We start from the raw sequence: 118,253 nt of genomic DNA, 5'->3' as shown, positions 1-118,253 counted from the left end.
TTTCATTTAGCGAAGGCTTTCCACAAGGTCGCTAGCAACTTGCCACTCAAGAAAACTTTCTTCTGAAGCTGCGTAATGGAATCATGACACTTCAATCTTTGTGTTTAGGGATGACGAGGTCTATTTCACTTTTGACAAATGTCAACGTGCTGGTAATAATCGCTGTTTCACCAAAGATAGGCTAGATGTAGACCATGAAGTCAAATTCAAGCGACATTCCACGTATTCGCGGTAGCTTTTGGTTTATTGACAATCAGTCCAAAAGAACGGTCACAGTCCTTCTTGCCTTGTTATAGTTTTTCATCACCAAAGAAGTGTATGGCAACGCACACATTCAGAAGATGATAGTGACCTTTCTAAACAAACATTAGTATTTCGATAACCACTAAAAGGTTGTTTTGGACGAATAAAATACGATTGAATTTCGGATTTGGGCGAACAAAATATTATGTCCGTTTTTAGAATTTCAACCGTGTTCAAGAATTATTAAGAGCTCAAGGTTATCAAAGTGAGTGAATATATTCGTCAAATATTGCTAAATTTAGCTTTGTATTGAACATTAGTGTGGTTATTTAGAAAAGTTTCTATGATAAGTATTCTGGTCAGACATGTCTATAGCCCATTATTCTCAAGGAATATTTGTCAAGTTGAATTCGAAACGATTTTTAAGTAAAACTGATTGACACATTTCGCAGTAACTGAAACAATAAGATTCTAAAAATATCTGAAAGGCTAAATCTGTATGTTGTTACTAATAAAAAATACAATTGTGTAACTCAGTCTTTTATAAAAAGTTAAAATCTACACCAAGTTATTTGCATTCCGTTTTCTTCGCTAAATTTCGATCTCTTGTTGACTGTTGTATACCGATCTGGTTCATGGCTGCCTACTCTCTTTTGGGTAAAATCACGAAGAAACGTAATAAAATATACCTATTTATTTCAGGTTGTTTCAAAAAGGCGTGTAAACGAATTGTAATTTTGCTTTTTCTCTTAATTATTTTTATTTGCATTTTGATTTTTAGTTGGTGGCACTACACAGTATTTGTTGTATTTTATGTATTTGAATCAAAATTTTACTGTAAATAAGGGGGTAGATGTCTGAAATCTCAAGAATTTTCCAATTGTAATTGATAATAGATAAAACAAAATTAAATTAATAATTAAAAGAATGTTTATGTAGAGGTTAAAGGAACCGTAACTGACTCTATCTTATCAGAATTGAAATGTTTATTTCAAACATTATGAATGTTCAAATATAAGAAAAATAAAAACTTACTTGATTTTGTACGTTCCTTGTTTGACGTCATTTGTTTTTCCTTTCAAATACAAAGCAATGTTTTCCTGACATTTATTCCTTTCCTTTCTACAACACAAATCTTCGTAACGTACGAATGCGTTATTCCAGAAGATAGTGACATTTCGTATAATTTCGTCAAATTTAATGATATCTTCGATTATTGATTCCTCCATTACAGAAGTTCCGGTTTTAGGTACAACTATTATTGCTGCAAATGCTTCGAACCTTGTCATCCTTCTATAATCACATTGTGACATGTTCGTGGAAAAAATGGATTCAACAGTTGCTCTGTCAATCTTGCTTCTTGCATCGGATGGGATATAAAAGTATTCTACATCTTTCTGTAACGGAATGTTTAATAATCCCATTGATAAAAGGACTGACATTATAAAGGTGACTGCAACAGATATTTGAGGATGGCAACCGATATAATATCCAATACGTGATAATGTAGTAGAGACAACCCTTCTTATATATTTATATTCCATTTCTATTAAAAATTAGTATTTGGAAACAATCGGTAAGTATATATTAGTTTCTAAAATAAATATAGTGAAGTAAATAAATAAATTAAATATGTAAACATTAAACAAAGCAATTTACTAATAAAAGATGCATTTTAACTTTAATGTGATGTGAATCGTATGCAAATTATAGAAGGGATGTAAGAAAAGTTTATGAGATAAAATCGTTTACGCTTACTTACCTCGGTTGTTAGCCAAATGATATAGTTTATATGATTTTATTTATTCTTATAACTAAATGTATTATATAAACTAAAAGTTTTATCTATCTTTATCAACTTCAATGAAACTTTATCAAAAAGTTCAAAGTAGAAATCGTAATAAATCAGTTTATCATAAAATATTTATGATGTGCTTTATAATTTAAGGAACCAGTAATCACAACTTTGGGAGTAAATGTTGTAAATTTTGATTTCGAGTTTAATTTAATAGTAATTAAACTAACATAAAAGTGGGGAGTTTCTAAATCAAGCTTTTTATTAATTATTTACTTGTTTATATTGTATAGATTGGAGCAGTGCAGTCTGTGTGCAGAATTTGAATCATAAGAGCAGGTTACAAATGGTTTACTATTCGTGACCTCCATTTGAAACAGGAGAAGATTGCAAAACACATAGATAATGTTAATTTAGTTGCGGAGGAAAGAGTTTGTACTTGCCTCATTTTCATTTTGTTTCAATATGTGATCGAAGGGTCGGAACGGGATTGGTGATGCCTACGTCAGGACTGACACTGTTGTTGCTCAAAGTGAGCGGTCGCGTACGTGAGTGGTCGGATTCAAAATGGAGGATGTCCGAGAGACTGTGTATTATTCTATTGCTTCATTGTTTCCTGAGAATAGTAAACATGGAATTGCTTATCAATTTTTGAATGTATTGATGCTAATGCTCCGTGTAATATAAAGTATATGAATGATCTTCCGCGGCCTCAGAAAGGTTGAGAATCACTGCCTTAGGAAGATCGCCCAAGAATTGCGTTGCAGTAATTTAAAAAACAAATTGATATATTAAACAAAATAGATGCCAACATGCACATATCTGCGCAATTCTTTAGCCAGTTTTTTCATTTCTTTGGTTTCGTCAAATCTTAAAACGTCAAGATTTGCAAAAAACTCGGATGCTCAAATTTGACATGATTCTAATTCACTTGTAATGTATATATTACAGCCGAGAAAGTAAAAGACAGTAATAAATTGAACTGGATATAATCGAATTATGGAAAGTGACATTTTCTATTTTCTTCTGTTTAATATACCATAGGATGAATGAAGCCACTTTTTTGCCACATGATTTAGTTGTTATAGCCGCCAAATCTGCAATATGATAATTTAACATGTTTTGGAAGTGTAAAATTACTTAGGAAGAAATTTGTTATGTCATTTGTCTTCCTCTGTTTGAAAGTGCTTACCGTGAACTATATCGTGTATCACTTTTTTCGAATCTGTTCGAATTTGTTTAACAATATTGCATACAGCGCCATTTCTCGTTGGTGGTGAGTTTTTAAACTATTTTTTTCGCGGGAAATAAAAAATTCCATGACGTCATGTACACTATTACCAAGTTTGATAACATTCTGTTCAGTAGTTTTCATTTTATGGCCATTTCAAAGTGGAACTTTAATTATAAATACTCTGTATATTCTCTCCACTTTACATTTGTAGTGGTTTGCTCCTGTCATAATGCTTTTCCTTTAACAATAGAGTTGTGACGGTGATCTATCTAACATCTTTCAGGGAAAAATTTTCACTTTAAATAACATAACTTCTGGTTTGCATTGGATGTTATTAGAGAGGTTGAGGCGCAAGTGCAAACGTTAAACTTGTACGGCAAGCAGAAGTACACGTTTGACGTTTTAAAGTTTAGGTAAAAGACCTTGCGACGCTCTTTCACAACATCACGTAACTCAGTAAACGTCGCGCATTGACTCACGGGAAATTTGTTGAAAAAATGGCGGATACATTTAACATCGAGAGTTACCAGCAAATGTAAATAAACAGATTAAACTGTTTAAAAGTATTTATAGGATGTTTAATAACACTAAATAATTATTTTTAATTAGCATTGAGGCAGTCGATGGGACGATAGGACTACCTCATACTTCTGTCGAGGGAAGTAGTGGCTTATGTAAATTTGAAAGAAACTCGGAAAATTAATTTTTACAAAATGTACAAATGTATTACGCTGTTGATGGCAGAAGATGCCGTGGAAGAACAAACCTCCCTTAAGATAAGCTATTATATGTAAATTCTATAGGCACTTCGCATCACTCGCTAAAAAATTGAATAATTAAATAATTTCTGGATTAATATCGTCTGTTTCTTTACAATATTATTCGAAAATGCTTAAATAATCATTATTCTAATAAAATACGGCATAATTTTAACCCCAAACACAAAAAAATAAAGAAGTTTAGCCGATCTTCTACTCGCCATTCTAGACGTAGCAAACGCCATTATCGACCGTATAGAATTGCCAGATGGCGGTGCTCGTCCGTTCACCGTTCACGTTTTTGGCTGAATACGTGCGCCTCAACCTCTATTATATAGTTAATGGGTGCTTCTGCCCCTGTACTATCCATATCTGTTCTGTTCAGGGATTTTTCTACCTAACAGTTCTCGAAATTCAGAAAAGACAGAAAAACACATAAGTAAATATAGTCGTTGGTATTTTTTAAGAATTAAAAAAAATAAATCAGATATACATAAAAGACATAAAATATTACAAAAAATTACTAATTAATTTATGTCGGTATTACCCGGTTTTTTTATAAAGGCACTGCCATGCATACGAGACACTTTATCCATGTTTATAGCTAATACGATTGCCTGAGAGACCGTCCTTGTATATTTCTAGAGCTTCTAGACCCCTAATGTGGTCGGTTTGAAAGGATTTTTTAAATAATGTGACATTTTGTAGGCCGACTTTCACTCCGGTCTCAGTGTCGTAAATTGACAGAACGATGGTATGATTTTTATTTAGAATATCGTAACGATGTTCTTGTATTCTTTTGTGTGTGGATGTGTACATAATGCTAGGTTGTGTACCGCATTTTCTAACAGTAGCATAGGTGATCTTTCTTTATCAATAATGGGCCTAAAGAAAAGCGTCGGTGTATGTGCTTTTGCGAAAGCAAATAATTTATAGTGTTCTTTGTGAACATCTTTCATGCCGACAATGAATCTTTCGATATTAGGCATCTCACGCTCTGGATGTGGCTTGGTAGAACTAGGAGCATACATGGGACGACATGCCATGGGTAGTTCCGAGGTAGTCCGGAAGTGTAATGTTGTCCAGTGGCGTAGCGTGGGTGTCAGCCGCCCGGGGCGGAGGAAAATTTTGCCCCTTATTTAGGTATTTTTACAAGATATTATTATTCATTGTGAAATTTTGCCGCCCCTAAAAGTGCCGCCCGGGGCGGGCCGCCCCTATCGCCCCCACTACGCTACGCCACTGATGTTGTCCCAGCAAATTAAAGGCGCAACAAGTGCCTCTTCTTCTTTATTCGGTTTTCGTTTTCGTAATTTCCAATTTAATTTCTTGGGGAATTTTTTCCGCAAGTTACATGCGAGTATTTCTTGAAAAATTATAATTTTCCTATTCACTTAATGTAGCACACTTCGGTCTTTTTTATATAAATCTTTTTCAGCTTAATCAATTTTTTGAACTTGAAATCAGAAGTCACGGCAGTGACTCTATGCCAAGTAAAAGTCATTGACTAACTATAAATGGGAATCAGAGTTGCCGATTTTCGAAGATTGATTTTTCCGCTCCCAAACACCAGGAGTAATTCGGAATATCTCGTTCGAAAGGAAATTATTTTCATGGGTAATGTGCCAAATTTAAAAATTTTCTATAAAGCGGTTGCCGAAATATAAGCAATTGAAAAGTGCAGAAATGCCAAAAAAACTGAAGTTTCATCTTCTCCTCCTTTTTCCTTTTCTTCGTTCGGCACTACAGAAAATTTCTACTTTCTCTACGAGAACGAACTACTAGTTCTAGAAAGCTGAAATTTGAAACTTAAGCTTTTCTCATTAACAGTGATATGCTGGAAAAACTTTCGGGACGATAGGTCAAAGTTCACGGGGTTTTCCATAAAGCTAATTTAGTTTTACAGCTTAATTTTATGCTTATAAGGATTAAATTGCAGGGAAAAAAACGAATTTTATTCAATATATAACTTAGAATTACAGAAGGTCAAATTTATGCTAATTTAAACTTTTATAACGATTTTAAATCTCAGATGTAAAATCGTTTTTAAAGTTTACTGCGAAGATGATGCTATGAGGTGTGGCAATCAGTACTTGCTGTAAAGAGTGGGTGGCGTACTGTGAGGGATGTCATTCCACAATCCTTTCTTTCATCTAACAATCAAGAGTTGCCATTCAAAGCTAATGACCACAGGTTCGGTTGAAAATGCAGAGAGAAGTTGCCGTTACATGATCCTCAGTTCTTTGAGTAAGTTGGTGGGTAGAGCTGATGACTACGTTGAATTTTACGATATACATCTGTATTTAGATTTAATTAGGCACATATCAAATAATACTCATAATCTTTGCTTTCAAAATTCAAAAAGATTTGCAAGAAATGTTGATTAAATACATAAACAGACTTTATTCTGTAACTATTTTAAGTTTTACTGTTTTTATTTATTGATGTATTCTTCGTTATTTTCTGGATATAGTATTTGTATTTTATTTATTGTTGTTCATTTTTTGTGTTTCTTTTATGTATTTCATTTAGTGTGGAATATTATTAATGGGAAAGACATTGTTTTCAATATGACGCGCCATGTGTGTTCACAGAGAATATTAAATAATTTTTGATAAATTATTGACCTGATGAGTGAACCATTTATTATAATAGAAGACAGACTGATTGTGACAAAGACGAGGAAAACACAAAATTAAAATTTGGTGTGGCTCAATCTGTTATAAGATAGTTTTCAAAAATAACTTTTATATTATTAATTATTATAAAAAGATAAACGACTTAACTTCTAGAGTAGAAATTACTTTTTTTAATGTAGGCACCAATGACACATAAATGTATAGGAAATTATTTCTGTTCTTTTACTTTTCGAGGTTAAGCAAAAATTCTGGAGGATCAAATTTAACACAATTGCAAACTTTCTTGTGTTATATACTCGTACATAATAGGCCAGGAAAGTAAAACGTTTGGATGCAGATAGAATAAGTAGACTTCTTCAGAAACCTGTCTACAATCCTTAACCGAGAAAGGAAAAGTTAGAAATTTTTTTAAAACATATTAGTTAATTCACTAACATTTGTTTACCCTTTTGACACCTGGATTTTCGAAAAAAACGCAAAAAACGACAAGCCCTGAGGCTCGGATTTTTTGTAAAATAATTTAAAATTGCCATATTTTTCTTGAATTTTGCGCTACAGACGCGCTGTCTTTTTATTTTGTCTATAAACACTTTTGTCTCTCTGATTATCGTATTTGTTTTTATAATTGACGAGAAAAAATTTTTAAAAAGACAAAAGTTCGACGTATTTTTATTTAAAAAAATTAATTTAAAAAATTGTATTGTTTAACATACTGGTTACAAAGTTGAAGTGTTTCTGTGTCTAACAGAACAAACGGCGTCATTGGGTGCGTTCTTTAATAGCGGTCGTTCCGCGTCGCCGCTACTGCTGGCGTGCGCTGCAGTTTGTAGGCATTTAGGAATGGCTGAAAGGAAAAACAAAATGGCGGCGTCTATATCTATCGATGATACGTGATGACAGGAGCTATGACGTTAAAATACGCGTTTTTGCATATATTTGAAGCAGATTCTTCCTCTTCCTCCGACGAAGAATCGGACGACTCACAGAGACGAGCATATGTTCCTCGGATAAAAAATTACATCACCGAGATTGTTCCGTTATACAGGTAGGATAAGACCCATATAGAAAAAACTCCACTAGAGGACTACGCTATTATTATTTTTTTTCCAGCTCTAGTGACTTCAAATCTCACTTTAGGCTCAGTAGGGCTTCATTTGAAGCACTCAGTAATTTTCTGATGCCAAAAATTACAAATCATGCGGTTAACAGAGCAGGGAGACCGTCTTTGACAGCATGTGATAAGGTGCTGATGACCTTATAGTTTTTGGGCAACCGTGAGGCATACAGGTAAATATTAACAACACGTATTACGAAATAACGCCAACCAGTAATCCTGAAGTTTATGTCGATCAACATTAACTGCAAAAAAACTGCAATTTATCATTTTAAGTTTTTATCTAATCCTGTCATCTTCAAAAGAGTTGACTTATTTTTTTGCTCAGTTTATTTTTGAGATAACATTTTTGATATCTATTTTTTAATATGACTAATTGCATTTTAGGCATTTGGTATATGTTAAACTACTGTATAGTGAAATCTTATACAATATTGACAGAATCAGTCATTTATTGACAGATGTAAATTGCAGGATTACTCTCTAATCTCTTTATAGTAATTTCCACGTAGTAATAAGATATTTAATATATTGTAGGTCTGTTAGTGACAGGTTTGGTGTATCCAAATCAACATTATTTCGTGTTGTGCAAACAACATGCACTGCTCTCTCAGAACTTGCACCACAGTTTATAAAATGGCCTTCAAAAGAGCAAGTGCAAGAAATTATACAAAGTTTCCACAACAAGAGTGGTTTTCCAGGTGTAGTAGGAGCTATTGATGGCACCCACATTGAAATTCCAGCGCCACGAATATATGCAGTCGCATATGTAAACCGCCACGGCTACCATTCTATTATCTTGCAAGGTATGTGATGTCACTTTTGATACAAAGTGATCTAGTCCATGAATAGAAAATTGTCACATTAACATTAACAAATTTGTTCTGTTATGAATTATGTAGTTCTATACAGTAATATAGACAATCACTTTCTATGAATTTTCTTAATTCAATCTGAAGTTCTACAGTACAGATCTGTACTCTAATAATGTTTTTTAACTCTCTTGTTTTCAGCTGTGTGTGACAATTCTATGGTTTTCATCTCCTGCCATGCTGGTGAATGTGGCTGTGTCCATGATGCCGAGGTTTATGCTCGCTCTACATTATCTGGAAAAATAGCCAGGGAGGCTGAAACAATGTTTCCATATGACTCCCATATTGTTGGAGATGGTGCTTATCCAATAAATAAGCAACTAATGAAACCATATCCTGACAATGGGCACTTGACAGCTACCGAAGTCCGGTACAATAGCAAATTATCATCAGCCAGAAGTGTTATTGAACGGTCATTTGCTCACCTGAAAGGAAGATGGAGAAGACTGCATTATTTAGACATGTCGAAAATGGAGTTGATACCATCTGTTGTAATGGCTTGTTGCGTGTTACACAATATTTGTATTACAAGAGGGGGCATCCTACAAGAAGAAAATACCGAACTGGAAAAAGTACATTAATTTTTTTTACCCTAAGTTTTGGTATTATGTACTGTACATATATAACAAGTGTAACATTTTTTGTTTTCCAGGATCCAGGCAATCATAACCTCGGAGTATATTATTTATTGATCATGTGTCATTGAGCAAAAGCAAGGTGGAAATGCAAAGCGTGACAGAATTGCTCAAAACTTATAAACCAAGACATTTAGTAGTAAGCAAAATATTCCACTAATGAGCTATTTATTAATTATGTACCTTAAGAGGAAAGGAGTAAATAATTGATTATATTCTGGTGTTGGATAAAGTGGAGTTATGAGCTATTTATTTATGGTTAATTAAAACATTTTGCATATACAGTAGTTTCTGGTTTCCATAAACTACTTTTATTTATCTTTTTATTTGTTAACATTTTCTATTTCTTCTATAAATTGTTTAAATAAATCGTTAACTTCATCTATCCTTTGCAGACGTTTCTCATGCCGCCGCTATATGACTAATATAGCGGCGGCATGAGAATCCTTCCTCTTCCTCCTACGAAGAATCGGACGACTCACAGAGACGAGCATATGTTCCTCGTATATTTTGCAGTCTCACGTTCAACATCTGTTGATAATTCTCGTTTTGGACGTTGGACTGGTGAAGGTGATGGAGATGCAGAAACTTCAGGCAGTGGAGATGCAGAAACTTCTGATTCTGGATTTCCAGTACCTGACGAGTAGCTTTCACTGCTAAGAGTGAAAGGTGATGCCACATCAGGACGTTCACCGAGCCACTCATCCATGTTATTATAATAACACCATGTCCTCCTGAAAAAAGACCACAATGTATTTAGTATTGAGAAATATAAGTGAAATTTCAATAAAAAAGAAAACAAGTCACCTGTTTCTGCCAGATGTATTATTATGTTTTTTTACTTTTTTATACGTTCTCCACGGTCCATCCCACTTTTTTTTCTGCATCCTTCCCCAGACACTTTTACTCCCGTTTCTGATATTTCTGCAGCAATTCTGTAGAAGCAATGTATTGGCATTACAATGAACGGTTACAATTAGCATAGGACTGTTTTTGTATTATATCAGACGGGGCAGACCTTACAAAGTGCTTAAATGTTTATCGGTGATTTACATGTGTAGGTAAGGTTGATATAAACCTTTATTAAACACTTCTCAAATGTTTTTGAAAAAATATTTGAAATGACTTATGTTTAAGAGTTAAAGCAAAAGTTCCCAATTTGTTTACAACATTACTGATTCAAGTTAAAGGTTTATATCAAGCCTTATTGAAATCACTGATAAACAGCTCATAACGGTTTCTTGCTAGTAACAAAATAAGATAGAAGGAAAAAGGTATCAAATACACACCTGTTCCATAATATGGACTTTCTTGTTAGCCCATTTTCGAACATTTCGTTCATGTCTTTTCGTATTTAAATTAATCTTAAAATGTCCTTATAGGGCCATTTTGCACCACTCGAATCTTCCTGGGAACTGGGAATCGAAATCCCACTGTCGTGGTCTTGAACTGACGTTCCTGTAACATTTAAATTAAATTCACTACTAAATTTATACTGCTTCTAGTTGAAAAATTGAAATATTCTAGGCAATGAATTCATCAGCAAAAAATGAGTTCGATTTTACAGCTAAAACAATCCCTGGATAGGTGTTAAAATGTGTGCTGTTGCTAAAGTATTAGACCTAATAATTATCATTGATATACAGTATATGTGTATATATATATATACTGTACTGTATATTAATAATAATATATATAGCACATACATTATAATAAACACAAAATGTTAAAAATTAATCATCATTAATGTTTGATGACACTAAGATATTTATAAGCAATTTTGGAAATTAACTCATTCCTAAATTAAGACCAGTTTATTTTTGAATGGTTTAAAGTTATAATACTCTATAAATGTAAATATATTTTATTAAACAATTTAATGGATGGTTATTATATTATAACAGCCAGTCATTTAAAGTTTTTGAAATCTTAATGATTTAACAGTTTTAAACACTAATGACAGTGCCAAGACTTAGCAAAAACTTTCAGAGGCTGATAGTTGAAATATATATAAATTATGAGATGCTGAATAAGTGTTTAAGAGAAATAACTACAATAGTTAATCATTCTAAAACTGCTGTGGCTAATGTATGGATAGACAAAGCAAGAAAACAAATAAGAGATTTTTTTCCCCTTACTAAGTAACAAGCAGCTATCTACTAAACAAAATAATTTAATTTGATTTGGACCATTAATTGATGGAAATAATTGGTTTTCTCATGTAAACCAGTTAAAATTTGGGTTTTATGGATGCTTGGGAAAATATTGGAGTAAAACAATTACAAAAATTTATTAAAACTATGCCTAATAGTGTGTTTAATGTTATTCAAACAAAGGAGGTCCAACTAAATACAGTATTAAATAAATGAATTTGACCAAAAATATGGTGTCCTTATAATTATTACATTTAAAAATGCAGTTAATTTCAAAATTCTTGTATAAATATCTTTATTATTATCATCAAATATTAATGATGATAAACTTTTAACACTGTTTTGTGTTCATTATAATAAATCTAAAATTTCAAAAGAATATTACAAATTGAAGTTGAGAAATCAAAACTTAACTGTTGTCCTTATAATTCTGTTACACAGTGTATTAAATTAAACTATTTGTTTCTTTCGAGTGAAATTTTGATAACTTTCAACCCTTCTTTTCACTTTTGAAAAATAAATAAATAAAAGAAGTGTTCCACTTGTAAAATTTAACCATCAACTGGATTGTCTTGCCGACTGAGAATTCAAAGTAGCCACGAATAAATTAGAATAATGCTTACCTATTCGAAAACAAAAAAAAATTGATCTAACACTTACCTGCTACAACACCATGTGAGTTAACATGCGCTTGCACATCTTCTAAACTTTCTTTAGTATATCCACATAACGGGCATTGGTAAGCCATCACATGTGACATGGAGGAAGCCATCTTGTTTTACGACAAACTACTGCTACAAACGGCCGTTTTTGCCGTTCGACGGCGCGCACTCCGACCGGAATTTAGGAACACGTTCCGTAGGAATTTTTAAACGGATGTCGCTCGCGTGGAGTTACGCGGAGGAATAAAAGAACGCACCCATTCTAGCTGCAGTAGAACTGGAGATGTTTACGTTCAAAGTTGTGATTTATGACAGGGGAGTGTCAAATTACCGTGCTGTCATGGCGTCGGCTCCCCGGTGCGATAAGCGATACTTATTTTTTTTATTATTTCCAATCATTTAAAATTTAATAAATGTTTGCAATATAATTACTTGGATTGGCTTTTGTTTAGGTTGTCTGACTGTACACTGACAAAAGAGTTCATCTCTAGTCTTAAATATTTTGGAAATCTCCACCTTGCTATAGTACAGTAAGTCTATGGGAGAACTTCTTGCTGTTAATTGGCTTTAAATTTCTTGTTTTTATGCCTTTTACTCTCTAATTGGTCGTGTTAGAGTTTCTGTATGTATGAACATTAGTTTATGAGGACACGATTTTGTTCACCCTATCTGAAGCTTAATAATTCCTGTGCTTTTTGACGAAAATTTTTAAAATTTTACAGGGAGGATTGTTTATTAGGAGAACGGAAGCTATTAAATTTTGGTGATTAAAGGTGGAAGGGTGGGAGGTAATGGGAGTCCGACTGAATGCCGATTTTACTTAGCGTTTACAATTTTTTTTTTATGAAATTAAGGTTTTTGCCATTTTATAATAGTTAAAAATATAAAAAGTGTTTTAAATAAAATATGATAACAGATGGCGCCAGCAAATGTTGCCGGGAAAGTTAAGCAACTGTTTGATGAATTCTTTTTTAAATTAGAGTTATCACTGGATGAGGACGAATAACTCCGCAATTGTCACTGTTTGAATATTGTGTGGTACATGTCACTTCACTTCCTGTGGCATTTTTATTGCTCTAAAGATGTTTATTTACTTTTGCTATACGATATGTCATAATTGGGTTATGATGTAATAAAACAGTTATAAAATTGGGTTATAAATGTTTTTTTCAAATGTAATAAAAAATAACCATGAAAAAACGATAACTTATTTTGTCTCTAATATATGGAATCAAACCTCATGTAAACATGAACATTACAAAGGATTATTTTGTGAGCAATTCTACTAACGGTTTTTTCCATCTTCATAGCAATATAATAATGTAGTGGCCATAACATCTCCTTATGCCTACAATTCATGCATACAGTTTTTCTTTTAGATGTTTTTCACAGTGGCATACATTAATTATTTTTCTCATCTATTGAAGAGACAAAATCATCTCTTTGTTGTAACTTTTACTTGCTGGTTGTTTATAATTTATGCACTATAATTATTGATGAGTGTGATACACCCAAATTAAGCTCAAATCACCAATTAAAACTATTCCACGTGCAAGTGATGATTGCTAATTCTTTACTATTGCAAGATGGAAAAGTCAAGAAACAACAATACTGCTAATAAAATACAGTGCAAGAATTTAAAAATAATACTTGACGTATGATGGTTCACACCAGACGAAATTCGTCTAGGATTAACATTTCATTTTAATAGCTAATTAGAAAAAAAGATGCAGATGAAATTTATTCTACATTACACATGATACTGTATAATAATGGAAACATAGACCACTTGTTTTTTGAGACTAATAGGAGACCACATGTACAGTGTTAACTTCAGACATTTTTCTTCGGGAAATTTTTTGAGGGGAAATATTTTGTTATAAAAGATTGGTTTGAGGTCTTCTGTTGGTGGTGGTTCCAGTCATTTGCCGTTTATTCCCATAGTATAACATGTCACTGCCGCTTCGAGGAGTTTGAATCAAATGCGGTGGAGCAACTCTCCATGATTTTTCATTGGATACGTCAGTCACACTCTTTCACCAGCTGCTGATTTCATCGTTTGCGTGATTGAACTACTTCAGGTATGAAGAATAGGCCTTCATGAAGTCCACGAAGGAGAAAAGAGAAACAAAAAGAAGTTTCTGTAATTATTTAGTAGTGATGTTTTGTATACCTTTAATTTAAATACATACTTCAACGTTCTTATTATGTAAAATGTTGCATCTATTCATAAAATAATTAAATTTTTAGAAATGATTACGACGAAAACACATTAAGTGATAGTGGCGTTTTTCTTTATATTTATAAACATTTACAGTTCGATGCAGAATAAGTTTATTCAGCTTCTTCGATGACGTAAGCAGTACTGCTTTAAACTAAACGTTTAATCTACAAGTTCATTCACATGTAATGTAAATTTTCCCCAGGTCATTGATCACTTATCATCTCATGTGATAAACCTTATCAAATATATAAAAGATTGAAATGAAATCGTTTTATTCATTGAATTTTCAACAAGAAAAATTAATTTTTAAGAATTAATATTTAAAATATTTCAGTTAAGATCATTCTAAAAGAGTTTATTAAGTATTAATCGACACGACATAGTAGAAAGTATTGTAAGAAAAGATTTGCCTTGACAATAGATTAGATATTAGTGATTAGTTTACATTACGTTATTATTAATTGCATACGTAATTTTACACGTGCCACCGTATTCATTCCATATTTATTCTATGACCGTGTTATACTGTAATTGGGTTATATGCCACCCAAACGATCTATTGCTCTCAAAATAATAGTAAATATTTAATTTTATTTATTTTATAATACGTTGGTTGACACTTGTTCTACTTTCCATTACTTCGTTCTCTTGTTGCTTCTGTTCCCCAAGCTGGGGTGTCGAGTTTTGATGAAAATCGCGATTTGTAAACGGTAAAGTCATTAGTATATTTAAAGAAATAGTTAAAAAATAATATTTTACAGGGTCGGAAATTATTAAATTATTTATTTTTTACCTCAGGGTTTTTCTTGCCGTATGCATTTGAAGGTTACTTCGGCAAGTTTCTGTGGTTCTTTGCATGCAGACTATCTGGAAATATAAATTTCACTATTACAATAAAGTAAAATATTACCATTCTTAAGACAGAGATTGAATAATACTCGTTAAGGTAAATTATCGGTTAAATTAACCCTTACAAAGGCCTCACAGGAGTTTGATGCTAACGGGTGTCTATTATACTTAACAAAACGATATCTTACGTAGATAAAGTAACGATTTCTTCAATAACTATACAGATATAAGAATGCCAAAATCGTTTTGCTGATTGGAAAAGTACAGTATCTATGCACTTTTATTTCTTCGTTGTTGACAACAGTAAAAAAGTTTTGAATTATATAGAAGAAAATTATGTCAAACATTTTGTTAGTAAATGGTAATTTAGTGTAGTGATTTTGGTTTATAAATGTGCCTAAAAGTTTATATCATAGAACAGCAGTTTTTAATTACAGTCAGTGGTGGGCTGAGGTATGATTTTGAGTGTGGTAACCACCGGTCCACTTTACAGATTAGTGTTATGCAATATAATGCCAAAAAATTGAGTGAACAGGGCGGTAAATTAAAACGAACTGAAAGTGTTTTCTATAATAAATAAGTATTTACATTTGAATATAATTGGAAATTTTAACTATCAGCTTCTTTACTTATCCAATTTTAACAGTACAGCATTCCGGCTCTTCTGGCATTTGCAAGAACTGTCTTATGGCCAATCAGACTCTGATTGTGTTAGCTTTTTTTTAATGTTGTAGCATATATCTATTAGTTATTATTGATTATACCGCATTTTGTGTAATTTATATGCAAGTGAAATCACTTGCATGTAAGTTGAAAGAGCCAGCTTCATTAAAACTGTATGATAGACTTCTGTAAAAAATATAAATAAAATTAAAAATAAATAAACTAACATATGTATATATACTAATATTTTAGTATATAAATTAAGTAGGAAAATTTGAATACATGTATTTGTAAGGCTCATTAACATGAAAAAGCAAACATATAACAACCATTGCCAAATTCCAGGAAAACAAGTGAGATTTTAGAATCATTTCCTTCGAATCCTCATATTTTGGAGTGGAAATATAATAAATTTGCACAGAGAGATTTAGACAATTAAAATTAATTATGATCATCAAGTGTATGTGCAATGGATTCAAGAGTTTAATATCTAAATAATTATCTTTTAATAGGTAAAAATTTGTTATCTTAAACAATTTATAAGATATGTTAACAAAGTATCGGTATTCTTAGATAAATAGTTATATCAAACCTAACAATAATTGTATATAAAACAATCGGTTACTAAAAATTACAAAGAAATTCGATTTGGTTAATATTATGACAGTAAACATTTAAACGATGGCAATGAACTTTAATAAAAGTCGCTGCACTCAGGATTTATGAAGAATAAAAGGTGCCTTTACTATATTTATGGAAATATAATACAGTTTGACATATAAATTATTTTAAAATGTAATAAATTAAGAAAACAAAGCTGTACTTTCACAGCTGTACTAAATCTCATCAGTTGATTGAGATGAATCTGTTAATTCTAATAAATACCTGTTATCATTTATCAACCTGTAAGAATTTCTTGAACGAACGACTATAAAATATTTAAATTAGTGACATTAAGTAAGTCTGTTATTTAGATTCGTATTAAATTATATGCTTTAATTAATTAACTTTAAAAAGTAGCATAACAGATGTCCTTAATTATAATAACCCTTATTTGTAAATGATATTTATATGGTTTAAATTTTTTATCATATTGTTTGTACTTTGTGCTTTCGAGACGTTCTTTATCAGATTAGGTTTTTTAATTGAACTTATCAAACATTTTACAGATAGAGCGACAAACATTGAAACTTCCACACTTTCGTCCCTGATATTATTTAACTCGGATGCTCGGTGTAAGTAAATCTAATTAAATTTTCACAATTTTTGTTTTGTTTATATTATTATTATTACGTTTTACTTTCACTTAGTTGAGGTTAATGTAAATTTACGTATAACCTGAATAAACGACACTAAATTTAATTTCATACTGTCGTGTATTTCTATCTGAACAGGCATACTGTATATATCTTACATAATTATTGAAATTCAATCTTAATATTCTCTCACTATAAGTACCTATTCGAAAAACATTCGCGAGTTTCATGTGTTTGAATTACGTAGCGCTGTTCTCATAACTCCTCCTTCGGATCCACAGCCTACACTTTCTCATTTTTCGATGCTCCCTGCATGTGTTGCAATTAATAACTCTTCGTATAAATGTACACAACATTGCAGTTATTTAATTCATAGCCTGCAAGTAGAGAACGTTACAGTTGAAGTATAATTAAATATTAGATGCATAATAATGAAGAACGTTATAACAATAGGCAGATGGTGCCTAAATTAATGGGGTAATTGATATCGAAAGTAAAATGTTTAGGCATTAAATTTTTGCTGTTTGACATTTGGGTTTTTTTGATAACCTATTCAATATCTCTTTTTGGTTGCATCATCCCACAATTTTATAAAAAATGCACTTTAATGAAAACATTTCCTCAGTGATAGTGTTGATATTGTATATCTTACAAAGTGTTTACTACGTTTCACTTTTTTTCTTGTAGAGAAATGAAGCATGATTTTGTAAGAAGAATCATTTCTGTCGGCTTATCTCGCATTGGTTATAACGTAGGATGTTACCCTCAACTGTACGTGGCAATTCCCTTCATACTTTCAATTGTGTTAGCGACTGGAGTATTAAATATATCACCTTCGAAGGACATAGAATATCTTTATGTACCATCAGATGCAAGAATTAAAGCAGACAGAGCGGCAATCGAATCAATTTTTTCCACAAACACGTCGCAGTGTGATTACAGAAGAATATCTAGATTCGAAGGAACTGTAGGCATACAGGTAATATCAAAACATGAAACTTCCATATTAGAAGAAACAATACTTGAAGATATCGTCAAACTTGACAAAATTATACGAAATGTCAGTTTTCTATGGAATAACGCATTCATTCGTTATGAAGATATATGTTGTAAGCCGGATGGAAATACTTGCCACGAGAATTATGCTTTATCATTTAAAGGAAAGACAGAAGACATGAAAAAAGGAATACACAATGTCAAGTAAGTTTTTTCTGTTTACTTTTCCTTGTTACGTATACATAAGAACGGAATGGAATCGTGTCAAAGTTGACTCTCCGAGATTTTTGTAAATCTTCACGTTTTGTCTCCTCCTAGATCAAAAAAGCCAAAAAATTCCGTGGAGGTCTCTGTATGTGTGTGTGTGTAGTGTGTTTGCATTATTTCACTTAATATCTCACGATGGTGTAAAGATTAAGTAACAAAATTTGGCATGGTTGATTGTATATGAGAAACATTGATGCTATTAAATTTTAGTGGTTAATGGATGGGGAGATTATAGGGGTCGTGTATATCTCCAGTAGAGTCAGACTTAATAACGATTCTTTATAAAACTTGTCCCTATCCTGAAAATTAAGCTTTTTGTCAATTTATAGTAATTAAAAATATAAAAAGTTTGTATATAGCCTAACAAAATCTCAAAACTAATTGCGTCAGACACAATTTTATTAGATTATATTGTAATTAAAATTATAAAAATCATTTTTATATAAGATTTCATAACAGCTGGAAAAGTTATGCAACTCTTTGAAGAATTTTTTGTAAATATAATTATAACGGTTAATTGAATATGAATCATCACAATGTGAAATTCATTTGTTTATGAATATACCAAATTGGCTAATCAAATCATCCCTTATACAAAGGGCTGCCAGGTTAACGAAAAGTGTAGGATTAACTGAAAGTTTATAGGTCCATGCAAGCCTTAGTCTTATAAAATTTCAGTTATCCGTTCAGTATAGATATTTAATATCGTAATCTTTCACTCTTCGGTGCTGCTTCTTCTCGGAGTCAGGCGGTAAAAATAAACAGTACTGCTATACAATACAGTACTTAGAAATGAATCAATTACCAAAGTAGAATGTGTGACATCACTGCACTTTTCCAAACGAAGTTTTTGCCTAATTACCATACGACTCTCATGAAAAAATAATCTGTTTCTAGTCTACTAAAGTTTAATTTTTGTGTTGTTTTACCCATTTTAAACGATGGTTTTTGTTTATTTTTTGGTCAGATATACTTTTCTTTTGGCTTTTAAAATGAAAATCCTGTCACTCAATCTATTTCTTACTGTTCTGTCACAAACATTTGTTTTATTTTTCTTTTATTCTGCATTTGATTGATTGAAAGACTTTTTTTTTAATTTTTTAAACATAACTTACTTTTTCAGTAGATGATCTTGCTAGTTTTACGTCTCCTGTGTATTCAAACTTTTTCCGATTTACAGTTCTTAACGACACACCAATAAACGTTGCAACTTTTCTTTAGATTTTTCTATCTTGCTGCGGCTTTGTAATTTATTTTCTCACATCATTATTAATTCTTTAATTGGGGCCATTGTTTTAAAAAGACAGGTAAAATATCACTATTAGAAATTTATGCAAACACTTATTCTTAAATGTAGACTTATAAATTCCTACTGTTGTTCGTCTTCTGTCTGCTGTCGTTCCTGAATGTCTAGAACGGTGTTTGACAGAGTAATCAGAAACCAGAGATAGATAGAATAGGAACAGCAATCCCCGGTTAACTGTACACGAATGTCTGATGCAAACCGGATGTCAGGTTATTTCAATTCAAACTTTTCCACCGAAAGGCTTTAGATAGGTGACTGTATGAGTCTGTTGCTTACAGGAAACAATATGATATACTGAGACAAGCCACTACTATTTTGAGGTGAAAAGTATGTTTTAATTGAATAAATTAAAAATATATGAATAAAAATTGCAGCCATACATTGTGACCATGTCACAATAAATAATTGTTCGTATTAATTAAGATTCTGTTTAATCATTCATCATTATAATGAAAATAAAACGTGTTTTTAATACTTCAAAAAACCTTCAGAAAGTTGTTTGGTTGTTGTATCAATATAAAGAAGAAAACTTCGACTCTCAATTGAGCAAGACAATAAATCTGCCGGTCTATCCACCAATATTAATATAGTGCCTCAATTTTATGTTTCTTAGAATTTTTTGTCGGTTAGGAATTGTTAAAAATCACTAACAAATGACACTAAATGTGTCATGTATGGGTCGTAAGGTGGCGCTTCTAGTAAGAGTGTCAGTAGTACCAGATTCGATAGATATACTGGTCATTGATCTATGCTCTCAAGTAAAGTTAATATGTCAGGTCGCCGTTAGATGACGCTAGAGTCGCGTTAATGCGAACAGAAGTTGGTTTATCTATTTGGTTAGTAGATAGTTTCTCCATGTTCAAGCATTTTTGTAACTTTTTTCTACTGTTCTGTCAACTGAGCATAACATATCTATTCAATACATAGGTAATGGTGAAATAAGTAAATAAATTTGCATTTTACTATTTTAATTTGATACATATGCATGATAACATAATTGGGAAAACCATACCTTATTTTCTTATACATTTAAATAGCCATAGAAATTTAATATAGATAATACACACTATTTTTTAATACGGTAATTTATGAACTTTAACAATACATAAAGTTTGCTATACAATTTTACTTAATTCAATATAGTGAGAAATAATATTTGGGATGAAGCAGGTTTGTATTTTTGTCATGAGAGATTATGTTTCTTAATTAAGAGACTCACATTGGCTCTACATATTTTGGTAATTTATATAATATCCTGCACTATCAATAATAGAATATGAATAAACATTTATTGGTGGCGTCATACGCATGTCATTTGTTTATATAGGCCTAAAACATCAGTAACATGACTTTCTTTTAGACTCCATGTCGCCACTAATCACTATCACTCTCAATATCTAACAATATTGTCTGAAATCGTACCATTTACCTATTTTATTTGTCAACTTCTAACTCATCATTACCTCTAAGTTATTTATATGCCTGTAAATATGTTAAATATGTTGTGTAAATAGTTGAAATTTCCTCTGTTTTTTGTAACAGAATATATTTGAAATCCTAGAGCTAAATCTACTGACTTATAATCTCCTTCTCAAACCTATTCATAACTTTTTTTCGCTCGACTTTAATCTGTCTCTACCATTAATAAACGCAATACAATATGTGAATAACATATATAATAACCTTTTTCTCACTGCAAACTACAATAATTCTTTTAATATTAATAGGTAAAAAAGATACGGCTTAACTATAAACTCCAAAAAATTCTAAATCCTAATTCTCTTTTTATGTAACACTTTAAATTTGTCCTATGTTAACACATGGTTTAACATTTCTATAAAATTTCCATAATTAAATACATATAATTCTCATCGATCCCTTTTATTCCTGATTCAGAGAGTTTTCGAGAATCCCGAAGGCATCCCATATTAATAATATAAATACAGACTTGACTATTAATTTTTTGACTACCTTTTCTTACCCTTAACGAAAACTCCCAAAATATTTAAAAATGAACACAAATTCTAAGCAAAAAACAACCTGTCTAATCAATTTAAAGTCTAAAACCGTGAAAATTACAGTTAATATAAATATAAATATTAATTAACGTTATTTACAAATAAATAATTTTTAAAACCGAATTAAAATAGTTTTATAAGCAGTCCTTTAAACGAGTCAAAAGCCATATCTATGTTAAAAACGAAAAAAATTCATATATTAAATATTCGAATGTTTACAGCTGACTCTCCCTATCAGCAAAACTGTGCCGCAAAGCGATTGGAGCGCTCGAAATGGCAGAAGTATTTATTACGCCACTATCGTAGCATTAGAGCTATTGGCAGCTCAAGGACTAGTATATCTATCGACTCTGGTAGTGCCAGCTAAATTAATACGGAGTGAACAGTCAGGCAATAACTGCACTGGGATGTCATACAATACCGGCTAACTTAGGAATATCTTATTATGTTTATATAATTTTTTACTAAAGTATAGTAAACACCGACTTTTCTTTTAAAATGTGTGCTTTATTTGATATATTATAGTGGCGACGAAAATAAAAAGAAAACGATAAAAGACGTTAACATGATAGTGTGGGAACGCCGGGAGGTAGACGGAGTCGTATCTGCTTTCTTTCGGCTCACAGGTCGGGGAGAGACCCGCCCACTTTCGCGGATGGCTAATTTTGTCTGATATCCCGAATCGTCGGCATTAAGTAATTAATTGTCAGGTCGAGTGGAGTGGAGGAAACGTATGGGTTCGTCGATAAGATCAAGGCGATATTCGAATAAACGAAACCATTGTGAAAACAAACCGCGATTTATTTAAACAAACAAACAAAATACAGAGAGTAGCTCTACTCTAACGCGTCCGGTTCCTACCAATTGGGGAAATTATCGAGAGAGAGTTTAAAAACTTTGGGGTCATACCTCTTCCTACAATGGATAGGCTGGAGTAATAGTAATGTCTTCAGATCGGTCTTTTTTCGGTCGTTGAGGTCGGCAGGAGGTCGGGCTTCGGCGTCCTCGGGTATCGGCTCTGGATTCTCGATCGGGATCAGGCGGGACGGGCGTCTTATTCGGACCTTCAGCGACCCCCGTTTGTTGTTTTTACCCCCTTTATATACCCCGGGTCACGTTATCTCCGATCACCAATCGCGATAGTTGTCGAATCGCTGGTGATTCGATCTCCGTGACTAAGAGTTTGGATCCGGGGAGAAAGGAAGTGCTTTCCGGCGGCGGAAGTCTGAACATCCTTTCAATTTTGAACTTTTCTAAAATTTCCCACGAGGATAACAAACAAAAGGTTTTGGGCCGGGTTTAACCCGGTCCTCACAGTAGCATCGAACCATCGGACCTTTCAACCCTGCACAACCCAAATTATAGAGGATCTATGCCTATATATACTTGCGAGAACTAGGATGGCCTCTTTTATTCCTAGACTTATTACACCATCACTGGACACAAGATCAGAAGATCAGTCATAGAAAATCAGTTTATTTTCTAAAAAAGTATGCATTTCAGACCTTAAGTCCTTCATCAGCATTTTTTTTACAAATATTTATTAAACTGACATATTCACCTCTATGAAATGCACAGTATGATACCAAGTAAAAAACGTGAAATGACTCACAGTACATTTAGCCTGTACTTTGCATGGCAGACTGGCAATGACAGATCTCACATTTGCGCATGTGCTACAGTTGGTATTGAAGGGTTGGACGGATTTCACAAATGCTCTTCTGCTACACGATTACTACAGGATCCGTAATGAGTTGTCTGTTCATAACAGGTGTAACATACGGGGCAACAGAGCCGTCATTCCTCCACCGAAGCAAATAACCATTTTGAAGAAATTACATTCGGAACATCCCGGAATGGTTTGAATGAAAGCTCTTGCGTGTGGTGGCTGGTGCATTGATAATCACGTCAACGAGTACCACGAATGTCAAATCAACCAAAGGAACACGCCAAAGGCTCCAATTCATCTTTGAGATTTTTCGGGGTGAGTGTCCTCACCCAGAACCTGGGCGAAAAGACTCAACTTCAAACAGCATTATCAGAGCCTGTGACACCAGTACCAACACATTTTTGCGCATTGTAAGTGGCCTAGGCGGAACGTGAGATCCCAAAATATTTTGACAATTATGTCACTGACTAAGAGGAGAGTAAGGTTGCACTCCCGGTAGAGGACGCTGTAGTACCAGTTTTGCCGTCAAAAATAATTACAGACGTGAACGGGTGAGCAGTAACTGCACGTAGGATGTCAAAAAATACTGGCTAATTTTTAAGTATTCTATTATGTTCATATAATTCTTTACAGACATGTAGTAAACACCGAGTTTTCTTGTAAGATTTCTGCGCTTTTATTTGATATATCATAAAATAATAAACAAAAAAGTACAGATATAGGTGTTTATTAATCTTTAATATCATTTGTTAGCAAGTAAATCAAGTATTAACTTTAATGTAGTTCATTCTCCCATTTTATTAATTGTGCATTACTATAATGTATGTGTAGGGTCATAAATACAATAATATGAAAGTACCAAATAACATATTCTAAATACAAAGAGACAGGTAAATCAACAGAAAATATTCCTGAAAAATTTATTGTCAGGTAAATTAAAATGTATGTGAAAATAAAAAAAAAAATTATCGTGTAAACATTATAAAGTGTTTTTACTGTGAATTGTATTGAATGGCCACAAATAACAAACCCTTCTATTTATCTTATAATGCTTAAACTTCTGTAGTAATTATAGAATATGTAGTTTTGGTAAAATTAATGAATTCCAAGTATTTTAGATGTTCCAGCCTTAAAACATTAGGAATAATTGCATGAAAACATTAATGAACAGAATGAATACCTCCTGTTCTTATTAAATTTTGCTTTGTATATGTCAATAGTATCTTGAGTATATCAACTGCAATTTCAGACATATGTTAACCACAAATAAACCCAACAACATAAATATCTCTTGAAACGGACTATAATTATAGTATCTGCATAAGTAATACAACCGATCATAAATGTAAAGATGATTTATCACCGCATTGCAATTTGAAATTGGATTTTGTATAAAAAGATAATTTCTACTTTTAAATTTCTATCATATTATACTTAAAATTGTGTATATTTATTTAATGTTCCAATAAACTTCTTATATTTATTTGCAGATATCCAGTTGACAAAATCCGTGGGAACGTGGTAGTTTCCGGTTTTGAACTTGGAGGAGTCACTGTAAACGAGGAAAATATGGTTCGAGATTTCAAGGCAATTAGACTGTATTATCCGCTGGACAGTGCCACAGAAGAGAAGAAAGAAATGGCACTGAAATGGGAAGAATCGCTTTTAGATACATTATCGAAAGTTAATTTGAATAATATTGAAGTTTATAAGTTCCTTAGTCAGTCTGTCAATAACGAAATTAACCGTATTGGCGAAAGTATTTTTTCTATCATGGTTATTTCTGCTCCAATTATGCTGATATTTGCGGCAGTTTCTTGCTTATCGACTGATGTACTGTGCAGTAAGCCTTGGTTAGGTATTGCTGGTTGTGTATCACCTTTCATATCCAGTGTTGCAGCATTTGGACTATTAACTTACTGCAAAGTAAATTACTTTGCATTGAACGCGATAATTCTTTTTCTGATGCTAGGTAAGTTTTAAGAAAATTTTATATTAAAATCATTATATGTATACTTTATTTAATTTAAAATTCAGATAATTAGGAACCAATAGGGTTTATTGTTCGATTTTACGATGAATGGTGTGTTGGCATCCAGATCGTTCTATGACCCATACGCTTCCTATCATTCGTACTACTCAAACAAGTATATTCTGATACAAAGGATGTAAGGCAAACTGATAGGGTGTAGTTCAGTTGTTCCCAACCTTTTCTAGGTTGCGGAACACTTTTGTGAGCAATTTTCTTTAGTGGAACACTTACTTAAGTTAATATGAAATACATAAGCTTGTCATCAGTTATTTTATTAGAATTGAGCAGTTATAACTCAAAATTTCTACTCATATTATTATCGCCAATTCTAAGACAGGAAAAAATATACCTAAATAACTTTAATGGGAAACTTGTACCTCATGTTTTTTTACATATTTCATTCAGTTTTTATCATTGCCTTTATCTTATTCGAAACAGTAGTACACTCCATAAGTACGAGTCGTACATATATATTTAAGTTTATGAAAATTTTATGATTTTAATTTTTTGATATTCGGCGGCTCGAATACGATTGTACACTTTCCGATTTGCAACTAAATCTGCGGAACACTTGGGAGATGCTTACGGAACACCAGTGTTCCGCGGAACACCGGTTGGGAACCACTGGTGTAGATAATCACTATTCAAAAGCATACAGTAGCATAACTGGATAAGTTACACATTGAGTTAATATAATATTAAGAACACAAATAAACTATTGATGACAAGGATATTTAAATAAATGAGTTAAAAATGTGAAAATTTGTCACTTTTATTCTAATTTCTCACTTTTATATTAATGATTAATTGAACATACTTAAATAATCCTTATGTATTCTTAAACATTATTTAAATTAAAAAGTGTCATAGATATAAATAAAGCACGAATGCTTCAATGCGCTGCATTATAATATTTAAACTATAACAGTTTACGTGTAGAAGAGGAAACCAAAATATTGCTAAAAATGAATGGGATCGATAGAATTCGTTATTCTGAAAATTAATAAATCATCGATATCTTGTAATTTTAATTTATTACAAATTAGTTTGTTTAACAAAATGATTATAAATTAAATATTTGCATCACATTCTTCTTTAAGCTTACCTTCTTGCTTAAATGAAGTTATTCAATGTAACATTAATAATATATTTCAGGTATTGGAGTAGACGATTCCTTCATATTGGTAGCTGCGTGGAGACGAACTGACGCCAAGGCTTCTGTACCTGATAGAATGAAAGAAGCATACGCCGAAGCTGCGGTGTCCATCACCATTACGTCACTGACCAATTTTTTTGCTTTTTGTATGGGTTTTATGACACCGTACAATTGTATTCATATATTCAGTGCGTATTCAGCTCTAGCAATTATATTTGATTATATTTATCAGTTATTGTTTTTCGGTGGACTCATGGCTTTAGATGGATACAGAGAAAAGCATAAGCTGCATTCTGTCTTCTGCTGGCCAGTTAAACAAAATTATCCGAAACACGAAAACGGAGTACATTTAAAATCAACAAACAAGAAAACAGAAGAGAATATCTTTATGGCATTTTTCGGAAATGTTTTAGGTAGAATACTTGGAAAACCAATCATTAAAATAATTGTGATTTTAGTCTTTATGATTTATCTTCTAGGTGCAATATATTGTATGCGATTCATTCAAGAAGGAAGCGACGTAGTTAAATTTTTTCCATACTTTTCTTACGTGTTTGAATATCTGAATATTGAAGATAAATTCTTTCATAATTACACTCATCAAGTGCAAGTTGTTGTTAATCAGACATTAGACTACTCAAACATCACTGTCCAAAATGATATAGAAGAGTTTTTGCAAAGTTTCGAGTCTGCTCCGTTTGTATCGGATTCATCCACCACAGAAAGTTGGCTGAGAGAATATTTGGCATTTACTAAATCTCCAGTTGCAAAGTTTTCGCTTTCTGGTTACAATCTGAGTGATTCGGAAGACTTTCTGAGTGCATTTAGAAATGTTTTCTTAAAAATGAAAATAGCAACAAGATTTAGAAATGACGTTGTTTTTAATAAAGAAGGAGATAAAATTACTGCCTCGAGATTTCTCATATCCAGTTACGATGACAAAACTGGAGACGATAAAAAAACTTTCTTTCGGAACGTTAGAAAAATCGGCGAAAAAAGTAAATTTTGCACTATAATATTCAATTTCAGATTTATGTATTATGAACTCTATTCTAACATTCTCTCAAATTGTTTAAAAGCTATCTGCTCTGCAGGGGGGACAGTGCTTATAGTGTTTATTATATTTACCCCGAACATATTGTTTCTCTTGTCTATTACCATTACTATCGTTTCTATCCAGGTTGGTTTGATTGGATACATGTCCTTGTGGAATGTAAATATTGAAACTACAGCATTAATAACTTTAGTGATGTGTACGGGTTTTTGTGTAGATTATACAGTTCATACATCCTACGTATTTATCAATTGCAAAAACAAAACACCAAACGAGAAAATCAAAAGCTCTTTATACGCTTCTGGATATCCTGTTTTACAAGGCTGTATATCCACTATTCTGGGTGTTTCAGTAGCATATTTTGGTCCATCAGAACCATTTGTTATATTTTCGAAAATTTTGATTTTAATGGCGATCTTCGCTTTATTTCACAGTCTGATATTACTGCCGGTGATTCTCAGCATTTTGGATAACATTTCGTTTTCCTTCCTGAAAAAGAAAAGACATAAGTTGGAATGCAATGAAAGTCATACAAACGAACTGGATCTCTTAAAATCTCAAAACATAAATTTTCAGGGACACGAAGTTTGAATATTAATTTTAAATTGATAGGACAAAACCATTTTACAGAATGTAAATCTTAAGTATATTAAAGTAACTTTTTTGTGAAGTAATCTTTAAAATTTTGTTTTTACTTTTATGCTGTTTATGTATGCAGTTTATAAATGTATTTCAGTACATCAATCACAGCAGTCGGTCTCTGTACATCTTTACAAATTCAGTCTGTACGAGAAAAAATATTTTAAACTTTATTTAATATTTAACTTTAAGAAGAAGTAACTTAATAATTTACAACAGATTCATTCAGTTTTTATGTATGCTGTATTTTAGCATTGTGTAAAGCTAATGTATGTAATGAACATACAGAAATTTTTACAAACAAAAGAAGTCCCATAACTAACTGCATAACTAAGACAAAACTACATATATTATTATTTATTGAAATTATAAAAAGACAAAGACTTACTTTTGAGGGTTGATATGCGTTTTTTAAAAATTGTCAATGCTAACATCAAATAAACTTTTTTATTTAGTGTGTCCACATTCGAGATATGACACATGCCATCATCTCTTCAACACCCTTGACCAGTACCAGCGCATCAATTCCCCTCATATTGCATTTCTTAATCTTCATCTTATCCTGAGATATTAATCAATATAGATGCCAACACACACACAAAGACACACACACATGTACAATACATACATATATACATATGGACGAAATTTTTAAAAAGTTTTTTAGATTCAGTGGATCTAAAAACGTAAATATTTGCTAAAAATTCGGAGCATCAAATCTGACACGATTCCAATACTCTTTTTTGTTATGCATACATAACAGCCGGAAAAGTAAAACATTAAAGATTTCAAATGTTAAATTATTACAATTTTAGATTGCCATGCTCAAGATCTATTCCTGACTATAGCAACTTAAAATTGTAGTGTATTATAAGAAAAACAGTATAAATATAGTATAAAGTAAACATTATACTGTATTTACACTCCAAGACAATTCCAGACACTATAAAACTGTCCATGGTTGCCCCGAAATAGTATCCGCGATTGCCCAAAATCTCGAAGTTTGATTATAATCAAGTTTGAAAAGAAATATTTACACCTATTGATACATAGTGAAATAGTGTGTTTTATGACTAACATAAAACACACTATTTCCCACATTGGTAGAGATATGTAAAAACTTAATAAGTTGCATAACACCATAACATAAATTAAAAACACAATTTTTAACATAACATTACGTAAATTAAATACATAAACAAATTTTACTAGTAAAATCACATAGAAAAAAATTATAGAATTATTTTATATTAAGCATATTTAAAACATTGCGTGATATATTGTTCAATATGCAAATAGTAATTCTGAATAAAATATGAAAATATGAATATGAATGCTGGTAGCCAGTAAATGATCTCTTCTATTAATGCGACAAAATGATGGCTCCTTCAACGAAATTATCCATGGAAACAATGGAAAGTGTTGTAAAAAGCTTTAAGAAAAGGAAATTCATCTAAAACTGTTGTTTGTTATTCACAATCGACAGCATCTAAAACCTGACACAAGTATAAACAAACTGAGGATATTAAAAAATGAAAATTACGAAAGATTTCATTGCGTCAGAATAAGAAACTTGATAACAGGAAATATACAGCAAAACAGATGAATATGAGGAGGTAAGAAGCAAGTGTTGTTATCTGTCATAAAACAGTCAGAAATAGTTTGAAAAAACAGATTTTCAGGCTTGCATAAGAGTGGAGTATTAAAGTATAAATTAAATTATTTTTGTTGATCGATTCCATAACCATTCCTCCAATCTTTCATGATTCCTAAATGCTTTTACATGTAAAATTTAAAAAACAATTGTGTGTTTAATTTATATATCATTATTTCGATTGCTGAAGTCATACTTAAATTAGTAAATAGATTTTACTATTATTAAACGTATTTCGTATTAATTGCTTGCGTTTATTTGCTACACGCTTAAAAACTCCAAAAACGATCTTCACGATAAATTAATTTTATAATGTTTGCAAGTGGTTGACACAAACAGCTGTTTTTTGCACGAATTTAATGGCAATTTTACATCTATAAATTTTTATATGACGAAATTTTGATTGTCCAGAATTTGATCGAATTTTGTTTATAGCTTACAATTCTGGCACAAAATATGTTGAGAATTGGGACGGTTTTATGGCCAATCAAGTGCTTTCCTCGAGAGATAGGAAACGTTTTCTAGGAGTATAAACTACACTCCTCTGATGTCATTTCCGGTTCATGTTTCTGCTGATCAATGTCATGTTCAAACGTTGCTGAAGTAATGGAAATGAGAGGGCTGGTGGTGATTCCAAATCCTTTCAGAAATGGCACTTTCGGTAAGTACTGAGATCGACTATTTGGCTGAAAGTGGTTAATTTAGGACGAAGATACATTTTGGGCCTAGGCCAGTTTCTGTTTAGCTTAAGTTGGATTTACATCTAGCTCAATTGCCAGATTAACCACCTAAGAGTTTTATCTGGAGTCTAATCAATTGTCTGGTTAAAAGAAAAATTTTTTTCGGTTTAATCTCCTCTACTTTTTATCACCTCCTAAAATAAATAATACAGCAGCTGCAAATGCTACTCTATATTTAGTACGTTTTTATTTTTATTATTAGTGATAGTGTAAGGTGTGAGATTTTATATTCAAATTTTAGTTTCGGTTATGGCATCTATGAGATTCTACAAACAGGAAATTTGTACAATACTCAGGTTTGGTTTATTACCATTTAGGATAATTTCAGATTAGATATTTACAAGTACAATTTACAATATTTTAAGCTACATAAATGGTATATTATTGCAACGTAGTTACGTACAAGTTCTCATAGTTACAATATTTTCACACATTCTTACACTATTTACTACAATTTTGCATGCAATCAGTCGGATTTGACAAATTTACTGAAAAAGTCATTTCAAGCAATGTAAAATAGTAAGAGGAATGACAAACAGACACAGAAACATTCATCACTCTGCTTTATTATATCCTATTAAAATAAATTGGAGGTGTTATAATAATGTAAGAAACTGGGGAGCAAAGGGGCACTTAGTCGGAAACCAGTTGGTAAAACCCGCTCACTTTGTCACTGGATGGCTATTTGATAAATTGTCGTCGGGATGCAAAATCGTTTCCGACGTCAGAATCTGACACCAGTTTGGATAGTTAAAAGGTCGCGTCGTAACTCGCGAATTGTAAACAAATGTTGTGTCAAGTGGGGATCGCAATGGGTAGGTCGATAGGGTGTCTGGTATTTCGAGAAAGACAGGTAGGAGGGTTAATGAATAACAAAAGTTTAATATATATATCCTAAGATTACAAAATAACTACGAAATACACCACTAAATACTAAGCGTAAGCCCGTCGCTTGCGAGGTTCCAGGGAAATCGTTCCTTATCTACGTTTAAGCAGAGAGAGTTTACAAGTATGCTGACAAAATACCAAATACCTCTGCAAGAGAAACGTTGTCTTTTATGGCTGGCGAGGCGTGGATGGCATGACCCAGGATATAGGCCATTTCCGCCTGGATAATGGCGAGGTTGGAGCCTTGGAATGAGTCCTCTCAGGAATTGTAGCGATAGGGGAGCCTTGGGTCGAGTCCGCCGGTGTCCGCTCTGCTATTCCTGTTCGAGCTTCTTTTATCCTCCTGAGGCATGTGTAAATGATCGGGTGATTGGCTGTTTGGAGACGAAGTTGTCATAGGTGAGCCATTGATGACTCTAAGATCTCATTTAAACGGAGCTGATAGTATAATATTTGGTTCGAGACTTGTTAGATTGATCCTGTTTACTCGTTCGAAGGTTTTCTCATCTTTTAACAATAGATTGTTATAATTTCTTAACAGTTGTTGATGAAAAGGGTGGCATTCAATCTGTTTTCTGTGCAATGTTTTCTTAACGATCGCGATGGAGAAATATGTTAAAAATTTGCTTAAATTTATCTTTGTATACTAGTACATTTATCAATTAACAGGACTTATTATACTGGAAAACTATGGATGCAGTCTTACAGATCAGAAATAATATTTTTTATTTAGTTCACCTTTTTATTTAGTACAGGTGAACTAAATAAAAAATAATATTTCTGATCTGTAAGACTAAATATCTGCATCCATAATTTTCCAGTATAATAAGTCCCGTTAATTGTTAAATGTACTAGTATACAAAGATAAATTTAAGCTATGATAAATGACACAAAGGCATAATAATGATATGTTAAAAATTTCCTTAAATTAGTGCAAAATCAGGTCCTTGATCTCACAATAATCATGAATAAATTCTTAGGAATTTTTGCAATAAAACCTCCAATAAAAACAGCAGTCTGTAGTGAATAAACTAAAACTTTCTCTTAAATATTTATCTAGACAACACGTTATCATCTTACACTTGAATAAATTGATTGGCATTACGTTTATTCTGATAAACACGTTTTATCAATTTTCATATATAAGAATTCCAAGTGAAATTAATGATATTGAATCACACTGTTACTTCGTTTTGCACACTAAATTATATTCTTCTATTAATTAATTTTAGGAGTTTAAAAGGCGTTCTTATAATATGTTTATTTGTAAACCACGCTGATGTTTATATGCTTTTATCTTAATATTTGTACTTTGTGCTTTTAAAGAGACTTTTTATCTCTTGATCCATTTTAGTTGTACTTACAGGCATCTTAAGGATACAACGCCAAATATTTTAACACAGACATATTCATTTCTTATATAGGTAAGTGAGTATACCTACACCGATTTTCTTCTATTTATTTTATTTTTTTATTCAGTTATGATTGAAGTTATTTTTAAAATATTAAATAGATTCCATAATTAATTAGGTTTCGCTTAAAATCAGAATTTTCGTTTTCAGATAAATTCTGTTTAAATTTTTTAAATATTCTATAGTAAAATTAGATGCCTTCCTTTCCTTGTTCTTTTGACTTTTTTAACTGTGATAAGCATGGACATTCAACTCAGTCACTGTATACATAGAGAGCAAATAAAAGCAAGTGAGATTTCAAAGTAAACAAATTGATGCTAATTAAATTAAGTACCAGATTTTAATTTAAAATAATTCAGAACATTAATTACTATCAGCATTACTTCAGGCACAAAAGGTAGATAAATTAATTCAGTAAATCCACATTTCGGAGTGTTGTTTAAGGCCACGAAGATCTCATGTTAAAGCCTCGTGGCTTATTAAATAATAATATTTTACTTTCGGAGACTTTGCTCTTTCTTGATAACGTAATAAATATCTTCTTTCTGATACACCAGTTGGCTTTTTTAATAAACATCCTACTTTTATTTAAACATCTCATGTCAGTGAAACACAAAGGCGAATATTATTTTAATATATTAAATTTGTTAAAGTGTTTACCACGAATTAATTTTTTTTTATAGAGAAATGAAGCATGATTTTTTAAGAAGAATCGTTTCTGTCGCCCTATCTCGCATTGGTTACAACGTAGGATGCTACCCTCAAATATACGTGGCAATTTTTCTCATATTTTCACTTGTGTTAGCAACAGGGATAATACATGTATCACCCACGAAGGACATAGACTATCTTTATGTACCTTTCGATGCAAGAGGCAAAGCAGATAGAGCAACTATCGAATCCATGTTTCCCACGAACACGTCACAATGCGATTACAGAAGAATATCCAGATTGGAAGGAACTATAGTTTTGATAACATCAAAAAATGAAACTTCTATATTAGAAGAATCAATAATTGAAGAAGTCATCAAACTGGACGAAATTATTCGAAATGTCAGTATTGTGTGGAATAACGCATTCGTTCGTTACGAAGATTTATGTTGTAAGTCAGATGAGAACACTTGCCACGAAAATTACGCTTTGTCTTTAAAAGGAAAGACAAATGACATCAAGAAAGGAATATACAGAATCAAGTAAGTTTTAGTCATTTAACTTTCCGTTAAAAACCAATGATAACTACATTGGTTTATTGTTATTAATTTATTGTTACATTGTTATAAATATGTATACTCAACTAACTCAAAGAAAGTTTTGTGAAATGGCAATGTAAAATTTCTTGATGATAGGAAAATTATAAATAACGAGTGTTTTTTAATTTATCCTCTCTGAACAGCGCTTCCGGGTCAGATGCTCTGACACCACTTGAATTTTTACACAGGATACACAGGAGAATTTTGCGCGCACGAGCGGTCGAGTATGGAGACTCAAAGTAATCCAACGGAGGAGGAAGTTGAAGGACAACGACCCGAAAGTCATTCATTCTGCTATCAACTTAATATTAACACAACGTTCATTTTAACATGTGATTATGTAGGCATACTATAAAAATGTGACAGAAAACTACATCTAGCATAGAACTATAGATATATATATATATACCACATATATGGTATAAGACTACATTGAACATAAGAAAATTTACAATTAAATAACGTGAGAAATAAACATTTTCGATTTAGTTCTTAAGGGCGTCGTGGTGTTACTTCGACAGTGTTTTTCCACTGTATTTCCCACAATATGCCCATAATCCTTACTCAAAAATTTTTTTGAAATATAAATTTATTTTTATTTTCCCTGTCTCTCTGTTTTTGTTTTTTTTAAAAAAAAGAAAAAAAGCCCAATATTTTCTTCTGCGCCCGGGACCTCAACCGACGTTAATCCACCTCTGCTATAAGTTTTATTCGTTTTTATCATTTGCTCAGGCTATCCAGTTACACTGTCAAATAAACAACAGGTTTAGCATGTATCGAAATTATTTGAATCACTGGGATATTTCAGTTAAAATAAGAAAATTAGATGCTACATTTTAAAAATTTTTTCTTCTAGTTTCAACTAGACCCACTAGTGGTCGAGTGTGCGTAAAACTGCTGAACATTGGTAATTGGATGTGAGTTTGCTCATAGCATACTGGCTGGCCATGAGCACGTGAAATCTTCCGGTTTCCCAATCCATTTTCTCATATAATGTCCTTCTGGAGGAACCCACCCTCGGCATGTTGGTCATGTGTTGAGTTGATATATGCCACCAAACCAAACCAAACCGAAACAAATTTCTAAAAACATCAAAGAAAATGTGGATTTTCAATTTTCAACGATATATGCTTATAAATTGAGTAGTCTATAATGGTTATGATTTACATTTATATTTATGTTCCTATAAACTTGTCATGTTTATTTTCAGATACCCAGTTGATAAAATTGAAGGAAAACTAATAATCTCCGGTTTTGAATTTGGAGGAGTCACAGTAGTTGAGGAAAATATTATTCGAGATTCCATGGCAATGAGATTGTATTATCCAATGGACCACGCCACAGAAGAGAAGAGAGAAATATCACTGAAATGGGAAGAAACACTTTTGGAAATATTGGCAAAAGTTAACATGAAACATATTGATATTTATAAATTCCTTACGCACTCGGCTAATGACGAAATTGACGGAATAGGCAAAAGTGTTTTGTTTCTTACAATTATTATTGCTCCAATTATGCTGACATTTTCGGCAATTTCTTCATTATCCACTGATGCTCTAAGTAGTAAGCCTTGGTTAGGAGTTGCTGGTTGTGCATCACCTTTCTTAGCAACTGTTGCAGCATTTGGATTGCTGATTTACTGCAAAGTAAATTACTTTGCATTAAACCTCATAATTATTTTTCTAATGCTAGGTAAGTCCTATTAAAATTTCACTTAGAAATAATAATGTATAATTTATGTTGGTTTTAAAATGCCGATAACAGTAGAATGCAATTAGTATTGAATTTAGATTTCTAATATTGCAAAGTTTGGCATATTGGTATCCGATGGCAAACTTTGAACGACTGCATGCGGATGAAAAGATATAGAGCAGAGTTATATAGTTCTAGAGAAATGCAACAGTTTCTATCGTATCTATAAGCGATAATCAATTCTACGAAACAAACAATAATATAACTATTAAAGTGTTAGAGCGTGTTAACATAATATTAAAAACTATAAATAAAGTAGAAAAGTAAAAAAAGTGAACTAGTTAAACTGAGAATAAATAGAGAAATCTGCAACTTGTTAGCAAACTTTATATATTAAGAATGAATTAAAATTATCAAACACCATTTGTCATATTTAATATAATCCTTGTTAAAATTTAAAGTCGCATAGAAGTAAACAATTACGAATGTTTTATTGAGCTGCATTACTAAAATAATTAAAATAGTTTACAAGTAATTTAATTTCTTTTGATTAAAGCATTGGCAACTAATTATAATGCATTTAATAAAAATTATTAGGTTGATAATTTTTTGTGCCATTTCACCAGAGGGAATTTTTTAAAAATAACATTTTGTACATTGAGCGGATGAGTAACCTGTAAATAAAAATCGACTCCGTCGTAAGACTGTTATTCCTTGAGGTGTATGAAGACGATAGTAAGACTCATTATAATATAGTCTTGTTTGTAAACTAATTAAAACTTATACAAATCTAATAATATAAAATGTATAGGGCCAATATATATACACACACATTCAATGTTTTTTAAATATAATTCGTTTCTAAACGGGTGTACAAAAGTAAAATTCTCATTTATTTTTATACGTCTACTGTAACATAAAGGACGTGTTTTTCAGGGAGATAAACATATGAATATTTTACAGTGGTGCATCGTATAACGTACGCCTCGACTAACGGACGCTGCGAACAACGGACTTTCTGTTTGGCCGTTACGTGACTCGAGCAACGGACTGGCTGCAAACAACGGACTTTTCGGCGTAATTGGTGACTGCTCCATGCTGCCTTCTTTAATAGCGGTCGCTCTGCGTCTCCGCTACTACGGGAGTGCGCTGCTGTTTGTAGGCATTTAGGAACGACGGTGAAAGAAAGAAAGATGACGGCGACCTCACTATCGATAGTATCGTGATGAAGGAATCTATAATTCTAAGCTATGAGCTTTAAAAGGCAAAAGAAGGGTCCCAATTGTAAAATTTAACCATAAAATGGATTATTTGTTGAAACAGCATTAAAAATAGCTTTGAAAAAAAAAATCGTAAAGGCACTTACATCAACGCGTGCACTAACTCGCGCTTTCACAATTTCTAAATTCTCATTCATAAAACCACATAACGGACCCGGAAACGAAACTAACTGAGCCATGGAGGACTCCATGTTGCTTTCCACCGTAAACTACTGCTACAAGCGGCTGTTTTTGCCGTTTGACGGAGTGCACTCCCACCGGAATTTAGGAACGCTTTCCAAGGAATTTTTAAACGGATGTCGCTCGCGCGGATTTACGCGGAGGAATAAAAGAACGCACCCCATTTTTATTATTTTATGATACAGTACGGTTATTTTATGCTGCGGAACGAATTAGATGTTTTAACATGTATTTCTATGGGAAAATGCGTTTCGTATAACGGACGTTTCACTTAACGGACGTGCACCTGGAACGAATTAAGTACGTTACATGAGGCATCACTGTATAGTGAAATATTTGTGATACATTTATAAATTTCATAAAACAATAATGATAATAATCGTATACTGTATGAGATTGTAATAACAGTATACATTTAAAATGAGTTTTAAATGTATACTGTAGAATAGGGGCACCATAAATGTCTTTATGGTGCCCTTATTCTACACATTGATAAGTTATAAATCAAAATATAGAAAGAATATGTTTTATAAATAATTTTGCTTTGTATTTTAGTTATGTAAACATAAGATGTTATATAAAACAAAATTTTAAAATTGTAAGATAGTGACTTCCTGCAGTCAATTCACCTCTTTTGGAGGATCGATTCGGATACATTTTTTTTTTTTTTTTTCTTTTGGTACATTCGATATTCCATAATTTTAATGACACGACAATTTTGAAATGTTATAAGTTTACATTTCGCAACACAATCATTTTCATTTATTGCGTGATGTATTTGTAACACTTTTTTTTAAAAAGTACAGTGATGCCTCATGTAACGTACTTAATCCGTTCCAGGTTCATTAATATTATCTTATTAATTGTTAAATCATCTAATTCGTTCCGCAGCATAAAATAACCGTACTGTATCATAAAATAATAAAAATGGGGTGCGTTCTTTTATTCCTCCGCGTAAATCCGCGCGAGCGACATCCGTTTAAAAATTCCTTGGAAAGCGTTCCTAAATTCCGGTGGGAGTGCACTCCGTCAAACGGCAAAAACAGCCGCTTGTAGCAGTAGTTTACGGTGGAAAGCAACATGGAGTCCTCCATGGCTCAGTTAGTTTCGTTTCCGGGTCCGTTATGTGGTTTTATGAATGAGAATTTAGAAATTGTGAAAGCGCGAGTTAGTGCACGCGTTGATGTAAGTGCCTTTACGATTTTTTTTTTCAAAGCTATTTTTAATGCTGTTTCAACAAATAATCCATTTTATGGTTAAATTTTACAATTGGGACCCTTCTTTTGCCTTTTAAAGCTCATAGCTTAGAATTATAGATTCCTTCATCACGATACTATCGATAGTGAGGTCGCCGTCATCTTTCTTTCTTTCACCGTCGTTCCTAAATGCCTACAAACAGCAGCGCACTCCCGTAGTAGCGGAGACGCAGAGCGACCGCTATTAAAGAAGGCAGCATGGAGCAGTCACCAATTATGCCAGAAAGTTTGTTGTTAGCAGCCAGTCCGTTGCTCGAGTCACGTAACGGCCAAACAGAAAGTCCGTTGTTCGCAGCGTCCGTTAGTCGAGGCGTACGTTATACGAGCACCACTGTATATCTATATGTATCACTATATATTTCAGGTATTGGAGTAGACGATTCCTTCATATTGGTAGCTGCGTGGAGACGAACTGACCTCAAGGCTTCTGTACCTGATAGAATGAAAGAAGCATACGCCGAAGCTGCGGTGTCCATCACCATTACTTCACTGACGAATCTTTTTGCTTTTTGTATGGGATTTGTGACACCGTACAAATGTATTCATATATTCAGCGCGTATTCTGCTCTAGCAATCGTGTTTGACTATGTGTATCAGTTATTATTTTTTGGAGGACTTATGGCTTTAGATGGATACAGAGAACAGCATAATCTGCACTCATTACTTTGTTGGCCAATAAAACAAAATTATCCAAAAATCGAAAACGGAATACATTTAAAATCAACAAAGAACAAAAGAGAAAATATATTAATGGCATTTTTTGGCAATGTTTTAGGTGGAATACTTGGAAAATCAATCATTAAAATAATTGTTGGTTTAGTTTTTATGGTTTATCTTCTAGGTGCAATATATTGTATGCAATTCATTCAAGAAGGAAACGACGTAATTGAATATTTTCCCTACATGTCTTATGCGTTTGACTACTTGAAGGTTGAATATAAATATTTCTCTAATTATAGTCATCAAGTGCAAATAGTCATTAACCAGAAATTAGACTATTCAAATGTCACTGTTCAAAATGAGATAGAAGATCTTCTGCAAAGTTTCGAATCTGCACCTTTCATGTCTGATTCGTTGACAACAGAAAGTTGGCTGAGAGGATTTCTGGCGTTTACTAAATCTCCATTTGCAAAGTTTTCTCTTTCTGGTTACAATCTGACTGACTCTGAAGACTTTTTGGGTGCATTTAAAAATGTTTTCTTAAAACTAAAAATAGCAAACAGATTTAAAAGCGATGTCCTCTTTAACGATGAAGCTGATACAATTACTGCTTCGAGATTTCTCATATCCAGTTACGATGACAAAACTGGAGACGAGAAAAAAACTTTCTTCCTGCACGTAAGAAAAATTGCCGATAACAGCAAATTTCCCGTGATTGCATACAATTTTAGATTTATGTATTATGAACTCTATAGTAATATTCTTTCAAACTGTGTAAAAGCTGTGTGTTCTGCAGCTGTGGTAGTGATTTCAGTTTTTCTCTTGTTTACTCCAAACGTATTGTTTCTTTTGTCTGTTGCCATCACTATTGTTTCTATTCAGGTCGGATTGATTGGATACATGTCCTACTGGTATGTGAATGTAAATACTGCCACATTAATAACTTTAGTGATGTGTACGGGATTTTGTGTAGATTATACAGTACATACGTCTTACGCGTTTATCAATTGCAAGAACAAAACACCGAACGAGAAAATCCGAAGTTGTTTATATGCTGCTGGATATCCTGTCTTACAGGGATGTGGGTCTACTGTTTTGGGTGTTTCGGTAGCGTATTTTGGACCATCCGAATCATTTGTGATTTTTTCTAAAATTATATCTTTAATGATAATTTTCGCTTCATTTCACAGTCTGATTTTACTGCCTGTGATTCTGAGCATTTTAGATAATGTTTCCTTTCCGTTTTTCAAAAAGAAAAGACGCGAATTGGAGTGCAATGATAATTATACACACGAACTTGATATTTTAAACTCGTAATACATAATTCAAGGACATGAAGATTTAGAAATTATTTGAAATTCACCGGATTGAGTCGATTTACATACTAGAAATCTGAAGGATATTAGTGTAATTTTCTGTCATGTTATTTTTCAAAGTCTCTTCGTAACACGTAATTTGTATAATATATTCGTGTAGTTCACGGAATTGTGTAGTTACATATTCTCATGTAACACAGCGATCTGCTTTTGTATATTCTCAATATCTGATATTGTAGAAATAAATATGTAAAAAATTTAATACTTAAGTTTTATAAAAGAATAGAAAAATTTAAGTCAATTCCGCTCCCTGTTTTATACATACTATAATTTACCTATAAAAAATTCGATTTTGCTAAGGTTAATCTTGGTTACACATGAGCGATCTGCGAGGAGATACCTTCCAGAAAGGCTTTTATGAGAAAATGGTCCCTATTCAGGTGTTATAAACATTAAGAAAACTAGGAAAGCCTCACTTAGTTAGTCCATTGGCCAGGCGTGAACCCACGACCAACTATTAGTTTAATTAATGGTTTTATCCACTCGAGCATTTGTGGGCGCAAGATTTTGCTAAAAAATGACTTGTTTTCATAAAGCAAAATACCAGATAGAAAAGCTCGAAATGTGATCTATAGAGTATGTCAGTATGCGATTTGGGTTATTAAATGCTTCAGGCGTCAGAATAAACATTATTTAACTGTAAATTTCTGGAAATATTTATGGAAATTGATTGTTTATTTGGTTGAGTGGGTTCGAATTGATCTGGATTGTCAGCCAAAACTGGCCTGTATAGTTTTAACAGTACAGTCTGTTACAAAAGTATAGGAACACCATAAATTTTGTGTATTTTCAAAATTTATTTTGAAAATATTACTGAAAATATCATTAATTATTTTTTTATCATTATTTTGACTATTTTATCGGGTTTTTTTTATATTTCGTAAAGCAGCATAAATTTTTTTTACAAATATTTATTTTTTATGTGTTACAAAAGTACAGGTACAATTTCTAAAATTACATAAAAATAATTTTTAAATATATTTTTAACACTTTTAATATTAGTTTCATCCCTTTTGGCTACAATTACTTGGAAAATTCTGTTAGGCAAGGAGTTTATTAATTTTTTTAACTGTTCATTCTTAATTTTATTTCACGCATCCATTATCGCAATTTTCAATTGATTTACATAATCATATTGTTTCCTATTTTGAAAAACAATGGCTGCTAACATCCCCTATAAATTTTCAATGGGATTTAAATCTGGACTACGTGAAAACCAGTAAATTACCAAATATTTTTTTTTCTTAAACCAATTTTCAGTTGACATTGAGGCATGAATGAGAGCATTATCTTGTTGAAACTTCCATTTATGACCTCCAATTAATGCACCAAATGTAATCATATTATACAATAATTCTTGATACTTTTCTGAGTTCATATTTTGTCAACAAATACTAAATGAGTTTTACCTCCCCATCCAAAACCACCCCAAATCATTACAAATCCATCCCCTTGTTGCCGGCTAATTTTAACTCTGATTTCTCTTCTTAAATCATGCCAATAATATAAAAATCCATCAGAGAAATCTAAATTAAACTTCTTCTTACCACTAAACATTTCTTGCCATACTTCAGTCCATCCCATCCTGTCTTTAGCCATTGTCATTAGCCTTTATACATTGTCATTGTTTTTAAAATTTCTCCGAACAGTTGCATGAGATAGGCCTACATCTACTGGTAATTCAACAGCAGCTTGCCTTGTTGACATGTTTTTATAAGTTATAAGCTTCAAAACTTCTCTCTCATTCTTAAATGTTAAACATTTCAGCCATCCTGACTTCCTGTTTTACCAGTAATTTTCACCTTGTTGCAAAACATTTAGAATAGCATTCGTAGATCTATTTACAGCTGCAGCAATTGCCTCAGAGACTTGCCTCAAATAATAAATTTTACGTATTTCTTGCTCCTGAAGTATAGTTCCACGAAGCTTGTTGAATATGTTTATATAACATTAAATAAAATATTCAAAAAAAGCCACCAGGAGAGTTAAAATGATGACATCTAACGTAGTGGTAATATTTTTAATTATTATTATGATAAATTAATTTTTAAGAGACTTTTAAATGGTGTTCCTATACTTTTGTAACAGAGTGTATATAAAATCACGAAAGTAGTACCGAAAAGAAAAACATATTTTGTGTGCAAGGTGTTTGTCAGAAGTTGTGCAAAATATTAAAAAAAAAAAATATATATATATATATAATAACCTATTAATCGATTTCATTCGGGATATTAACGGTTATATTTTACAATATATTTTATTTCGGATTAAATACACTTTAATTTGTATAATGTTGAAACAGCTATTTTGTCGAATATAGAATCTTCTAGTAGTTATCAAAACCTGAATACATCTAGGCATTATCCTGTACAGAGGCAAATTAAAAGTGGATGTTACTTCAGGTGGGAGTGTGTTTTAATCGTAAAATTATATTGATAAGCACAATACTGGATATCGAAGGCCCCGGCTTATTTACTTATCTAGCCTTACCAAAAAAGTAGAGCTGTGTATGCACCGAACGTCAATGCGCATCTAGCTTTTACGAAAGGTAATCCAGGCCGGCATCTTAACGATTACTCTATCTTTACACTAGGATTTTTACTGCACCAACTTTGCTTGAAAAATCTTCTGGTTTATAGATCAAAGTGACACTATTTCCGCAAACTAGACAGACTGTATTTTTATGGATGAGGACGTGCATGTTCTCCAGGAGGATCGTAGTATTGAGCACGCTAGTTTAGCAGCTTCTAGTTCTTTTTAGAACGGTAAGATAGAACTATTCCAAATCAAACTAAAGGAGAACCAGAAAAATAAACTCGCCAAACACACACACACACACACTCTCTCTCTATACATAAGATATAATTTTTCTATACACTCCATATAGTAGGAAACTTATATTTTCATCTATTTTCTATCTAGCCATGGATTTATTCGTATATTACTATAATTTATTTAATACAATAGCACTTAGTTACGAATAAACTATACTTTTCGACAATTTTTATTAAATATAAACACGGAAAACACGTTATCATCTATGCACATGTATAAAGTTATTCCATCAATCTGTTCATTCTAATAAACACGTGTTATCATTTTTGCATCTATAAAAATTAGTAACTGAATAAATAATTGCAAAATACTTAAATTAATAATATTAAATAAGACTTACATATGTTTAAATTTAATTATATGTTCCTATATATTAATATTAAAAAAATGGATAGAAGTGTTCCTGTTTATAAAGTTCGTAATTACGAATTATAATTAGTTATTTAAAACGACATTAAAATGTTTTAACATTCTTATCTGATTATATGAACTTTGCGCTTTAGGAGATATCTTTATATCATAGTGTTTTTTAATGAAGTTATCACAAACTGTATGGGTATAGTGACACATAAACTTAACTCCGACAATTATTTTTTTGCAATCGAACAAATTAGTAACTCTGGGTAAGTAAATATACCAACACCTTTAATGATTTTAGTTATATTTATTTAATTACTATTTTACTTTTTTTATTTAATTAAGACTAAAACAATTATAAAATCAAAAATCTTTTTCTTGCTTAATTTATCTTCACTTCTTAGCTAAGATACATTATAAGTTATTTAATTTGAAAGTTAAGAATTTGAAAATGTATTATAGTCTTTACTACGTAAAATATTACTTAATTAACAAAACTTTTTCGGGATCTTTACGTTTTTTATTAACACTTATTCTCTGTATATGAATACAAATATAAATATAATTAATTCTTCAAATTTAATCTTAATATTTTCTGTTACAACGAAGATCTGTAGGGAATTTTATGCATTTAAATTACGAATATTATTATACACGGATATTCCATGCTCTACCCTTGACCTCTTTAACTAATGTAAATCTGGTCATTAGACTTACAGTGTTTTCCCACTGCAGCTGTGTTGTAATTGATAATAATTTATGTAAACAAATATATAATAATAATAACTCATGTACATGGACGACATAAAACTTTATGCATCCACACAAAAACAACTGCATCTACTCCTACAAATCACACATTCATACACCAACGACATACAAATATAATTTGGCCTAGATAAAAGCAAAACATTTCACATAGAAAAAGGAATCCTGAAGAAAGAAGATTTTGCACTTGGAAATGGAGACGTTATTAAATCCATGAAAGAGTGCGAGTTCTACAAGTATTTAGAATTCCAACAGGCCAAACTAACAGAACATGCACAAATAAAGCAAAGATTAATTAAAGAATACCAAAGTAGGTTTAATGCTATTCTCAGAACACAGTTAAATGCAAAACACACAGTTAAAGGAATAAACGCACATGTCATCCCAGTACTCACATATTCTTCTGGAGTTATACATTCGACTCACACAGATCTCGAGCAACTCCAAATGAAAACAAGAACAACACTTACTAAGCATAAACAACATCACCCTAAATCTGCCACAGAAAGATTAGCCCTTCCACGTAAAGATGGCGGACGTGCCTGATTGAAATAGTTAACCTTCACTACAAATAAATACAGTCACTGCGAGAGTTATTCTACAAAAAGCAAGAAACATCCCAGTTACATAAAGCAGTAACTCTAGCAGAATTGAATAACACACCATTAAATTTACACTCACATCATATGGACACGACACAACATATAAAAACCATAGACACCGTTAAGCAATCGCGGGCTCAGAAGGCACTCCATGGCAAGCTTCCTTACGACCTGGCCTAGGATTTTGTTGACAAAACTGCGTCAAACAGCTGGTTAGCTCGGAAATGCCTCTTTTGAGAGACGAAAGGCTTCATGATTGCCATACAAAATCAAGTCATAAATACTAAAATCTACGGAAAACACATATTCAAAGATACAACACTCACAAACGAAAAATGCGAAAAAATGTCACATCATGTCAGAAACTATATAACACATCACTTCTGGATGCAAGCTCTTGGCACAGAAAAATTATTTACGTAGACAAAATCATGTGGCAAATATAATACAAGAGCTTGCAAAGAAACACAAATTATTACCCATTCACGAACCATACTACAAATATATTCCACAGACAGTATTGGAAAACAACACGCCATAATCACAGATTTGGTCTAAGTGTAATTTGGTCTAAGTGTGAGTGTGAGTGTGATATAATCGTGAGTGTGATGTCTGGTCTGTCAACAGACCAGACATCACACTCATTGACAAACACAATAAAACCACATAAATTATAGACGTATCCATTCCAAACACTCACAATATACAAAATAAATGCACTGAAAAAGTCAGCAAGTACACAGAACTCGCCCAGGAAATAAGGCATCTGTGGAGGATGGATAGGGTGCTTATTGTACCTGTTGTTCCCTCCTCTACAGGTGTGAAACCACACGCACTACACAAAAGCCTGGGCACAGTACAATTGAATAGAAATACATGCATCACACTACAGAAGGCCACTATATTGAATGCATTCCACATTGTTAGGAAATTCCTGTATACAGACACTGACACTGACACACTTACTTTATTTTAGTTTTGTTTTGGTTGCCTGGACTCTGGTTCGGCATAGTACACATCCACCGGTGTCAACCAAGTATAATACACTAAACCCAACATAATAATAATAATAATTAAACTGTTAAAAATAAAATGAATAAAACTTAAAGTAAAGAGCGCCTTTAGCTGAAAATTATGCAGATTATTTTAATTATAATCGATGTCATTAATAATAGACCGTATTTAACATGTCTTTTTCATGTTCTAATTCCTTTACTTTCTAATACAAATTTTACTTAAACGTGCTTCAATGTATGTTTACTACGGTCTCATATTTTTTTTAGAGAAATGAAGCATGAAATTTTGAGAAAAATCGTTTCTGTCACATTATCTCGGATTGGTTACAACGTAGGATGTTATCCTCAAATATATATCGCAATTCCGTTCATATTTTCAATTGTGTTTGCAACGGGATTATTAAATATATCATCTGTGAAGGACATAGAATATATTTACTTGCCATCCGATGCAAGTAGCAGATCAGATAGAACAGCTATCGAATCAATATTTCCCGCAAACACGTCACACTGCGATTACAGCAGAATATCTAAATTCGAAGCGGCTATAGTTTTGGTGACATCGAGAAATGAAACTTCCATATTGGAAGAAACAATAATTGAAGAAGTCATCAAACTGGACGAAATTATAAGAAATGTCAGTTTTCTATGGAATAACGCATTCGTTCGTTATGAAGATTTATGTTGTAGAACGGATGAGAACACTTGCCACGAAAATTTCGCTTTGTCTTTAAAAGGAAAGACAAATGACATCAAGAACAGACTGTACAAAATCAAGTAAGTATTCACTTTACGTATAGAATGAAATTTTGTCAACTAAAATTAATGGTGACCAGAATTTAGGACTTACTTTTAGCATAGACCAAATTTATATTATTCACACGAATGTGTATTTGGGTCAAAATAAGACAAATGTTTACTCCGTATCTGGTTTGCACACTAGGGTGTTTGGTAGGCATTGTTTAATGCAAATAAAGCTGTGGGATATGATCAGGTTGTTTTTATTACTTACATAGAACCAGGAAACATCGACAACGTACTAGGTGTTTTTTAATTATTTAATTTAATTTTTGTACAATTACGAATCGGGTGGAGAAGATAAAATTGACAGCTTACGAGTCGTTTTTATCAAGAAAAACTCTGTATAGGATTGTTTTGCTTATACTAAACTGTCTGAGATATTGACAGTTTGTCTTGCTTTGTAACTTACAGGACCTTCAAAAATAGATGAACTGATGGTTTTAAGTAACCATCGATGATAATGCAATGATTACAACTGGGTGCGATTCAAGCAATCAATTACAGCAACTATTGTTTTCATTGTGTTGCTTTTATTTGAAATCTGTGTAGTAAAGTCCCCATTAACCAAGATTCAATGTCAATTATGAACGAGTACATTGTGAACAAAGACAAGAGAATACATACAAAGATTGCGCAGTAGTGATGTGTAGAGTCGCAACATCAGTAGTGACTCTGCACATCAGTGCTATGAAATCGTCGAATATATTTCCTACTTCGAGCGAGTGAAACAGATAGAAGTCCATTTACCTATTTTACTTGGTCATCTAGTTAACTATTTCAGTTTTTCGGATATTTCTGTCTGTCTCTTCAGTTTAGCGCAAGCTAACTCCTGTTTCCTTTATCTTGTAGTTTTATTACTAATCTCTCCAGAGCTATGATGGATATGGAAGAAAGGCCCACTCTGTGTCATAGGGTAGAATGACTTCAAAAGACAGCAAAAATGTAGCAAATAATACAGAAGATGCCATTTTGAATCGGTGATTCTCTCATCGATGTATCTAATATTGGTAGATATATTGATACAAATATTAATGCATTACAAGAGCAGCATCGCTTCAAATACTCAGGCTACATTAGCAAAAACGTATTTATACTTTTGTTGAATATAACAAGACTGTACTCTTTATAGTTAAAAAAGTACAGAGTACAGTCTTGTTATTTTTGGTGGTCATGTTTTCATTGTTTTTTAAAAGCTGTGAAGTTTGTGGCCAAAGAAAATTGATTTACTTCGTTTATTTTTTAATAAAATACACCCTTTAAACCTTCAAATGAGCATATTGTTCGCATATTGCTCAATTGAAAGTTTAAAGGCAATAAATAAGTTTATGAAAATATTTTATCACTAAGAACCAACGAAATGATTACAAATTTGGAAGACACATGGAAACGTGTGTTATAAAGTAATAACAATTTTTTAAAATCTTAAATACAAACGAAAAAAGAAGCTGTTTCACCTATGTTTCCAGAATACACATCATTACAGCTCTTAACCAAGTACATAGTTTTCTTATCCAATCATACAGGACTCTTATAAACAACCATACCTACGAACGGTTTAACCACGAAGCAATTCTAGGTAACAAGGATCTTCTTGCAACCCCATTTTCTCCGCCAGTTGTGACTTGCACAGTCACTACTTAAATAAATGCAAGACGAATTTCATTAGGAGCATACATTGTGCAAGTGCGTTACATAAAATGATGATATATCCTCAACATCAAAAGAATCAGAAACTTTAATGCAGCGGGATATTATGCGTGACAGTACAAAAAAATCCTTTTACTTTTGTGAAATACTTACTTCCCCAGAAAACATTTATCAAACGGATTGCAGAGAAAGTTAACAAATAATAAAAAAATATTCAGAGACAAATGAAAGAAAATGCATCAAACGATTCTTGAGGTGATATTGAAAACGATTCCGATCACATTAATTTTTAGTGTAGTGTAATTGTATTGTATCAATACATGTTTTCAACTTTCTATAATAGACTTCTACAAAGACTTCTATAATAGGTTGCAAAATGGTGGCTCGTGTCTGATTTTAGCAAATAGAAGAAAGGAAACAGTGGTGACACACGTTCTAACCTAACCTAACCTATTCTAACAATTTTGTTGGTAATAATTATGATAATTTATTAAAATAGGTTAGGTTAGAAGGTGCGTCCCCACTGTTTCCTTTCTTCTATTTGCTGGAATTTTGCAACCATAGGTAACATTAACCGATTTATATAAATTAAATAATATAAAATTTTATATAATTTATATTTACGTAATGAAACAATATACTTCTTGTGTTTACTTGCAGATATCCAATTGATAAAATTGAAGGAAAGCTGATAATCTCGGGTTTTGAATTTGGAGGTGTCACTGTTGATGACGAAAATATGCTTATAGATTCCAAGGCATTAAGACTGTATTATCAACTAGACCATACAACAGAAGAGAAGAAAGAAATAGCATTGAAATGGGAAGAAACTCTTTTAGAAATATTATCAAAAATTAATATGAATCATATTAAAATTTATAAAGTTCTTACTCAATCTGTCAATAACGAAATTGACCGATTGAGCGAGAATGTTTTATCTCTTATAATTATTATTGCTCCAATTATGCTGATATTCTCAGCAGTTTCTTGCTTATCGACAGATGCTCTCCGCAGTAAGTTTTGGTTGGGTGTTGCTGGCTGCGCATCCCCTTTCTTAGCTACTGTTGCAACATTTGGACTACTGATTTATTGCAAAATGGAGTATGCATCTTTGAACGTCATAATTATTTTCTTAATGTTAGGTAAGTTTCTGAAAATCTTATATTCATAAGCAAATATGTAATTGGTTTTAAAATTTAAATGCTGATAAAGAATGAAATAAACTACAAAATTTAACCAGTCTTCCAATACCCCTATACGTGTCTATGCAGTCATTTACCTTATATCAAAATGGGGATAGGATAATGCTTCTCTTTTCAAAGCTGTTTAGAATGAAACACGGTAATTTGGTCTAACTGCGGATACTTATGGATGAAATCCTGTACGAGAAGCAGAAGTTGAATTCAAATCAAACTATATTAGCGAGAAGATAAAGGTTAGGGTAATAAATGATTACAGTATCGTAGCATGGCAACAATTTCCTGCGAAACAAGGCTAAAATTTACCACTTTCATTTGATTGGAATGAATTCATACATATATTGTTCTTTCCATAACAAATTTTCCCACAGATGTAAATGTTGCTAGATGGGATGTTAAATGGGATGCCGGTTTCAGTCATCTTGTTCTACAAACGCCGACAAATCTCGTGACTCGAAAGTTGGCAACATAATTGGAGATATTCCTGGGCAACTTTAGCAGTGTACGGTCGAGCATTATGTTACTGGAAAAGACTAGCTCCACTGTAAGAGGAACATATGAGGGCTCAGGTTTTCCTGAATATATCTTTGTGCCATTAATGTCTTAAGTTGTTGTTAGTAAATAATGGTCTTATGAGATGATCTCCCAAATCTGCATATCAGCAGAATGGGCAGCGTGTCCATAAACAGTTAAAGCGTAAAAGCACTTATAAGCAATTCTCCATAGTTTTACACGGTGCTTACTCGAATCCAGAAATATACCGGAATTCGTAGCTAGAGACAACACGTTGCCAGGTTATATCAATTTATACTTCTGTCACGACAGCATTGTAAACAATGCTTCTGGCACTAGGCCCTAGCGATCGCCATGCATGCAAATTTGCCTCTGCTAATTACCTGCAAACGTACGGGAAGAAATAGGATTCCGTCCCCTTGTCTTTGGGTAGTGAAAAATACGTCGTTACATGTTGTACATGTTGTCACAAGATCAGACGATTATTTCCCCTGGAACGGTCAGAGCAAGCCTTCTGTATATGCATGCCTTGATATTATTCACTAATCCCATTCTTTCATCAAAATAAGCTTAGAACGGCTTAAATTGAGGAAAATTCGGCCATCCTTTTTCTGTTATCCTGAAGATGCGAATTTTTAAAATCTCGTCCAGCTTACTTTTTCCATTTTCGGCACTTTCTTTTCCATGGCACAAAAAGTTTTTTTTTTACATTCCGTTTGTGGATTCACTAGACCCACAATGGGGAAGACAGACGAAATGGCACAGGACCCAACCTAATAGGAACTTACTGTCGATATAAACTTTATGTGGAGGATTCCTGGATTTGATCTACGATCTATAAAACATACATTCGTAATGCCTTTGATTATACCGACAGGCCTAGCATTACAATATCATTAAACGTGTATAGGAACACAGTAATCCTTTGCGATTTTAAAGTTTTTCGTGGCAGCACTTGAAATCTAGACATAAGACTAATTATATACATAACTATTTGTTACGTAGCTGTAAGCCGAGTTTTGGGATAATTGGACAGTTCTATCGTCGTGCATAACTATTTTATAAGTGCTGACTTTCAAACATAGTCCGTTTAGAAAGATGCATGTTAAAGACGAATTATACAAAATCAACGGGGTTTTTTTCACGTAAGTAACAGCCATAAAGTCCTCCTGGGAGTCATACCCCTATGTAGCAATTCTCCATAAAAGCAGAAATAGTTTGTAGAATGGATTTATTTCACATATGTAGTATAAAATACTTTTTATATGAAAAAAACAAACAGAATATTACTTAAATAGTTTCAGTTATCAAACTGATACATTTCCTCTTATTTTTTATCATTTGTTACACGTGATACATTAAAACTGCATTAAACAACATAATAATGTACTATATAGGTTAACTCAATAATATATGCCAAGTAATTGTTTTAAACACATAGCATAGCGACAAACATATCACACATATAATATTATTAAAATACATCAGTAATCACGTATAAATATATCTATTTTAGGTATCGGTGTAGACGATTCCTTTGTATTGATAGCTTCATGGAGAAGAACAGATGTGAATGATCCAGTTCCAAACAGAATGAAAGAAGCCTATGCGGAAGCTGCAGTATCCATCACTATTACATCTCTGACCAATCTTCTTGCATTTTCTACGGGATTCATAACACCATACAAATGTATTCATATATTCAGCGCCTATTCTGCTGTAGCAATCGCGTTTGATTATATTTATCAGTTATTCTTTTTTGGGGGACTCATGGCTCTGGACGGATATAGAGAAAAGTATGAGCTGCATTCTGTCTTTTGCTGGCCAATTAAACGAATTCATCAGAAAATTGAAAACAGAAAAAAAATTACGTCAACACGAAATAAGGAAGAAAATATCTTCATGGCATTTTTCGGCAATATTCTCGGCGAAATGCTTGGAAAACCGATCGTTAAAACTATCGTGATTGTTCTCTTCATTATTTATCTAACAGGTGCAATATGTTGTGTGCGATTCATTCGAGAGGGAGGCAACTTATCTATATTTTTTCCCCACATTTCTTATATGTTTGAGTATGTAACCTTTGAATACAAGTATTTCTCTAACTATAGTCATCAAGTGCAAATAGTCATAAATCAGACATTAGATTACTCGAATGTCACTGTTCAAAATGACGTAGAAGATCTCCTGCAAAGTTTTGAATCTGCACCTTTTATGTCTGATTCGTCCACCACAGAAAGTTGGCTGAGAGAATTTTTGGCATTTACTAAATCTCCAGTTGCTAAGTTTTCGCTTTCTGGTTACAATCTGAGTAATTCTGAGGACTTTTTGACGGCATTTAAAAACGTTTTTTTAAAAATCAAAATAGCAAGCAGACTTAAAAATGATGTTATTTTTAACGAAGAAGGCGATAAAATTATTGCTTCTAGATTTCTCGTATCCAGTTACGATAACAAAGCTGGAATTGATGAACAACTTTTCCTTCAGACTTTAAAAAAAGTTGCCGATAACAATAAAATTCCTGTTATAATATACCATTTGAAATTTATGTTTTATGAATTGTATACTAATATTTTTTCGAACTGTATAAAAGCTATCTGTTCCGCGGCAGGGACAGTGATTTTAGTATTTATTTTATTCACTCCGAACATATTGTTTATTTTGTCCGTTGCCATCACTATTGTTTCTATTCAGATCGGTTTGATTGGATACATGTCTTTATGGAATGTCACCGTAAACACATCTACTCTGATAACTTTAGTGATGTGTACGGGATTTTGTGTAGATTATACAGTTCATACGGCCTACGCATTTATCAATTGCGAAAACAAAACACCAAACCAGAAAATCAGTAGTAGTTTATATGCTGCTGGATATCCTGTTTTACAGGGATGCTTGTCTACTATTTTGGGTGTCTCGGTAATCTTTTTCTCTCCATCAGATACATTTGTGATATTTTCTAAAATTTTGATTTTAATGGTGGTTTTCGCTTTATTTCACAGTCTTCTTCTATTGCCTGTAATTCTCAGCCTTTTCGATGGAATTCAGATTTCTCTTTTTAAGAAGAAAAATCACCTGTTCATTTGCAATAAAAATGATGTAAACGAAGTTGAGTTTGAAGTCTCAAAACATTATGAAAGTTAAGAAGTTACTCGTATATTTATTTGCTTTAATTTTGTACATGTAAATCGTAAGAGAATTGACGTAACTTTTTTAATAAGTTATTCTTGAACATTTATTTCTGTTTTACATCGTTTGTATATTTAAAAAATACTGACTTAGTAATTTTACATAAACAAAAATGTTTGTTTCTGTTCCTTTAGATTTTTGTTTTGTTAATTTAAAAATTTAATTTTTAAGTTACTGAATTCAATAGAATAGTTATAATTAAATAAATATTTCTGTTGATTTGTTTGTTTTATTTTAAAAAATAAAATATAGATTTGATGTTTATATCGTGTATAAAATTTCTTTAAAAAATGATTTATTGTATGACCTTTCTAATGGGTATCAGAATAAATATTTGTATATAATGAGTACAGTATATTAATTACTTTTATTGTAATAAAATTTCGAAAACTACTTGGAATTTTAAAAAGAAACTTCTATTTGTAATAGTTAACAAATGATTGTGATTCAAGCCAGAATAATATGTAAGTATACCTTAAAAATGAATGACCTGTGAAAAATTTACCGTATTTTGCAGTTTAAATAAAAACTTCTTACTTTTTATGTTTACGTAATTTTACTCTCACTGTTTGCACAATGTTTGCTTCGTTTTAGCATTCTGCACCCTCCGCTTTTAAACTTTTTATCAACCTAATATCCTATCCTTAGATATTACTAAATGCGATTGCAGGAGAGTATAGGTAATGTGTTATGGAATATGGAACTAGTCTTTGACGTCGTGCATTTTCCCTCACGCAACCTTTTCGCACAGAAAAATATCCTATTTCTAAGCCCTATAAAAATATAAAGGCAAAATTTAAAATATAAATGCTACGGACTTGTACTTTAACCAACTTTAACTTTTTAACTAGTAAATTCGTGTATTCCGGTTAAAATACTCATATATAAGTGATTTGACACCATAAAGAAATGAGTACGAATTGTGCAGTCAAGGCCGTAAAGGAAAGCTTCACCCATTACCACTCATTTGACCGGTTCTAGACACTTACATTTTAAGTTTTAATGGTTGAAAAAGTTAAGGTGTATGACATGCAAACCAACAAACTGCCTAATTTCCAATACTTTAGTACGAAATTATTTTTATTTATTACTTAGGAAAGGTAATATTTAGTCTGTTAAAATGTTTGTATGTACGACCTGTATTAAATTTAATCGTCAAAACAATTTAATACTCTCTCAACAATAACCATGTCGCGTTAACATTCATCAATAAATTGTTGCAAATATTTATATATTAGAATAATATTATTAAAAAACCCATAATTTATTTTCTGTGCGTATTACATTGATAACTGCATGGAATGAACTGACGTCAGCGTTTCTGTTCCAGCGACGAACGTAATCACATTTTATTGCAACTGACAATAAAAATCACCACTTACTATTGAACTATTTAGAATTTTAATTTATTAAATTCAATTCTAAAATAATTTTCTTTTAGAATTAACAATGAACATCTGTACATATGTGTATATTGAATGGCACGAACTGTTGATTTTAATAAACGGTTGTTATGATTTTTCTAACTATAATAATGAAAAGTCACGCAAACAGTGCAAAATAGCGAAATTAATATTAAATAAAGCTGTTATAAATATGCTGTATATATATATACACATATAAAAATTAGTTTCATTAAAGTTTTAAAGTTCTTAATGATAATATCTGTAATTGATGACCGGTTGTGATATGCTTTAATACCCTATTAGTTGTACTTTGTTCTCTGAAAGAAAATTTATCTTACGATATGTTTTAATCGAACTTTTTACTATTAAAACACACATAAGTTGCAGGCTCTACAATACGTAAGTACATATACCTATAAATTTAACAAGTATTCGATTTATTTTTGTTTGTGCAATGTTATCTATTCATTCAGTTTAAATTGAACTTATTTGAAAATAATAATTATTTCTTTTATTAAGTTGAATTTTGTTTGAAATTATATTTTGGTTTTAACATAATTTTTGTTTAAAAATATACTTATAATCTTTATTACGTAAAATATATTTGATAAATATTATTATTAGATGGCGTAGTATTTCGAAAAAATTCGAACAAAATAATTTAAACAACTATTCTTAAGACGAAGTATCAATAGCACTGGTATAAATAGTCATACTTAATGTTATGTACAGTACATAAAACTTACTCATGTGACCACCTGTATAAGGTGACAACTTTGAGCTGTACCGTTCGGTAGTCGTATCACTGTATAGTAAAACTACGTTAATACAAATTTGAAAAAGCTTCCAAATTCGCACTTTGTGTTAACGAATTTTGGGTTAAATAAACTTTACAGGAAATGACAAAAGACTAATTTTGACCTAGTTGCTTTATTACTTTTTATGTTTGTTTGAATAAGTAAAAATAAATACATAAAATTATGATTTTCAACATATACTTTATTGAGAGTACTGTAGCTTGAGAAAAAAGTCAATACTCTTTTTGATATAAGAGAAATTTGGTACAAAGATTATCGCTACAAGGTGTAAACAAGCTGCCCTATCGATTAGGAACAAATCGGATTTATTAGATGGGTATGCGTAAAACTTCCAAACTTAAAAACGACTTATATCTGTAAAGGAGGTCAAATAATCTTAACTAAATCAAAACCCATCACTCATTATGCCTCTTTCGCTTCAGTGAATACGAAAAAAGCTGGTTGCAATAATTTTTGTATTAAACAATTAAATATAATTGTATTCGCGAGAGCTCGACACGCTTCATATAACATAATTTTTGTTTGGCACGAAAATATGTTAACAGATATTTTGTATTAGCCAAATTGAATAACGCAGAGAAACGGAAATCTTCGCATTGACGTTGAATACGATCACACGATAACGGAATAACGGGGTTTGACTATATATACTGATAACATAGTACAAATAACATAACAAATACGTCCATTGTAACTAGTTAAATAACTAATAAATTGTAATTTAAACTAATGCGAAGTGTTTTAATACTGATTTACATTTTTAATAACAGAAAGACGAAGTTCCAGAGAATTTATCATATCTTGGATTCATCACTTTCATGTACACGGCTGAATTTTCACGCCTTATTTTGCAGTAAATATTTTTCTTTCTGAAAACTTTGATTTTGATAACATACTCAACATATTTTTCCACTACACCATTACGTTGCATAGTACACATGTTACTTAAACATTTTATTCCATTGAGTCAAATCAATGTCATGTAATTATATGTTTCCTGTTGGTTTTAATTCTTTTCTAAAACAAAATGAAACACGAAATTTTAAGAAGAGTAGTTTCTGTAGCATTATCTCGCGTTGGTTACAATGTAGGATGCTATCCACAAATACACGTCGCAATTCTTTTTATATTATCGTTAGTGTTAGCAACAGGAATATTACGTGTATCACCTACAAAGGATGCGGAATATATTTATGCTCCATCCGATGCAAGAAGCAAAGCAGACAGAGCTGCAATAGAATCAGTATTTCCCATAAACACGTCACAATGTGATTACAGAAGAGCAACTAGAGTGGGAGGAATGGCAGGGATACAAATAACATCAAAATATGAATCTTCCGTATTAGAAGAATCAATAATTGAAGAGGTCATCAAACTTGACGAAATCATTAGAAATATCAGTTTTCTATGGAATAACGCATTCGTTCGTTACGAAGATTTATGTTGCAAAGCAGACGGAAACACTTGCCAGGAGAATTTTGTTTTGTCTTTGAAAGGAAAGACAAATGACATTAAAAGAGGAATGTACAAGATCAAGTAAGTTTTATTATTATATTTTAGTTATAATAGTAATGCTTCTATTGATTATTACGTTAATGCCAATTATATTTGTGTAAAAATGTCTTCATCATTGCAAACTAAGTTTATATTAAGTTTTAAAGACCTGTACTTATAGTTTTTTACATTTTTGCACTTAGTACACCTTGAAACGTCGAGAAACGCAAAAAATCCGGATTTTCCTGTATGTATGGATGTCAGTGTGTGTGTGTGTGTGTGTGTGTGTGTGTGTGTGTGTGTGAAGAGGCGATATTCTTCATCCTATTTGAACCTTCATAATTCTTCAGCTTTTAGTCGAACAATTCTGAAATTTGGCAGAGAGGATTGTCTAATGGAGAGTTGATGCTGTTAAATTTTGGTTTTTAAAGCGGGAGGGGAGAAGAGATAAACGGGTTTGGGTGTATTTCTAGTAGGTTCAAATTTAATGACGATTTTACTTGTTATTAGCATTTACAATTTTTTATAAAACTCATTACTACTTTCAAAGTTAAACTTTTTGCCATTTTATAATAAAAAACGATATAAATTTTTTAAAATAAAACATGATAACAGATGGTGCCACCAAATGTCGCCGGGAAACTTAAGTAACCATTGCTGAAATTTTTTCCGTAGACTGCTCGAAGTAAATGGACTTTAATTACAGACCACTTGTATATTAACAGGCAAGTGAAGAAAAAATCAAGAGGCTGGAGTTTCTTTGTCTGCCAGCTAATATATCTATCACGAAATTATTGCAATAGGCCTGCTTTAGATATCGCTGAATTTTATTATAACGAAAAAGCTTGTTTTATAATGTGGAAAAATTATCGAGAAACCGTAAATGGTTATACATAAAAATAGCTATTTACACCAAATAAAATAAGCAATATATATAATATAAGTAAATGAACATCATGGTAAAAGTAAACGGTGGCAGAATGGCAGTTTTATGTAGGCTTTTCAGTTTTGTACGATAAATTTTCAAAAAGGAAATAACGTAGTTTATATTTATATAATGTTAAATAAATTTGTTGTGTTTATTTCTAGATATCCAGTTGATAGAACAGGTGGAAAATTAATAATCTCCGGTTTTGAATTTGGCGGTGTAACAGTAAATGAAGACAATACGATTCGAGATTCCAAGGCAATTAGACTGTATTATCCACTGGACCACGCCACAGAAGAAACGAAAAAAATGGCACTAATGTGGGAAAACACTCTTTTAGAAACATTATCAAAAATTCATATAAACAATATCGAAATCTATAAGTTCATTAGTCAGTCTGTCAATGACGAAATTAACCGAAATGGAGAAAATGTTTTGTTTATTATAGTAATTGCTGGTCCAATTATGTTGATATTCTCGGCAGTTTCTTGCTTATCGACTGATGCTCTGCATAGTAAGCTTTGGTTGGGTATTGCTGGCTGCGTATCACCTTTTTTAGCCACTATTGCAGCATTTGGACTGCTAACTTACTGCAAAATGGAGTATGTCACATTGAACGTTATGATTATTTTCCTGATGTTAGGTAAGTTTTACGAAAATGGTATATGACACAGTATATATATCATAGAAAAAATCGCGAACCAAGAATAAGTTGTCTGTAATCACTGAGAAACTTGATATGCTGGTAAGTGTCAATCAGATACAGAAATGGTTAAAGTTAGAGAGTGAAGGCTGATTGCGTCCCACTTGTTCACTAAAGGCGCACAAAGGCATTCTGTCTATTGTTTACCTGTTGCAGAGACACACAACAGGTAAATTACAGACAGGATGCCGCAATCAAAGACCATACGAACAATTAACCGAGTTTGAAAGAAAAAACAAAAACAAAAAGAATTATCGGGTCGGGACCAGTGAACGAGACAGCTCAGACTCAGGACGTCTTCAGCAGACAGTTAGCCGAGAGGACTGTCTGGTCATCCGACGAGCACGCATACAGCCGACCATATCGTTGTCTGCCATTTGGACACAGGTGAAGTCATCATTACAGGCCCTTGTATCTGTCGGTACTATTTGGAGACGCCTTGGTGAGGAACATTTTATATCACGGCGCCCATTACGTGTGCCACATTAATACCACCTAGGCGTCGCATCCGTCTGGAGTGGTGTCGCTCAAAGTGGGGTTGGACAACAATGAAATGAAACCGCGTCTTCTACAGCGACGAATCCAGTTCAGTTTGGGAACTGACGGCGACAGTTTTTGTGTCAGGAGGCCCCGTGGTGAACGCGTCAATCCTATCTACGCTTTGGACTGGCACACCGCCCCACAGCTGGTGTGATTGTCTAGAGTGCGATCACATACGACAGCCGGTCACCTCTAGTAGTGATCCAAGGCTCTATGACAGCACAGTGGAACGTTAGTGACATCCTGAAGCCATATGTGTTGCCACTCATAGCAGGGTTCCCAAGAGCCATTTTCCAACGGGACAATGCTCGACCAACACAGAGTGTCACAGAACTGTTCCGCTACTTTGCCACACTTCCCTGGCCTACCCGATCGAACATGTCTGGGATCACCTGGGATGCCAAATTCGACAGCGTAAAAGTTTGGTCGAACTAGAGGATAGCTTGCTGCAACAATGGACTGAAATACTGCAGGATATTATGCGACACCTGTATGTTTCTATGTCGCCCGTTTCACATCGTGTGTTCACGCAACAGGTGGCCTAACATTATACTAGATCTTCTTTAATTTGTAGGTTTTCCTGCAATAAATGGTCTTTTCGCTTTCATTTTGTAATAATTTATATCACTTAAATTATATATAACAATTTCGTTCTATTCCGACAACTTTTTCTTGGTGCGTTAATTTAATGCAACGAGTCACTTTAGTTTTAAAATGCTGATAAAGAAGAAACAACTACACTTAATTAGTTTCTCTTATTTGTAGGGATGCTGTATTAATATTACTATTTTCTAATCGCTTTAATCCTTTTATTAGGTTGATTCTTCTCACAGCAAACTCGGGGTTAAATGAATGATTTTATTGTAGCATATTTTACAAATTACAACAAATACATTTCGGGTTAATGTAATGTTTTAGCCCCTCTTCAGCGCTATTTGAAAAACAACATTACAATAAATCATGACATAATATTAAAACAAATTATAATATATTACATAGTGTGAATTGCATGTTACTTACATATGAGAGAATACAAATCTAAACCTCCGGTACACAACTTCAAGACATGAGGTATAAGTAATGTCGATAAAAATATCAAACATACTATTTATAAGATAGTACTTTATAAAAATAGCACATTAAATGTACTTGTTTTTCGCCTCTACACAAGATCACCTTTAATAATAAGTAAAGACCTATCTTTCATTTTATCAAATACCAGAATAGAAGACTGGACCTTATAGTCACGTATTCCACGTTGTAAAAATAATTCTTAGTAAAAGATGCACACAAGAGTGTTTTTATTTATACAATTATAGTTTTAGAACTAGAATAGAAACCTTACTGCACAGAACTCTATCTTTCTGCCTCCTATCTATATATATAATCGAGACGAGTTGATAATAATAATAATAATAAACATGTCATATTGTGAGAAAATTCCTGAATACAGACACACACACTGATACACTTCTTTAATTTCTGTTTTGGTTACTATGCGTTGACTTTGGTCCGGCATAGTACACAGCCACCGGTGTTAACCGAGTATATCTCACTTAACCCAACATAATAATAATAATAATAATCAGTGCAGAGCCCAAACGGTTAGGGAGTTGAAAGTTGAAATTTGGTACACAGTTAGGGTACGTCACGAGAACGCACATAAGAAGGGATTTTTCGAAATTCCTCCCCACGGAGGAGAGGGACAAAATTAAAGCTTAACACTTCCATCAACAATGTAAGTGTTAAGTAACAATGGAAGTGTCAAGTAACAATGGAAATGTCAACAATGAAAGTGTTACGTAACAATGGAATTGTTAAGAGAAAGCGACGTGCAAGACGCAGATAAATATTTTTTCGTTTTTGCGGGAAATCGAACATATTTTTAGACCTAACTAAAAATTCTGTAATTAGTCTGGAAACAGGGGACCCAATTCTTGCATTCTGTGAAAACGGGTAAGGTTGACTGTAACGTAATAATCATAATTTTCGCTAAAACGGTTAGGAGTTGAAAGTTGAAATTTGGAAAACAGTTAGGGTACCAAATTTAAGTACTAAAGTGTTAAGTAACAATGATAATGTGAAGTAACAATGGAAGTGTTAAGTAACAATGGAGAACAAGAGAAAGCAACGTGCAAGATTTACGGGCTCTGGGAAAAAAAAGGAAAAAAAAAAAGGTAATATGCTAGAACACATTCGATTTTCAAATTTAAACAGATTAGTTCGGTTTTTCTCGACCTTTCTTCTTTAGAACATTCGATGAAAATCGAACGATAAAATCAGAACACGTCGTGAAAATCGAACAATATTAGAACATTCGATTTTCAAATTCGACCTTTCTTTAGAAATACTTAGTTTGTTGATGAAGTTACTCTTTTTCTTTTGTGACTATAAGGTAATAATCTCAATCTTCGCTATCGTTACTTTTGCCCGAGCAACGCCGGTCCTACCTGCTAGTATATATATAATTGTGTGATCTAGACATGGATTTTCAACTTAATGTAATTTGCAATAAACATTGTTTTGTTTTATTAAGTTGCAGCAACGCAACAATTGGAAGATCTGCCTAGGGGATGCCTTTCGTGATGTCTTTTTAAGGGTAACTGACTCCTATTCAGGCGTTACAAACGTGGAGAAAACCCGAAAAACTCCACGTGGCCAGCCCGTCCCGGCGAGGCGCAAACCCACGACCAAACTCCCAATTTTCAATAAACTGAACCGCTTGGCCACTGGTGAGCCTGCAATGAACGTATTATTGTTATTATAAAAGCAGTAAGCTGAATTTGTTTGCTCAATTTATAATTAAAATATCTTACTCTCGTTGCATGATTCGACTTTTGCAATAATTAAATTTCTCAATTTCCATGTAACAAAAAATTTCAGTCATGATAAAAGCAGGCATGGGCGTAGACGAGAAGGGGCATGGGTGGGCCCGGTCCCCTAGTTAACCTGGTGCCCCTCCCCAGAAAATTACAGCCGAAAAAGTGTTGAGCCGATTTGCAAAAAGAAATAGAAAGCTGAAGCTAATTTAATTGGGTGTAGTGTATCCGCTGATAGTCTAGATCTAGATTAAAGACTGTGAACTATATTAAAAAATGGTAAAAAAATAATTAATTGATTAATTTTTGTTTAAGGTATTGCTAGAGTTTGAGATTAATGTTACGAGAACGTACGATTATAGGAAGTTTCTTATTATATGTGTGTTAAGTTATTGTCGATTCCTATTAAAATTTCATTTTAATGAACAATAATTTGAAATAATTCAATTTTGTGTCAGGCTAGCCTCTACTAGGCCCCCCATAACAAAACCCTAGCTACGCCGATGAAAGCAGCCCTTAAAATTCCTGCCTTTCAGAAAAAGTTAAAGATCTTTGTGATATGTTATTAACGAAGATAAAGTAAACTGTACGGTAATCGGTGATGATCCATTTCTAGGTCTAAACTACTGTAAAATATAACGGCATATGTCATAGAACATTTAAAAAGTTAGAAAAAGTCTTTATTTATTTACAATGCTCCAGGGATTAAAATCGTCACTGACCAAAGTTAATAGTAAAAATACGAGCAATGGAGGCCAGATAAAAAAATCTCACACATGTATTTTTCACATCGTCTGCAACTTTGGTATTTAATACATTTAATTGTTGTTCATTGCACCAAATAAAGAAGTACACGTGCCTTAGATCTGTACATATAGTGATATTCGTACTCGTATTCGTACAAGTTTGGTGTTAAATCTAATGGATTCAATTAAGCATTCTCATTTCTTTACAATTTTATGTATAGACTAATACACAAATTTCGAATTCTTTTGGAAATAATATTTTCAAAATTTAAATTTGATTATTGAAATATTTTTGTCTGAATTTTTGTTTCTTATCTTACTTACTTCCTTTGAAGTAAAGGCAGCAATTCGTCAAATATTTCGTATGAAATATGTCACGTTCTAACTCATAAAATAATGAGTTATGGCACAAACAAAACCTGCGATAGATAACGTTACAACATAAATAAACTTGTACTCAAAACAGAATATATTATAGCACAAACAAGCTACTGTATACTAGAAGATTAAATATATTGTTGTAATTTGTGTATGTTAAAATAGATAGAATGATACAACAATAAATAAATTTTGTTTCAAAATTTCAGGTATTGGAATAGACGATGCATTTATATTGATAGCTGCATGGAGAAGAACTAACGTGAAATCTTGTGTTCCGGATAAAATGAAACAAGCATACGCCGAAGCTGCAGTGTCTATCACTATCACGTCTCTGACCAATTGTTTTGCTTTTTGTGTGGGATTTATAACACCCTTCAAATGTATTAAAATTTTCAGCGCGTATGCAGCTCTAGCAATCATATTCGATTATGTTTATCAGTTACTGTTTTTTGGAGGACTCATGGCTTTAGACGGATACAGAGAAAAGCATAAGTTGCATTCTGTCTTCTGCTGGCGAATTAATCGAAATCATCAAGAAATTGAAAACAACAAAAAATTTACGTCAATAAGCAAAACGGAAAGAAATATTTTCATGGCATTTTTTGGCAATGTTTTAGGTGAAATGCTGGGAAAACCAATCGTTAAATCTGTCGTAATTGCCTTATTCATGATTTATATAACAGGTGCAATTTATTGTGTGCGGTTCATTCGAGAAGGAGACGACTTAGCTATATTTTTTCCCGACACTTCTTATATGTATGAATATATAAATATCGAAAATAAGTATTTTTCTAATTACAGTCATCAAGTGCAAATAGTCATTAACCAGACATTAGACTACTCAAATATCTCCGTACAAAATGACATAGACAATCTTCTGCAAAGTTTCGAATCTGCACCTTTCATGTCTGATTCATCGACCACAGAAAGTTGGCTGAGAGAATTTCTGGCATTTACTAAATCTCCAGTAGCGAAATTTTCACTTTCTGGTTACAATCTGAGTAATTCTGAAGACTTTCTGAGTGCATTTAAAAACGTGTTTTTGAAAATGAAAATAGCAACCAGATTTAAGAGCGATGTTACTTTTAATAAAGAAGGTGATAAAATTACTGCTTCGAGATTTCTTATATCCAGTTATTATCTAAAACTTGGAATTGATAAAAGATCGTTTCTTGAAAACGTAAGGAAAATTGCCGATAACAGCAAATTTTCTGTCATTGTATATAATTTAAGATTTATGTATTATGACGTCTATGTTGATATTCTTTCAAAATGTATAACAGCCGTTTGTTCTGCAGTAGCAATAGTGATTTCAGTGTGTTTTTTATTTACTCCGAATATACTGTTTCTTCTCTCTATTACCGTAAGTGTTATTTCTACTCAGGTTGGTTTGATTGGTTACATGTCTTTATGGAATGTGACTGTAAACCCACCCTCTCTGATAACTTTAGTGATGTGTACGGGATTTTGTGTAGATTATGCAGTTCATACAGCTTACGCATTTATCAACTGCAAAAAGAAAACACCAAACCAGAAAATCAAAAGTTGTTTATATTCTGTTGGTTATCCTGTTTTACAGGGATGTGTAACTACTGTTTTGGGTGTTTTGGTAGTGTATTTCGGCCCCGCTGAATCGTTTGTAATATTTTTTAAAATTATAACATTAATGGTGATTTTCACTTCATTTCACAGCCTTCTGTTATTACCTGTAATTCTCGGCTTTTTGGATTATATTCTGCAGTCTTTTATTGAGAAGAAAAAGAATAAGTTTGAGTGCAGGGAAGGTGATGTAAACGAACTGAATATTTTAAAATGTAAAAATATTGCAGAAAATTAAAAATTAAGAATTTTCTTTAATTTAATGCATGAAATGGAGTTATAGTAAATTCATAAATATATTGAAATAGTTGTGTATCGTATAATTCACGGACTTTTGTATTCGGTCTACGTTCTTTATGTGTTTAACAGAACGTTAGTGTTCAGTTTACAAACATGTTTTTGTAACTTACAGCTTATGTAACACACAATCTTAATGTAGATTACATTTGCAGAAACTCCGGCTGTTCGAATAACGAAATGAAAAGTCTAACATCTAATGTACAGAAAAAATAAAATTAAAATTGAAAGAAATCGATCGTTGTTTTATGTAAATTTTGTTTTAAATTAAGTATGAAAGCACATGTGAATTTATAGATTATAGAAAAATCTTCGAATGTTCCAGAAGAAATAAATAATGTATATAACGCATTTACAGCTAAAAGTTATCTTTTAATAAAAAGAAACGAAGCTAAATAAAAACTAACACAGAGTGACGAAAACATATCTATAACAGATGTAACATAGTGGGAGCAACAAAACGACACTTGTTCCTTTTGTGCGTTTCTCCCGTCCTCCGGGAGAGTTGCATAATCCTTAAGAGTGAGATGTTTGTTTTATTGAACATTTTATTTAATCAACATTTTGCGCTTTTTGTATTTCCCACACTTAATATACTCTGCAAGAAACATTGTACAGTACATATTTCATACAAGTATTGTTTGTACATTGCACATCGATTCCGCTCGGCATTACTTCTCTCGAGTTCGGTTTATTTGTTTATGTTAAATTCTTTGCTTGCTCGATAATAATTTAGACAATTAGTATGTACTGTTTGAGCTGAAAGAACTAAATCTTGTTTAGCCCATTGGCACCAGTTTATCCCATTTTGTATTCAGTAGGCATTTGAAATTTATAAATTTAATTAAGTTCACAATAGGACAATGTAGAAAAAGTACGCATCTCTCACCTAACTCCAGTAGGCATCTCTCTGAAACCGTGCGCAAGATGCCCATTTCTGTATTTTTGATTAAAATTATTGGCACAAACTCTTGCTTCTACCGCAGCATAATTAACTAACCCTACTCTCACATGAAACAAATACATCACACAAATACATTAGAATTTTAGAGCTTTTCATATAAATGTCAATACCACAAGAAAGTTTATATAGCGATGGTAAACAAATACTTATATATGAGAAAATCGGCAAAACAGCCATTCGAAAGGTAATGAAATACAAGAAAGTTAAGCACAGCCACCATTAAAGTGACTAGTGACGTGTTATAATCGAGTATTATATGAATAAAAAAAAACTTGTATGCTTCTCTCCCGAATAGACATCTGACCTGGTTTTAGTCTAATATTATGCAGTATGGACGAATGAATTAGTAAAATTATTATATTCGTATTAAAACTGCATACAGCTGACATTTTCTGTTTTTTTGTGATAAAATATTGAATTATTCGTTGCAGTCATGCATTTTAGCTCTTTGCATAGTAGAAAATTTTACTTTGGGACATATAACGCTATAGTTTCGAGTCGAAAATCTACGATTTTGCAAGTTAATAATTAACTTTAACTCCGTATCCAATAAAATACGTCAATTGCCCTAATACAAAAACTTTCCTACAAAATTTCAGACATTTTCAACAAAAGCACAGGTGTAATTAAGCTTATACTAGTATTATAATATTATTACCCGTTAACTAATGTTGTGAAGCGAAGTTACCCTTCTCGTGTTGTGGATCCAATGGATCCAGGTCTTCTGACAATCACTATTTTCTAAAAAAATGATACCTACTCACAAGTAATACACACTTGATTCGAGCAAATGGTATTTATTGAAACTCGTAAAGTATAATTCGTAGTTGATAAAACTCTTATCTCATTATTTGTATTTTGTACCTTGGAATTTCTATCTTATATCTGTTGAAAAAGTCAAAAGGTTGATTTAAAAAACATCATATCTATAATCAACACTAATAGAAGAATTATATTAATTTCAAGCTCTACAATATGTAAGTAGACATAATTATGCCTTCAACAATTATTCGGTTTATTTATATTAAAACTATATTATCTATTCACTGCCCGGAGTTGCTCGAGCAAAAAATAAAAGCAACAAGGATTAAGAATATTAGATTATTTCGTACTTTTAACCCTTCTTTTATATTATATTATAGTATTTGATTTATATAACTACAAAGGTTATCTTACGTAGGGGTTTATCACACCGAGTGACCAATCTAACACATTTTAAAAATTATTTAAATTGTGTACAGAAGAGGAATAAAGAATTGTTTCAACGATTAAAATGTGACAGAAAACGGACCAAATATTTAAATTCGGCACCCTGAAAAACCGTGTTGGCCGGTAACCTTATACTATTTAACACATTCGCTGCCAGTTGTCGCTATTTTCAGTCATGTCGCCTTAACATTACGCAGAATTACGTTAATTGGTGGCGATAGTACCATATCAAGACTGCTTCATACGTCAACCGTATTAATTAATCTTTCGGAATTGTCACAGCGTATGTAGCACCAACTATAAGAAAAAGTGTAGGTTTCTGACTTATAACGAACATCGCTATGAGATTTTAAAATAGAACTTCTATACTATAATTGTAATTAGAATAAATAAAATTGTACGTAGCGCCATCTTCTATGAAACTTTCTTATGAAAAACATTTTATATTATTAATTTAAACGGCAAAAAACTTAACTGTTATAAAACTCGTCTTTTCACTTAAAGATAGAGACAATTTTATAACAAAAAGGAAAAGTGTAAATTATAATAATGAGTAAAATCTTCATTAAGCTTGACCTCTCTCCAGATATGACTCTTGTTAGATGTTAAACATTTTATGCGATTGAAGTAAAGATTCTAATACCATATAATTATATTAAATATTATCCTTCGTGTTTGCTTATTTTTGTAGAAAAATGAAGCATGACTTGGTAAGAAGAGTAGTTTCTGCTACATTATCTCGCATTGGATATAACGTAGGATGTTATCCACAAATATACGTTGCAATTCTCTTCGTACTTTCACTTGTGTTAGCAACAGGATTATTACGTGTATCAGCTACAAAGGATGCAGAATATCTTTATGCACCAACCGATGCAAGAAGTAAAGTAGATAGAGTAGCAATCGAATCAATCTTTTCCATAAACACGTCACAATGTGATTACAGAAGGATAACTAGACTGGAAGGAATGGCAGTAATACAGATAACATCAAAATATGAAACTTCCGTGTTAGAAGAATCAATAATTGAAGAGGTCATAAAACTTGACGAAATCATTAGAAATGTCAGTTTTCTATGGAATAACGCATTCGTTCGTTACGAAGATTTATGTTGTAAGGCAAACGGAAACACTTGCCACGATAATTTTGTTTTGTTATTGAAAGGAAAGACAAATCATATTAAAAGAGGAATGTACAAAATCAAGTAAGTTTTATTATTATTTATTAAATTTTAATAATAACTCTTAAGTGGATAGTTGATGTCGATTGTATTTCTTTATAAGTACTTTTCTGAAAACTTCGTAATTATTTCGAAGTAATTTTATAACATTTTTTAAGATGTATATTAATATCGAACTTGATATTAAATATATAATGATCTATCCATAATTAAATGTAATGAGAATGAGGCAATTAAACTTCACAATACGAGGTTTTTAAGAAGTAAAGATTTTTGTAAAAGAATAGAATTATTTACTGAACAGTAGAAATTACTAATTAACATAAATTAAAACAATAAAATTATCTTAATAACTTCCGTTTTAATTTATTTTCATGGAAATATTTTAAAATACAATGTCTACAAAGTCTACATGTGCCAAATCAGGCGAATAGGGTGGGTGTTTGATCACAAAGATCTGTTTTGATGCTAGAAATTGTTTCACGGGTAGTGCAGAGAGAGCGGGTGCATTGTCATGCAGGAAAACCCAACTGTTGCTTTGGAACAGATGCGTTCTGACACGACGCTTGCGAGCAAAGAGACGTTGTGTGAGTCTTAAGTAGTACTGTCCGGTCACTGTCAGTACTGATGTACAGTACACACTATAACGCGACTTGATCAGTACTAAGTAGTACTGCTGATGAAGTCGCGTTGTTCATCTTCTAAGGATTCTCTTCCGTTCTTAAATGCTGAAAACCAGCGGAACACTTGTGCACGACTAAGACAATCATCCCCGTAAACAACTAACATGTCTTTGTAAAGTTCTGATGCTGCTAAAGCTCTTTGATCCATGATGATACGTTTGTGCCTCCGCTACTTGCACAACATTACTTTCACGGCTGCTGTGCATGCACTGGCTGAGTCATCGACATGATCAAAGCGTCTTCGTGTTCTGCACAATCTAGCCGGTGAAATGGTAACCACATTTGGCGCATTTATTGAAAGTATTCATGAAAAAAATCAGTCTCATAATTTATTTGGTGTACTGTGTACATAGATCGGTGAAAAACATTTTTGCACTCGGGGAAGCTTAAAACGTCGAGAAATAAAAATTAAAAAACAAATCGGTGGTTTTTTTCTGTATGTATTGGTGTGTGTTCGTGTGGGGTCACAATTTTGTTTTCCTGTTTGAAGGTTAATCACTCCCGCGCTTTACTTCGTAAATGTCTGAAACTTTGCAGGAAGATTTGTGTATTATCGGTATTTATGCTGTCAAATTTTAGTGGTTAAACATCTAGAGAGTGAGGCTATAAAAAGGATCGTGTGTCGTATTTCCATTAAGATCAGACTTAATAACGGTTTTACCCCGTAATAGCATTTATATTGTTTTATAAAACGCATTTCTACTCTAAAAATTAAGTTTTTTTAACATTTTACAATAATTAAAAATATAAAAATTTTTAAAAAAGAATATCATAAAAAATGGCACTACATGCAATTTTAAACGTTCAATAACGCAGAATTCTGATTTAATGAGGCTATGCAATGATACTGGACGATACTCTTAGTAATTCTGCTTCCCTACACTGTAAAAATTCTTACTCGTTTATTCAGACTATTTTTAGTAGACTTACTGTTCTTAGTGGCGTCTCTTCGTGATATTAAATATATAATGATCTATCCATAATTAAATGTGATGAGAATGAGGCAATTAAACTTCACAATACGAGGTTTTTAAGAAGTAAAGATTTTTGTAAAAGAATAGAATTATTTACTGAACAGTAGAAATGACTAATTAACATAAGTTAAAACAATAAAATTATTTTAATAACTTCCGTTTTAATTTATTTTCATGGAAATATATTAAAATACAATGAGAAGGATAATTCTTAATTTTTCTGGATTACAGCACCTATTGTACATTTGTGAATTTTTATTTAACTGTTACTTAGCACTGCAATGTCTTTTTTATCTGTAACAATGTTAGATTTCTATAAATAAAATAACATAATTCATATTTACATAACGTTGCAATAAACTTATTCTGGTTATTTCTAGATATCCAGTTGATAGAACAGGTGGAAAATTAATAATCTCCGGTTTTGAATTTGGTGGTGTAACAGTAAATGAAGACAATACGATTCGAGATTCCAAGGCAATTAGACTGTATTATCCACTGGACCACGCCACAGAAGAAACGAAAAAAATGGCACTAATGTGGGAAAATACTCTTTTAGAAGTTTTATCAAAAATTCGTATCGATAACATTAAAATTTATACATTTATAAGTCAATCTGTCAATAACGAAATTAATCGAAACGGAGAATGTATTTTTATTCTCATTATTATTGCTGCTCCAATTATGCTGATATTCTCGGCAGTTTCTTGCTTATCGACTGATACTCTGCTTAGTAAGCCTTGGTTGGGTATTGCTGGCTGCATTTCACCTTTTATTGCGTCTGTTGCTGCATTTGGACTACTAATTTACTGCAGAATGGAGTATGCAACTTTAAACGTTATGATTATTGTTCTGATGTTAGGTAAGTTTTATACTTAATGAGAAAGACATACTTCTTTAGTTTAAAATGCCAGTAAAAAAACAACATTTCTATTTTTTTTTCTGGCAGATATTAAATACTATATTCGACTGGGTATCGGTTAGAATAACTTTTTCAAAGACATTTTCTTTTTCTATTAATACAATCCGTAGATATTGGGTGAGTGCTAGTTTTATGCACTAGCTGCATAGAACTCGAGTTTATGCTGCTTGCACTAAAATTCAAATGAGTGCTGGTTGCATGTGGATGAAACCAAACCTTCTCCAAGCGGATCAATATAGATCTAACTACAAAAGTTGTACATTTTTTCAACGTAATGTTAAGGACAATAGATAGTAATTGAAATGAGTATTTAATTGCCTACAAAATTTAAATTTTAGTTAGTTGAATAACAGAGATACACGTTAAACAAGAGATCTGAACATTACATACAGTGATTCAAATCTTGAGGTACAACCTTTTAGGACGGCAGAGAACATAGAATAAACCATATCCACATAGATTGAAAAAGCCATCTTAACAAGTTTTCATTTTTATTAGAAATCATTTTCACAATTTATTGTCTTGTCATTACTTCAAGTTACTGTGTCCTCTAATACATCAGGATGGCGTTTCCGATCATAATTCCTATATAAATACGGTTTGTTTTTATGTTTTCTGCCTCCCCTGAAAGTTTACACTCCGAGATTTGTTACGTTAAAGTAGGTAGCATAATTTTTTATATCGAAGAATTACTTCGTTTTCATATACAGGACCCGATATAGGAGTTACTCACATTAAAAAGAACAGTGGATTCACGGTATGCAAATTAAAGAACACTACTGATGAATTATTATGTATTGCAATTGTGTTTCTTAAGTAGCAAAACGGAAATGTAGTTTTATGTTTCTGCATCTACCTAATACACTATAAAAATTAAATATATTAGTATTAGTGAGTTTCCGTTATAAAATATAATCTTTTAACATTATCAATAGGTATAATGGTCTAACTATAAGCAAAAGCAAAGCTAATCGTAGTAGTCATTTATTATAACGGGACCAGTATAGTGTACAAATGATTGATATTACTTTTTTGAACGTAACCAGCATAAGCCACGATTTTATTTTTCTGACGCCTTGAAACCTTAGATCGATGCATGAACATGATGCAAAATTCACAGTCGGGAACAAGTTTGGTGTTAAATCTAATGAATTCAATTAAACATTCCCATTCCTTAACAATTCTCTGCATATATTTACATACAAATGATTCTAATTCTTTCAGAACTCAGATTTCCAAGGTTCAGATATGATTATTAGAAAATTTTTGTCAGAATTTTACTTTCGTTGTATTACTTACTTCCACTGAAGTAATCACAATTGTTTCTAAATCGTCTCGTTTTTAAACGTAACTCTATAAGTATAAAGAGTGGCCAAACAAACGCAATCTACGATATATAACAGTACGATATAACGTATTTTCCGGCATATAAGACGACTTTTTATCCCAGGAAAATCTCAAAAGTCGGGGGTCGTCTTATAGGGCGGTGCTGTATTCGGCCGAAGACGCTCGGGGTATGGATAGAGACAGAGCGACGCTATGCCCAGAAAAACACGCATCTTTCACCCATCCGGCCCGCCCTGTATTTATCGTATTACCGTACCTCCTTCTCTGCCTCACAGATCTCGCTCCTGAGGACTGCAGTGAAGCGGTGCAGGCGCTCATGTGCGAGATCTGAGAGGCAGAGAAGGAGATACAGTAATAGGATACAAGGGCGGGCCGGTATAAGAATGTCCAACATTCAAAACCCCATCATGGCTCTACCAGCAGGAAGAAAGAAATATGAAGCCAGTTTTATAATAACTGCATTGCTGCAAGACAATATGGAGTAACAGAAAAGATGGTTCGGGACTGCAAAGCAATTGAAAAAGCATTAAGAGTATGCCAAGAGGTAAGTGTGCATTAAGAAGAGGCACTCCACATTGGCCAGAACTCGAAAAACATGTAGCAGACACGGTGAATGACCATCGCCAAAACGGTTATGTAGTGACACGAAATAAAATACGTTTATTTGCACTTCAGTGGGCCAAATCTAACCCAGATCATAGCAACAGATTTAAGGCCGCTGTATCCTGGTGTACTAGATTCATGACAAGTCATGATATGGTACTGAGGCAAAAGACGAAAATTGCCCAAAAATTACCTGCAGATCTTGATAGCAAAGAAAATAGTTTCCATCGTTACATAATACAACACCGCACTAAACACGGCTATGCGTTAAGTAGTATTGGAAATATGGATGAAACTCCAATGAATTTTGATATGGTTAGAAATAAAACTGTCTATCAAAAAGGTGAAAAAACAATTTTAATTAAAACAACAGGACATGAGAAGACTATTTTTCAGTGGTACTAGTATGCACAGCTGATGGCGACAAACTGAGACCAATGATTATCTTTAAACGAAAAACAATGCCGAAACTCAAGTTCCCTGTTGGTTGTTTTGTGCATTTGAATGAAAAAGGATGGTTGGATGAAGAAGGGGTAAAGCTGTAGCTTGATAATGTATGGAGCAGGCGACCAGGTGGACTTATTCAAAAACGTAGTCTACTAGTGTGGGATATGTGCAGGGCTCATTTAACTCCAGCACCAAGCAAAGGCTTGCAAGACTAAAACAGATGAGACAGTTATTCCTGCGGGATTGACATCGTTTGTACAGCCACTCTAAAAGTTTGCACTCCGAGATTTGTTACATTAAAGTAGGTAGCATAATTTTTTATATCGAAGAATTACTTCGTTTTCATATACAGGACCCAATATAGGAGTTGTTCACATTAAAAAGAACAGTGGATACACGGTATGCAAATTAAAGAACGCTACTGATGAATTATTCTGTATTGCAATTGTGTTTCTTAAGTAGCAAAACGGAAATGTAGTTTTATGTTTGTGCATCTACTTAATACACTATAAAAATTAAATATATTAGTATTAGTGAGTTTCCGTTATAAAATATAATCTTTTAACATTATCAATAGGTATAATGGTATAACTATAAGCAAAAAGAAAGCTAATCGTAGTAGTCATTTATTATAACGGGGCCAATATAGTGTATAAACGATTGATATTACTTTTTTGAACGTAACCAGCATGAGCCACGATTTTATTTTTCTGACGCCTTGAAACCTTAGATCGATGCATGAACATGTTGCAAATTTCAATGTTATGGCATTGATGGATGGTTAGCGGCGAAAAGTCATTCACAAACGGAGGAAACATGCGTGTTCCACAGTTGGATGATTTCTGCCAGTTTGTTATAATAGACTGGAATGATATTGATGCAGAAACAGCAATCAAGTCTTTCAAGAAGTGTGGCATATCAAATTCATTAGATGGTATAGAGCAGGGGTGGCCAACAAGTCGATCGCGATGCCAATTTTGGTCGATCGCTCGCGATGTCTTGACTTAATGCGTTACACTTTGTAACTGAACGCAACGCGTGAACGTAACGCGCAAAAGCAACAATATGCATGCAGTTATGACTGGACTCGTAGAAAACACAGCCATTTAGCTTGAATATTTGATACTGTCATGCGGTAGCTTCTTTTCTTTAGTATTAACAATGTTATTATTATTAATCAATATTGTTTATCCACGGTGACAATGTTGAGTTTCAATTTTTCATTTGTTTAAAATGTAAGTACTTGTTCTTTATGTTTTAAATTAAATTATGGCATTTCTTACCTATCTATTTACTTGATAAGTGAGCGTTTTCGGCAACAGACTTCTATATTTTTGGATTTTTGGAAATACTTCAATTGAGAAAAATATCCCAGTATCACCAAATGTAGCAAATATATTTATTCCTGTTTCGGAACTACATACCTGTGTGAATTGGCATTTTCATACTTAAAGTTAACGAAGACTAAACATTCTGTCCGGACTGATTTCCATACTGAAGAATCATTATTATTATCTTTGTCAGGATATACACCTAATTATGTTTCCTTGGTAAGAGACGTGCAAACTCAGTCCTCCCATTAATGTAACGTAATAAAATAAATTCTAAATCTGTCTTTATCAGTAACTAATTTGAATGAATAAATATTGTTAATAATTACTCATGTTGTTTTAATTCCCCCGGACGTGAGTATTTTGGCCCGTTAAATAATTACGTTGTTTTTTACGTAGGTAGATATACAGGGTGTTTCAGTACAAAGAGCACTCCCCCAAGCTATTGATAGATTAGCAAAAATAAGTCTAAAAGTCTTATATCATTCTTCCATGATAAATTTTCCTCGCCCAAAAAAAAATCGCAAAAGTAAAATCTTATAATCAAATTATCAGCCGTACTGTGCAGTTTTATAACCACTTTTTCAAGTTTACGAACAAATAGTACCACAATTTATACATTGTAATTGATTAAAAAAATTAAATTATATTTTAAGTTAATAAAAATCTATCTTGAAAGTGTCGAAAAATCGATTTTTTTAGGTGCCGCCTGTACAGAATGAACTCGTAACTGCAAATATCAAAAGTTGGGTCTGGAAATTTATTTTCTTTATGAGCCTATATCTTGAAAACTTAATAAGTGATTTAAAAAATAAAAAATAGTTTTGAACATATATTTTCCTTATCTACCCATAGCTCGCGGGAGTGCACCTCGTACTGAAGCACAGTGTATAAACATAGTATGTATTTCACACACCCCTCGCCACTTAGACTATGCCTACGACAACAAGTCGATCGCGACACATTTTTACGATAAAAAGTAGATCTTATGTACACAAAAGTTGGCCACCCCTGGTATAGAGGACGACTACTTGTGGCATGATGAAGAGGAAGCCGAATATGAGACCACACTATCTGAAACGGAATTCGATCCATACAATGACTGCCTTACAAATGTATCATAACATGTCATTGATATATTAATGATATCAGATGACGAACAGGAGGATTTTGAAGGCTTTTAACTGTCGCAACTGTCACGCCAGCAAAACATGTAAAATTACCGTAGCTTTCAATTATGATGGGCGTTGCTAACTCGCCAGGGACTTTCAAGGCACTTGCTCTCTCTCTATTGTTCTTTATCTTCTCCTATCATCAGCAGTTCCAGTTTGGTTGACAGCTTAGAAAACAAGCAGCATGGCAGCTCCCATGGGTTTATTGTCTTATCCTTCCTTTCAGCTCTAGAGTGAATTAGGAAAAGTTTATTCCACTTGCACTGTTTTATGTTTACATGTTTGATGACAAACAGCCCTGTGTTTATAAGTGACAGTTTACCTGCTAAGTATCTGCATAAGTATTTGAATTAAAATTACTATATTGAAATCAAATCTGATTATTTTTTATTTTTATTTGGTGTGCTATGGAAGAGAGGTAGTCTTATACGACGAGTATATCCCAAACTATATTTTAACTGTAAGTCAGGGGGACGTCTTATAAGCCGGAAAGCACGGTAACTAAATTTGTAAGCATAATGGAAAATACCATTGCATAAACTAGCTATTGAATATTAAAAAATTAACTTTCGTAGATATATTGTTGAAAAATGTGTATATCAGAAAAGCTTCATACAACACATCATTAATTTTCTGAATATTTCAGGAATTGGAATAGATGATGCATTTATAATGATATCTGCATGGAGAAGAACTGACGTTAACGCTTCTGTTCCAGATAGAATGAAAGAAGCCTACGCCGAAGCTGCAGTGTCTATCACTATCACGTCTCTAACCAACTTTTTTGCTTTTTGTATGGGATTTGTCACACCTTACAAATGTATTCATATATTCAGCGCGTATGCAGCTCTAGCAATCATATTCGATTATGTTTATCAGTTACTGTTTTTTGGAGGACTCATGGCTGTAGATGGATACAGAGAAAAGCGTAAGCTGCATTCCTTCCTTTGCTGGCCAATTAAACGAAATTTTCAGAAAATTGAAAACAGAAAACAATTTAAATCAACAAACAAGAAAAAAGAAAATATCTTTATGGCATTTTTCGGCAATGTTCTCGGCGGAATACTGGGAAAACCAATCGGTAAAACTATCGTAGTTGTCCTGTTTATGGTTTATCTTACTGGTGCAATATATTGTATTCGATTCATTCGAGAGGGAGACGACTTAGCTATAATTTTTCCCCACACCTCTTATATGTTTGAATATATAAATATCGAAAATAAGTATTTTTCTAATTACAGTCAGCAAGTACAAATAATCATTAACCAGACACTAGACTATTCGAATCTAACTGTCCAAAATGACATAGAAGATCTCGTTCAAAGTTTTGAATCTGCACCTTTCATGTCTGATTCATCGACCACAGAAAGTTGGTTGAGAGAATTTCTGGCATTTACTAAATTTCCATTTGCGAAAATTTCATTTCTTGGTTACAATCTTAGTGATTCTGAGGACTTTCTGAGTGTATTTAAAACCGTGTTTTTGAAAATGAAAATAGCAACCAGATTTAAAAACGATGTCATTTTTAATAAAGAAGGTGATAAAATTACTTCTTCGAGATTTATTATATCGAGTTATGATCAAAAACTTGGAATCGATAAAAGAACGTTTCTTGAAAACGTAAGGAAAATTGCCGATAACAGCAAAATTCCTGTAATTGTATATAGTTTTAGATTCATGCAGTATGACGTCTATGTTGATATTATTTCAAAATGTATAACAGCCGTTTGTTCTGCAGCAGCAATAGTAATTTTAGTGTGTTTTTTATTTACTCCGAATATATTATTTCTTCTGTCTGTTACCTTAAGTGTTTTTTCTACTCAGGTTGGTTTGATTGGTTACATGTCTTTATGGAATGTGACTGTAAACCCACCCTCTTTAATAATATTAGTGATGTGTACGGGATTTTGTGTAGATTATGCAGTTCATACGGCTTACGCGTTTATCAATTGCGAAAAGAAAACACCGAATGAGAAAATCAAAAGTTGCTTATACGCTGCTGGATATCCTGTTTTACAAGGATGTGTAACTACTGTTTTGGGTGTTTCGGTAGCATATTTCGGTCCCGCTGAAGCGTTTGTAATATTTTTTAAAATTATAACATTAATGGTGATTTTCACTTCATTTCACAGTCTTCTGTTATTGCCTGTAATTCTCTGCCTATTGAATTTTATTCCAGTTTATTTTTTTAAGAAAAAAACGCGTAAGTTTGCGTACAGTGAAAATGGTGTAAACGAACTGAATAATTTAAAATTTAAAAACAGTTCAGAAAATGACTATTAATGATTTATTCAAGTTTATTACATTAAATTCAGTTATATAAAATCTTACTGATATTGAAGACACTTTTATGCCGTGTAATTCTCTGCCCTTTGATTACGTTTCATGTACTGTACTTTATATGTTCATTCAACTACTATTGTGTACTTTACAGCACTATTTAATTGTAGCCTGTGTAACATAGCGTTTGCTAAAATTTTCAGAATCTCAGGACTTGTAAACAAAACTTTTAAACTGTGATTTTTGTTACTAAAATTACAAAATAAATGCAATCGATGTTATAAAATTTCAGTTAAATTATATGAAATTATAGCGTATATAAAAACCTTCAAAGAGAATGAAAACATACTTGAGAGAGAGCGTTAGCGAAGCCAGTTCCATATAGCTCAAAGACTTGTATTGCCAATTTTCTTGAATTGCTATGAAGGATTGAAAATGAAACGAAAACTGGGAATCTGTGATATTGTTTACGAATACGATGTGGTCAAAGTGACGATGTCCATGCTCCTGGAGGCGAATGAGTGCGCCTAAAGCCACAGTCACATCTTTTGACTTTCACCCTTCAGACTGTTCCCAAGAATTAGTAAACTCTCTCCAAAAACCCTCATGAAGTCAACCGCGTCTAGATACAAAAAGTTTGTTCTATTTTTGTCAATTGCAAAACGCGCATCCACTCAGCAGTGCTGTGCCACGTTAAAAATAATTATCATCATGGCTGATTGATTTCGATTCTAAAGCTGTACCGGTATTGTGAGAATACTGGTACAGCTTTGGAATCGAAATTAATCAGTTGGTTCAGGCTCACGAATGCCTATGGAAGTTTAATTCTTTGTTTTATCGAATAAAAAGTGAAAGAGCACCGGCGTGACGTGAAAAAACAAAATGTTATGGCATTGATTGTAGGTGCCATTTTTTGTTTTTTGGATATAAATTGTCGATTGTTTTTAGTTTAAAAACCAGAATATTATTTTGAACATAGCCAAAGATCTCCGTAATAGTATTATCATTTGCAAACAACTTTCATTCGCGTTAAAAAAGAAGTGGAAGATGGTAAACGAAATGCATGTTGGTTTCTTGTATGGTCACGTATTGCAACGCCAACGAACAATATGACCACGACAAGACGCGCGTAACTCGCTCTTATTCCAGTTACAATTGTTTCTGGGGCTGGTGCGACCACTACTTTAAAAGCCTGTTTTTTTCACAGAAGCTCTTATGAACAAAGAATATACCATGAATCGGATGTATATAGGGACTAATAGGGCTTGAGCCCTGGGCCCAAAGTATCAAGGGACCACAAAAATTGAATTATTATCATGATTTTTTAAAATACTTATTCACTAACAATGAGCATTTATCGTGTAGTAAACAATAGTTAAAGATGAAATATTATTTATATATTTTATTATAATTATGTAATTTTAACTTCGTCCGCCAGTTTTCCTAGTAGTATAGCGAAGAATAATCGTTCGGTAATGCTCAGAATATTCTCAGTTCTGCCCATTAAGTCTGTCAGCGTTTAGACTAAGTGTTCTGTGTTAGTGAATACAACCCAGTTGCCTTAAGCAACTTAAGGATATTTTTTATATAAAAATCGAAACAGAATAAGCAATAAACACACCAAAGCGGTTATATATACTGATGCTGGACTTCAACGTAAAGACACTAAAGTACAAGGATATAATAACATGTTAGGTTATTGTCCGCGCTGACTACTAATGCGAACTTATCACAAGCAAGCCGATGGCAAAGTCTGTTTGGAAACGAAATATGTATCATTGGAGTAATTTTAAAAAATATATATAGGCCTATATATTTATATAACAATCGAACAAAGTTTAAATAAGAAAATACTCACATCTAAACTCAATTTTAAAATAATTTTTCTTAAAAATTAACATGAAAAATTACTTATCATTATACAGTTGTATAAATTGTATGTCCATGAAGCTGTTAATTATAATAACGTTTTATCATTTTTACATCTATAAGAAGTTAAGTAAGATGCGTAATATTTAAATTAATATTAACTACAGCGGTTATTTACATTTAAAATTACATATACTTCGTTATAGATTAATATGATTTCACTTGTAAACTATATTCCCAATGATAACGTACGTGATTGATGACACGAACCTTTAAAATTCTTATCAAATTTGTACTTTGTTCATCGGAAGTGACTTTCATCTTATGATAAATTTTAATCAAACTTTTTACATTCTAACCAATATAACCAGATACATTCGTCACTAATGGAAGTACATCGCAGGCTTTGCATTACGTAAGTACACATACATATACCTTTAATATTGTTCGGTTCATTTATATTATTAATATGCTACCTTTTGATTCAGTTGATATTAAATCATTTAAAATTAGTAAATTTTAAAAGTAGTTTTAAATAAGTATCTGATACGTTTACTATTATAAATTAATAAAAAGCATTTTAATAGTAATTAACATTACTAATAATAGGCAGATTGCGGATGAACCGGATTTATCATACGATATCACGACAACATAAATACTCGTTAAAACAAGCTTCGTACTTAAACATTCGAAGGGATTGAAAGACCCGAATTCCATGTGCTGTATTATATATCATTCAGTGTATTTCCTTCCTCTTTGATACTTTTATGTACAAAAATGAAGCTTGACTTTGTAAGAAGAGAAGTTTCTGCTACATTAACTCGCATTGGTTACAACGTAGGATGTTATCCACAAATATACGTCGCAATTCTTTTTATATTTTCGTTAGTGTTAGCAACAGGAATATTACATGTATCACCTACAAAGGATGCGGAATATCTTTACGTTCCATCCTATGCAAGAAGCAAAGCAGACAGAGCTGCAATTGAATCAATCTTTCCCATAAACACGTCACAATGTGATTACAGAAGAGTAATTAGACTGGAAGGAGTGGCAGCAATACAGATAACATCAAAATATGAAACTTCCGTATTAGAAGAATCAATAATTGAAGAGGTCATCAAACTTGACGGAATCATTAGAAATGTCAGTTTTCTATGGAATAACGCATTCGTTCGTTACGAAGATTTATGTTGTAAGCCAGACGGAAACACTTGCCACGAAAATTTTGTTTTGTCATTGAAAGGAAAGACGAATGACATAAAAAAAGGAATGTACAAGATCAAGTAAGATTTACTCTGATATTATTAACATAATAATAATTTTTAAATTGATAATTATGTCAAAGACAATTACATTTGTTGATAAGTAATCTTTTATTAATGTAATATATCTGTAAAATTTTATTTTGATGTTTAATATTTTGTTGATGTTTAATATATAATTAAACATTATTAAATTAACTAAATGTAATGTGAATAAGAAAATCAGGTAACAAAATACACTTTTTTTTAGATTAAAATACTTACAAAATATTCAAAGTTAGTAATTACTAGCAGATAGACCCGGCGTTGCTCGGGCAAAAGTAACGATAGCGAATATTAGGATTATTACGTTATAGTCAACCTTGCCCTTATCAAAGAACGCAAGAATTGGGTCTCCCCTTTTTCCAGACTAATTAGAGAATTTTTAGATGGGTCTAAAAATATGTTGGATTTCCCGCATAAACGAAAAAAACTGCATCTGCGTCTTGCACGTCGCTTTCTTTTAACACTTCCACTGTTGACACTTTCATTGTTACTTAACTCTTCCATTGTCACTTAACACTTTTATTGTTGATGGAAGTCTTAATCCGGTCCCTCTCCCCGTGGGGAGGAATTTCGAAAAATCCTTTCTTAATGTGCGTTCTCGTGACGTACCCTGTGTACCAAATTTCAACTTTCAACTCCTAACCGTTTGGGCTCTGCGGTGATTATTATTATTATCAACTCGTCTCGATTATATATATAGAATAGTTAAAATCGAATGTAGTCGAATGAAAGTTGATGTTGTAATTTACTGCAAGCTTTATAATTATGTCACTTGACTTTCCTGTACCGACATAAACAGGGTAATCTGAGGTAAATTTTGGTGAATTTTTTATGTTCCTGACAGAAAGTACGGGCTACTTAATGTGCTGAAATATTGGCTATTACCTATAAAAAATTTTTTTATTAATTTTACATCAGCGACGTCACTTACCTTAATTTTCATTTCTAAATATTTTCTTAGATGGCATAATTTTAAATTTGCTTTAAATTTAAGATGTAAACATTACAATATTTTAAAAAAGTAGCCGCATCTTGTTGCTTCTAGAACAATTCTTTTAAAAGTTATTTCGATTTCTAATTTTTTTATGGTAGATATTTTAAGAAAATACTATAATTCATATTTACATAAGGTTAAAATGAACTTATGCTATTTATTTTCAGATATCCAGCTGATAAAATTGATGGTAAGTTAGTAATTTCTGGTTCCGAATTCGGAGGTGTCACGGCAGACGAGGAAAGTATGATTCGAGATTTCAAGGCAATTAGACTGTATTATCCACTGGACCACGCCACAGAAGAAACGAAAAAAATGGCACTAATGTGGGAAAAAACTCTTCTAGAAACGTTATCAAAAATTCACATAAATAATATCGAAATTTATAAGTTCGTTAGTCAGTCTGTCAATGACGAAACTAACCGAAATGGCGAAAATATTTTTTCTCTCATTATTATTGCTGCTCCAATTATGTTGATATTCTCGGCAGTTTCTTGCTTATCGACTGATGCTCTGCGCAGTAAGCCTTGGTTGGGTATTGCTGGCTGCGTATCACCTTTTTCAGCCACTATTGCAGCATTTGGATTACTAATTTACTGCAAAATGGAGTATGTCCCATTGAACGTTATGATTATTTTCCTGATGTTAGGTAAGTTTTACGAAAATTTTATATGACAAAGTATATATATATATAGGGAAAAAAACAGCAATAACCAAAAATAATCATTCATGTTGTCAATAGTAAATTCATCGCTGAAGTTGTTTCGCCTTTTTATACTTATTAATTTAGTAATTAATAAATGAAAAAGATTTTAAAATAAATATCAAAACAAATGGCACCAACAAAATTTTAAATTTTATGCGCGGAATCAAAGCACAATTCATTGTTTTGGTTTTATGTGTATAATAGCTGACAAAAATCGCCACTAAATGTGGTTTATTAAGTTTATCCTCGTTTACTAAACTTTCGTCAGCAGTGAGAACATTGTCGAAATACAATATAATCCGGTTATTACAATCACGAATAATAATATCGATTGGCTATTGTTATCAAAATTTGTCGTTCCCAAAACATTATATGTAATTAATTAAAAATAGTTGGTTTATTATGATCAAACTTTGGCTATTTTTGTCGTCCTGATATTTACACTTCGGAACAAACGATTAAAATTCTTAGAAAATTCACATTAATTGGATTTCTACGAAATTTTTTTTTCCGTAACATACATTTTATTTTTACATATGAAGCTGTAAGAATATGACAAATCTAAACAATACGGTACAGTAGATCTTTAATTGAAGCATACCTTTGAAGATGAACATAATTGTTACGATTTCTCTACATTAATTTTGTGATACATTGAGTTTAAAACATTTCTTCGTAAGTAAATGTGTAATGTTGTGTTCATTACACAGTTACGGATAAACATAAATTGTGCATGTTTAAGTAGTATACTGTAATTTTTTCTAAAATATTCAGTTCAATAATAAAAATATTTCATCCTTTGTTTAATGCTATCAACCGTTTATTGTTATCATAAATTGCAAATATCAAAGTGATTTTAATAACCAGATTCCACTAAACCTTCAAATTCTGGTTAAATTTCAAGAATCATAGAACAATGTTTTTACCACTGTATTATCAATATATTATTTTTCTTAAATACCAATCACCTTTCAATTTTTAACCAAATGGAAGGATTTCGGACTGGCCTTCATACAGTATGTAAAGTCAACTCTATTGTCATTGTCATCTCCAACATGCTGTTAATTTTCATAAGATCAGACACACGACTTATACAAATTACCATGCAAACTAACCGGTGCATTGCATCAAAATCAAAGTGCCGAAAATCGATTACCTACATTCCAGTCATATTGCATTTAATTATTGCATAGGAGATGGTCTTTCATTATACGAGATATTTGTTTCTCAAAACAATTAAATATTCTATTAAATAAACAGTGACCATTAGAACGTTAACTATTATAAATATACTTTAAGAAATTTGCTCATATTACAATAACATCATTAAAACATATAATTAATTCTTAATGCACATTTCAGGAATTGGAATAGACGACGCCTTTATATTGATAGCTGCGTGGAGAAGAACTGACATAAAAGCTCGTGTTCCTGATAGAATGAAAGAAGCATACGCCGAAGCTGCAGTGTCCATCACTATTACGTCACTGACTAACTTTTTTGCTTTTTGTATGGGATTTGTCACACCTTACAAATGTATTCATATATTCAGTGCGTATGCAGCCCTCGCAATCTTGTTTGATTACATTTATCAGTTATGGTTTTTCGGAGGACTCATGGCCTTAGAAGGATACAGAGAAAAGCATAAACTGCATTCTGTCTTCTGCTGGCAAATTAACCAAAATCACCAGAAAATTGAAAACAAAAAACAATTCAAATCGCCAAACAAGGAAGAAGAGAATATCTTTATGGCATTTTTCGGCAACGTTCTCGGCGAAATGTTGGGAAAACCAATCGTTAAATCTATCGTAATTGTCCTGTTTATGGTTTATCTTATAGGTGCAATATATTGTATGCAATTCACTCGAGAAGAAAACGATGTATTTATATTTTTTCCAAACTTTTCTTATATGTTTGGATATGCAAAGGTTGAAAATAAGTATTTTTCTAATTATAGTCATCAAGTTCAAATAATTATTAATCAGTCATTAGACTATTCGAATGACACTGTCCAAAATGACATAGAAGATCTTTTGCAAGGTTTCGAATCTGCTCCATTTATATCCGATTCGTCGACCACAGAAAGTTGGCTGAGAGAATTTCTGGCATTTACTAAATCTCCAGTTGCAGAGTTTTCTCTTTCTGGTTACAATCTTAGTGATTCTGATGACTTTCTGAGTGCATTTAAAAATGTTTTCTTGAAAGTAAACGTTGCAGGCAGATTTAAAAACGATGTTATTTTTAACGAAGAAAGTGATAAAATTACTGCTTCGAGATTTCTTATATCCAGTTATGATCTAAAACTTGGAATTGATAAAAGATCGTTTCTTGAAAATGTAAGGAAAATCGCCGATAAAAGCAAAATTCCTGTAATTGTATATAATTTTAGATTTATACATTATGACATCTATGTTAATATTTTCTCAAACTGCGTAAAATCGATTTGTGCTGCAGGGGGAACAGTAATTATTGTGTTTCTTTTATTTGCTCCGAACATATTGTTTCTTTCGTCTGTTCTAATAACTATTGTTTCTATTCAGGTTGGTTTGATTGGATACATGTCTTTATGGAATGTCACTGTAAACCCACCCTCTTTAATAATATTAGTGATGTGTACGGGATTTTGTGTAGATTATGCAGTACATACGACTTACGCGTTTATCAATTACAAAAAGAAGACACCAAATGAGAAAATCCGAAGTTGCTTATACGCTGCTGGATATCCTGTCTTACAGGGATGTGTAACTACTATTTTGGGTGTTTCGGTAGCGTATTTTGGACCATCGGAATCATTTGTGATATTTTTTAAAATCATAACTTTAATGGTAATTTTCGCTTCATTCCACAGTCTTTTTTTATTGCCCGTTGTTCTCAGCCTTTTGGATTCGATTTCGCTTTCTGTTTTTAAGAGGAAAAAACATAAGTTTGAATGTAATAAAAATGTTTCGAACGAACTCGATTCTTTAAATTCGCAAAACACAATTCAGAAACATGAATGTTTATAATTGAATTTAAATTTATTCAATTGAAGCAGTTTATATAAAATAAATCTCAAACTTAACGATGTGATATTTCTTTTGTGTAATTCTTAAAACTTTGATGTAGTCTTATTGTTATTTGCATAATGAATAAAATATCTGTGTCTAGTTTACAAAAGTTTTTTACTTACAGCTTCGTTAACACACTCGCTCTCATAGTCTTATAATATAGAAAGAAAGCAACATAAAAAATAAACTGAAGTAACAAAAAAATTAAAATTAAAACGTTCGTTTTTTTATGTACATTATGTTTAAAAAGTCAAATTAAAACTTTTTAGTATAGAGCGAAACTAACGACGTTGAAAAAGAAACAAGTCAATTTACTTTGTGACGTTTTAATGCGTTACACATACTCTTATCTTCTCTGGTGGGATTGGTTCACAAGTTCCACGACAATTACAGGTTTATACAGTTTTTTGTACAGCTGTAGTATATGCAATTAATTGAATTTGAATTTCAATTTTAAGCCATTTCTTTAAATTGGCTTCAAAATTTCTAAAGTTTAAGATTAATTGCTCTAATGGCAGAAAATTTTTGTTTCTTGTATGTAATACTTTAGAAGCTTGAATAATGAATAATTATTTCAAAGTTGAATTAAATAAACTCAACTTTAAAATAATATTTTTATTAAATATTAATCATCAATACATATGTATGAAGTTATGGACATTAATCTGATGGTTCTCATAACAAGAGTTATCATTTTTGAATCTATAAGAAGTTAAATAAAAGATGCAAAACACTTAAATTAATAATATTATTGTTACGGCTAACGGAAATCTTAGCCGGGCACAAGTTCAAGGTGGTCGACACTTGAGAGTCCGTACCCCAAGGTTCAAATCTATTCTGGGGTATACGTTCGTTTTTCTTGCTTCGCGCTCGAATGTTATCTTTTTTCTAATATTATCTTTTTTCGAATGTTCGAATGTGAGACTGATAGGTTTGCTGTCATTGTGCTCTTCATATTTTTGGTCGTTTTGTGCGTAATATCGTTGCGAATACGTTAAATTTATGTCAATTTCTTTTCCGGAAGATCATGGGAACAAAATAATGTCAAGTATGACCACTTTTTTCCAAAAATTTTTGAATTAGAAGCTAAAATTCGCTATATTCGCTTATTCGGAATTCCTGCTGCCGGTAAATCTATTTTCGTAAAGACACCTTTTGCGTACAGTAATAACAAGTACTGCCTTCAAAATTGGTAAATTTTGGTGCATTTTTCAGCGATTTATCACTATTTTTTGGTGTCATTTGCGGTCGGTAATCGAACGCCGTTTTATCGCTTCCGGTTAATTATTTTCAAAAAGTTTTTTGGTATCACCATCTACACCAATTAAGTAACTTTATCGCAAATTTTCGTCAATTTCTGTTCATTAGATTTTAAATTATGGAAATTCTTAAAACGTATTCTATTTCCATCTTTTTAGTTTCCATCACAACAGTCATTGACCTTCCGTCTGAAAACTTCGAGTAATAAACTAGAAGCTGCTTTCATTCCTTGCCTATTCCTCTGAAGTATTGCATATCATATATTTTTGGAATCAGGACTACCTGTTGATTTCAATTATTGTACTTCATTCCTACTAAATTGCTTTTGCCATATAGCTACAATATGAATACGTCTGATGACTCACCTTTTCCAGCAGCCCGTATGGCTGCCAATAGAGTAATTTCTGAGCTTAAGGGTTACATAGCTGTAAATACTAAATGAAAACTCTCCACTCCCTGTCATACCGATTTCATTTTCGATTGCATAAATCGCATAATAAAAATATATGAAGATAACACAATCCTCACTATGTTAACTGAGATAAAAGATAAAGTTGAGAAACTCGATGACAAAACTGATAATATCAAGAAAAATGAAATGATCACCCTACATATAGTGCGGTGTTACAATCTGGAAGGGCTATCCACCCTGTTTCTTTGAATACCCCAGTAAAACCCTCCAAAGACATTCTTTTAATTTACAATAAAGAAGAAAACAAAAACAGTGAAGAAACACGAAAGATCATTCAACAACATATTAACCCATCTAAATTAGGCATTGGAGTCGACAGAATTCGTCGTATTGGCGGGGGAGGTGTTGCAATACATTTACACAACAAAGACGATCTTAACAAGCTGGAAAACTGCATACAGGAAACAATTCCGGAACTGGTTGCTAAGAGACCAAAAAGAAGGAATCCTCACATCGTAATCTACTCCACGCCAGCACATCTATCACGTGAGGAACTCCTAACCCATATATACGAACAAAATTATATATTAAATGAAAATTACTCTGAAAAAGAATTTTGTGACCAATTTAAAATTAAATTTAACATGGGACGGAAAGGCACTCCATATATAAACTGGGCGGTGGAAGTTTCACCACAGTTAAGAAAATATTTACTTATGGAGGGTAAAATAAATCTGCAATGGTCTCGCTGTCGTGTAATGGACTTCTGTCCAGTATTACAATGTTTTCGTTGTTGCAAATACGGACACTCAACTAAATATTGTGAGCAAGAAACAATTACCTGTAGCCAATGTGCTGGTGAACACTCGTATAAACAATGTCCAATAGATCCACAAAACCAAGATGTATTAACTGTCACCACAATAAATACGGCTGTAAAGTACTATTTTTTTAGTATCTTAGGAAACTGACTATAATTACGGTCGGTAAAACTTCCGTTAACCTAATGGGTACTTTACGCGGATTCGAGATTAGTTTGCCAGGCCTGGGCTTAAGCGTGCACCGAAAAATTAGTAATAATAACGATAAATATCAAGTCAGATCAAAAGTTCAAATATATTTAATTAGCAACTAGAACGTACTACGTACAAATATCAATAATTCCAATAAAAATTTATTAACGAAAATCAACAAGTCAACCCGACAATAAACTTAGCTTAACTTAATAGTAATTCCCCTTTGAAATTCGACAAATCAAATACTTAGCAACTATGAACAAAATCTCTTACTAATTAAACGTCTATCCGTCACCTCACTATACGAAGAAACTATTTCCTCAATACTTTCGATATCGTCAAATCGTCAATCGAACTCCTCTTTAGCACCTTGGATCGTCCAATTATCAATCTGGACTTCTATCAGAAAATACAGTCAAACCTGTTTTTATGCGGGGGATAGGGACCGCATTAAAAAAAAACGCATTAAAAAAATCTCACGAAACTTCACGAATGGCTGTAAATAATAGTTTTCGCGACACAATTAAAAAATATTTTTTTTATGCGGTCAACAGGGACCGCATAAAAAAAGTCTCACATAGAAAATAACTCAAAACCGTACGAAATAGAATTTATTGACAACAGATGTCAGCACTTGACTGCATCGTCTGGTCTATCGTCTGTTTTACATATTTTTGTCCAGGTGGTGTTTTGTTGACTTAAAAAGTAAATTATTTCATTTTTCGCATATTCATGCAATATTATTACTATAATAAGTGCATTTATGCTATAATAAGTTTATTTAGCTATAATAAGTCAACGTAAGACATGACGAATCGCACAAGACTAGTCGCCAATTATACCGCACAAATTAAAAATTCGCATTAAAAAAATCGCACAAATAAAAATCGCACATAAAAAGAGCGCATAAAAACAGGTTTGACTGTACTTCGCTTTCGAATTAACCTCGCTCTCACAGTCGCCTCGATTTGGAAATCACCTCTCCTTCTTCGGTTAACATACAGGTTTTATACTGTGAGATGACGTCACACTTGAGCTGGGTTACTCCTCTTATTTACATACTTAGTTGCTAACATTAACTTTCTTTTCTGGCAGTTTTAAGTTTCCGACAAAGCTTATAAACCGTTTACAAAATATTTATCATAATTTTCTGGGATGTTTAAGTTAAGATGGTTTATCAAGTATTTCTCTACTAGTGATTGTGGGAACTCCCCCTCCATTTTTTTTCTGCGGACTGTTACTTCCGCCGGGCAGCGCAAGTGCGCAAGATTTTTCCTACGGCGCTTATTTCTCCGTGAGTTGTTTTATCTTCATTTTTCATTACTAACAAGAGAGTGGTGGGGAACCTTCGTCCTAAATAAACATAAACCCCAAACAAAAGATAATAAAACGGAAATAATAATAAAATAAAAAATAAGGTTCGGACTCAGTTCCTTACACGGCGATATAAACCATAATGCTCTAGACAGCTCCTGTCCAGTTTATCAACGAATAAAAAATACAATAATCGAACGTACTGAATATGGCTTCTAACAACTGCAATTACTTACGTTTTCTACAAATAAATTTGGGGAGAGGAATTTCCTCAACATCTCAACTGGCATCCATCTGTCACAAATACGATGTTATATTTATACAGGAGCCATATTGTATACGAAACTATCCGGCTTGTTTACCCACTCGCTATCCGATTCTAAAAGGTACTGATCTATACCCTTGGGCTATAAATGTCATTGTCAATACTAACCTCTCTATTCTACATCGCATGAATGTATCAAATGAACACCTTGTATGTAACGAATTATATTTTAATAACAACACCTACATTATTATCAATATTTATTGCCCACAGCATGAGGACATGAATTTAATGATTAATAACATACAGAATATTATTAATAAATTCCAACACGCAAAATTCATCATTGTAGGAGATATCAACGCACACTCTCCTACATGGGGAGGAGACCAGCAAGACAACCGTGGAGAAATTTTTGAGGAATTTCTTGCTTCTAACGATCTACAACTACTAAACAATCCACTTTCACCCCCACTTATGTCTCCAGACATGGTACCACATGGATCGACATTTCAGTTTGCAGTCCTGAATGCATGGCTGAACTCGAGGATTGGAGAGTACACCGTGAAAGTAGCCTTAGCGACCATGCATACATCTCTTTTAATCTAAAAATTAAAGACAATAACTACGCAACCACTACAACTAAGGACAGATTCAACATTGCCCTCGCCGATTGGGACAGCATACAAAATTATCTGTTAAATAACATGCTAGCATATGACTTCAATGACTCCATTGATATAATTGCGGAAGTTCTTGAGCACAACATTCACAAAATTAATTACGCCTGTAATAGGTATATTCCTAAAACCTCTCCTAAACATAGATCTGTCCCTTGGTGGAACAGTCGGCTCTCAGAATTACGTAAAATCAACAACCTTCTAAGGAGGCGATTTCAGTCATGCAGAACTGAGCCACACCGAACCAATTTAAAACAGCAATATTACGACCACCAGGCTATCTACAAAAAAGAAATAAAAGATGCCAAGATCTTATCCTGGCGGAAATACTGTAGTGCTGCCTCCTCCAACCCATGGGGATACCTAACAAAATTATGCACTAACAAACTACGCAAACCCCAAATTTTAACTACTGCTGATCCGGGATCAACGAATCAGCTAATAACTGACCGTTGTCTCCTAGATTCCTTAGAACGGCAAATAGATACCTTCTGCATTAATGACAATGCTGAAGAAGATACCCCATGGCAAAGGCAATTAAGACTGGATATAACCCCGTACACCAATAATGATCATTCTCCAGATTTTACGTATGATGAAATAAATAATGCTTTTTGCAGACTCAAAGATGGTAAATCCCCTGGAATTGACGGCATAAACGCCACAATTGCCAAAAACATATGGAGACTTATTCCCTCTCAAATATTGCAACTCTATAATACCTGTTTAAGCTTGGGGATATTTCCAGCCCCATGGAAAATTGCAAAATTAGTACCTGTCCCTAAACCAAATAAGCCTAATGAACTCAGGCCGATCTCATTACTATCAGTCTTCGGTAAAGTCCTTGAGCGACTAATAACAGATCGCTTAACTTGGCATATTGAGAACAAGGCACTCCTTAGCAACATTCAATACGGTTTTAGGCAGCAAATTTCCTCTTCAGATGCTATTTACGATGCCGTACAAAATATCAAAAATCTACTAGATAACCATAAATACGTGCTCGGTGTTAGTTTGGATATATCTAAAGCGTTCGACAGTGCCTGGTGGCCTTTCGTACTCCTTCAACTAAGGAAAACTGCTTGCTCATCAAATATATATCATCTATTTGCAAATTATCTTCATGGTCGCAAAGCCATACTAAAATATGGAACATGCTGTGTGGAACGCAACATTGTACGAGGATGCCCACAGGGATCAGTATGCGGACCTCTGCTATGGAACTTAACTTTTAATGCTTTTTTACAAGAAAACTTTGGATATGACTCAGCTACCGCCTATGCAGATGATGTGCTAATTCTTATTGGTGGGAGATCTCGTGCAGTATTGGAAAAACGTGGCAACGAGATACTCGAAAAAATATATCAATGGGGAAAACAATACAAATTAAACTTTAATCCGAATAAGACTATAGGAATCGTATTCAACAAGCCACGACAACCCAACTTATACCTTCGCAAACCTTCAATCAAAATGAATAATATGCCGATTAAAATTGAAAAAAGCATTAAATATCTCGGCGTATGGATAGATTTTAGACTTAGCTGGGAAGATCATGTCAAATATATTGCTAAGAGAACAACCTTAATCTTTCATGCTTTCTCACAAATTGCTAGGAAAAACTGGGGACTCACATCAGACGCTATAAATATTATTTATGATCAAATTTACATCCCCATTATTACTTACGGTTGCTGTAGTTGGGGTAACGCCATTCATAAAGTTCACCTACATCGAAAATTAATATCTTCACAGAGGAAAGCACTGATTTTAATAACGAGAGCATATAGGACAACTCCTACTTGTAGCTTACAGGTACTAGCTCGAAAACCTCCAATTACAGAGATTATCCAACTCGAATACAATCTACACCAACTGAAAATAGGAACCAATATTTGCACTTCTACCGGTGAAATTAGATCGGAAAACTATGAAAATCATAGTCCAACTGCTGAAAGTCTACCTCCATACATTAACAACCTATTTCGGATTGATCCTCCCACACAACCCGACTTTGAAATTTATACTGATGGTTCTGGAATCGACGAATCCATCGGTTGTGCTGAAAGTCTACCTCCATACATTAACAACCTATTTCGGATTGATCTCCCACACAACCCGACTTTCAAATTTATACTGATGGTTCTGGAATCGACGAATCCATCGGTTGTGCTGAAAGTCTACCTCCATACATTAACAACCTATTTCGGATTGATTCTCCCACACAACCCGACTTTCAAATTTATACTGATGGTTCTGGAATCGACGAAATCATCGGTTGTGCTGAAAGTCTACCTCCATACATTAACAATCCTATTTCGGATTGATCTCCCACACAACCCGACTTTCAAATTTATACTGATGGTTCTGGAATCGACGAATCCATCGGTTGTGCTGAAGTCTACCTCCATACATTAACAACCTATTTCGGATTGATTCTCCCACACAACCCGACTTCAAATTATACTGATGTTCTGGAAATCAAGGAACCAATCGATTGTGCTGAAAGCTATACTTCACCGATGAAATTAGATCTGAAAACTATGAAAATCATAGTCCAACTTGCTGAAAGTCTACCTCCATACATTAACAACCTATTTCGGATTGATCCTCCCACACAACCCGACTTTGAAATTTATACTGATGGTTCTGGAATCGACGAATCCATCGGTTGTGCTTTTGTAGTCTACGAACACAACATGGAAATACACAATGTAAAAGGCAAGTTACATAAAGCAAGTACGGTATTCCAGGCGGAATTGCTAGCTATATACATGGCTACCTACTGGATCGAACTTTACCAAGAATATAAGAACGTCCATATAATTAGTGATTCATATTCTGCTATTCAACTTCTTCGTAGTAGAAAACCGCACCCTATTGCCACTCGCATTCGTTACTTATTCTACAATTCTACCAATGAATATAGCATCACTTGGACAAGAGGACATCAGGGATTAATAGGAAACGAACGTGCGGATCAATTAGCTAAGGAAGCCGCCAGGGATATGACTACTTGCACTATATATAATAAGATCTGCCGGAGAAGTGTCAGAAAATTATTATACGATGATATACTCCATCGTTGGCAAAATAACTGGACTCAAAAACATAACAACATTACTTTCAAATTCGTACCAGATGTTAAAAATTTCCATGATACATACGAATGGGTTAAACCAAGTTCTCCTCTCACCCAATTTCTTACTGGACACGGTAAATTTTCCAATTATCTTCAGCGTTTTACGAACAAAAGAAATGCCTTATGTGCTATCTGTAATCTTCAAGATAACATTGACCATTATATATTCGAATGCATTTCTCTCGAAACAGAACGTCTCAATCTAAAAATCACTGTAAACAGCTACAATATTGATTGGCCATGTGATCACGACGTCTTCATTAAAAACAAGGAAATCTTCAATGCTTTCTACAAACTCATTAAAAGACATGAAACCATTGCCACACTTGCCACTAGGGACTGACTTACATCGCTTCCTCTCCGTGCAGTTGTTTTCTCCAAATTACTACACTACGCAGGTACTTACCAACCATGGTAAATTTGCAGCCTACCTGCACCGTTTCACCAACAGGGACCCACAAGTCTGCCCGACTTGCCAAGTGGAAGATGGCTCCGATCATTACCTCTTTGACTGCTATACTCTTGAACACGAACGCATGAATATTAGACTCCTCATGGATGAACTCAATATTAGTTGGCCATGCAACCACTCTGACATTTGGGCCAGCAAGGAAATCTTCCTTGCCTTTGAAAGGTTAGCCAGAAGCTTCGGCAACCACTCAATGAGGCTCATCAACAACTAGATTCAGCTGCCGCCATCGGACTCTTCCTCTGCAGCTGGCAGCCTACTCATCATGCGATCTCATTGTACTATCCGTGGCTGTACTACTTACACTACGGTCTGTCTCCTGCTTGCCTGCTGCGTTGCATTTCTTACATCACCATCAGTAATACTGTTCAGCATACTGGACCTTATTAGGATCAACTGATGCATAATAACAACAGGACATGCTGCTGCTATTGTAGTCGTTCACTGCCGCTGGTAGCTCTCCCAAGTACAGGTAAGTACCAAAAATTAATTTTTAGTTCGTGCTCTTTATATATAATTTCAGGGTTCATCAGATAAGTACTACTCGCAAACACATGTGGACACGTGGATACTGATTGTGACCAATTGAAGAACATAAATTTAGTGTATCAGAAACTGTATCAATACACTTAATTGGAATAAACACGATACATGTAACAATCATTGAGACACCGATTGAGACCTAATGTCGATCATAAATATAGTGTATCAGAACTCTACTAATACACTTATTTGGAAAGAACACCTCCTATGGTATGCTCTGCTTCAAGACTCTAGTTCTTGAATTCAAGAAACCCTTTTACCTCTATATCTAAGGACTCAACAAGTTTGTGAGCCTTACTCGAATGTTTTCCAAGAACATGCTATCAGGATCTTTGGAACTTTGGAACATCCACTTTACATTCGTTGCAAGAACTTTTGGACAACTAAATGAAATGAACTATGCTAGTCGACAATTCGACATCTCCTGGCGTATATTAATTTGCAGTGCAGTATGCACTATACTATGCACTGCCTTTCTACGACAACCATTCCAGGTGTTCTCTGTATTACGGCATCTCACAATGCCATCGCCATTCGGCCACGTGTATTCAACATATCATCATCTGTACTACGTATCCTGGAATAATAATACGTATATCTACCGCTATTCATACAGGAACACTTGGCTCATTGACTTTCTTTGGTTGCCATGCTTTAATACTATTAATATTTAATTTTTTTTTTTTAGGTTAAGTTGAAATTATTTTAATTTAACTATTATTAATATAATATTGTATCATTCTATCCTAAAGTCTAGTTGGAATGAAATGTCTACTGGAAATACCCTATATTGTAACCTTGCCAGGCCTTCTGGCAGGGTACCCCCACCTCATGCCACTACCATGTATCGTAACAACCTTCACCATCTATTCTACTCTATCGATCTGTAAACAAATACCTGCAATTCAATCTGTCCTTTCGTATAAATTATGCCTTATGTAACTACTTATTCTTATCCTCTGTAATTCCATTACTCATTGCAACTCATGTAAAAACTATGGTACAACCATTCCATCTAGATGTTAATTCACCATAAATACTGTAAAAATGTTACACTCAGCTATGTTTTGACGGTACTGAGTATGCGCGTATGTGCCTTAATAAAAATTGAAATGAAATGAAAAAGGCTTCGCGCTCGCCGACGTCCTAGCAACAAATGACCAAGTAACAAAGTGTGTGAACCTGCGGTACCTCTCGTACCGCGCAGAATTACTATCGCAATGACTTCCGTTGCCGCGGCTAAGGGTCTTCTGCCTTAGGGCCGTTTAGTCATAATCCCACGAACAACAGCCTTCGCGCCACTGGTCACTCGAACAAGCACATGTACCAAGTGTCTGTTACAATTTTACAAGGCTATACTTAAATTCAAATTTAATAATATATATTTATACATTAGATTTATAAAATTTGTAAATATGTTCTTAATGATAACATTCGCAATTCATGACCGGAATTTATGCCTTAAAATAATTATCTTATTATTTGTACTTTGTTTTTAGGAACTGATTTATCTTATGATATTTTTTATCGACCTTTTTACGCTTTAAGCAAGCATAACCAGATATATTCGGCAATAATACAAGTATTAAATTGTTGAAGGCTCTACAGTATGTAAGTACACATAACTACTCATACAACAACTATTTGTTTTCTATACTATAATTATTATTATGTTTAATTTTTATCAGTTTATATGAAAATTATTTTAAATTACTAAATATAATTTTTTATTAAAATTGCAATTTTCGCTTTAATTAAAATTTTATTCAGAATTTTTTACTTTTTTTTATAAGTGTGGTGTTATAAGTGGTGATTTATAAGTGTTTTCCATCTGAAATAATCTTTTTCCAACTCATATTTTAATATTTTCTATATAAAATATTTGTCATCAGATTTTATTACAAAAGTAATGACGTAGATTTTGTTTAAATTTTAAATGAAGTTATTTAAATAACTACGTCAACTAAAAGCATATGTGTTATGTCAATTGTCTTAAATAATCGTTCAGTAATGTTACAAAGTACGTCAATTATAAGACAGAACAGTAATTTTCAAGTTGGAGCGAAGTATACCTAAATTGTCAGCCAGGACAATAACATTGACGTTGTGGCTAACATTGAAGTCTACATTAGCCACTTGATAAATCCTTGGCTTCAGCGTTGACACTTTCATAAGAAAGCTGCAACTAGTGTTTTTTGTGTTAAACCATACCCCATATTCATATTACTTTTTAACAGACATTTAGCATTAACCGAACTGGTTAACGTTTTAAATCACTATCCTCTTTCACAGGATTGCAAATCTACTTCGTACCAATATGGATTTCACATAAAATGATAACGTTTATAACTGGGTTTGACTAAATATGCCGAGGAATAGAGAAAATGAGTAAGAAATAAATTAATTATATTTACTTGTAGTTAAATTAAATAGCAAATAGTAATTTAATGCGATGCATTTGTAAAAGATCATATGACATCTCTATGTTTGAATTTGACGCTTCTTAGTGTTACAGTATTAAGTATTTAGCTTTTAGTAACTGGCCATTTTTAATAATAAACTCAACATTATTTTTCGGGTACAACATTACGCTTTATAATAAATTTCCTACTTAATTTGATACCGTTTAGTGACAGATACCAATGCCATGTTTCAGACTGTTTCCTTCCGGTTTGATTGTTTTCTGTGGTAAACTGAAGCAACGACTTTGTAAGAAGAATCGTTTCTGTTACATTATCTCGCATTGGTTACAACGTAGATTTTACCCTCAAATATATGTCTCAGTTTTCTTCGTGTTATCAGTTGTGTTAGCAACAGGAATATTAAAATATATCACCTTCGAAGGACATAGAATATCTTTACGTTCCATCCGATGCAAGAAGCAAAGCAGACAGAGCTGCAATAGAATCAATATTTCCATAAACACGTCACAATGTGATTACAGAAGAGTAACTAGACTGGAAGGAATGGCAGGGATACAAATAACATCAAAGTATGAAACTTCCGTATTAGAAGAATCAATAATTAAAGAGGTCATCAAACTTGACGAAATCATTAGAAATGTCAGTTTTCTATGGAATAATGCATTCGTTCGTTACGAAGATTTATGTTGTAAGGCAGACGTAAAACAGTTGCCACGAGAATTTTGTTCTGTCATTGAAAAGAATAACAAATGACATAAAGAGAGGAATGTACAAGATCAAGTAAGTATGTTATTTCATTTTTACTACAATAATTTAAAAATATACTACAGGACTGCCATCACTAATCCGGCAATCAGTAATCTGGGATAAATTTCGGCTAGTGTAACTTTAAATTCCCCATGTTGTGGCACAATCCTCCGCTACTGCTTTGGGATCTAAACGTCCGCAGATGTACGATAATTTGACAAGAATTTTTATTTAATGTTGATTTTTGATTTATTAACCAACTTGTATTGATTTACAGGTTATTTAAAGGTAGGATGAGGTGTTTTTGTTGTTGGTTAAGTGTATTCTAACCTATTCATTAGGTTAATGTTTAATAATGGGCACATAATAATAGTGTCAAGCTGTTAGTAGAAATTCAGTGGGATGTAATGTAAGTGCTGTAAGAAAAATTGTAGGCTACGATACAACAAGTTTTTTCTTCAATTAAAAATCATGTTCTATTTTATCATATTCACTTCAATTCATATTTATACATTGTCACAATGAACTTGTTCTATTTGTTTGCAGATATCCAGCTGATAAATTGATGGCAAATTTGATTATTTCGAATTCGGAGGTATCACAGTTAGACCAGGAAAATATGATTCGAAATTCCAAAGCAATTAGACTGTTTTATCCACTGACCATGCCACGGAAGAAACGAAAGAAATAGCACTAATGTGGGAAAAATCTCTTTCTAGTAACACTTATTAAAAATTCATATGAATAATAATCGAAATTTATAAGTTCGTTAGTCAGTCTGTCAATGACGAAATTAACCGAAATGGAGAAATATGTTGTTTCTTATGGTAATTTGCTGCTCCAATTTTGTTGATATTTTCGGCAGTTTCTTTGATTATCGACTGATGCTCTGCCTTGGTTGGGTAAGCCTTGGTTGGGCATTGTTGGCTGTGTATCACCTTCTTAGCCACTATTGCAGCATTTGGACTACTATTTACTGCAAAGTTAGATTTCACTCGTAACGTTATTATTATTTTCCTGATGTTGGTAAGTTTTTGAAAATTTTATATTCGAAGGTAATATATAAGTTAATTTATTTTAGATTTTAAATGCGATAAAGAGGAACAGTAAAATTAAAGTGGTCTTCCTTATGTAGCTATTTTACATTACAGATTATTACGTGTCGGTTCCGCTTTCATTCGGTTTATGATCAATTATTTTTTGCTTTTGTTAGTTGTGCTAGTTTTAACTTGCATACCCTCTTGATATACCATTGTATGGTTCAGACAATAATATACTATAAATAGAAAAGTTTGTATTTTCAGTAGTATCGGTGGAGTAAATAAATTATTTTTCATATCAAATGTTATTCCTAAAGACTCTTTGTATACATTGTTTTGAAAAACTCATCCTAGCGTTTTCATTCTAGTAGAAAGTAGCGCCAATCCAGCGTTTCTGGCATTATAAATGCTCTAAACAAAAATTAGAAATGCTTTTATGAATATCATTTAAGTTGCTACTTCAGGAACTGAAAGCTGCAATATGCAATGACATCCCACTCAGTACGTCAGTACCAGAAAGTGTAAATCAATATCATATTATTTGATCACACTTCTCAATTTAAGAATAATATGTAAAATTCAATGTTCTTAATTTCATGAAACTTATTAAAGTCTTTCATTTTCCAATCCTTACAATATGGATTGTGTGCTCCATATTGTAAGGATGTTTGTGTGTTAGGATGAACGACTCTTTTTTATGAAGAAACTGGTAATACACAGACGCGTTTAATTAAAATAACATTTGAATATGGGAAATAGTTTGATTTAGGCCTAACTAACACTAAATAAAGTACTATATTCAATGGTCCCATTGAAAATTCAGTCGCGGTGAAGAGGTAGTAAAGTAATGGTACAGTAAACATCAATTATAAACTGAAAATCCTTTGAAAATTTATTTATCTGTTAACTGACAGTAAGCGTCAAAAATCCTCCCAAAATGTGGGAGATTAAATTTAATGAAACTGGAAAATGTCTGCAAAGCACAATTAGTACGCGAAAAACTTTGTATCATATTTGCATACTTATATGATGTTTACGAAATGTGAGATCTGGAAACTCCCTTGAACGTAAAGTTTTAATAAATTATATCCGAATTAATAATTACCCCTTTCTTATATCCGGATATAATCCGAATATAAAACGACTTATAATAAAATTGTTCCCCATATCGAATCGAAAATTTTCCTATTATAAACATTTTGCTAAAAATTGTCTTGGATCTAAACATCCTGCCTAAAAACGGCCCTGGACGAGAAAATATGCGTCCCCAGTCATATAACTGTCAACTATTCATTGTTCTTACGCTGAGTACAGATCATCTTGCAACTTAAGTTTATAGTTAGCGCCCGAATTCGCCGTATTGTTTCCAATCCCGGGAACACCTATGGCCTAAGCACATGCACGTGACCAACTTTCCCAGCAAAAAGCTATATAAGATGCTTCTTCTCCCCCCTCTGGGAGTCCGATCATCGATTTAGATCGAGTCGCGATCTCGTCCATTTTTGTCCTTTGTGCCTAAGGGAATATTTTACGTTGTGCCTCAAGAATTACCGATCCTTTCCTTTAAAGGAATTATCGATCCTTGTGACCAACAGATGTTGGAAATACTGATTGTCTAAGAGGTATGGAACCCATTTATGTGAACTCTCCCTCTCGACCTTCGCGTGATAGGGATATATAGCTTTTTATATGTCACCCCTTTTATGTCAGATTTTCGTAACGTATATTTTGTTTTCCATTAAATCGTTGTTATCCTGTTAAATGGTGTCTTGTTTGCTCGAATATTCGCTTATCGCCTTACCACGACTCCACCTTCCCTCCTACACTCGACCGGATGAAACGTAGTCCCGTCCCTACGGGATCTCTTTCGACATATAAGCCATCTCTGACACGTGGGCAAGTCCCTCCGACTTGTTGCCGAAATTAAACAGAGGTCAGACTTCGTCGTCCCTCCTCGGTACCCACACGTATATAATTTTAATGTAATTATCTGAACCACATAATTACTTTATTAATAATAGTAACATACAAAGAACATACGCATTGGGAGATTTTGATGCAGAAAAAAATCTAAATTATATTTGTAGAAAACGTACAATTCAGTAATCAGTATAGCCTACTTTGGCTTTTAAAACCTTTTTAAGACATAGAGTTAATAATATTCCTGCAATCATGCAATGTTATTTTCTTCCACTCATCCAGCGACATTTAAGGAATCAAAAGTGTTCAATCGGGTTGAGATCAGGTGATTGAGGTGGCCACTCAAACGAACTAATATTTTGATTCCAAAACTGTTATATTGTGCTTTTGGATGTATGTTTTGGATCATTATCTTGCTCATAAATGAAAGAGCTTCTATCAGTGTGGTAGGCCTAATAAAGAGATTGTAACAAATAATTGCCAATTATCTCAGTGTAAATAACGCTATCCATTCTATTAAGTAAAAAACTTAGCATTCCAGGCTCAAATAGGTAATACAGCCCCTGGCCATAAGACAACCACCACTAAATGTTATTGTTGCTCAGTTACATACTTCATCGATGTCCATACCCATTTTCGCCCAACTGAATCAACTTTATTAATTTTGGATTTATCTGACCATACAAACCTCTTTCAATCTTCTTAGATACACGATAAGGTACACTATAAAGTCCAAATATATACAATTATAAACATCTAAAAGCCGGATAGTTTTTAATAACCTCAAATATGATACAAAATGTTATCTGTAAGTAGAGTTTTTTATTGAATACATACAAATTAATTGGTAAAGCGTTCTTCAAATTTATAAAATTTCTTTATGTAGGTTATTTATTACTTATAGTTTAGCCTTATATAGGGTGTAGCATATTCAAAAATTTTTGGATGGTATGAACAACGGTGTACTGACGTTGACATACTCGACGATTTTCTTATTTAATTCGTTTGTTTCCATTTATATATTACGCTGTTAACTTTCATAGCACCAGAAATAGGACTTGGTCACACTAGAAGAGAACTTTTAAGTGTATGACATCCAATTCAACAAATGGCCCACTACTGGCACCACACCATATTTACATTGCAATTGCATTTAGTTATTACATAAAGAAATATAATCAGATAAAACATATTGCTAACCTCTATTATACCAGAATTTCCTCATTAGAAAAATTAAAAACTGGTAATGTATAAACACTGTCCAATCTATAATCAATTTTGTATTCTAATTTCAGGTATAGGCATAGACGATGCATTTATATTGATAGCTGCATGGAGAAGAACTGACGTGAAAGTTCTGTTCCAGATAGAATGAAAGAATCATATGCCGAAGCTGCTGTCTCTATCACTATCACATCTCTGACCAATTTTCTTGCCTTTTGTACGGGATTTCTGACATTGTACAAAGTGATTCATATATTCAGCGCGGATGCAGCTCTTGCAATCCTGTTTGACTACATTTATCAGTTATTGTTTTTTGGTGGCCTCATTGGCTTTAGATGGATACAGAGAAAAGCATAAGCTGCATTCTGTCTTCTGCTGGCCAATTAAACCAAATCATCAGAAAATTGAATACAGAAAACAATTCAAATCAACAAACAAGAAAGAAAAAAATATCTTAATGGCATTTTTCGGCAATGTTCTCGGCGAAATTCTGGGAAAGCCAATCATTAAAATAATTGTGATTTTTGTCTTTATGGTTTATCTTACAGGTGCAATATATTGTATGTGATTCATTCAAGAAGAAAACGATGTACTTAAATTCTGTTCATACTTCTCTTACGTGTTTGAATATCTGAATATTGAAGAAAAATATTTTTATAATTACTCTCATCAAGTTGCAAGTAGTTGTTAATCAGACATTAGAGTACTCAAACGTCACTGTCCAAAATGATATAGAAGGGTTTTTGCAAAGTTTCGAGTCTGCTCCATTTGTGTCGGATTCGTCGAGCGCAGAAAGTTGGCTGAGAGAATTTCTGGCATTTACTAAATCTCCAGTTGCAGTTTTCACTTTCTGGTTACAATCTGAGAGATTCGGAAGACTTTCTGAGTGGATTTAAAAACGTTTTCTTGAAATTGAAAGTAGCAATCAGGTTTAGAAACGATGTTGTCTTTAACAAAGAAGGTAATAGAATTATTGCTTCTAGATTTATTATATCCACTATTACTGACAAAATTGATAAAAGAAATTTTCTTCAGAATGTAAGAAAAATTCCGATACCAGCAAAATTCCTGCAATTGTATATAATTTTAAATTTATATATTATAACCTCAATACTAACGCTTTTAGAAACTGTTTAATTGCCATAGGTTCTGCAGCGGATACAGTGACTTCAGTGTTTCTTCTGTTTACTCCTAACATATTGTTTCTTTTGTCTATTGTCATAACTATTGTTTTTATTCAGGTTGGTTTGATTGGATACATGTCCTTGTGGAATGTAACTGTAAGTCCGCTCTTAGTAATAATATTAGTGATGTGTACGGGATTTTGTGTAAATTATACAGTTCATACGTCTTTTGCTTTTATCAGTTGCAAGAACAAAACACCAAACGAGAAAATAAAAAGTTGTTTATATGCCGCTGGATATCCTGTTTTGTAAGGATGTATATCTACTGTTTTGGGTGTTTCGGTAGCATATTTTATCCCATCAGATATTTATGTGATAATTTCTAAAATTGTAACATTAATGGTGATCTTTGCGTCATTATTTAATCTTGTACTATTGCCTGTAGTTCTTAGCCTGTTGGATTCTATTTCGTTTTCAAATTTTATGAAGAAAAAGCATAAGTTTGAGTGCGGCGAAAATAATATAAAAGAACTGGATTCTTTAAAATCCGAAAACACAATTCAGAAACACGAATGTTAGGAATTTTCTTTAAATTTATTCTATTATATCAATTTATATGAAGTAAGTGTTAACGTATTGAAGAAACCTTATTGTGATTGTACCTAGAATCTTTGGTGTAGTTTCCTGACATTTCCAAATTGAATAAATTATTAGTGTACAGTTTACAAAACCGTTTCAGTAACAGCTTAGTTAACGTAGCTCGTTGTCTCTGTGCTCTGTGAGTCTTATACTGTAGAGTGAAAACCAACAGCGCGTTAACCTATGGGAAAATTTTTCTCAAAAAATATTCAGTAGAAAAATATCTGAAGTCAACACCATACATTGGGCCTATTAATTAAAATTCGCTAAGGCCTCATAATTCTATAATGCACCACTAATGAAAACAATATACTATTGAGGTTACAAAAAAAATGATATAATTAAAATATTTCTTCTTTTATGTATAATTGTGTTTTAAAATTCGCGTTTTAGTATTTTAGTTTACAGTGAAACAAATTATTGAAAGTGAAACTCGGACCAATTTGCCCTGTAATTTTTTAATGAGATTCACAATAGTTTGTGTACACACTTACACGTTATATTACATGCACATGTTTGAATTTCGTCCAGATTTTAACAATTTCCATAAATTACCTTTAAAATTTTTACAATTGAAGATTAATTGTTCTATTTTCAAACTACAAGTAAGGTTATTTTGTATTTTTTTTACCTCAATTTTGACGTGGACGTTAACAAGCAAATTCCTTTTACTAACGTGATCATTAAATATTAATTTACGATATTGAAATTGCAATGTCTTAGTGCGTATTAATTTCTATTTTTTTTTTACTGCTAGATATTATCTAAATTAATTTATTTTGATAATGAGCCATATTTCAATTGATATTAAATATTATGGAAAAAACCAGAAAACGAAACTTCCCGAACAGTAAACCAGTTCCACCCTATCACTGGAAATTTTGACGTTCCCTTTTGTATTTATCGACGTTTGACTCTCCACGAGCCCAAAAATATAAAATTTCCTATATAAATACACATACAGTGTGTTCGTATATAGGATGTATGTGCTTGTATATATGGCAGCATATATATTTTGCATTGTATTTCAAGACTAGATGAGCCAAAAATTTTGAAACATTTCTTTATATGGAGAATCGATATTATAAAATTTTTGTATAGTACTTTAAAAATAAAGAGACTGAAAAGATAGAGGGATCATCTCACATCTCGGAATTGATTTAGCATTTTTGACATTTACTATTTTTTTAAGAAACTTGGTCTTACCACTTAAATAATGTTTTTACTTTTTAATAATAATAATAATTAAATAATAATAATATAAACAATTAATTTTTAATAACATCTGATAACAAATGGAGCCACATCTAACTTTTAAACAAATTTCTCTATATTTTTTATAAAAAAAATTTATATTGTAATTCAACTAAATTACAATATACAGTCAAACCTGTTTTTATGCGGTCTTTTTTGTGCGATTTTTTTATGCAATTTTTTATTTGTGCGGTATAGTTGACGACTAGTCTCATCGTTTTGTCATGTCTCACGTTGACTTCTTATAGCTAAATAAACTTATTATAGCATAAATGAACTTATTATACTAATATTATTGCACGAATATGCGAAAAATGAAATAATTTATTTTTTAAGTCAACAAAACACCACTTGAACAAAAATATGTAAAACAGACGATAGACAAGACGATGCAGTCAAGTGCTGACATCTGTTGTCAATAAATTTTACGTGTGTTTTAATTGCGTTAATTAAACCTTCAAAGTGCTTTCACATTTCTGGACCGTTAAGATAAGATTCAATTCAAAGCGTAAATTGAAGGTAAATGTACTGTATTATTTTTTCTATTTAGATATAAAATTTTGGGATTTTTATTTTATGTTTAGACATAATCCCTGAAAATGAATAAGGGCAAAAACAAAGCAAAGAGGAAGGTAATTTCCTTAGAAACTAAGACTACGATTTTAAAACGAGTTATTTTCTATGTGAGAGTTTTTTTATGCGGTCCATATTCACCGCATAAAAGCAGGCTTGACTGTACAATACTTACTGATTATTAAAATTTATTTACTAATAAGCGCTTCTCATTTATTAAAAAGTCCGTGACTGGCTGCATAAATTAATAAGGAAACTTGTGCAAAATAACAATATTTATTAATAATGTAACATTTTTACACTTGCATCAGTACTTAATACTTAGATGAAACGACATAAAGTGTTGTCGTGTCAAGTAATTTACATATATAAATATGTTAATTAATCTTTAAATGATAGTTTCTTCTTCCATGAAAATGTTTGTACAGATTCTCCAATAGTAAGGATGATAGGAGTTAACAATAAGCATTGAAAAAATGCAAATAGCATAAATAAAAATATAATTTTGGAAAACACTATAAATATATCAGAAGGACCGAAATAAAATATCAAAATTCCTATAAGCATAGTTACAAAACTTTGAAAAATTGCATATCCAGCATTATACAATATTACCTTAATTCTTTCATTGTGTTCTTTCTCTTCACAACTCTTACAGCAGTTCATCACATGCGCCAAAAAATCAATACAATATCCACTACTCATGGCTAAAATGATCGTAGTTATTGAATCTAATTCAACATTCCATAATGTCATAAATCCAGTTGTGGCCACTTGTGTGGTAATTACAGTTAATGCAGCAGAAAATGAATAGATAAAGTCGAATATAAATATAGAGAAAACAATTGTAATTATTAATGCTGTGATACCGATACTTTTAATCCACAGCAAGAGAATTCCGAAATATTCTTCGTATACTGGAAACCATCTGTTAAATGTGAAGATGGAATATTTTGAATTACGTGAGAGTTCTTGTAAATTTTGCAATAAGATCTTCTCGTCGCTTGAATCTTTAACATTCTGAGATAAAATATAGCATCTAGATGCAAGGATCTTATCCCTGTTATCATTAAATAAAATATCGTCAGTGAATGGCTGCGATAGTTTAAACTTCAAGAATACATTTTTTAAACCTCCTAAAAATTCTTCAGAATTCGAAATATTATATTCTTTTAGTATGTAATTAGAGTTTGGATCCTTATAAACTGCTGTATATTCCTTGAACCAGCATATGGAAACATTTGATACAAACGAAGAGGATTGAAATTCATAAAGAATTTCATCAAGATCACTCTGCACATTTGGATCAGAATAATCTAATGTCTCGTTAAAAATTAATTGTATGACATGAGGATATTCAGTGTAATATTTATAATGAGCTGATAAATACTTGAACATCATCGAATCTCGTGGATAAACGTTTAACCAATTTAAATTTTCCTTGACATTTATTAGAAAATATAAGGAGCATGGTATATAAAAAATAAATATCAACATTGAACTTGCTTTGACAATCTTGTTTCCAAGAAATGATATTATAACTTCGTCATTCATTTTGTCATTTTTCTTCTGTTGACAAGTTTCCTTTCCTATAAAAAAAAACAGTTATTTATTTATATTACTATATACAGTATACGATATACTTTTATATGGAAAATACACAAAAATATCCTTTATTTAACAGATAATAGCGAAAGGATTTTATGGAGTAGTTAACTGTAGCATCGTGAAGTGCCAGGTGTATTCAAAAAGTAATTCCTGTGCCTTTTGTCGAAATTTAAGTGATTAACAATTAAAAATAAATTTAAATTGAAATAATTTGTTTCAACAAGTTGGAAATTATATTACTTAATAGCTTCACTCTTGCCTTCCTCACTATTATCTCTACTTTTATTTACACATTAAAAAAGCCAGCAACGAGTTGCTTAACTTTCCCGGCAACATTTAAAATCTTGGTTTCGCCATCCGTTATCATAATTTAGTTCAAAAAGTTTTTTTATATTTTTAATTATTATAAAATAACAAACAGCTTAATTTTGAGGGTAGGGATAAGTGTAAACAAAATTGTAAATGCTAATGACGAGTAAAATCGACATTATCTACCCTACTTGAGATATGACACACGAACCCCCTTTATCTCCCCACTTTGTTGACCTGTAACTACTATAATTTAACAGCATTAATCCTCCTAATACACAAATCTCCATGAAAAATTTCACAAAATTTCGACAGAAAGCACACGAGTTATGAATCTTCAAAGAGGACACTCACAAATACACACATACATACCCTGTAACATCTATACACACAGAAACCCCCTAAATTTTTTTGCATAATTTAGATATATTTAATAAATGCAAAACTGGTTACACTTAAAGGAATAAGCAATAATACTAGTTTTTAAGCCATATTGTCTTTACACAGACAGCTCTTTGTGTGGAAAAATGAAAAGCCACTGTGATGAGACAAGTCTAACATAAGCTAATTTTGAAATCTATGAAAAAGTAACAGAAGCTTCAAGATATTCCTTGGATTTCGTGAATAACGTCTATTAATAATGTAATGAAATTTATGATAGCTTCCGTTTTTTAAAGAACAACACAATGTAGTGTCTTGATCACTCAACATCAGACCTGGCCAACCCGCGGCCTGTCACATTAAATTGTGTGGCCCGCTAAGCGATATTATATATCTATTTAAACTTTTGTTTCCCGTTATAAGTATACAAAAACAGTTAAATAAATGAAAATTTGCATGTGTCATTGTTATAATGCGCAAGTGCAAGTACGAACTCTTGGTATAACAATAAAATCTTATTCATTTTGTATTTGTTTTACTTTTTTAAAAGCATGTTTGCCTAAATTGTGGCCCACCGTAATGTTACGCGTGATAAAAGTGGCCCGCGAAACAATTTGGGTTGGTCAGGCCTGCTCAACATCCTTTATTTATTACGTGTAAAATTCAAGTGGATGGAAAATAACTAGGCATTTTAGTATTGAGATAGCTTTTGTAATGTTAATGTAAGCATAACAAAATTTATTTTTTTATGTTTATCGACGAATAACATTTATGACGCTTTAATTTTCTATTGGCAGTGATTGAGCGAGGCCGTACGAGCAGTGACAAAGTAAAGGACACTCGCTTGTATCGAGAGCGAGTGCAAATTGCTGCACTCTAAAAGATGCTGAAATGACTGATTGCTGTGCAGAGATGGTGATATACGTAACGGAGCGTCGTATCACAATCTCTTCGGTAACAATCGAAAACTGTCATTCCAAGCTAAAATGACCACAGGTTCGATTGTGAACACATAGAGTGGCCGATCACCCACGTCTGAGGTGATCGGCCACTGATGAAAACGTGTCATTGGTGAGTAGCACCGGTACTTACAATAAATTTTAAGGTGTGTATCTGTATTTCTGTTTAGTATCCTCATTATTGTGTACACGTCCATTAATTTTCATTATTTTTTTTCTTAGAAATGTAGAAATTATTTCGATATCTCAATGCCTAATTACTTTCCACCCAACGTGTGGATTAATAATACAATTTAAGATTGTGCTGTTATTTTATTCATGCGGTGTTTGTTTTCACAAAGATAAGCTTAATATGAATCGGAGATTTATTAATAATACGCTGACAGCTTTACGTTTGTCAAGCTGACAGTTGACTATTCAGATATGGTTGACCTTTACATTTGTCAAGGTTAACCTTATCTAAATGACAACTGTCCTTTTCAGTCTTCTCGAAGGCAGTTTTTCTTCTACTATGATTAACTTTATTTATGAAATGTGAACTCGGAGAAAAATACATTGTTTATTTGCATTTACAATTTACTTATCGATAAATGGAACGCTAATTTAATTGTTTTGTTATTTGCAATTTATATTGTACATAATCATACGAATTGTGCTATATTATCTCCAGAAGTGACAGGAATAGCGATTAAATTGTAGCATGACAATGAAGTAACACTATTTGCTACCGTGGGTGGCTGTTTAGTTTTGAAAATTATGCATTATAACTTAAAAACTATTCACGTTAGAGTAAATTTAATTACATTTTCTATAAGCTCATGTCTTAAAACCCAGTGTCGAGATCTTGCTCTTTCGATTTGGAAGAGGCGAGCCACTTTATAATTATGTTTTTAAACTGTCTGTATATTAATTAACTAAGGAATATTGTACATAGTCTCAATTTTAGTATGCAAGGCTATAAATTATAAGGCAATATCCGTATTAATCAATTAACAAACGTAATCTGCAGGTGTTTAATAGGATGACTGATTATTCTTACTATTTAATGAAAAAATAATAATATTTACCTACCTGATATTTCTGTATTAACAGAAGTCAATAATAAACAATGTAGATTATGTTTTTCTCTATATCCATCAACAGCCATAAATCCTCCAAAGAGAAAAATCTGATAAACATAATTTAATAATATCGCAAATAAGCTGTATAAGCTGAAAATATGAACGATTTTGTGAGGGGCAATCGCACCAATAGAAAATACTAAAAAGTTTGTTAAAAAAGCAAGAGTGATGGCTGGTCCAGTTGACGAATATGTCTCAGCCATTCTTTTCTGTACCGAGTTTTCTCTTTTTGTTCTTCTCCAAGATGCGAGCAGGGCAAATGCATCATTAATTCCGATACCTTTATAAATATTTTAACGTTAATAAAATTATTTAATATAATAATAAAATATACAAAATTATTACCTAAAATCAAGAAGTTAATGCATAAATTGATGTCGACGTATTCCACATTGCACCACGACAACAATCCGGAAGCTGATACGCATCCGCATATTGGACTAATGCACGTTGCTATGCCTATTAATGGCTTGCTAGTGATAACATCAGAGGAAACACAAGACACTACTGCAAATAGTAGTGTTAATGGCATAAATATAAATGATAAAGGTATGCTCAGTAACGTGTTTAAATTCGCTTCGTCTTCATACGTCTGTGAAGTCATCAAGTAAAAATCAATGCTGTTAAATTGCAACTTCGTTAAAATTTGTACAAAATTCTCTTCCCATTTTATACCGAAGCTGTTCGCCTCTTCGTTATCATTTCTCATCATGTAAATCAGTCGAAATGATCTAAATTTTCTCACAAAACCCGTTTCTGTTGTGTTAACACCTCCAAGATTTAGAGCGTAGGCATTCAGCCTAAAGTTCTTGATTTCGATTGGAAATCTAAAAAAAAAAAATTATAAATTAATTTTTAAGTATATCAAGTAACATAATTTATAAATAACGTTGTTTATTAACAGAAAAAGAGTTTGCCAGAGTATTTTATGCAGAAAACTACTGATACACATAACGTCTGAAGTACCTTATTCGAGAACTTCAGCTCTTTTACGCGTTATGTGCGCTCAATGAATTAAATATCAAAGAAAATGCGAGATTAATACTTCTAGAATATGTAGAGATAAATCAATTTTTTATGAATATAAAAATAAAAAACATTAATCTTAAAATAAAATGAATAAAAGTTTACTATATCTATTTAGTTTCGAGTTAATATAAAACAGTAATTTAAATAAATTAAATTAATTCAAATTATTCTAATAGTGGTGTTTTCAGTAAGCGTAAAGATACTCAGGATGCTGTGGAATCTGGGTGCAGCCTTCTAAACTCTTCAGCAACTTCTCAATAATTTGTAAATAAGTTTAAAAAGTAGAAACAAATATGAAAATAACTCCCATTGTTTCAGACTTATGATACATTCCAAAATATATTAATAAAATTCATTAATAAAACTGATTTTTTAAAAGTTTAGTGACTTTTCTTTACTACTTTATAACTCGAAACTTTAAAAAAGGATTTATATAGAAGAATAATGAATTTAACTTATATCTTACTTAATAGAAACTCTTCCTTCTTCAATTTTTTTAATATTTTTTCTAAAAAATAAAAGCATATCACGAGTGTACTTATCGACCGATTTATGAAAGAGGTCGCGAAATCCAACGAAACGATCTTTCCAATAAAAACTGATATTCCTCACGACTTTATCCAGTTTTATAATGTCGTCTATAGCATATCTGTCTACGTAAGATTTATTTTTAGGTAAGATAATAATAGAGCCGAATTTCTCATATCTTGTCACTCTGAAGATATCTTCACCAGTTGGTATGTCAATTGAGAACTTGCTCTCTATATACTGACGCTCCATCTTAACTCTTGATTCATTGCGGGTGAAAAGATATTCGTAATTCTTCTTTATTGCTATTTTATGAAATCCCGAACCAAGAACAATTGTCGTCAGTATTGTTAACGTTATATAAACCTGTGGATAACGGCCAATGTTGTATCCAATTTTATGGAAGGCCAGTGATAACAACGTGTTAACGTAATTGCGCCTCATGATAATGCTGAAAAAATAAAGATTTTTAATTTAAAAATTAATTCTTATATCATAAAATATAAAATAATATGCTAAATTATCGTATCTGATTTAAATTTTATTTATAGATTTAATATTTATTTTAAAAAATCAGGAATTTTCACAAGTGAAAGCTCAAGGTTATATTATAAATTTACATATACGATTGCTAGATTTTTTTTTAATTCAAACAATCAATGATAAAACTGGACGTTTATATTCTCCAACTCGACTCGGCTCACCTTTAAGAGGAAAGGTTGACAGGTAAAGCACACTTTAATTTAAAAAACTTAAATTTTTAAATTTAAATTCCTGTTTGGAAACCCCGTATAACCAATCAGAAAAATAGGAAATATAATTTATGTTGTTAAATCACGTTATAATAAAGAATTCTATCACAATTACTGATTAAGATATAAAGTATGAAACAATATCACACTTTTGATTCGATTACTATGAAAGATTGAACGTCATTAATATATAAAACTGGTTTGTCTTCCCTCGAAGCAAGTTGTAGCATTAACATTCCTTTTTCGTATTACAAAACAATCAGAGAAATGATATAAGGAAAGTCAGAGTTAAATTTCTTTCCTTGAACGTTAAATCATTGTAAGAAAACCACGCGAAAGTATAGAAACGCGGCTAATTATAATTTCTAACAGGTATTACTACGTTATTCTTATATAAAAATATTCTATAAGGATAGCTGTTATCCTTCGGAAGTTTTCAATTAAAATACTAGTAAATGTTTTCGGGGACAGGATATATTTTATCTTAAATATGTTCCTATTAGTTACACATTAAATATTACTTCTAATATCAATCATAATCGTAATCGTTGACAAAATAATGCTTAACCTCCGTACGACGTCCACCTTTAATCGAAATAACCTCCAAATAGATCAAATTTTCAATTTTTTAATCACTAGCCTTTGTTCAGAGGTTAGTTTGTACGCATTTTATAAAGTTACAGGTTCGCTGAAAATTATAAGTAGTTGTATATAATTATGAAACACATAACTATTGTTTAATAGCATGTGCCAAGTAATTACCGCATTTACAAGGAAAATCAATTGTTTATAAAATATAGGTTTATGTCAATCGATTGACATTTTTCTACGAGGTAAAAATAACATTTCCTTTTTTAAATCTTAGACAAATTTATCTTTCAATTTTATACTTTATAAAGTGATAACGTTAATTTTTTTTCTCTATAAAAATATAAAATAATAACTTAAATTGTTTTCAGACAATATGCAGCAAAAATCCGAAAAAAACTCGAGTATAAGGCTTCAGTCGAGTTTTTTCGGATTTTTAACAATACCTTTCAAAGTAAAAATATATTCTACATCTTTTGTGTAAAAATGTAATTTATAAAAGTTTATTTTTTTTCCTCATCGATTTTTTTTCATTTTAATATTAACCTATCATATAATTACATTAAAACACACTTAAAATTTACATTATCATAATTATTATTATTTTAAATATAACAATATTCTCACCTATATTAAAGCAAATTACGGGCTATTTTCTCAATTTTTAAGCGAATATACAATATAATAAAATAGATATACTTTTTTTAAATTAAAATTAATTTCAATGTCACAATGCATTTGTTTTTTATAATTTAAAAATAACACATGTACTTGGCCTCTTTGATTATTCTTTAAGATAAGATCAAACACCAGTGTATAACATAGAAATATATTATTTTTATATGATAAAATGTAATTGATTATGCTGTTTACCTTAATAAAGACACTCGATTAAATATTTTGTATTCCTTTATCGATAACCATCGATTTATACCTTTAAAAAGTTAAAATTAAATAAATACTTATGCAAAAATAATTATTTTAACTCAAAATTTTGTTAGCTTGATTGCGTTTTCAATGAAATTGCATAAAAGGTAATTGCAATTTTATGTTTATTTTAGCAATCGGATCAGAGTTTATGTGGCGAACTTTGACCTCGAATATCTCGCCCAATAGATCGAGTCTTGAAATTCTGGTTTTTTCTTCAGACAGGACTTACCGAATTGTAGATATTTGCAAAAAATCATGCTCATTGATCGTGCGGTTGCTTTAAACTTCTATTACAGACAAAACGCTTTCTGTAGTTAGATCCAGATAATCCAGACTAATCCAGCGCAGCGTTCAATAGTTGATTAAATTATAATAAGTTATTATTTAAAAAATTTAAATATAAATTACTATTAAAGTTTCTAAAGATCTCTTCCTTTCCTCAACTCATAAATAGGTGGGCAGCGTATTAATTTCCTGACATGCTCTTCACCAATTTATATAATGAATATCGAAGATAAATTAAAAATGATTGCTTCTATATTTAGACGAATTGAACAAAATTAAATTAATTTAATTTTTTTCCTTGTTTTTTTTTTAAATATAAGGAAAAGTACTGATTGATATACAGTTACTTAAGACGGAGGACTTACCGATTTCTTATTTTCTTGAATAACTTCGCATGCTACCATTAAGAGAATTTCTTTCTAGTGTAAGTAACTTCGGTTTTATAACGTAAATTAGTAATAAATTATGACATTTACATATTTTTCATCCAATCCTGTAATAATATACATTACTATATCACTTCAGAGTTGATAGCCTTAACGTACAGCGAAGGACAGCATGTCTACAAAAAATATTCAATCCTTTTTCCTGGTTGCTACGTATATTTTATATTGTTAAACGTACAACGATTTTAAAAGTATATTTTTCAATTTAATAATAAATTAATATGTTAATAATATTAAATGCATAAATTATGTCCACTCTCCAACTGAAGTTATTAGGTAATGTTTTTTCTTCACTATTAAAAAATATATAGGAAATAACGTTTATAATTAATATTTTGCAGGTTTTAGTATATGTTACAAGGAAAAACAATTGTTTTATATTATAATAAATAAGTCAACTTTACTCAATAACATGGGCAAGACACAATCACGCAAGTAAATTTTTCTTCGAATCGTTTACTAGAAAATGTCTAAATGATTTTAATTATAAAAAGAGGAATTTATCTTTTGTATCATTGATATTTAATAATTTATTCATAAACCAAACACTATATATTGTAGAGTGTTTTTATAATGCCCTAAAAAGAAGTTTTAACACACATATTTAGGTATTACAACACGTAAATCCTTTGCTGATAGGTCTCGAAATGTGAAGAAAACTGCAAAAAAATTGTATATTATATATATATACAATTTATATATATAATATAAATATATATATTATATATATATATTATATATATATTATATATATATATATATATATATATATATATACAATTAAATTTAATTCTTTATTAGTACTACTAATAAAGAATTATTAGTTAGAAAATTAGTTGCACTAATTAGTACCGCTTAGCATAACTGGGCATAACTGGAATTAATGATAATTTTAATTTGATGCCTCTCTGCTTCAAGCATGGGGCTGTCGAAAATGTAAGGAAGAGCCTCATCACGAGTGCCACAGAGAAGGCATGCGTCAGTAGGGTTTAAGTAGCTGAAGAAACAATTATGGCCAGTGAAGAACTAGGTGGTAAGATGATTGTTGTGGATCCAATTGTAATGGTATGTATCAGCGATGAGTAAAAAAAAATTTCCTGATAACAGAGTGTTGTTTACTGTCCCAGTCCCTTTGCCAATCCTCTAGTAGATTATTGCAGAGGAGGTTTTTAATTCTGGTTTTGCTGATTTTGTTGTAGGTGGTGGGGAGAGATGGATCGTTAGCTGCAGTATATATAGTCAAATCTATAAACAAAGGTCACTGACAGGAATATAAAAAATCCAGCAACGAGTTGCTTAACTTTCCCGGCATAAATTGCTGGCGCCATCTGTTACCATATTTTATTTTTAAAATTTTTTATATTTTTAATTATTATAAAATGGTAAAAAGCTTAATTTTCAGGGTAGGGGCAGGTTTTATATAGAATTGTATATGGCTAATAACTAAGAAAATAGTTATTATGTCTGACCCTACTGAAGATACACACGAACCTCATTATTTCTCCACCCCTAGATGTTTAGTATATATAACAGACGGGAAAGTAAAAAATGGCCTTTGTTCAGAAATGGTCGTTATTGGAGATTCGGTTGTATATCTTATAAAAACAATACGTTTCAAGCTTTATTTACATCTTCATGGAGGGCCATCGACAGAGATAGCTAGGGGTTCAACCTCTGGAACTGAACAAAAGTGAAGAAATTTGACTAATTATTACCTCTACAGTTATTTTTACTAACAAGAAATAAAATATTTACAACTGCTTGTTATTAATATGCGAACGTCCTAAGTACTTCCTTTGTTCAAAAAACAAAAGGCAAAAGGGATACTCCAAGAGGAAAGCCGAGGCAAGAGGAATAGACTGGACTTTTTCTGCTCGACTCTATGAATTCAGTATATATATTTAAACTCTAAAGGTCTGTATATAATAGGAATGGTGACGTCAAAGTTCGACTTTCGACATCATTATGCCATTATTGAAATTTCAAATTTTTCTGGTCATCGTTATTTTACTTTCCAAGCTGTTATATAACAGAGGGAAAGTACGACGATAGTCAACGATTGTCCTAATTCTCAAGACTTTTACATTTTTAGACTCAGAGGACATTGAAACGTCGAAGAATACAAAAAACAAGAAATGCTCAAGAGTTTTTTGTATGTATAGGTGTTTTGTTCATCCTATTTGAAGCTTTATAATTCCTGTGCTTTTGTCGAAAAATTTCTGAAATTGTGCAGGGAGGTTTGTTTATTAGGGAGATTGATGCTGTTAAATTTTAATAATTAAAGGTCGAAGGAGTGGAGAGATAAAGGGAATAGTGTGTATAGATACACGTGTACAATAGAAAATATAAATCACATTAAACTTTTAGCATTCTAAAGAATATACTTGACATGGATTTTACATGGAAGAGTTTCCAGTAATTAATTACCTTATATAATTTCAGATAAAAATTTACGATAATTATTATTAAACGCTTTAATTGAACTGCGACATTAAAATTTCATAAAACAGTTTACTTTCTTGAACCGAACGTAAAGTAAATTTACTATTCGTTTTAAATGCTTTTATCATAAACTTAAGCTGAAGTAATAGTCACATTGAAAAAAAGAATTTTGAACAGGAATGTCAATTATTCTACAGATTTAATAGCTACTTCGCATGTAGGACATGAACATAAATATTACTTAATTTCTGAGCTTCAAATTGAGGTGGTTTTATCAAGGAGTATGAGATAAATTATTGATATTGTAAACATAGCTCGGATGCTTTCGCTAAGTAGCACGTGTGTATTATAAATTATATTGATTATCCATTATCTTTATATATGCACTTACACATTTTCACTTGAAACTTGTAAAAGAGGTGACGTTCTCTAATTGCCCATTTGCCAAATTACAAAATTCGTGAAGAACTTTACAGATTTGAAACTTATCTTCGACAGATTCATTACTT

The 118,253-nt window shown here is 32.3% G+C and overlaps 7 protein-coding genes across 8 annotated transcripts; 6 read left to right on the top strand and 1 right to left on the bottom strand.

The window, feature by feature from the left end:
- Positions 1-17,008: 17,008 nt before the first annotated feature.
- On the top strand, positions 17,009-28,209 carry LOC136979543 (patched domain-containing protein 3-like). Its single transcript, XM_067275549.1, has 4 exons — positions 17,009-17,076; positions 17,785-18,297; positions 24,844-25,325; positions 26,541-28,209. The coding sequence occupies exons 2-4, from the start codon at positions 17,789-17,791 to the stop codon at positions 28,184-28,186; spliced, it is 2,637 nt and encodes an 878-aa protein (XP_067131650.1). The 5' UTR covers positions 17,009-17,076; positions 17,785-17,788; the 3' UTR covers positions 28,187-28,209.
- Positions 28,210-32,852: 4,643 nt separating this feature from the next.
- Positions 32,853-40,579, top strand: LOC136979542 (patched domain-containing protein 3-like). Of its 2 annotated transcripts, XM_067275547.1 has the most exons (4): positions 32,853-32,940; positions 33,612-34,121; positions 35,389-35,870; positions 38,951-40,579. In XM_067275547.1, the coding sequence occupies exons 2-4, from the start codon at positions 33,616-33,618 to the stop codon at positions 40,561-40,563; spliced, it is 2,601 nt and encodes an 866-aa protein (XP_067131648.1). In that variant the 5' UTR covers positions 32,853-32,940; positions 33,612-33,615; the 3' UTR covers positions 40,564-40,579. The 2 variants fall into 2 exon arrangements, with proteins under 2 accessions (XP_067131648.1, XP_067131649.1); XM_067275548.1 differs by lacking the exon at positions 32,853-32,940 and having other exon boundaries at positions 33,606-34,121.
- A 5,892-nt stretch (positions 40,580-46,471) lies between these two features.
- Positions 46,472-56,630, top strand: LOC136979502 (patched domain-containing protein 3-like). Its single transcript, XM_067275508.1, has 4 exons — positions 46,472-46,977; positions 49,309-49,790; positions 51,877-53,279; positions 56,544-56,630. Exons 1-4 carry the CDS (start codon positions 46,472-46,474, stop codon positions 56,628-56,630), a joined length of 2,478 nt encoding a protein of 825 aa, XP_067131609.1.
- A 170-nt stretch (positions 56,631-56,800) lies between these two features.
- LOC136979501 (patched domain-containing protein 3-like) lies at positions 56,801-80,104 on the top strand. The gene is made up of 5 exons (XM_067275507.1): positions 56,801-57,309; positions 58,357-58,838; positions 76,759-77,858; positions 77,937-78,187; positions 79,996-80,104. The coding sequence occupies exons 1-5, from the start codon at positions 56,801-56,803 to the stop codon at positions 80,102-80,104; spliced, it is 2,451 nt and encodes an 816-aa protein (XP_067131608.1).
- A 937-nt stretch (positions 80,105-81,041) lies between these two features.
- Positions 81,042-86,390, top strand: LOC136979499 (patched domain-containing protein 3-like). Its single transcript, XM_067275506.1, has 3 exons — positions 81,042-81,550; positions 82,736-83,217; positions 84,637-86,390. The coding sequence occupies exons 1-3, from the start codon at positions 81,042-81,044 to the stop codon at positions 86,277-86,279; spliced, it is 2,634 nt and encodes an 877-aa protein (XP_067131607.1). The 3' UTR covers positions 86,280-86,390.
- A 7,400-nt stretch (positions 86,391-93,790) lies between these two features.
- Positions 93,791-94,753, top strand: LOC136979498 (uncharacterized). Its single transcript, XM_067275505.1, has one exon. The coding sequence runs from the start codon at positions 93,791-93,793 to the stop codon at positions 94,751-94,753; it is 963 nt and encodes a 320-aa protein (XP_067131606.1).
- An 11,870-nt stretch (positions 94,754-106,623) lies between these two features.
- On the bottom strand, positions 106,624-115,311 carry LOC136979541 (patched domain-containing protein 3-like). Its single transcript, XM_067275546.1, has 5 exons — positions 115,222-115,311; positions 112,240-112,752; positions 111,090-111,571; positions 110,695-111,024; positions 106,624-107,955 (listed from the first exon to the last, which is right to left on the bottom strand). The coding sequence occupies exons 2-5, from the start codon at positions 112,743-112,745 to the stop codon at positions 106,748-106,750; spliced, it is 2,526 nt and encodes an 841-aa protein (XP_067131647.1). The 5' UTR covers positions 112,746-112,752; positions 115,222-115,311; the 3' UTR covers positions 106,624-106,747.
- Positions 115,312-118,253: the final 2,942 nt, after the last annotated feature.

This window comes from Centruroides vittatus, unplaced genomic scaffold (assembly GCF_030686945.1).
Source record: "Centruroides vittatus isolate TY-2023 unplaced genomic scaffold, ASM3068694v2 contig_628, whole genome shotgun sequence".
Lineage (NCBI taxonomy): Eukaryota > Metazoa > Arthropoda > Arachnida > Scorpiones > Buthidae > Centruroides > Centruroides vittatus.
The sequence above is the reverse complement of the archived record's forward strand: the minus strand, read 5'-3'. Positions and strand labels throughout refer to the sequence as shown.

Bases quoted from the DNA above. Each gene is read 5' to 3' on its own strand.
- LOC136979543 (XM_067275549.1), top strand. From the start codon at position 17,789: ATGAAGCATGATTTTGTAAGAAGAATCATTTCTGTCGGCTTATCTCGC. The intron at 18,298-24,843 runs GTAAGTTTTTTC...ATTTATTTGCAG, and splicing joins AAAGGAATACACAATGTCAA to ATATCCAGTTGACAAAATCC. The intron at 25,326-26,540 runs GTAAGTTTTAAG...AATATATTTCAG, and splicing joins AATTCTTTTTCTGATGCTAG to GTATTGGAGTAGACGATTCC.
- LOC136979542 (XM_067275547.1), top strand. From the start codon at position 33,616: ATGAAGCATGATTTTTTAAGAAGAATCGTTTCTGTCGCCCTATCTCGC. The intron at 34,122-35,388 runs GTAAGTTTTAGT...GTTTATTTTCAG, and splicing joins AAAGGAATATACAGAATCAA to ATACCCAGTTGATAAAATTG. The intron at 35,871-38,950 runs GTAAGTCCTATT...TATATATTTCAG, and splicing joins AATTATTTTTCTAATGCTAG to GTATTGGAGTAGACGATTCC.
- LOC136979502 (XM_067275508.1), top strand. From the start codon at position 46,472: ATGAAGCATGAAATTTTGAGAAAAATCGTTTCTGTCACATTATCTCGG. The intron at 46,978-49,308 runs GTAAGTATTCAC...GTTTACTTGCAG, and splicing joins AACAGACTGTACAAAATCAA to ATATCCAATTGATAAAATTG. The intron at 49,791-51,876 runs GTAAGTTTCTGA...TATCTATTTTAG, and splicing joins AATTATTTTCTTAATGTTAG to GTATCGGTGTAGACGATTCC.
- LOC136979501 (XM_067275507.1), top strand. From the start codon at position 56,801: ATGAAACACGAAATTTTAAGAAGAGTAGTTTCTGTAGCATTATCTCGC. The intron at 77,859-77,936 runs GTAATTTTAGTG...TTTTCTACTCAG, and splicing joins TTTGTTCTGCAGCAGCAATA to GTTGGTTTGATTGGTTACAT. The intron at 78,188-79,995 runs GTTTGTAATATT...AAATCGAAACAG, and splicing joins TATTTCGGTCCCGCTGAAGC to AATAAGCAATAAACACACCA.
- LOC136979499 (XM_067275506.1), top strand. From the start codon at position 81,042: ATGAAGCTTGACTTTGTAAGAAGAGAAGTTTCTGCTACATTAACTCGC. The intron at 81,551-82,735 runs GTAAGATTTACT...ATTTATTTTCAG, and splicing joins AAAGGAATGTACAAGATCAA to ATATCCAGCTGATAAAATTG. The intron at 83,218-84,636 runs GTAAGTTTTACG...TGCACATTTCAG, and splicing joins GATTATTTTCCTGATGTTAG to GAATTGGAATAGACGACGCC.
- LOC136979498 (XM_067275505.1), top strand. From the start codon at position 93,791: ATGAAATTAGATCTGAAAACTATGAAAATCATAGTCCAACTTGCTGAA.
- LOC136979541 (XM_067275546.1), bottom strand. From the start codon at position 112,745: ATGAGGCGCAATTACGTTAACACGTTGTTATCACTGGCCTTCCATAAA. The intron at 111,572-112,239 runs GTAAGATATAAG...TTTTTTTTTTAG, and splicing joins GAAGGAAGAGTTTCTATTAA to ATTTCCAATCGAAATCAAGA. The intron at 111,025-111,089 runs GTAATAATTTTG...ATATTTATAAAG, and splicing joins CATTAACTTCTTGATTTTAG to GTATCGGAATTAATGATGCA.